A 144,179-nucleotide genomic window follows, 5' to 3' on the forward strand; every position below is an offset into this window, starting at 1 on the left:
TGGACAGAGTTATGTCATCAAAACCATGTTTCATTTCCCTATTAAATATTTTGTGCTTTGTAATTTGCACTTCCGGTTTTGTGTGTCTCTCATCAGTATTGATCTATCAGTTCTGCCGGGACCAATAATTCTCTGAAACGTTGTTTGGTAGAGCCAATTATTTATACCACGCACTACTGTTAATGTAATATCCGTACGGGAGAAAATGTATCATAAAATGTCTATCACAGTATAATTGATATCATTAAAAGTCCTTAAAGCCCGTTAAAAATTCTTAATTTTGAAGTTGTTATCAAATTATGCAAGGCTGGGGATGACGAGGATAATTATTGATAAAAATCTAAACACCGATAAATATTTTGTTAAAAGAGAGAGAGAGATAGAGAGAGAGAGAGAGAGAGAAATGATTGCCTATGAAATATTGAGGTAGCATCCTTTGCGAAGCGTCTATCCCCGCACCATGCTGTGCCATTGGTGATTACATCGAGAGACGATAGTTACACATTAAGGTGCTGAGACTTAATCAGTTCCCCATCTACTAAACTGCCCAAGAGATTTGGCTCAAAACTTTTTAATATGCTTTCTGCAGAATTCTAAAATTCATGCTGGGGCCATGATGGGATATAGTAAATAACTGGACAAACATATAAACAATTGTAAATTGTATACTTTCTATTTGTGATCAACTATGACTAACTGACACAAGGATTTGACTATGTTGTTTAATGCTGTCGTTAAAATCATACTATATTTGGTACTCTGGAATGAAAATTTTACTTCATTTTCTATCAATATGCTGTTTGTTCCTCCTTCCCATATGTAACACGTGTACAATACACTGCCAATGCGGATGTATAAAGGGACCAAACCCTATTATCCGGCATCGTGATTACATAACTACCTTTTTGTGTACCGTATTCTATTATTTCATACTGTTAGCAATCAATTCTAACTGATCAGTATATGCCGTCAGACAGCTATGCCTTTTTACAAAGTAATGTTGTACATGTTCACATTACTGGTGAACTATTAAAATACCACTGGATAATTGTGTAATTATCTGACAGAGAGACAGTCTAGAAAATAACAGCTCTACTGATACATCAAAACCACTGGGTAATTGTGTAATAATCTGACAGAGAGACAGGCTAAGAAATAACAGCTCTACTGATACATCAAAACCACTGGGTAATTGTGTAATAATCTGACAGAGAGACAGGCTAAGAAATCTAGGGAATAACAGCTCTACTGATACATCAAAACCACTGGGTAATTGTGTAATAATCTGACAGAGAGACAGGCTAAGAAATAACAGCTCTACTGATACATCAATACCACTGGGTAATTGTGTAATAATCTGACAGAGAGACAGGCTAAGAAATAACAGCTCTACTGATACATCAAAACCACTGGGTAATTGTGTAATAATCTGACAGAGAGACAGGCTAAGAAATAACAGCTCTACTGATACATCAATACCACTGGGTAATTGTGTAATAATCTGACAGAGAGACAGTCTAGAAAATAACAGCTCTACTGATACATCAATACCACTGGGTAATTGTGTAATAATCTGACAGAGAGACAGGCTAAGAAATAACAGCTCTACTGATACATCAAAACCACTGGGTAATTGTGTAATAATCTGACAGAGAGACAGTCTAGAAAATAACAGCTCTACTGATACATCAATACCAATGGGTAATTGTGTAATAATCTGACAGAGAGACAGGCTAAGAAATAACAGCTCTACTGATACATCAATACCACTGGGTAATTGTGTAATAATCTGACAGAGAGACAGGCTAAGAAATAACAGCTCTACTGATACATCAATACCACTGGGTAATTGTGTAATAATAATCTGACAGAGAGACAGGCTAAGAAATAACAGCTCTACTGATACATCAATACCACTGGGTAATTGTGTAATAATCTGACAGAGAGACAGGCTAAGAAATAACAGCTCTACTGATACATCAATACCACTGGGTAATTGTGTAATAATCTGACAGAGAGACAGGCTAAGAAATAACAGCTCTACTGATACATCAATACCATGGGTAATTGTGTAATAATCTGTAGAAATAACAGCTCTACTGATACATCAATACCACTGGGTAATTGTGTAATAATCTGACAGAGAGACAGGCTAAGAAATAACAGCTCTACTGATACATCAATACCACTGGGTAATTGTGTAATAATCTGACAGAGAGACAGGCTAAGAAATAACAGCTCTACTGATACATCAATACCACTGGGTAATTGTGTAATAATCTGACAGAGAGACAGGCTAGAAATAACAGCTCTACTGATACATCAATACCACTGGGTAATTGTGTAATAATCTGACAGAGAGACAGGCTAGAAATAACAGCTCTACTGATACATCAATACCACTGGGTAATTGTGTAATAATCTACAGAGAGACAGCTAGAATAACAGCTCTACTGATACATCAATACCACTGGGTAATTGTGTAATAATCTGACAGAGAGACAGGCTAGGAAATAACAGCTCTACTGATACATCAATACCACTGGGTAATTGTGTAATAATCTGACAGAGAGACAGGCTAAGAAATAACAGCTCTACTGATACATCAATACCACTGGGTAATTGTGTAATAATCTGACAGAGAGACAGGCTAAGAAATAACAGCTCTACTGATACATCAATACCACTGGGTAATTGTGTAATAATCTGACAGAGAGACAGGCTAAGAAATAACAGCTCTACTGATACATCAATACCACTGGGTAATTGTGTAATAATCTGACAGAGAGACAGGCTAAGAAATAACAGCTCTACTGATACATCAAAACCACTGGGTAATTGTGTAATAATCTGACAGAGAGACAGGCTAGGGAATAACAGCTCTACTGATACATCAATACCACTGGGTAATTGTGTAATAATCTGACAGAGAGACAGGCTAAGAAATAACAGCTCTACTGATACATCAATACCACTGGGTAATTGTGTAATAATCTGACAGAGAGACAGGCTAGGAAAATAACAGCTCTACTGATACATCAATACCACTGGGTAATTGTGTAATAATCTGACAGAGAGACAGTCTAGAAAATAACAGCTCTACTGATACATCAATACCACTGGGTAATTGTGTAATAATCTGACAGAGAGACAGGCTAAGAAATAACAGCTCTACTGATACATCAATACCACTGGGTAATTGTGTAATAATCTGACAGAGAGACAGGCTAAGAAATAACAGCTCTACTGATACATCAATACCACTGGGTAATTGTGTAATAATCTGACAGAGAGACAGGCTAAGAAATAACAGCTCTACTGATACATCAATACCACTGGGTAATTGTGTAATAATCTGACAGAGAGACAGGCTAAGAAATAACAGCTCTACTGATACATCAATACCACTGGGTAATTGTGTAATAATCTGACAGAGAGACAGGCTAAGAAATAACAGCTCTACTGATACATCAATACCACTGGGTAATTGTGTAATAATCTGACAGAGAGACAGGCTAAGAAATAACAGCTCTACTGATACATCAATACCACTGGTATTGGTAATAATTGTGTAATAATCTGACAGAGAGACAGGCTAGAAAATAACAGCTCTACTGATACATCAATACCACTGGGTAATTGTGTAATAATCTGACAGAGAGACAGGCTAAGAAATAACAGCTCTACTGATACATCAATACCACTGGGTAATTGTGTAATAATCTGACAGAGAGACAGGCTAAGAAATAACAGCTCTACTGATACATCAATACCACTGGGTAATTGTGTAATAATCTGACAGAGAGACAGGCTAAGAAATAACAGCTCTACTGATACATCAATACCACTGGGTAATTGTGTAATAATCTGACAGAGAGACAGGCTAGGAAATAACAGCTCTACTGATACATCAATACCACTGGGTAATTGTGTAATAATCTGACAGAGAGACAGGCTAAGAAATAACAGCTCTACTGATACATCAATACCACTGGGTAATTGTGTAATAATCTGACAGAGAGACAGGCTAGGGAATAACAGCTCTACTGATACATCAATACCACTGGGTAATTGTGTAATAATCTGACAGAGAGACAGGCTAAGAAATAACAGCTCTACTGATACATCAATACCACTGGGTAATTGTGTAATAATCTGACAGAGAGACAGGCTAGAAATAACAGCTCTACTGATACATCAATACCACTGGGTAATTGTGTAATAATCTGACAGAGAGACAGGCTAAGAAATAACAGCTCTACTGATACATCAATACCACTGGGTAATTGTGTAATAATCTGACAGAGAGACAGGCTAAGAAATAACAGCTCTACTGATACATCAATACCACTGGGTAATTGTGTAATAATCTGACAGAGAGACAGGCTAAGAAATAACAGCTCTACTGATACATCAATACCACTGGGTAATTGTGTAATAATCTGACAGAGAGACAGGCTAAGAAATAACAGCTCTACTGATACATCAATACCACTGGGTAATTGTGTAATAATCTGACAGAGAGACAGGCTAAGAAATAACAGCTCTACTGATACATCAATACCACTGGGTAATTGTGTAATAATCTGACAGAGAGACAGGCTAAGAAATAACAGCTCTACTGATACATCAATACCACTGGGTAATTGTGTAATAATCTGACAGAGAGACAGTCTAGAAAATAACAGCTCTACTGATACATCAATACCACTGGGTAATTGTGTAATAATCTGACAGAGAGACAGGCTAGGGAATAACAGCTCTACTGATACATCAATACCACTGGGTAATTGTGTAATAATCTGACAGAGAGACAGGCTAAGAAATAACAGCTCTACTGATACATCAATACCACTGGGTAATTGTGTAATAATCTGACAGAGAGACAGTCTAGAAAATAACAGCTCTACTGATACATCAATACCACTGGGTAATTGTGTAATAATCTGACAGAGAGACAGGCTAGGGAATAACAGCTCTACTGATACATCAAAACCACTGGGTAATTGTGTAATAATCTGACAGAGAGACAGGCTAAGAAATAACAGCTCTACTGATACATCAATACCACTGGGTAATTGTGTAATAATCTGACAGAGAGACAGGCTAAGAAATAACAGCTCTACTGATACATCAATACCACTGGGTAATTGTGTAATAATCTGACAGAGAGACAGGCTAGGGAAGAGAGACAGTCTAAGAAATAACAGCTCTACTGATACATCAATACCACTGGGTAATTGTGTAATAATCTGACAGAGAGACAGGCTAGGGAATAACAGCTCTACTGATACATCAAAACCACTGGGTAATTGTGTAATAATCTGACAGAGAGACAAGCTAGGGAATAACAGCTCTACTGATACATCAATACCAATGGCCGATTTCTATTCATTTATGTAGATTTACGGATATACATATTAAATACCTTGGAAATCCACAAGACAAATATTTCTGTTTTTAAAGTTAGTGAAAATAAGATTATATCTTTGGATTTTACATTTTGATTTACTGTAGTCATTACTTCATTATGTAACTAAGTACACCGAAGCAGACCGATTGTGATAGACAATGGTATGTCTCAGTTATGTCAGAAATGTATCTATTCGGTGCACTACACGTTGTGTGCACATACCGTGCGCGTACGTACTTGGTTCGTACTTGGGGAGATAAAAAGAATTGATCCATAGAATTTTCAAAAACGAGTGAAATACATATTGCATCCATTTCAATAGCTCAGCCATATTATTATGTTTTGGCGTGAGTCAACTGAAACATTTTGAAATTTAGCCGTCATATTGATATTTTATGCACCTGCTTGCCTTTTCTAATTGATAACAAATTGATTTATGAAATGGTGATTAGGAAGGCAAACAGTGAACAAACACGTCTCCATAAACATGTAATGAATTGATGCCATTCTATATCCCAATACAAAGCTCATTGATTGTGGTCTCCTATTTCCGTTCAAACAAAATTAATAATAATACACTGTACATAATCAATGAGAGGTCCATATTATCGCAACAATATATTAAATTAAGGCATTATTCCCCGTTATATTTAGTGGTATTTTGCATACCTATTAATCACTTCTTTGTTGCAGTTGAATTGAACTTGATCAAAACTGCACATGCATTATGCGCCCACCCTATGTATTACTGTTGATCAAAACTACACGTACATCATGCGCCAACCCTAGGTATTACTGTTGATCGAAACTACACATACGTTTTGCGCCGACCTTATGTATTACTGTTGATCAAAATTACATAAACATTATGCGCCAGCCCTATGTATTACTGTTGATCAAAACTGCACATGCATTATGCGCCAACCCTAGGTATTACTGTTGATCAAAACTACACATACGTTTTGCGCCGACCTTATGTATAACTGTTGATCAAAACTGCATATACGTTATGCGCCGACCCTAGGTATTATTGTTGATCAAAATTACATATACATTATGCGCCAACCCTATGTATTACTGTTGATTAAAACTGCACATGCATTATGCGCCAACCCTAGGTATTACTGTTGATCAAAACTACACATGCATAATGCGCCAACCCTAGGTATTACTGTTGATCAAAACTACACATACGTTTTGCGCCGACCTTATGTATAACTGTTGATCAAAACTGCACATACGTTATATATGCGCCGACCCTAGGTATTACTGTTGATCAAAACTACACATACGTTATGCGCCGACCCTAGGTATCATTGTTGATCGAAACTACACATGCATTATGCGCCCACCATTTGTATTACTGAACATTTGTATTACTTTTGTATTCATTGAACATGCCAACACATTCCACAATACCATCAAATTCACTGCCGATATATCATCAGATACCAATATACTTCTAGACACTAGATCCACCTTAGTTGAAGGGGCCGTTAGTAATGACTTGTATTCAAAACCTACTGATTATCATCTATAACCAGTTGTCATCCCTCGCATACCACCAGAAGCATTCCCTATTCACAAGCGTTACGAATCCGCCGCATAGTGTCCGACAATTCCACCTTCGAACGCCGGTGTAACGTTGAAAATGGACCCCGTTGAAAAGTGACCCCATAAGAACTCGTTTTTACACAACAAGACATCACAACACCACGAAACCACACAGCATCACACAGCCAGCAACACACCAACAACACAACAACACTACACAACACAACAAAACACAACAAAATAACACAACATCACACAACAAAACATCAAACAACATAACGTCACACAACATAACATCACACAACACAACAACGCATCATACTAAACACAACATTACAAAACACACACCACAAGACAACATTACACAACAATACGACCCAACATCACAACAAAACATCACACAACACAACCACGCCACAACACACAACCACGCAACAACAATACAACAACATCCAACAACAACACTACACAACACAACATCACACAACACAACATCACACAACAGCACATCACACAACATAACACAAATACACATCACGCAAACACGCAACAACAACACAACACGACCCAACAACAACACACTACACCACAAAAACACAACACACCTCACAGCACATCACAACATAACAACAAAACATCACACAACAACACATAACACAACACACAACACAACCACAACACACAACCACGCAACAACAATACAACACCACCCATAAACAACACAATAACCCACAACAATATCACACAACACAACACAACATCACAAAACATAACACAACACAAAATCACACAAGAAAACATTATACAACAACACAACACAACAGCAATACAACATACAACAACAATACAACAACACCTAACAACACAACAATACACAGCAACACAAAAACCGACAAAAACACAACAGTACACAACATAACGCAACAACAAATCACAAAAACATCACGTAACAACACTACACAAACACGGAACAACAACACAACACACAACAACACAACACAAAACACAGCACACAGCAACACACTAATGACACACAACACAATAACATGACACAACCACACATAACAACACAACACAACACACAACAACACAACACCACATAACATAACAACATAACATCACACAACAACAAAACAACACACAACAACACCACAAATAAAAAACTACACAAAAACACACAACCACAAAACAACAAAACACAACCATACTCAGAACACAACATAAGTGATCCATACGCAGATATATAAAACATGCATTCTTGTATTGCAGGGAATAAATATATATTAAAAATTACTGAATATCTGACAAACGTAAAATCGTCGAAAATATAATCATAAAAAATCGTTAAGAAACAAATTAATAATATCCCATAATTATAGTTTTGTAACACTATCCACTGGTACTCAGAAGTGAACACCACATAACAATTCCTTTTTATTTACTACGTTACCTCAGTGTCATATTGCAAATTCCTCAGTCTGAGAACAGTAAAATTAACATTATCTACACGGGCGAACAAAATAACTATAAAAAATGTAAGTTTTGTATTCTCCATAATAAACATACAAAATATTTAAATGAGATATTTGATACGATGATAACAATACCAAATTTCAATTCAAATCGAGGTGATTACGTAATTTAAATACCAGCACAGAAGGGTCGCTTATATTAGGAATGGCGATAACAGAATTCGAGAATTATGTTTGTGCAGAAACATATATACATAGAGATTGGAAACTCCGTCTTTGTCTATGTTGACAGGCAGAGGGACCTCCAGTTTATAGGAATTTTCCCTTGGCTAACTACATTTAAGTGTATTCTTTTAAACATGATACTTTTGCATCAACACAAAATTTAAACATTATATCATGGTTTGATGTGATCAGTTTTCCCAATTGATGTTATTTAATATGATTTTTGAAAGTATAAAAATGAGCAATTTTACCTGGTTTTTCGAAAATCAGGCATTCAAAACCGGAAGTGCATTTTGTTTTATTAACATATAAGTTAAAATATTATTTTTTCTTTCCAAAATCGTACTCAAATCATCTGAAAATTACTTAACTTTTATAACATATCAAAGTTATTCTGCTGTATTTAACTATTTAAGGTTTATCTAAAAGCCCCTAGGGACATAGAGAAGTACATCTGCCTATCGTAAAATTGGCGAAGTTGCCAATCTCTATGTATATATGTTTCTGGTTTGTGCAACAGTTATATTCAACAGACCATCCGTTGATAGTTTGCCAAGGTCATTTTTCAACGGTCATTTTTCAACAGACCTGCCGTTGAGAATTGACCCTAGACACCGTCAATTTTCAACGGCATGTTCAATTTTCAACGGCATTCGGGGTTCCTTTTTCAACGTTGAAAGGGGGCCGCGGTGGCCGAGTGGTTAAAATGTCCCGACATATTACTACAAGCCCTTCACCTCTGAGATGCGGGTTCGAATCCCATGTGGGGCAGTTGCCAGGTACTGACCGCTGGTCGGTGGTTTTTCTCCGGGTACTCCGGCTTTCCTCCACCAACAAACCTGGCACGTCCTTACATGACCCTGGCTGTTAATAGGACGTAAAACTAAACAAACCAAAAACCAATCAACGTTGAAAACTGACCCGAGGTCAATTTTCAACGGAGGTCCATTTTCAACGTTACACCGGTGCGAAGAGATGAAATGTCACCTTCTCTCTAGAGGATACAAATCACATCTGATCGACCAAGTAATCGACAAGGTCCGTTTACCAAACCAGAACTGCCACTCAACGTGTTCCCTGTGTGGTAACATTCCATCCTAACTTACCACATCTCCCTTCTATCCTTAGGAACCACTGGAAAATCATTGAGTCAACAACAAAACTTAGGCGGATTTTCCAAGAGCCACCGCTACTAGCCTACCGCAGACCAATAAATGTAAAAGAACTTGTAGGAGCAGCAAATTTCCTCCTCTTGCTCCTGCTGCACAAACGGGTTCATTCCAGACATGCAGCAATAAACGGTGCATGATGTGTCAATACACAGCATCCACAGACACATTTGAATGTGCTATCAACAACAGAGCATACAACATCCGACAGAACCTGACGTGCAAATCCAGCAATGTCATCTACCTCCTCTGGTGTAGGAAATGCACAATGCAATACGTTGGGGAAACCGGTGGTCCAGTCAACGTCAGAATCAACAATCACCACCGGTCTATCAAACAGAACAAACCTGACTATCCGGTTGCCAGACATTTCAACTTACCCATCCATAGTTGAAAAGACATGCAAGTGATTGCAATTGAGCACTGTTCCTACTGGACACAAACCAAGCGTCGATCTAGAGAGAGATTCTGGATTACCTATTTACAGACCCGCTATCCCAAAGGCATTAACGAACGTTAAGTATACTTATCGACATCAATTGATCACTTGCTTTTCATTTAATTATCCCTACTTCCAGCATTTTCCCGTTCTGTTCTACGCGTTTTTGATCCTTTACATATGCTGCCCAGCAAAAGGCGACTAAACTTGGGACTTTGCTTCTTTGTCAATACTCTGAGAAAATAGGCGACTAAATTTGCATCCTATACCAATGAGCACTATATATACGCAAATTTGACGTCACACGTGGCACGCTTTCTAGTCATCGCTCATATTTTAGCGTTCTGCCGAACAGCATGGATACATTTTTGTCGATCTGGCCTTCGGCTGCCACTGCCGAAGGGTAAATTGCGCTCAATTGTGCTGTATAGTTTAATATTTGTCTACTTTGTCCCGCATTGCTGTTCGTGTCCTATTATGTAATCGTGTTCGTTTTGTTTGCCTTGATAAAGGGGCAGATCGCCTCAAAAATTTGACAACTTTGTTCTGTCCACACGGTTGGAATTACTTCCTTGTCCCATATTTACCATTTGAAGTAATTCGTATCCAACAGACTTACGTTTGATTGGATCCCGTGACATCTGGAAAATCATCCCGTGACATCTGGAAAATCCTGTTGATATTACTTCTTTGACCCTTATTACTGTTGATCAAAACTACACATACATTATGCACCAACCCTAGGTATTACTGTTGATCAAAATTGCACATACTTTATGCGCCGACCCTAGGTATCATTGTTTATCGAAACTACAAATGCATTATGCGCCAACCCTAGGTATTACTGTTGATCAGAACTACACATTCATTATGCGCCCACCCTATGTATAACTGTTGATCAAAACTACACATGTATTATGCGACCACCCTATGTATTACCGTTGATCAAACTACACATACGTTTTGCTCCAACCCTAGGTATCATTGTGATCAAAACTACAAATACATTATGCGACCACCCTATGAATAACTGTTGATCAAACTACACATACGTTTTGCTCCAACCCTAGGTATCATTGTGATCAAAACTACACATGCATTATGCGCCCACCCTAGGTATAACTGTTGATCAAAACTACACATACGTTATGCGCCATCCCTAGGCATAACTGTTGATCAAAACGACAAATACATTATGCGACCACCCTATGTATTACCGTTGATCAAAACTACAAATACATTATGCGACCACCCTATGTATAACCGTTGATCAAAACTACAAATACATTATGCAACCACCCTATGAAAAACTGTTGATCAAAACTACACATACGTTTTGCGCCGACCCTAGGTATCATTGTGATCAAAACTACACGTATTATGCGCCCACACTAGGTATAATTGTTGATGAGTTACCTTTGTGTAATGACGGCCCATTTCGATTGAAGGCGACCGCTTTAAAAAAATGATGGTTATAAATGGTGTTTGATAGTTGGCGGCAGATAATTCATTAGATGACTGCGAAGTTTCGTTATCATGCAATTTGTAACTTTTTAATTGGTAAATTAAGGATTTTCTCGTATGAAAATCATCCAATTGTTTGTGCAATAGAGGACCGTACCAGAGCCCGCATATATTGTGATCAAATTCTTTCTGTTGAAAGTGGTTTATAGGTAAACAAAATATCGCTAGATAAAACAGGAATAATGCCATAATAATTATATATATTAACCGTAGCGCACATCAATAGTGGATATTTCTGTCAATTGTGAAACATTATTTACATTATATATAAAGTCTGTTGTACAGTCATACAGGTGCCGAGAGAAGCACATCACATAAAAATGACAATTAAAGTTAAATTATTTGTGACAGACACAAACTGAAATACTTACTACATTACAAAGATGTGTATAATTAACAAAATGTAGATTGCTTCCTCAATGAAATTAACATTGACTAGAGTTTGATCATGTTCCATATACAAACTACTATTAACGGTAAGTTAGTGGATAATTTACTCAAGGAGAAAACGGGAAAAATCTTAACAAGATATAAGGAAGACGGGACCAGATGTCTCATCAGTTTTACTAACTAGAGACATACTCCTAAAAGCGCTATGTCTGGTTCACCTGTAGTCCGCTAAACCAGCCTATATTATTAGGCTTTTTAAATGTTTTTATTTGCCTCTAACAGTATCGGTAGGTTTAGCGGACTAGGTCACACGCTAAACAATCGAATCGGTATAAGGAAAGTCGCCATTTTCCGTTTATACTGCTACTGGGAATATTTGTGAAGCGTCTCAAATGTTTCCAGAGTGTTCCTGTGACAGACAGTTAAAATGTGCTGCTCGTAATTCTTCTCTATATATGCTTTGATCATCCCAGGTAGTATTTGGTGTCTTCTCTGGAATTGATGATAATATATATTTATTGTTTTCTGTGTTTGATAATAAAGGGATGGTTTGTACTTACAAATAGTTTGGAAGGTTGCTAGTTGTTTGTGTGAGGGCGGAGTGTTCTCGGTACACACATTATTGGGGAGTTGTCAGCACGACGGGGAATGTTACATGAATATGAGAACTTGGGTAGAGATGATGGCGGACGTGCAGAAAGGTGTATCAGGACTACAACCGTAGATCCTAGTTAATTATCATCACTCACACACTCAATTAACTTGGCCGAACATGAAACGCCTGGTGTTATAATTAGGCGGAAATAATAAAAACATCATAAGGCTGCAGGGTAGACGGTGCGTATTTTTCTCATCATAATTATCTCGTAAAACCATGTCGTGGTTGAAATTGTTAGAGAAAAATGCATGTGCATGTCACATATTAGACACAAAACGCTAAAACGCCGTGTTTCTTTTAGCATATCAACTTAACAGGTAACTCGATCAATATACCATAATTTCAACTACAAAACATTGTAATGTAGTATGAATGTAGTGGCGATGCAATTGCTTGATTTTAGGTTTGCGATAAATATGGTTTCTACAAAATGTCTAAATACACACTAAGTGAAATAGAGCTTAAATAAAATAAATCATCGTCAATACTGAAAGACAAAATACTGTGACCCTTATACTCATACTACAAATATATTATTCTATGGTAAAAATGTAATGAGTTCATAGTCTGGAAGGAAATTAGAGTCAAGAAACATATTTGCATCATTCCTGTATCAGGTAGTATGGTGGGATCGGTATTTTATGTTTTTGAATTGAGGTTAAGGTTGACCTGTGTGCATCCAAAGTCATTGGCATTTAACATCGTGTCAGAAGTTCTTAGTGGCTAAACACCACAGAACCAAGTAAAACACTTAGGTTTATGGGTAGCGTCTGGTACATTTGTATTTATGACTGATATGAATCCATGACCATTAGCCGACTGATGAGGAGAGGAATTAAAAGATACCAGAAACACTCATGCTGTCCAGAACTGACGGACTGGTAACAAAATGCCGGGACCTTTTGACCACATTGTGTCCCTTTATATACCAATGAAAACATATTGAACAATCAAGACAAGAATGAACTTGGAAGTTTTGGTTTCAATCATTAATCTGACAATTTGACAATTTGATGCGATTGTATCCTTTTAAATGTTAGTTTGAATATCTTACGAGGGATATAAAATATATATTGCTAAGAAACTAAGGTACATTTTCAAAGCTTATCAAATTTGCTCCCCAATTGCAGCCAATTGAAATTAGCATCGATCTTAAAGCAAATGATAAAACCTCCACTTGTTTAACACGTTGATATATGTCTTATATTGCATGCCGACCCCTGATGTCTTGTTCTCGCCAAAGTTGTTGAAATGTCTGTAATATTTCCAGTTCCCTGAACATTTATTATGAACATTTGGTCGGTCAGTAATCTTATATAATTATGATGTTTGATCAAGTTCCGAATCAAGACTGGCCATTTAGTTAACGACCCGCCGTATATACAAATACCGGGCCACATCAAGTGGAAACGTGACCGATATTAATCATGTTGTTTTATCGATTTATTTAATGACTTATGAGTTGATATCTGTGTCCTTATTGATCACGTGACTCGGTCCAATTTTTATCGTCCTCACGTCGATAGTGGCAGCTTGTTATCTCCAGCTAAGTACACAGTGGTTACCATCTATCAGGAAAGGCTCGCTAACGTGTCGTGGAACCATTGACCATTTCCTGTAAACATGAAAGTGAAAAGGATTGGCTGACATCATTTGAAAGAGCAAAATTACATCATGACCCAGAGGATATTTGTTATTGTCATGGCTAGTTAAACAGACCCTAACTATTTATGATTTTGGAATTCCCAAACTGGTCACTGATATAGGATTTCATTCTGCCACTCCCTTATGAAGTAAATGATTCTTTTGTAGTTCTAACGACTAAACTCGAATTCGTTTGGAAATATAATTCGTCTCTCTTAAGAACAAGTCGGACATCTTTTATTGCACAAATATTGCATTGAAGGTCACTTTTTGATCGGTAGGTGTTTCAATGTAGTTTTGGATTATAGAAAATTTTGATCAGCTTATGTTTAACGTATTGTGCAAAGCAATTGAAAATATGTATGGTATGATACCAGGCATGTTAGACAGTAACTCACAAATAAATTTGAGGACTACTTGAAGAATGTTGCGAAATCTAGCCGGTTAGTGTTCCGTCATATGACCTGGTCAAAACTTTTCAACACGTTAAACATTGATGGTGATAATTATGTATTAATTGTTAATATATATTACCTGTGTAATTAAATTACCGAACTATCAATCCTGTAAAAATAACGTTTAAATAAATCAAATTCAAGCTCTTAACAATTCTTTGCATTGGACGGTATACCTTGATAATTTCTTCAAGCGGGACTCAGAATCCGTGATTACTGGATTGTTGGAAGTTTTAGTATATAGGTAGAGAAATGCTGAAATTATTATGCTTAATCAGTTTTGTCATAAATTCACAAAACACCATTTCCCATCTAAGTCAAAGACAAATTACACGAATGACATATCCAGTCATAACATTTTTTAGGCGTTGATTATGTGACTATAAATCAACAAATTTCAAATTTCAATGCTTTAAATCCAGTGAGCGTTGGGGCGTCAGGACACACCGTGCGCCCTGCATTAGTCATTTCACTATAGTTTTTGTTCCTTTGCTTCCTTTCAGTTTTTGCATATTTCGTTCGGTTGTTATCTGCAGCTAGACAGATAAACACATATTAATGACGTTTTCTGTACAGACACATCATTTATGACGCGGGGACTCCTATACAGAAATCAAACACCAACTGCAGACGCTGGCTACCATCGCATCGTTTAATATCGAAGATTTGCTGCCTCGTTAAATAGTAATTTTATATGTCTTCTTAAGCAATATAACAACTGCAATAGCCCTCCATGTCAGTTTTGTTCGTCCATAACTCCACTCAAACAAGTTCACGGAGTTCTCAAACTAAGCATTTGGAGAAATGATATTCACTGTATTTTAAAAGGGACAATGGTTTAAGTAACACCGCTGACTGAATGTTGTGTATTCAATGGGTTCATTAACAGTGTTTGAAGCCAATCCAAATTGTGATCGAGACAATACCTTAGAGTACCTTGCGGTCAGTCCGGGGGAATGTTTTTGTCACTGAAATAGTTAAAAGACTCTGTAATTACATCAATATGGTTTCCAACTGTTTATGTTTAAATAGCAATATATTGAAGCATGCTGTTAAAAAAGTACGACATACCTTTACAGATTGAGTCTTTTGATAATGACATAGATACTCATCATTGGTATCTCTTACAACACTAGGTCTAATCGTGACATAGATACTCAACATTGGTATCTCTTACAACACTAGGTATAATCGTGACATAGATACTCAACATTGGTATCTCTTACAACACTAGGTATAATCGTGACATAGATACTCAACATTGGTATCTCTTACAACACTAGGTATAATCGCGACATAGATACTCAACATTGGTACCTCTCACAACACTAGGTCTAATCGTGACAGATACTCATCATTGGTATCTCTTACAACACTAGGTCAAATCGCGACATAGATACTCATCATTGGTACCTCTCACAACACTAGGTCTAATCGTGACAGATACTCATCATTGGTATCTCTTACAACACTAGGTCAAATCGTGACATAGATACTCATCATTGGTACCTCTCACAACACTAGGTCTAATCGTGACATAGATACTCATCATTGGTATCTCTTACAACACTAGGTCTAATCGAGACATAGATACTCATCATTGGTATCTCTTACAACACTAGGTCTAATCGAGACATAGATACTCAACATTGGTACCTCTTACAACACTAGGTCTAATCGAGACATAGATACTCAACATTGGTACCTCTTACAACACTAGGTCTAATCGTGACATAGATACTCATCATTGGTATCTCTTACAACACTAGGTCAAATCGTGACATAGATACTCATCATTGGTACCTCTCACAACACTAGGTCTAATCGTGACATAGATACTCATCATTGGTACCTCTCACAACACTTGGTCTAATCGTGACATAGATACTCATCATTGGTATCTCTTACAACACTAGGTCTAATCGTGACATAGATACTCATTTGTATCTCTTACAACACTAGGTCTAATCGTGACATAGATACTCATCATTGGTATCTCTTACAACACTAGGTCTAATCGTGACATAGATACTCATCATTGGTATCTCTTACAACACTAGGTCTAATCGTGACATAGATACTCAACATTGGTATCTCTTACAACACTAGGTCTAATCGTGACATAGATACTCATCATTGGTATCTCTTACAACACTAGGTCTAATCGTGACATAGATACTCATCATGGGTACTTCTTACAACACTAGGTCTAATCGCGACATAGATACTCATCATTGGTATCTCTTACAACACTAGGTCTAATCGAGACATAGATACTCAACATTGGTATCTCTTACAACACTAGGTCTAATCGTGACATAGATACTCATCATGGGTACTTCTTACAACACTAGGTCAAATCATGGTTTTATTACCAAAGACAGCAGCTAGCGCTATCTGGTGTAACAGTCAATGGAGAGGTTCGCAAACAGAATCTTCTCACATTGTCGAACAGTAATGGGCATTTTACGAAACAATTACAATAAATATGTACAAAAATGTTGTAAATATGTATATATACACAAATAATAATACATAGAACAAATAATTTTATAGTTGGATTGATACATAAATTGATTTCTTTCAGTAAATCAATCCTTCTTGTTAGGAAATGTATTACATAGAGGTTGAGGTGCTGCCGTGATGATAGGTGAATTGTGAAATCAGTATAGACATTCTAACAATATATGCGTACGATGGAATACAACATCAAAGGAAAATGGTCGATCAAATTCTAAAAAATACATATCGGTAGACTGCCATTGGTTAACAAACTTTGCTCCATGTTGTGATGATAATTAAACATGGATATCGCTCTATTGGTGAGGATATTTAGCGATTCATTACTTCATGTCCCGTGTTAGTGTTTAATTGATACAGCTGATTGCACAAGTGATTAGTTGCTAAAACTAGGTCATTCGCTCTTGGCCCGACATCAGTATCTCCCAGAGGGAGCCACTTTCGCCGTGTCATCAGGTTCAGGCCCCAGACAACAGTAAATGTCTGACGACCAGGTGAACATAAACACACACAATACAATGAGCATGCACTCTCACAGACTCCTCTTCAAACACACTCCTGACACCGCCAATAGGCGATACAGTAGTGCGTTCACCGTCATTATCTTATCTGTACATCATATTGAGGAAGATTCCGTCAGCACTTTCTGAGAAATAGTGATACCAAACTTCCAAGATGACTGCCTGTTGGCCATCTTGTTGTCGATCGCTCTCCCAATGCAATATGCACAAATAGGACCCTTAATATGATATATTAACCTGATAAGAGAGATATGGGGTATGATTTATATAATATCCAATCAACAATTTAGTTGACCCAAGCGGGAGAAGTAATCATCATATCTTAATTTTGAAAATGGTGATAATGTGTAAAATGTACATCATCGATGTTTAAAACAGGAATATTACACAAAAGATATTGATTCCATAGATTAGAACATCACCTGATACAGTTACTAAAGCTCATGTATTTCCACGTTGCTACAAATGTAATAGGTTCTGTATATTAGGTGACATTTACATATGTTTAACAAAGATAACGTTGAAGCAAGGAGAATATGTTCACTTAATTACATGTGCTTGAAATTATCTATCCTATCCGTTTTTCACATTTTTTCCCGTTATCGTGTATGAATGAGTCAGATCTGTTCCTAATGATAATTGAAAAGGCTACTTGTATTCTGGTAATGATATAACGGGAATCAGTTATGACGTCTAGTGATAATAAGTAATATACATAGATTGTATCCTTGTCTGCAAATTGTTGCTAGAAAGTCAATGTCTCTATTAATACCAAAGAGTATGCAGCATCGACGAACACCAGTTTTAATCGTTCTTTCGCAGCTAGATTTAGCAATTTAATTTGTATTACCAAGATAAATGACACCTAAGTTACCGATGTCTAGCCTTGATAATACGGCATCGATACACAAGCGTGATTGAACGCCGAGTTGTTACTACTAATAATAACATATATGATGATCAGCATCGATAGACACCCCCGTTAATTTGCTAACAGTATCATTGCCAGCTGACCGTCTGCTGACGGTCACGTAACACGTTAGATTTTTTTTTATTATGTTTTGATGACAGTATTCTACTGATGGAGACTATAACATAGTTTATTGCTTCTGTAGTGTGGTTTCCATACGCCGCCAATCATTCAATTGTCGAGAGAGCTAAACTTGTACGGTTTGAACAAAGCTTATATATCCTCATATCCTAATTAAATCAAACAATATGTCACTACCTTAAATAATTATAGAAATTGCAACCAGAGATTGACTAACAGGGAACGTAACAGAGATGTTTAACATGTAAAAAGGACACTGTATCTAAACTCCATCGCCATTTTACCATGTAATCTATGTTTTCATCGGTGCATTACTGATGTATCTCGGTAGTGGCTCTAACCATATTAAATTAAGAGAATTGTCAGTTATCGATTTCTCTATAACTTGGTCTGGTTTCCGTACCATTGATATAATAAAGAGTGTTCGATTATCATTTAAAGTTACATTAAAAACAATGTTGACTAGGTAGTATAAAGAAATAGATAATGGCATGCTGCATCATGTACATTCATTCCACTTTTATCCATAATTCGCATGAAAAGTACCTAAAACTAAGTCTCAAACTAATTGATCATAACAGCTACGTACGAAGTGTGATTTACATCCAGAATGATTACATGATATCTTACCGACCAGGAATTCGCCCCTGAATTCGCTCTGCACTGTTTATTTGGGAATGTAAGCGACATCAGGCGAACATGAAAATGTCTCAAGACAATGCATACACGTATGAGTTTACGGTAGCATGCAGACATAGCACTTTAATGATACCTCTGTGACTATCACATCCATACAAAATCATTAATGATACGAAGCGTTCTGGTGTGCTGACCCTATCTTAGATGTATCTAGGCAGATCAAATGGTGCGTGAATGCTGAGGTTTGGTTGTAAGGAACTCCTGGAGGGTATGACTGTTAATAAACAGACATGATGTCAGTTGGTATCTACATTATAATTACATCAAGTTATCAGTCATTGTTCATTTCTCCACTCCATGAGATAAATTTGACATTAACGTATCCATTTTACAGATGCCTTTGAGCATTAAATTTTAAATCAAATAAAATATGAACAGCGTTAAACATTAATATAACCAACTCAGTTGAAGGTATTTTGCATGCGATGTATCAAATTGGGCTGTCTAAAGCGATGCTATCGTTCAAAGGGGGCAAATTATATTTATTGTATCCTTGGGAACCATTCATAACTAATCGTCTTTAAAAGACTCAGTGCATTGCATGTGTACATGCTAGATTTTATAGTATAAGAGCTAATACTTTCTGTAAACGAAATAATATTATATGGGATGGTTTCGAATTATTTTTATTACGAATAATTTTGCCAGGTGTTTTAAGGTTATGTAAGGGTCTTGCTGGCACTGCAAATTGTTGTGTTGATGAAACTGACACCGTTAATAACTTCATATATCTTTACAACTCTTTAGTGAAAAACAAAATCCAATAAATCACATACGGTATGTCATATAGAGAACGTATAATTGTTTACTGTCTTAGTATATTATTGAATGTTGAGGAATTGTTATGTCTCTTGTGTACAATACAGCCGGTTACATCAAACCACTTTTAAGTTTTATCGCGACATATAGTTAAAGCGGCCCTTACAATCCTTTGTCAACCGATTTATTTCTATTTTGTCATTATAATTTGCAAGCTATTTTAAGCAATATGATTGAACGTTTACGAATTATTCAGTGTATCCTGTTTTGAACATGTCTATCTTTTTGTTTTCATTGTAATTTATCTTATATTACAAAAAAATATACCACGGGTATTCTGATTTTGCTTTGTAGAATTTAATGTTATCGTGCAAAATATGCTATGATTAATGTTATCTTTAAAAAAAACTCCCATGTTAAGGAAGGCTAGAGTACCCGGAGACAAAAATCAACGATCACTGGCCAATACCCGGCAGCTACCCCTCGTGGGGTTTGCGCTCCCTACTTTGTCAAGGGGAGATTACTAAACTAATTCAAATTATCAACCATCTTTGTACTGATACTGCGCGAGTGAAATCAAAACTACATGATAAATCACTCTAGAGGCAAACCTATTCCAGGACGGACTCAATCTGATATTGCCTCTTCATAAAACGTTCATTATAGATGCTACACCGCTGGGGAATGAATTTTATTTTATATTACAGACAGGGACATGCTAATAAGTATATTTTTCTCTGTTACAACAGTTACTTACTTTATACTATTATCACCGTTAAAAACTTTGAGTTTCTTATTTCATTTCAAAATAAGAATATAAAAATATAATTAATTGCGTTCAAAACAACTCCATGGCACGAAACATATGTATTTTTGTGTAAATAGACACTTATATACACGATTAAACCTTAGTTTATTGTTCAAATGATGAGAATCGTTTATGAAATATTTCCCATATAAGTCAATAATAACTCATCGTTTTGATTTGAATATTTTCTTTTATCATATTGATTGAGTGTCCCATTGCTGGAAAATGTCATAGTCAAATTTACAGTGGCATGATAATACAATTTAGAGGACATGGTTTACTAGTGGTACACCATTACTATTCTGTCAACATGTTATTTATTCTCAACGTATGTTATACAATGTAGCTTAAGTCATGTCTGACCCAGAAAGATTACATATGTGTTTTCGGGAATTGAGCTTTTTTAATCATATTTATATGACTACTTGGAGATATGAAAATTTCATATATAAAACTAGCAAGCTTATCAAAACCAATACCTAATCCACACACTCTCTCCGACATATTTGATTGGACGCGTTATTCAGGAGGTCAGCGAAGGATGCAATAGGGGTCAATTCAATTTTGATAAGAAATCAAACAGATTTTAAGTCCGGTGATTTATGACACATGCGCATTTGTTTGCTAATGCTTTCAAATCGTTTGTGGTTGAGTTTGACAGCCTTAATAATTAAAGCGAGTAGTAGAAGGCAGCTTATAGTAGGACTCAGAAGACAGGGGAAGTAGCTCGTCACAGCCGGAATAAAAATATATTATAACATTATTATATTGCTGAGCAATGCAAAATTTTGATAATCCAGTTGGTATAAATATCTCTTTCAATCGCTTTAATGCCAAAGTAGTTGTTTATCAGAGTAACGCTTTCGAATAGGACTGAGAGTGAAGATGATAATTCGTCACCCAGTATACATCCAATTCCTTATACAAGATATTTTGGAAGTATTAAGATAAGAAGACATTACAGAAGTATGTTAATTTAGATGGTAGCTTGTTCGTTACAAATATATTATCTTGTTCATGCATTTGTTATATTTTGTAAAAACAAATTAATATAACTGCATTTAAATCCAAGAATCATGTTTGCAAAAATATTTTTTTTCAATATGTTAATGACCTTCATTGTTTATATCATAAGATGTGTTGTATGAAAATTGGAAAAACAAATTAGGTATTAAGTGTCGATTCTATATATATATATTAGGATATCGACCTGACACTTTACCTACTAAGATAAATAAAAGTAGTTCAGTAATTAAGTGAATATTTGGGGTGATCTACTGATTGTATATGAAATAGCAAATCTTCAGAAGACCCTGCATATGTAACGGAATTAATTGATGACATTGATATTGATAACACATAAAAATAGATCAGAGGTTTGAATTGTTGTTCAAATGATGAGTATCATTTAGGGTCTGTCGGCGGTGGAGCATCTTTAAAAGCAAATATCAATAACTCAAATGATTACCAAACGTGCCCAACCAAGAAAAAGTACAGTTATGCAAAAACTAACAGAAATTCATCGAAGAGTTGTATATATACCAAGATTAAGTTTAATTGTTCAGTATTTTGTAATGAATGTATATGTAATACCGATTCGATGTCTAAAATTTCATTATATTATCGGATTCACTTACTGAGACTCTCCACCTGACCCTGCAAAAATGGATGTGGAATATTATTTTATCTCTGTATGGTATCATGAATTGCAGTTTCAATGATCAAGGCGGAGATGATAACGAGAAGTCGTTACACTCGATTAAACTCCTAGTAATAAATAACAGAGAGCAGTTAATGTATACATCATTTAGATCATAACTATATCAATGTTATGTATTACACGACAAAAGTTATATTTCTAAAATGAGTGTTTCCAAGTTCGGTTGTTTTCTCATTGCATAATGGAGAGTATAGAGTAACGTAATCACAGTAACCAGTTCCAGAGTAATCAAGTATTAGTTCATTATACTGCAATGATGTTCTGAATCCCAAAAAATACACGAATATAACAAAATATCTTTCGCGTGCGATTTACTTTCGGGAATTTCACGATGTATGTAAATTCGCGAAAAGTGACATCCACAAATGAATGTCTGCATCACTTATTTTGAAAGGAATTTTCATTTAATTTGAAATCCGTGAATGTTAATCTTCGCAGTCTTGTTTTGAACTGGAAATCACGAAATTAATTAGTCTCAAACGAAAGTTAGTCTAGAATAATTGCAAATCCTACCTTTATTGTAAAATGTTTTCTAGTAATAGCTTAATGGACGACAGTTCACACAGATGGTGCCAGTATTATTGAACATGACTTCTGCTGAAACCATTATACGATATCGGAGCTAATTGATCAGAATTAAACGATACTGAAGCTAAGTAACCTCCCGAACGCCAGGTAACGACATAGTTATTTAGGGTATTATGTGTTTTGCAGTGGTGATACACCGTTTATAGCGGTTAAACGTCTGCCGGGCACGTGTGGATGGGCCCGTCATAACTGATAACACATCGTAACTCTGATACAGAACAGAGTGTGCCAAACGCTCGTAAATTCAACAATGGGCGGTATGCAGCTTCATGTGCATAATTCTAACAACTGATCATGTAGGTGCAGCGATTGGATATTACAATCTGCATGATAGCCTACCACTTTGATTTTCTAGAAAGTCATATTGTGAGTACCCTGTGACCCTTGGACGTCGCGCGCTGCTTCTGTATGAACCAGTCCGTGTTCTGTATATAAGTGGCTGCCTACAGTAGCACACCCAGCTGAACAGCACGGGCTCTACCGGCTAACGTCTGTCATAATCAAACCGAGGCACATGCACGTGCTTTTTGACCATAATATTTAGCAGACGACATTGTTGAAATAATTTGTTCTATGTCTTCAATATCTTTCTGAAACAAAATTTAGTGATTGAAATAGTTTAAAGACAATCTGCCAAGGGTTGTGTAAGTTGACACTTTCAATAGTGTTGGAAGTATTTGGTGCTACTTAACATCGGACAACTGACTTTGAATTATTTCAATATGGGAGATTTAAGCGGCTTTATCGGCACTTGGGAAGAGCAATGTAAGGACGGACTCGATGATATGGCTAAAAAATTGCGTAAGTCTTTTTCCTATGCATTATTTCCTTTTTTATTGATTACACCATCATATTGAAAGTTATTTGATATATATTTAAGTTGTTAAATTACAGAAGCATGCTGGGATCGGATATTTTATATTCTGTTGATTTTTTCCACCGTTGTTGATAACGCTCTGTTGCTTGCTACATATTACATAATTCCTAAAATGATCGAACAATTGCCATTCACTTCTGCTGTCTGCTTTTTATTCCTGGCTAAAAGCATTTGACGTAATCCTTTGCTACCTATAAGTTGATTTGGTCCTTTACAGCATTATCGTCCAGTACATTTCAAACATCCAATAATGTACATGAATACCATTCATTATATCATCGATATAATATTTCACCGAACCAATAAATCTGGGTGAAATTGAATGGAAGTCGAGTTCGGACTGTAATGCACAAGTTAATGTTACGTCGAACATTTATCTGTATGCTTCCTAATCCATTCGGACTTTGTTACCGTTATTACCACATTACCTGAAGTGTGAATGGCTAAAAAGTCTAGGCTAAACCCTATACACTAACCATATATACAGCTGAACACTAATCCATACTTTATCATTGCTGGCTACGTATACAATAGAATATGTCATTGATCGGAATTTTGATGTTCCATTATTAATTTGGTCATGAGAATAAAATTTACTATTCACTTTGATCATTTATAATATCACGCGGCTTCGCTAACAGAAACAAGCTTTGCTACTAATTTGATGTTAACCTGTCATCAGACAGGGGAAAATGTTCCTAGAACGCGATCTTTTCATTCAATTTCTGATTCTATAAACATGGCACTTAATGTTACCTTCCTGATGAACGATGATGGACGCCGTCTCACAGGAAAGGGGATTCTACATATTTGTTTTAATTCATTCAAAATGGAAGAAAATAAAAGCAATAAATGAAATGTTCTCCCAGGATATATATCGCTAGTGCACGAGAGAATTTTTTTATTAGAGTCAACAAATGCATCCAAGGAAAATGAGGGTTACAATGCAAATTAGTACAGGAAGATATGATGGCATATACAATGACATACCCGGCAAATGCTATAATAACAACAATTTATAGAAAGCAAAATTCATTGGCATCTGTAAATTACATTTTTTCCGCAAAAATTCCCCATGTCAAATTCGTTTACAAAAGGAACACATTGTTGAATTAAACCTTAATAAACATGTTGTTAGTGGTAACGTCTGTTTAACAGTTGATAATAATAAAGTCCAAAGCTAACATGCAAAGTTTTGGACGTCAAGGCAAAATTATCTTTAATGTACGAGTACGAGTGTGTGAGTTGGTAAATCAAATAGCTTAAAGTAAGTTGCCATAGTCGTCAATGTTCAGTGGTATATCATCATTGTTAGCTTCCAGTACATGTATATAATGGCAATTTGAAAATAATATTAAGAGATACTTCATTAGTGGAAAAGTAGAACACTTTTAAATCCATTACCTCAAATCAATTTAAACAAACAACAAAAAACCCAACAATTAAACAACATTTTTTTTGTAAAATTTTTCATTTTATGAAATGACACGGAAGAATAAATGTCATCTGCTCTGCTGTATCAACACCGTACATACTTGTTTATTTAAACTGTAAGCAGCCGTCCTACTCATTGCATAGTAATCAAATACGGGTATCTATATGAAGAAGTAGAACATTATTAATAAAAATGATATCATTAAAAATCGTATTTTTTTCCTGCTAATTATTGTGGATTTCAAATCATGGTTAAATTAGTTATTTTTTATTCTCGTTAACAAATATAACTATCTGAACTAGACGGATTTCAACCAGAAGCTCTCTGATACACGATGTATTGATAATGCAGCAAAAGTTTATATACCGTGATGTATATGTACACGTTCATCTTTGCAGGTCGTATAAATGATTATTTGATAAATATTTCTTGAGAGTGACGTTCACTGGCATGCCCGATCTACATTTAGCACATTCCTTCAACATGATTTACATTACTTGTATGGGTGTGTTTTCAGTTAAGAGACCAGCTGGCCGTCTTCATTGTAAAGTAATTTACAAATCACAAACAACTGAACAATTTGTGGTAGAGGTAAGAGTATTACAAGTGGTATTGGCTGTCCTTTCAACAGATGGCACTACAATTCATGATAACTTAGCGGAAAACATGTTTCCTTTCAGAGATTTTTCGCCCTATTGAATCAAGTCAGCAGGTAAAAACTGTATTCAATTGAGAAGTAAATACATTACATTGATCAACCATAGGCCTAGTCGGATTGTCATAAAATGTTTACGATATATATCTGCTGATAGCTACTTATATGGCGACATATTGTGTTTTGTATGAAAGGACCGTGGTTGACTCCTATTAGAGTGTACTGAATACATATAGCTGCGAATGTTATTTGGTGCATCATCAGACAGAAATAGGAAATGTTTTCACTTAAACCTTATTATCGCTTTACTTCTGTTACTGATGGAGTAAAAGGACTGACATTACAAATAATTGAAATTCCATGTAAACATTTCTCGTTTGAGCATTCGGAAAAAAGGATTAAAAGAAAGTAGTGAAACCAGCACAAAGTATATGTAGATGAACAGAAAACGTGAGATAAGCATTGATGCACACAGGGAAGAAGAAAGACCAGAGTATAAACGACATTGCTATCATCAGCGCGCTGTGATAATGAGCGATTAGAAGGCATCATGCATCGCAATGAATGTCCGTAGGTGTAGAATAGCTGTAAAATAAGATAAAACTAATGGTATAAATATTGTGTAGTCCATATCAGTATTGTTGCGATAAAATGATAAGTAACTGGTAATATTTTGCACTACACGGGTAACTAAAATTAATATACCTCTACCCTATTTACGCTATATAAAAATTACTTGGTTAATCCCCACTTTTTCCCAAAAACCTTGCTCAGCTGTGTGTTAGTCTTTCGAACAAACACATTCCTGGAAGCTAGTACACACCCGGACTCGGCTATTTCCTTCGAACCAATCAGATTCGAGGTGGGCGGAGCTAGTTGCTGATCACGCCATCTCCATGGACGTAATCAAACGACGTTAGTATTGATCGGAAACTGTTGCCGAACACGTCGTCAGTCTTTATTTTGTAAGGGTTAGGGAGAAAATACCTTTTATATGTATATGTACGTACAGTTGTAATGTTGTACGTACAGTTGTAATGTAGGCTATCTGTAAGTGGGGTCGTGACCCCACGTTGCTACGCCAGCGACTTGTCCCGTAACAATAGAATAGCCGTACGTGTTGTACTATCATTATACACAAAGGATGGTTAATGAGTCCATGTCAGTACAAACTGTAAATATATATAAATAATTTCAATTATATGCCTTGTGGTAGAAAGTGTTACTATAGCGGAATCAATTTTAACCCAAGGATTGAATAGAAATAAAACAAAAGGGACACGGAATCACAATTGTCATCTCGGAATATTTTAAAATGTTTGAAGCCAGTATTATGTAGATCTATTAAAATGTATAATTCTGCTTTTTCATTCCCTAATGACCATGGCCATTGGAATTAGCAGGGCGTACGCGACATTGATATAGCGTATGAGACAGATACATCTTTTAGTCTAATGATAGTTTTTTTATGTATGCTCCGCCTCGGGAAATAGACAAGTCTTGGGAAACCAGAAACCTGCTTTATCCCTCAACCCCATACTTTAACTGTAAACTAACTTCTTTCTTGAATATTAATATTTCACATATCAGTATAATGTATTGCAGTGCTGATAGGTCCGTATGAATGGTATGCAAATAGCACAGATATGTTCAAAATAACTGAGATACTGACAGTCAGGGGCGTTCTATGTGCGCCGCTTCATTTGCAATACGGAGGAAGCAGGACCTAGATACCATTATACGGGTCCTCCAGGCCAAGGCCTAGTTATCTTAATCATAGAATCACTTAAAATAATGCATCTAAGATAATTAGATTTTTTTTTTAAATTTTACCTACAGATACTGTTACATTGGAGCATTAAAATGACGAACTCGATACATAACCGTTTTATTCAAATCTGTATCTTTTTGTCTAAATCGTCATGTGGTGCAACTTAAAATTAATTGTTAAAATGGGATGCCTAAGATAGGGGATTTCCTTGAAATCCTAAGCATATTATATTACATTTTTGTATATGTTATAAATTAAGAAATAGGCTGGTTGCAATACAATAAAAAAACTTGGGAATGCAGTCCAACAAAGGTAAATAGTTAGTGGGTAACGTCATTTTGGACATCTAGCTGAGAAACAGACGGTATCTCAACTACAAGGGATATTGTTTAATTGATGATGATACCGTCGTAAAATAGGCCGCAATACTATAATCATGCAAAAGCACTATGTAACGTTTTAGAAATGAACAAATGTACATTGTTACATGATCTGAAATTAAAATACAAAGCATCCAATACGGAACACTATCCGATAGTAATTGTAGATAGCTTCCTAAATAGTATCCATGGTTTTGCATGAGATAATTGTACCTGTCTGACACAATCCTAGCATTAATCAATACAGATCAAAGATTCCGCTGAGTTAGATATCTTAATGATCTTCAACTCATTACGGCGGCGTTTGTCTTGGTTAGACTGACCCAAGGTCGTCAGCCCAGCGGATGTGTCTTTAGTCTTCCCAAACCATAGTGTATTGCAGACACAAACAAGTGCAGTCTGGCTGTGTGTTCTTATCGTTAAACATAAATAGGTCTAGGATTTGTTTTACACATGGAAATGTTAATGATAAACTTGGCATAGAGTGAAACAAATAAAAAAAGTCAAATTACGTAAATCCACATTTAGTCGGAGTGTAATGGAGCTGGTACTTTTAAATGCATTCCAGCTGTGATGCATTGTCAAATAGTGTAGAAGATTAAAATCATTGTGAAACAAGGGATCAGATATTGTATCTGACTGTTACTTATAAAATGTGTTTTTCGACCTTTATATGATTCCTCTTTTGAATGATTATTTGACATCTCAGTTAAGATACAGCCTACCCTGAAATCCATAGTTAAGTGGTTGGCATTGTATTAATAGATGTGTCACTTCAGATCTAATCTATTGGGATTAATATGACTTATAACACGTCATCTTGATTTTGAATACAGGAGAGGATATCTTTATAAAGCAGAATAAAGTTCCAATTTTTTAGAATATCTAGATCTGTGTTTATTCACTTGGATAAAAATGTTCAATATTTCTTAGAGATGTTTAGATAAGATTTGCAATACATTTTTCTCGGGGTTTGTATGATGGTTTTAATATCAGCTTGTCTTTTTATTCGTGTGAAGCCAGACTCATTGGATTGAGTGCAGGAGACTCAGAATGTAACATAAAATAGTTAAGAGGAATGGTTTTACTCCTTTTCGACCGTTTTTAACATCTGTTCCCATAATGCAGTCTTTCATTCATCCCATGAACATTTTGAGTATTGTTATTGTATCTGTTACCCATTCACACTACTTAGACTAGATATGATATATTTGAGTTGCGTATCTTGTCCCCGCCACAAAGGCAATGATATACTTGTGTATTCCCAATGGTACTGATAACGTTAGTAACACGCTTGGTATGTCTGTGATGGTAATGCCACAAAGAAAAGTAGTTTGAGTTTTTACTTCTGTATTTTTCATTATTAATGATAATAACTTTTAACCTGACTACAATTCATAACTGTTCAATGAATAGTGGGAAAAGCGCATCAATAAAACACAATTTACTGCCATCAGTCCGCGACAACTTGTACCAGATGAATTAAGTATTGGCTTTGTGTTGGCTTTGATGAAGCTTGCTGTAGTCTAGTAAAATATGCATAGTCACTGTCATTAGTGCTAATTTGCTACGTAGCTATCATTTGTGATATTCTGTGATGGCGGTTCATAATGTCAAAGTCGGCCTTGAAACACGAGAGAATTTTGTCTAGTCAGTGGTTAGAAGAAAGCTCCCGATACCACCAGTGCAGAATGTCTGCGAGCTTATAGCAAAACAGTAAGCCAAACTATGAGTAATTACAGTAGGTTCTGTAACAATGTGGATAACGGCCAGCCGCCTGCAATGCTAGTACCTGTCAAATTATCTTTAGTTGATAGTGTTCCATTGTTGTTACTCTCTGTCAATTAGCTAATTTATTTGGTATGTAATTGGAACTGTGAATTGGTTCATTCGAATCAAGTGCTGGCCCTACAAAGTAATGTTGATATCGGTGTTCCCTGCTACCGCACACACAGTTTAGGAGAACTTTCTCTCCTAACAGGTGGGAAGCTCGTATCTTCCAAAATAAAAAAGATTAGTTAATGCAGATGAAATCCTTTGCCAGAAAACACAATCCACATATCTTATCAAACACGCAAAATTGATGGAATTCAGCGCAACAATTTGGTAGATGCAAACCAATTCGTCTCCTGTGAAATAATCATCAATTAATAAAGCTTAGATATACGAAATATTTAATAACAAAACCAACACAATGGTTATAATAGACATTTTGGGTGCATTATTTTCTCTAGATAAAAATCATATTTTAGAGAAAATATTTTATCTAATTCGGGGTTTTCATAATTAAATTGTCATAAGTTTTCAAGACCATTTCTCATAACCATTTAGAAAGAAAATGCAAATGCATAAATAGGACTACATTTTCAAGTAGAAATAATATGTCCCAAAAATCATATTCGTGTCAGAAGTAACTAGTAATGGTACTACAATAGCATGTTTTGGCTGCTCACTTTATATATCTTCCTGAATCTTACCGATATCTTCTTGATATGCGGACATCGTTACAGTACGAGTTATACTGTACAATAATCATAGTTTCGTTAGAAATAGCGAAAAGAAAACCCTTTCAGCTATATTACATATTATACATATCAAATAGATTTCATTTACACAGGAATTTCCTATTTTTGTTGTAATTCCACAGTGAAATATTAGGCTTAGGATTGAAAACTATCTTTGATCTTGATTTGCAGATCAAACAACCAACGCATTATAGATTGCACACATTTCTTCCTTTCGTTTGGTCTAATGATGTATGGACATGCAAGCATTCCGAGCCGTCTGTAGTACTGCTTTTTCATCATCACCAGGAAAGGCATATTAGCGCACCATCAACACACAATATATGGATCATCAGCGGTGCTATCCCTAAGTACCAGTTTATATTAGTAGTTATTATTAGACTCGGGAACAGACAGCTACTATGTATATGGTATTTACATATATCATTTAGGTAGATATCAGTTTACGAGTATTGGAAAAAAATCAAGACGAATTTTATATACGTTTTCTAAGTTATAGGAACCTGCATAATAAAGGATTTCAAAGTAAAAGATCTAGTCTAGGCAGTCGTGTTTTGTTGAAATCCTGTAATCCCAAAGTTACATCTCTTTTGTTCCTGATAGATAGACCTACCCGGTCGGAGGCTATCGACCCGATCCAGATCCATTACGTATGTGAAAATATTGTTTTCCCTAGTAAGGTGCCATATCAATTCGCTGTAAAGTAACCCGTATATTTGTCGTGTACTCGCGCGTAACTGTTTTCTTAACCATTACATCTTCCCATGCTATCATTATCACTTTAATAGTTCAAATAGGTCAGATAGTTCACACCTATCTGTTGTTTGTCTACGTCCATAGATTGTTAGGATTAATAGTTTTTAATCACTTACCGTCTACATTTGCCAAAGTTCCGTGTTTTGTGTGTGGCTTTCATTATCTTGTCAGTGTAGTACATCTACACGTTATTAACCGAATTATTATGGCCCTCAATGTTGCAAGGCGGTGTTCATATGGCCGGTACTAGAAATTATTAATAAACTCAAGTTGCCCAGAGCGTTAGAAGTTAGGAACTAAGTTGCTGTCTGACGTTGCTATGGTAATAATGTAAATCGGTCCGATTAAGGTACTACCTTAAAAGCTATTCTTCTTCCAATTACCCGTAATTGACGTATTTTGGAATATACTTTAATCTCATACAGCTTCCGGAAAGATTACATCTATATACAAAATGATGATCCAGACTGAAAACTTTAATAACTTTGATATTCTTAGTTTACGCTAATATTTAAATACAATACATTAGGCTCTGATCAACCTCTGGATTCTACAGACCTCCTACTTTCGGTTTATACTGTCTATGTATCAGATATATCAGACATAACGGTATTAATGTCTCGTTCATCTATACCGTGTCTGTTATAGTCGATAACACCAATGATTGTATAAACATTCATCATTTAGCAATTCGTTATAAAGTACACGTACCTAACTGCACCAATAGCCAATATGGCGTCCAGCTTTCTGATGGATGTGTCGACTGTTGCCGTTAGTTTGGTCCAGTTTTGCACGTTCATTTTAATAATTCCTATCACTATCCAATGGCTATAGTGTAACAGTATTTATTAGTTTGTCTTTACCTGACAAAAAGTGGAAATGAAATTCTTGCACGGTGGCATGGTAGCTGTTAATCATTGATATATCTTAATAACATACAATACAATTTCATAATTGCATACAATAACAACATACAATTTCAGAATAAGGAACTCATCTCACTTGAAAGCAGCATTTGGTTCAAAATAAAAAGACCCGTAAGACCTTGAAAGTTGTAAAAGCCCGACAAAGGCTTACGTTGTGTATGTTTAATTATACACCTATTCTAATAGAATTTACTTGACTCGTCGACTTTACTTGAGGAGCCATGTTGGTATAGATTTATATCAGAGATGAAAGTCAGAGAGCCGAAATGATACATATGCACGTAAATGGACATGTAGCATGGGTCACTGAATTATAATTTTTTTCATTTTCGCAATTAGTGAATTCCTTGTTACTTCACCAAATTAATTTGATATTTTCTTTGTTTAAGAAAACAGTAATAGATTGCGAAAGAATCCTTAATGAAAAATGATTACTTTTCATTTATTTCTATGACCAAATTGTGAATTTTATGAACTGGGGGAAAATTGCCGGTTATAAGTTTAAATTCTTTGGCAATTGTTTTACGTTTGAGAGCTGTACTTATTTGTCTATTCTTTATTATGCTTCCCCGAACAAATGTCACTTTATTCTACCAAAAGTAGCTTTAAGGTTAACGAGTAAACATTGAAGAGCATTACTCTTTCTGCCAAACATTACCAAATTACCAATGTTGTATAGGGACAGGCATTACTGTTTCTATATATTCTTGTATATCTCCAGTTGGAGACAGCACACAGGCATCCTTACGGATGCGAAAGTTCATGATTTGAAAAATTTTCAATTACTATTTTTGATCATGCAAAAGTGACAGCAAGTATTGACCCTTCTTTGTATATCAAACCCCGTTGAACATTGAATCGTATTCTTAAATGAAATAAGTAATATAGATCATGATAAAATTGTAATAACTGGTAGACGAACATTACATTCTGATATTCATCCGTAATTTCCTCTGTTGTACCAACGGTCTGTGATACAAACACAATGCATAGAACGAAAAGGGGGTGTTGTGTATCAACGAAAACAATGTCACACGGCGAACGCTTCTACCTCTAACAGTGGAGGCAATTTTCTATCGTAATAGATAAGTTCTGTTTATGTGCATTCCTTGAGCAATGTGTGAACGTTACACTACATACCGCATTGTCCACAACCTCTATGGATAGCAAATCACTGATGGTTATGCTGGTAATGTTACGTAACTGTAAAAACACGACATTGAAAATTGTATCAACAGGTGCTGAGTGTGTTATACTCGATAACATCTTGTAAAGATTTCATCTCCAGAAATGTCAATGATTCTACCGGATACTTAGTTCCAGAAGATATTTGATATATACTTTAGCTATCTGTTAACTCAAGCATGAAGAGTCGGGGAATTTGGTAGGATAAAACGTTTCTGTATAGCAAATACATTATGTTAATAGCATTTGGTACAATATTCAGTAAATAATTCTGACGTGGTATATGATTTTTTTTAGTAGAGATGTTTATTCGTAGTATGTTTACATTGTTTAATTTGCCGTTTGTTACTAAACACTTTTATCGTGATGGGCTTACTTCGCGAGATAGATAAGATGTTGTTCATTTGTTGTATTGGGTTATGTGATGATGAAATCAGATACAATAAAATGTTTTACATGACTTGGAAAAGAACTATTTCTAAGATATCCATAATCACGTTAAACTATACACAGCTTTCTAAAGTCATCCAATACTCATGCCAGCGTTACAGCTCCTGGAGCGCCTGGTTCCATTATTTATTTGTTCTCCTCTGTATATAAACAAATCTGCCACAAATTAAATGACTATGATAAATGAGTATGTCAAGCAGACATCATATCTCACCCGCGTATAAGATTATGGCTGGTCAGCACGAATTTTATTTTATTACTTTTTTCCAATACCATGTATTGGCGAATAATCTCAATTCGCTACATGTACCTTGTGGGTGAAACAGGCAAATCCAACCGCGAGGGTAAGAGGCTTAATGAGTATTTGATAGGTTAATAATCTTTCCCTAGAGGTTTGGAATCACCTTGCCTAACTCTCCAGTGGTGAAAGAGTCTCATAACATTTAACTTAGATGCAATACTTTGATAAACTATTGACAATGCGTCATAGCACAAGTCATTATATTTTGTCATTATGTCATACAATTAGTCTGTGTTTGCAAGTTTTCTTACCCTGGCCAAGACAGAGATATCTTACCTCCTCCAGAAATGTCAATATCCCTAAGAGATGTAGTTGCCCTTTTCTTAGCAACGAGGGATTACCCTGATGAACAGTTGTTCCTAACAAACGTAACAAAAGCATGTGAATTATGGACACAATCTGCTCCTGTACTTTGGTGTAGGTTACAACATATTACATACGTACAGGAATGCTTTTCATATGACATTTTCCAGTCAAAAATTACTTGTTATGAAGGAATCATCTGAACAAATTAGTGTGATGTAAAAGGTATTGACACTTGATTGAGTTTAGTCGGATCTCAAATAACGTCATATGTAAATGCACTACCATACTAGTTAGGCCTGTAAACTTCACATAAAATACACTTTGGTGCGTTGGCACTGTCTACCAATACAATGTATTGGCGACAGTCGACAGATTGTCTCGTCCTCTGTATGCTAAAAAGGGAATTAATTACGCCGCCAAAGGCCACATCACACTCCCAAACCAAATGTAACCTTACATAGCTGTTTAATACCAAGATAGCGTTTACAGACTGTCATTTTTGTCTCTCTACTCCGAAGCTGAAGAAGAATGTCCTGTGATATCGCCCACATTTTTCTTACTGAATGCCGAAGGGTATGGTTTCTCATTGAAACAATCGAAATGAAAGGCATTCTTCAAAGGTTCGAATCGAAGATCCTTAATGAAAATCCTTTGGATCGAGGAGCCTAAAGCTATACAAAAAAGTTCTCAATTAGATTCCAAGTCTCAATTCCGTATGGTAGTACAAATAACTGCTGAACGACTGGTTATGTCCTCTTTAGCGTGTGCACGAGTGAAAAACCACATTGTTTAGCAATGCCATTATGATCAAAGCATGGTCAAATATAGCACCAACAATCCTATTCCTATGTGTACGTAATCTTTGTTATCAAAACTTATCGTTCATTCGCTTTATTAGTGTTTATCAGGGTGTTCTTTTTATTCTCATATTTATGCAGACTAAAATTTGTGTACTTAAAAACCAAATTGCAACTTAACAATTGCATAGCAAGCAATCTTACATCGGCAATGTATCTATAGTTAAACGTTAATAATGTAGTGTTTGGTCAATTTTCGAAGATATATAGCAAGTTAGTAATTAATTAGACTGTACAATAGCTTTCAAAACGTACTCTCTGAAGTATGTTGTCTTTAAAATAAAACGTATTAGGAATAATCATATTTTCATGTTTGTGGTATTTATGTGTTTACCACAATTACCGGCATCAAACCGTATATGGGTATGAAATATTCCGATATCCTTTTGTTTGTAGATAGTCTGTAAATCTAAGTCAAAGTGGACAATTATAGTATTTATTCATATACATGTGTTGTAAAAATAGTGTAACAACTCTGACTACATGACTTTCATGTATTACATTTTAAGAACTGGTTATTATTTTCGCACAATAAAACATTCCAATCGAATCATGTAGGTTTCGAACATTGTGTTCTCTAATGGGAAAGGAAAATTAGAATACTCCAACACCTGTGTCGAGTTCATATTCTACTTGTGTTAGAAAAAGGAAGATTTATTGGATTTTGCTAAATAGGCTGGAGGACTGGTCTGTATAGCACGACAGCTTCGTTTGTTATGATGAAGGTCCATTAGCTGGAGGACTGGTCTGTATAGCACGACAGCTTCGTTTGTTATGATGACGGTCCATTAGCTGGAGGACTGGTCTGTATAGCACGACAGCTTCGTTTGTTAGGACGAAGGTCCATTATCTGGAGGACTGGTCTGTATAGCACGACAGCTTCGTTTGTGAGGACGAAGGTCCATTATCTGGAGGATTGGTCTGTATAGCACGACAGCTTCGTTTGTTAGGACGAAGGTCCATTAGCTGGAGGACTGGTCTGTATAGCACGACAGCTTCATTTGTTAGGACGAAGGTCCATTAGCTGGAGGACTGGTCTGTATAGCACGACAGCTTCGTTTGTTAGGACGAAGGTCCATTAGCTGGAGGACTGGTCTGTATAGCACGACAGCTTCGTTTGTTAGGACGAAGGTCCATTATCTGGAGGACTGGTCTGTATAGCACGACAGCTTCGTTTGTTAGGACGAAGGTCCATCAGCTGGAGGACTGGTCTGTATAGCACGACAGTTTCGTTTGTTAGGACGAAGGTCCATTATCTCGAGGACTGGTCTGTATAGCACGACAGCTTCGTTTGTTATGATGAAGGTCCATTATCTGGAGGACTGGTCTGTATAGCACGACAGCTTCGTTTGTTAGGACGAAGGTCCATTAGCTGGAGGACTGGTCTGTATAGCACGACAGCTTCGTTTGTTAGGACGAAGGTCCATTATCTGGAGGACTGGTCTGTATAGCACGACAGCTTCGTTTGTTAGGACGAAGGTCCATTAGCTGGAGGACTGGTCTGTATAGCACGACAGCTTCGTTTGTTAGGACGAAGGTCCATTAGCTGGAGGACTGGTCTGTATAGCACGACAGCTTCGTTTGTTAGGACGAAGGTCCATTATCTGGAGGACTGGTCTGTATAGCACGACAGCTTCGTTCGTTAGGACGAAGGTCCATTAGCTGGAGGACTGGTCTGTATAGCACGACAGCTTCGTTTGTTAGGACGAAGGTCCATTATCTGGAGGACTGGTCTGTATAGCACGACAGCTTCGTTTGTTAGGACGAAGGTCCATTAGCTGGAGGACTGGTCTGTACAGCACGACAGCTTCGTTTGTTAGGAATAAGGTCCATTATCTGGAGGATTGGTCTGTATAGCACGACAGCTTCGTTTGTTAGGACGAAGGTCCATCAGCTGGAGGACTGGTCTGTATAGCACGACAGCTTCGTTTGTTAGGACGAAGGTCCATTATCTCGAGGACTGGTCTGTATAGCACGACAGCTTCGTTTGTTATGATGAAGGTCCATTATCTGGAGGACTGGTCTGTATAGCACGACAGCTTCGTTTGTTAGGACGAAGGTCCATTAGCTGGAGGACTGGTCTGTATAGCACGACAGCTTCGTTTGTTAGGACGAAGGTCCATTATCTGGAGGACTGGTCTGTATAGCACGACAGCTTCGTTTGTTAGGACGAAGGTCCATTAGCTGGAGGACTGGTCTGTATAGCACGACAGCTTCGTTTGTTAGGACGAAGGTCCATTAGCTGGAGGACTGGTCTGTATAGCACGACAGCTTCGTTTGTTAGGACGAAGGTCCATTATCTGGAGGACTGGTCTGTATAGCACGACAGCTTCGTTTGTTAGGACGAAGGTCCATTAGCTGGAGGACTGGTCTGTATAGCACGACAGCTTCGTTTATTAGGACGAAGGTCCATTAGCTGGAGGACTGGTCTGTATAGCACGACAGCTTCGTTTGTTAGGACGAAGGTCCATCAGCTGGAGGACTGGTCTGTATAGCACGACAGCTTCGTTTGTTAGGACGAAGGTCCATTATTTAGTACGTTATGTACGTCTTTTATAATATTAATTCATCAACTGTTACAATCCTATGGGCAGTCCCCACCGTCAGTTTTTCTTCCACCTAACCGAATAACATTGAACGTTACTGTTATAAGTAATCTTACGGCCGGCAATATTTAAACATTTTCTTTCTTTCTGGTTAGAAAAATATGTTAATGTAATAATATTGTTAGATAACCAGTAACATTTTATGTGTGACTTTTCGTAGTACAACGTGGACTTTATCACCTGTATCAGACAAATAAACAGGCGGTACACTAAAGTGCTTACTTTTACGTGTTTTCTTTAAAATAACAGATCGAGAAATCAACGTTTAAAGTCAATTTCACCATCACTGCTGAATATAAAACACTTTACCTTTCGTTAGCATTTTAATTGGCCGAAAAGACTTTCATATGTGGCATTATTTTAACAATCCTTACAGGTGCCAATTACGCTTTGTGTTCTACAAAGAGTTTAGTTTGAATACAGACATACATTTTTAAGTATTGTATTTTTTCCCACCAAGGCTGATTTTATCGCTCCAGATCTACCAGAGGACACAGTCAAAAAGTACAAAGAGACGAGGACGAAGATAAGCTACACTCAAAAGAACGATAACTCTTGGCAGATTGATGTAGGGGTGGTCGGAGGACCTACGAACCAGTTTAATTTCGAGCTTGGTAAAAGCTACAAGTCGAATGACCTGGACGGGACACCTATGAAGGTAGTACTTTTCTACTGGTTGATGAAAAATATCAAAAGCATTCGCCGACACCAAACGTAGTATAAATTAGATAGTTAATGTTTTAAGTAGCGTGATCTGATGTTTATACGAGGTTTTTATTAAGTTGAGATTTGACATTTATTTGTTTGAGTGTTTAGTGTTATTCTGAGTTTCGTTATTGTAATCATTGATATCTCTCTATCACAAAAGATACCTGACTCCGGAAAGTCTCATGTTATTTAAATCATACAATGATCAGGAAATTAAAACATAAACATCAAAGTACACTCCTAAAGCACCGACAATGGGGAGAGAAAATAAGGCTTTGTTATCAGAGACAATACAAACTGCTGACACACGTTGTATTTTAAATATGTACATCAATAACTTATTGCTGATCAGCACTAACGATAACCTGCACTGAACATTAGTCCCTAAGGAGGTAGTTTTTACTGCCCCAGAAAGGTCTGGTGGGCTGGAATGGATAGACACGAACAACCAGTCTTTCGGTTTGAAAGTGTATTTTATAGTTAAAAGGTACATTTAAATCAAAATAACCTGCTTATTGATAAATATTTCCATTCTACTTTCAGTTTCCCGTTTGATCTATGTTAAACCAGATGGGCAATATCACGCTATGAACTCCAATCTGGTCAAGCGTATGAATAGTTAACGTTTCCGCCGCGTCACGGACAGTGTATACAATATATACTTACGCCTATACATAACGGTCAAATAATTTAAAAAGTGGTTTTAAAGTTGTGTGGTCTATGAAATCTAATAGTATTATCATGCTTACAAAGTAGCATGTATTAAAAAAATATCATCGCATAATTTTCATTTGTTCGCTTGTTTCAAACCGTTTTGTGTTGAACTATATTCAGAAGCTGATGATATGGCTGTTCCGTTTATTAAACTTGGTGACGTCAACACAAGCGCAAGCGGGAAAATTCAAAGGATATACATGTATAGTGTTGAATTTTAATAATCGTAATGGAAATATAAGTAATAAACTGTTACCAGATTGGACATACAGTTGATATGAAGCCCATCCGTCCGAAAGATAAATATTCATGGCGCCCTAACGGGCGCCATTCTATTTATCTTCCTTCCGGATGGGCTTCATATCAACTGTATGTCCAATCTGGTAACAGTTTATTGCTTAAATATACAAAATGGTAAATTCAAAGAACAGATCAAGTAAACTCTCCGATTTCTGTTGGAAACGTGCAGCACAAAACCAGCGTAATACCAGAAATATTGAAACTTGAATTATATTTCATGTCAAATGTATTCCAACAACAGGTAACGAGAGTAATATTGGTTCACATATATATAACACTAAACCAATAGAAATGTACAAATAATGTTTAACTGCTAACCCAATCCCCGATATTAATAATATCTTTGTCTATTATAAAGAATTCATATCGATAATAAAAACAGCTATGGTAATCAATAGGACACAGATACTGATATGGTTATGATGGTGATCACTATAACATAAAATATATCTAAGTGGAGCAAACATGATGGATTACTGAGTTAACGTTTGATATTGACCTACCTAGCCGACATGATGTATTACTGAGTTAACATTTGATATCAACCTACCTAGCCGACATGATGGATTACTGAGTTTACATTTGATATTAACCTACCTAGCCGACATGATGTATTACTGAGTTAACATTTGATATAAACCTACCTAGCCGACATGATGGATTACTGAGTTAACATTTGATATCAAACTACCTAGCCGACATGATGGATTACTGAGTTAACATTTGATATTAACCTACCTAGCCGACATGATGGATTACTGAGTTTACATTTGATATCAACCTACCTAGCCGACATGATGGATTACTGAGTTAACATTTGAAATTAACCTACCTAGCCGACATGATGGATTACTGAGTTAACATTTGATATTAACCTACCTAGCCGACATGATGGATTACTGAGTTTACATTTGATATCAACCTACCTAGCTGACATGATGGATAACTGAGTTAACATTTGATATCAACCTACCTTGCCGACATGATGGATTACTGAATTAACATTTGATATTAACCTACCTAGCTGACATGATGGATCACTGAGTTAACATTTGATATTGACCTACCTAGCCGACATGATGGATAACTGAGTTAACATTTGATATCAACCTACCTAGCCGACATGATGGATTACTGAGTTAACATTTGATATTAACCTACCTAGCCGACATGATGGATTACTGAGTTTACATTTGATATTAACCTACCTAGCCGACATGATGGATTACTGAGTTAACATTTGATATTAACCTACCTAGCCGACATGATGGATTACTGTGTTAACATTTGATATCAATCTACCTAGCCGACATGATGGATTACTGAATTAACATTTGATGTTAACCTACCTAGCCGACATGATGGATTACTGAGTTAACATTTGATATTGACCTACCTAGCCGACATGATGGATTACTGAGTTAACATTTGATATCAACCTACCTTGCCGACATGATGGATAACTGAGTTAACATTTGATATCAACCTACCTTGCCGACATGATGGATTACTGAATTAACATTTGATGTTAACCTACCTAGCCGACATGATGGATTACTGAGTTAACATTTGATATTGACCTACCTAGCCGACATGATGGATTACTGAGTTAACATTTGATATCAACCTACCTTGCCGACATGATGGATAACTGAGTTAACATTTGATATTAACCTACCTAGCCGACATGATGGATTACTGAATTAACATTTGATGTTAACCTACCTAGCCGACATGATGTATTACTGAGTTAACATTTGATATCAATCTACCTAGCCGACATGATGGATTACTGAGTTAACATTTGATATTAACCTACCTAGCCGACATGATGGATTACTGAATTTACATTTGATATCAATCTACCTAGCCGACATGATGGATTACTGAGTTAACATTTGATATCAACCTACCTAGCCGACATGATGGATTACTGAGTTAACATTTGATATTAACCTACCTAGCCGACATGATGGATTACTGAATTTACATTTGATATCAATCTACCTAGCCGACATGATGGATTACCGAGTTAACATTTGATATCAACCTACCTAGCCGACATGATGGATTACTGAGTTTACATTTGATATTAACCTACCTAGCTGACATGATGGATAACTGAGTTTACATTTGATATTAACCTACCTAGCTGACATGATGGATAACTGAGTTTACATTTGATATTAACCTACCTAGCTGACATGATGGATTACTGAGTTAACATTTGATATTAATCTACCTAGCTGACATGATGGATTACTGAATTTACATTTGATATCAACCTACCTAGCCGACATGATGGATTACTGAGTTAACATTTGATATCAATCTACCTAGCCGACATGATGGATTACTGACTTAACATTTGATATCAAACTACCTAGCCGACATGATGGATAACTGAGTTAACATTTGATATTAACCTACCTAGCCGACATGATGGATTACTGAATTAACATATGATATCAACCTACCTAGCTGACATGATGGATTACTGAGTTTACATTTGATATTAACCTACCTAGCCGACATGATGGATTACTGAGTTAACATTTGATATCAAACTACCTAGCCGACATGATGGATTACTGAGTTTACGTTTGATATCAACCTACCTAGCCGACATGATGGATTACTGAGTTAACATTTGATATTAACCTACCTAGCCGACATGATGGATTACAGAGTTAACATTTGATATTAACCTACCGAGCCGACATGATGGATTACTGAGTTTACATTTGATATTGACCTACCTAGCCGACATGATGGATTACTGAGTTTACATTTGATATCAACCTACCTTGCCGACATGATGGATTACTGAGTTAACATTTGATATTAACCTACCTAGCTGACATGATGGATTACTGAGTTTACATTTGATATTAACCTACCTAGCTGACATGATGGATTACTGAATTAACATATGATATCAACCTACCTAGCCGACATGATGGATTACTGTGTTAACATTTGATGTTAACCTACCTAGCTGACATGATGGATTACTGAGTTTACGTTTGATATCAACCTACCTAGCCGACATGATGGATAACTGAGTTAACATTTGATATTAACCTACCTAGCCGACATGATGGATTACTGAGTTAACGTTTGATATTAACCTACCTAGCCGACATGATGGATTACTGAGTTAACGTTTGATATTAACCTACCTAGCCGACATGATGGATTACTGAGTTAACGTTTGATATTAACCTACCTAGCCGACATGATGGATTACTGAGTTAACGTTTGATATTAACCTACCTAGCCGACATGATGGATTACTGAGTTAACATTTGATATTAACCTACCGAGCCGACATGATGGATTACTGAGTTTACATTTGATATTAACCTACCTAGCCGACATGATGGATAACTGAATTTACATTTGATATCAACTTACCTAGCTACATGATGGATTACTGAGTTTACATTTGATATTAACCTACCTAGCCGACATGATGGATTACTGAGTTTACATTTGATATTAACCTACCTAGCCGACATGATGGATTACTGAGTTTACATTTGATATTAACCTACCTAGCCGACATGATGGATTACTGAGTTAACATTTGATATTAACCTACCTAGCTGACATGATGGATAACTGAGTTTACATTTGATATTGACCTACCTAGCTGACATGATGGATAACTGAGTTTACATTTGATATTAACCTACCTAGCCGACATGATGGATTACTGAGTTTACATTTGATATTAACCTACCTAGCCGACATGATGGATTACTGAGTTTACATTTGATATCAACCTACCTAGCTGACATGATGTATTACTGAGTTTACATTTGATATTAACCTACCTAGCTGACATGATGGATTACTGAGTTAACATTTGATATTAACCTACCTAGCCGACATGATGGATTACTGAGTTTACATTTGATATCAACCTACCTAGCTGACATGATGGATTACTGAGTTAACATTTGATATTAACCTACCTAGCCGACATGATGTATTACTGAGTTTACATTTGATATTGACCTACCTAGCCGACATGATGGATTACAGTTTGATATTAATCTACCTAGCCGACATGATGGATCACTGAGTTTACATTTGAAATTAACCTACCTAGCTGACATGACGGATTACTGAATTAACATTTGATATCAACCTACCTTGCCGACATGATGTATTACTGAGTTAACATTTGATATTAACCTACCTAGCCGACATGATGGATTACTGAGTTAACATTTGATATCAATCTACCTAGCCGACATGATGGATAACTGAGTTTACATTTGATATTAACCTACCTAGCCGACATGATGGATTACTGAGTTTACATTTGATATTAACCTACCTAGCCGACATGATGGATTACTGAGTTAACATTTGATATCAATCTACCTAGCCGACATGATGGATTACTGAGTTTACATTTGAATTAACCTACCTAGCCGACATGATGGATTACTGAGTTACATTTGATATAACCTACCTAGCCGACATGATGGATTACTGAGTTAACATTTGATTTACAACCTACCTAGCCGACATGATGGATTACTGAGTTAACATTTGATATTAAACCTACCTAGCCGACATGATGGATTACTGATTAACATTTGATATCAACCTACCTAGCCGACATGATGGATTACTGAGTTAACATTTGATATTAACCTACCTAGCCGACATGATGGATTACTGAGTTAACATTTGATATTAACCTACCTAGCCGACATGATGGATTACTGAGTTTAACATTTGATATAACCTACCTAGCCGACATGATGGATACTGAGTTAACATTTGATATTAACTACCTAGCCGACATGATGGATTACTGAGTTAACATTTGATATTAACCTACCTAGCCGCATGAGATAAGTACATTGAGGATGGATTACTGAGTTAACATTTGATATTAACCTACCTAGCCGACATGATGGATTACTGAGTTTACATTTGATATCAACTACCTAGCCGACATGATGGATTACTGAGTTAACATTTGATATCAACCTACCTAGCCGACATGATGGATTACTGAGTTTACATTTGATATTAACCTACCTAGCCGACATGATGGATTACTGAGTTTACATTTGATATCAACCTACCTAGCCGACATGATGGATTACTGAGTTAACATTTGATATCAACCTACCTAGCCGACATGATGGATTACTGAGTTTACATTTGATATTAACCTACCTAGCCGACATGATGGATTACTGAGTTACATTTGATATTAACCTACCTAGCCGACATGATGGATAACTGAGTTTACATTTGATATAACCTACCTAGCCGACATGATGGATTACTGAGTTAACATTTGATATTAACCTACCTAGCGACATGATGGATTACTGAGTTTACATTTGATATAACCTACCTAGCCGACATGATGGATACTGAGTTAACATTTGATATCAACTACCTAGCCGACATGATGGATTACTGATTAACATTTGATATCAACCTACCTAGCCGACATGATGGATTACTGAGTTAACATTTGATATTAACCTACCTAGCCGACATGATGGATTACTGATTAACATTTGATATCAACCTACCTAGCCGACATGATGGATTACTGAGTTTACATTTGATATTAACCTACCTAGCCGACATGATGGATTACTGAGTTAACATTTGATATCAACCTACCTAGCCGACATGATGGATTACTGAGTTTACTTTGATATCAACCTACCTAGCCGACATGATGGATTACTGAGTTAACATTTGATATTAACCTACCTAGCCGACATGATGGATTACTGAGTTAACATTTGATATTAACCTACCTAGCCGACATGATGGATTACTGAGTTTACATTTGATATTAACCTACCTAGCCGACATGATGGATTACTGAGTTTAACATTTGATATCAACCTACCTAGCCGACATGATGGATTACTGAGTTAACATTTGATATTAACCTACCTAGCGACATGATGGATTACTGAGTTAACATTTGATATTAACCTACCTAGCTGACATGATGGATTACTGAGTTAACATTTGATATCAACCTACCTAGCCGACATGATGGATTACTGGTTAACATTTGATTTAACCTACCTAGCGACATGATGGATTACTGAGTTTACGTTTGATATCACCTACCTAGCCGACATGATGGATAACTGAGTTAACATTTGATATTAACCTACCTAGCCGACATGATGGATTACTGAGTTAACGTTTGATATTAACCTACCTAGCCGACATGATGGATTACTGAGTTAACATTTGATATTAACCTACCTAGCCGACATGATGGATTACTGAGTTAACGTTTGATATTAACCTACCTAGCCGACATGATGGATTACTGAGTTAACGTTTGATATTAACCTACCTAGCCGACATGATGGATTACTGAGTTAACATTTGATATTAACCTACCTAGCCGACATGATGGATTACTGAGTTTACATTTGATATTAACCTACCTAGCCGACATGATGGATTACTGAGTTTACATTTGATATTAACCTACCTAGCCGACATGATGGATTACTGAGTTAACATTTGATATTAACCTACCTAGCCGACATGATGGATTACTGAGTTTACATTTGATATTAACCTACCTAGCCGACATGATGGATTACTGAGTTTACATTTGATATTAACCTACCTAGCCGACATGATGGATTACTGAGTTTACATTTGATATTAACCTACCTAGCCGACATGATGGATTACTGAGTTTACATTTGATATTAACCTACCTAGCTGACATGATGGATTACTGAGTTTACATTTGATATTAACCTACCTAGCGACATGATGGTCTGAGTTACATTTGATATACCTACCTAGCCGACATGATGGATTACTGAGTTTACATTTGATATTAACCTACCTAGCCGACATGATGGATTACTGAGTTTACATTTGATATCAACCTACCTAGCTGACATGATGGATTACTGAGTTTACATTTGATATTAACCTACCTAGCCGACATGATGGATTACTGAGTTAACATTTGATATTAACCTACCTAGCCGACATGATGGATTACTGAGTTTACATTTGATATCAACCTACCTAGCCGACATGATGGATTACTGAGTTAACATTTGATATTAACCTACCTAGCCGACATGATGGATTACTGAGTTAACATTTGATATCAACCTACCTAGCCGACATGATGGATTACTGAGTTTACATTTGATATTAACCTACCTAGCCGACATGATGGATTACTGAGTTAACATTTGATATCAACCTACCTAGCCGACATGATGGATTACTGGAGTTAACATTTGATATTAACCTACCTAGCCGACATGATGGATTACTGAGTTAACATTTGATATCAACCTACCTAGCCGACATGATGGATAACTGAGTTACATTTGATATTAACCTACCTAGCCGACATGATGGATTACTGAGTTTATATTTGATATTAACCTACCTAGCCGACATGATGGATTACTGAGTTAACATTTGATATCAATCTACCTAGCCGACATGATGGATTACTGAGTTTACATTTGAAATTAACCTACCTAGCCGACATGATGGATTACTGAGTTAACATTTGATATTAACCTACCTAGCCGACATGATGGATTACTGAGTTAACATTTGATATCAACCTACCTAGCCGACATGATGGATTACTGAGTTAACATTTGATATTAACCTACCTAGCCGACATGATGGATTACTGAGTTAACATTTGATATCAATCTACCTAGCCGACATGATGGATAACTGAGTTTACATTTGATATTAACCTACCTAGCCGACATGATGGATTACTGAGTTTACATTTGATATTAACCTACATAGCTGACATGATGGATAACTGAGTTTACATTTGATATTACCCTACCTAGCCGACATATTGGATTACTGAGTTAACATTTGATATCAAACTACCTAGCCGACATGATGGATTACTGAGTTTACATTTGATATTAACCTACATAGCCGACATGATGGATAACTGGGTTTACATTTGATATTAACCTACCTAGCCGACATGATGGATTACTGAGTTAACATTTGATATCAAACTACCTAGCCGACATGATGGATTACTGAGTTTACATTTGATATTAACCTACCTAGCCGACATGATGGATTACTGAGTTAACATTTGATATCAACCTACCTAGCCGACATGATGGATAACTGAATTCACATTTGATATTAACCTACCTAGCCGACATGATGGATTACTGAGTTAACATTTGATATCAACCTACCTAGCCGACATGATGGATTACTGAGTTAACATTTGATATCAATCTACCTAGCCGACATGATGGATTACTGAGTTAACATTTGAAATTAACCTACCTAGCCGACATGATGGATTACTGAGTTAACATTTGATATCAACCTACCTAGCCGACATGATGGATAACTGAGTTTACGTTTGATATTAACCTACCTAGCCGACATGATGGATTACTGAGTTTAACATTTGATATTAACCTACCTAGCCGACATGATGGATTACTGATTTAACATTTGATATCAACCTACCTAGCCGACATGATGGATTACTGAGTTAACATTTGATATCAACCTACCTAGCTGACATGATGGATTACTAAATTAACATATGATATTAACCTACCTAGCCGACATGATGGATTACTGAGTTAACATTTGATATCAACCTACCTAGCTGACATGATGGATTACTAAATTAACATATGATATTAACCTACCTAGCCGACATGATGTATTACTGAGTTAACATTTGATATCAATCTACCTAGCCGACATGATTTATTACTGAATTAACATTTGAAATTAACCTACCTAGCCGACATGATGGATTACTGAGTTAACATTTGATATCAACCTACCTAGCCGACATGATGGATTACTGAGTTTACATTTGATATTAACCTACCTAGCCGACATGATGGATTACTGAATTTACATTTGATATCAATCTACCTAGCCGACATGATGGATTACTGAGTTTACATTTGAAATTAACCTACCTAGCCGACATGATGGATTACTGAGTTTACATTTGATATTAACCTACCTAGCCGACATGATGGATTACTGAGTTAACATTTGATATCAACCTACCTAGCCGACATGATGGATTACTGAGTTAACATTTGAAATTAACCTACCTAGCCGACATGATGGATTACTGAGTTAACATTTGATATCAACCTACCTAGCCGACATGATGGATTACTGAGTTTACATTTGATATCAACCTACCTAGCCGACATGATGGATTACTGAGTTAACATTTGATATCAACCTACCTAGCCGACATGATGGATTACTGAGTTAACATTTGAAATTAACCTACTTAGCCGACATGATGGATTACTGAGTTTACATTTGATATCAACCTACCTAGCCGACATGATGGATTACTGAGTTAACATTTGATATCAACCTACCTAGCCGACATGATGGATTACTGAGTTAACATTTGATATCAACCTACCTAGCCGACATGATGGATTACTGAGTTAACATTTGAAATTAACCTACCTAGCCGACATGATGGATTACTGAGTTAACATTTGATATCAACCTACCTAGCCGACATGATGGATTACTGAGTTAACATTTGACATTAACCTACCTAGCCGACATGATGGATTACTGAGTTAACATATGATATCAAACTACCTAGCCGACGTGATGGATTACTGAGTTAACATTGGACATTAACCTACCTAGCCGACATGATGGATCACTGAGTTAACATTTGATATCAACCTACCTAGCCGACATGATGGATTACTGAGTTAACATTTGACATTAACCTACCTAGCCGACATGATGGATCACTGAGTTAACATTTGATATCAAACTACCTAGCCGACATGATGGATTACTGAATTAACATTTGATATTAACCTACCTAGCCGACATGATGGATTACTGAGTTAACATTTGATATCAACCTACCTTGCCGACATGATGGATTACTGAATTAACATTTGATATTAACCTACCTAGTCGACATGATGGATTACTGAGTTAACATTTGATATTAACCTACCTAGCTGACATGATGGATTACTGAGTTAACATTTGATATCAACCTACCTTGCCGACATGATGGATTACTGAGTTAACATTTGATATCAAACTACCTAGCCGACATGATGGATTACTGAGTTAACATTTGATATCAAACTACCGAGCCGACATGATGGATTACTGAGTTAATATTTGATATCAAACTACCGAGCCGACATGATGTATTACTGAATTAACGTTTAATATTAACATAACTAGCAGACAAAATCGATTATTAACTAAAGTCGCACGGTGCATGTCTGTATTAACACGATAAATTAAATATTGACTGACTGTTAAAGGTTCAATTAAACAATATTCGATTATGTACTGTATATCAGTTCCTTGTCTACTACACATGTAGTGGTATGACTTTATTCTTTTTGTTTTAATATTTACAAGTATTTGACATAATGTCGTGTTTCTGTTCTGAGCTGCTGTTACAAAAATGTAAATACTAATTAATCATTGACGATGGGTTGAATAACCAGGAATGGTTAAAGATGCTCCACTGCTGGTATTTTTCTCTATCAAAAGCAGGAGCAGACAATTCAGTATTTTTCTTCAGTTACAAAAGTTACTAACTTTACACCATTACCATCATTGAAAAGTTTGAGTTTCTAATATAATTTTACTTTAAGATAAAAAATATCAAAAATAAACAATTGCATCACAAAAAAATGGCACTATGTCCTACATGGAATGAAGTATTGATCGCGCATGCACCAAAAGCAAAAAAAAATATTTTGTATGTATTTTCGTGTTAATTAGACACATATATACACGATGAAACACCAACGATTGTTAAAATGATAGGTATCGTTTATGCTATGTTGGCGGTGGAGCATCTTTTACAAACCAAGCTTGCATCAATGGGTAATATTTCATCCTATAACTTGTTGGACTACATGTTTAACACAGTTGGGTGTTAGCATTGCAATTGTTAGTGTTTTTTTTTTTTTTTTTCTGTTGCAATGCATATTTACTATTGATATGCTAACACGTGCTAGCTACGTTTCAGAGTTTGATAAACGCCGAGGGTTCGACCTTGAAAGAGGAGCACACGTATGAGGACGGAGCTATGAATGGTATGAATATGGCTATCACACGCTCTATCCAGGACGATGGCGCTATGAGAGTGGTAAGCATCACGACTATGTTCGAGAAAGGAGTTTGTACAATCCCATCTAATTTTTATAATTGCTCTTGTATTCAATTAATTTTAATCACTCTTAATATAACAACGAAAAGGGTAATGATGAGGATATTTTTATATAAATTCTATGTTATGTTATTCATATATAACATAAAATATCTATTCAAGTATATCAATATGATTAAATTCAATCCGGTGTTGTTAAATATATTTTAGAGACTTTTTTCTCTTATTTGCCATTGTATTATCCACTCAGAGCGACATTAAATCTAAATCAGTTATGTTTACCAAAATTATAATGTTAACGTTTTAACACATGAAAGAAGTGTGGAGAAAATGTACAATTCCAGATTATCCTTTACAAGGAACTTTCTAATTTCCTACATTCTCTTACCAAATTTTACTATCCCACCAGGAGAATAGCTATACAGACTTACTATTTTCCAGGAAACGACGATGTGTGGCCATACCATGGTATCTTTATACAAGCGAGCATAATCTGGGCAAGCCAGAATGACGTTGTTATTCTTTGAATGATATAGCTATGAACGTCATCAAAACTAGCTTTGGACGTCATTAAAACTAGCTATATGCGTACTGCGTCGGCACTACGAGTGTACTGCTGAGAACTGTTCATGTTGTGCCTTTGTGAAAGACATAATTGAGTCTTATATGTACACGAGACGTCATGTTGTTTGTCTTCAGGCTGCAGTAAAACATTCTTTGTCAACTGTTCAAATAGCCATGCTACAAATATTTTAGGAGTCCATGGCCAAGCAAAGCTTTCATTCAACGCTTCGTCCATCTAGCAGCTTTGTCTGGATCATAGAACGGAACACGCGCAGCAATGTCAATGTATAGATGTTAATTATTGTTACCTATAACTTCTGTAACAATACGTGGTTAATAGTTGTCAACTCTCATTTACATATTCTTCAGCATTCATTTTCTGTCATTTCAAAATCTTATCTTTTTATCAATACTTGTTAGTGTACTTTCAGTACAGGTTTTAGCAGTCATAAATAATGACGTTTTATATCTTAGTACTAGATCTACTTGCGCTAATATAGCATTTTATTGTAAATCCATCCTCCTTGCGCTAACTTCGTTAAACGTCAATTTTGTGCAGCTCTAAAATTCAAATTTAATTGTGCCAAAACTAAGTACGATTACAGTTATCATCTACGTCAAGTAATGAAAATGAAAGTGGATATTTTAATAGGCCGGAATGGTGTGTGTAGATTGTGACGGCATGTGGGACGGGTAAGATAATTTATCTGTAAATATCACGGTGTTCGGCAGTAACGAACCCTTGGTAGTCAACACCATACACGTTCGATCACAGCATGCTATCCTATGGTCCTTAACAACACATGTTCTGTTATCGTTTCTTACCAATAAGTCAACCAGTAGGCAGTAATGGTTTAGAAATTATTTTCCACAATTATTACACCATTAAACTTAAATTCTCTAGTACACCAGGCAAACGGGTTTCTTTTCACATTTCAAGTCAGCCTAATGTTTGCCTGTTTTGTGTTCCTAGTCGATTGCATCAACGACCATAGTTCATTCCAGTGACTAGTAGTGAATTTAACGTTTCAAAGCCAGCTAGATGTGTGATGTGATTCAGACAAACAGAATACCAGAGAAATGTTACCGTTAGATGGCGGGGAGGGTAGCCCACTAGGCGGCGATTAAAGTGCACCATATTTCTCTACAGTGTCGTGATATTAGACAGCATGGGCTTTCAGTGTATTTAATCAAGCAAGACTTACTCAATTAAAAAATACTACATAAGATTACCTGGCGTTTGTCCTTATTATAGTACGTTACCATCGTTTATTATCACACGAGGTTCACGTTCTTATTTTATTATATTTTATTTAGCACAAACATCGTTGTAAGCGTGAGTATAAACGAAATGAATTTCCATTTGTTTGTTGGATTTTATAAGTTTAACGTTCTATAAACAGTCAGGGTCATGCAAGGAACTGACAGCTTTGTTGGTGGAGGAAAGCCGGAGTACCGGGAGCAAAACCACCGACTGTTCATTTAATTGAATATAAGCCTTTCTGATAGTCGCCATAGTCTTTATTGAATTACATATATCCATAATCTATATCCTTTCGAAATGTTTGTTCTTCGTATTTTATGATTTTTTTTTCTAGCTTAGAGGTATATAGTATAAAGGAACGATTTTAAATGAACATTTAAAACAATAATTTACGTACGTATAAGTATGTTCGTTCAGAAACGCGGATTGATATCTATAATGCCTTTCCAAACTACATCCCTAATAAGCATTGATTAACTGTATAGGTCTATCACTGTTTTACGATAAAACTGTCGACTGGATTTAGGACACAGATTTTTGCAAAACAGAATTACAATGAACAATGTATGCGGATGTCATTTACATGTATGATTTGTGTGTAGGTGGTCATAATACATAAAGTTATTGTTACAACTGAGTTACAAGAGAAGTGTATGTACATCCTTTCTATAATAGTCAATACACGTGTTTCTACTGATTACAGCGTGTATAATAAATGCCGACGGATTTTTGTCAATTCCACGTAGTGTAAAATCTTCATTTCATTATACAGACTGAATTACTGTGAACTTGTTTTCGAATTAGTAATGTAATTGTGCATTTATATGGCAAAAGATTAGTTTCATCTCGCGATCTAGATGTACCTGTGTTTGAAACGTTTTCATTGCGGTTCATTTTGGGGATTCCTTATCGCCGCGAAATGTAATCGCATACGACAATAGGATAATAGACATTAAAGTTTACCTCCAAGTCGAATGACACATTTACATTCGTGTATTGAATTAATAAATTTACGGAATAAACCATTATGTATACACTTAAAAATAAGTAAAGTAATACTGTCATATCATATCGTTTATTTAAAACAAGTAAACATATTTTGATTTGTTAATTGTAAATATAAAACGTATAACGTTATTGCACACAAAAATATATTTCTGATAACTGATAACAAAAGGAGTACGATTAGTGAGATAAAGGTAAAAAGACATCAAATAAAAATGTTAAATCAGCATTTGTATATACTGTTAGTATTATATAAAACATATATAGTAAACAGAAACTATGAACCTATACAGTTTTGGTCTTTTCATGCCCCTGCAATTGCGGCCTCAAAAGGAGGAAGAGCGCTTATAGGACAAGGGCGGTTATTAGGTCGAATGTGGTTACTTAATTAAACATGTACATATAAATGTACAATGTAGATGTATCATGGTACCATATTTACACGATGTCCTCAACACCAAACATTGTTTGTTGTACACACAACTAAAATATACACATTTATCTATATAACAAATCTTCTTAAATACCACCATAACACGTATAAACTTCAGCCATTCGGATTAATGGAATGGTATCCAAGCGACCTACAGTACAATATCTGCGACTTTCGACTATAACGATGACCAGAAGATAGTCACAGAGGGCATATTCTAAAATCATGAAAATTAGATTTCTCCCATCGCATTACATTAACCAATTATAAATCAACTGCACAGTTTTATCTGTTCAGATCAAATGCCATGTGACCTTCTAAAAGATTTATTTTATTTGTTTCTCTTCTGTACATGTTTCTTTGATAAAGATTAGAATCTACTTAAAACATTGAAAAATTGCAAATGGCTTCATTACTTTATACAAGTTAGTACAATGGTATCATTAGCCAGCACATCCTACTCGGATTGATATTAGGACTCAAAGAAATGTGGTCTGATTAGAAAGGTTATACATCATATTACATCAGCGCAATATTTCAAACACGTATTACTATCGATTTCACATTGATGAAATATAACTGGGTATCAAGTAAATAACCCCAGGACGTTAATAGACTCGAAGGATTGTCATATAATATAAGCTAATATCAACTTGAATATTGTCTCTTAACATATACAAAAATAAGTAGTAGGTAAAGAACATGGTGAATATACAGTATAAAAATATAAAAATTGTTTTATTCTGAACGGATTGAACAATGGCTACCATGAAGAAATTATGTTTCATGGCCATGCATTATACGTCTCTAATACTAATTTATATGACGATCTTTCAAAGATGCACGGGTTGCTTCCCTTATATTGTCCACAGATTGACCAATATACGTGTATATTGGATCTCAAATGAATGTTCAGTCTGAAACGAGCCTTACAAGTTTTATTTTGGCGAGCCTCGACGAGCACAAAAAATAAATTTTCGAGACGGGGTTTATGACACCTGGTGTTGTCTAGCCCTGACAACAACCCTAACGCTTGTAAACATATAAATGATCATGGCCCTGACAATATGAACACAGTACAAGTATAACAACTAACGTAAAACCAGCATACTCATAACTGTGTCACTACTCAAATACCATAAAGATTATTAGTTGTGCGTGTAAATAGTAAAACAATATATATATATAACAAAAGGCCCAAGAGGCCTTGACGGTCACCTGATTGCTGATACAGAAAGAGCATTGCAAAATTGATTCAAATCTGTAAAAAGTAGAAATGAGTCAAACTGAGTTAGAATTATTAGCCTGAAATAGCATTTTAACACCAAATTCATATTGGTCATGACTGACCCCCAGGGACAAGAGGGGCGGGGCCAAAATTGGTCAAAATGGCTAAAATTTCAAAAATCCTCTTCTGAATTCACAGGTTTGATGGAACCAAATAATGTTCATAGATTAAAAAGTGAAATTTATAAAATCACTGACATTGACTGACTTCTAGTTTGGTTGTGTTGCTTAACGTTGGCAAAGCAAATTGGAATTTTAAGCGTAAGGTACACTTTAATATACTATAAAAATGAAAAAAAAATATCTAATTCAAAGGTTAAACTTTCAAGTTTATTCTAATTCGTAAACTATTAAAACTAAGCAAATAATGTTCATAAATGTGTTTTTCCTATATAAACTTTAGTAAATTTGACTCCCTCCCCAGTGGAAAATCTGAGATCTCAGGGCCATGAAATTCACATATTTTGTAAAGGGCCTTAAGACCTTTCAATCTATTAAGAGTATTTTGTTCCATCAATTCTGTGAATTCAAAAGAAAGATTTTTGAAAAGTTAGCCAATTTGACCCCTTTTGGTCCCACCCCTATGGCCCTTGGGGGTCGACCAGGACCAATATGGATATAATGTTTAAATGTTTTCTAAGGCTAATAATTCTAACCCAGTTTGACTAATTTACTATGAAAAATAAGCAAATAACGTTTATAAATGTGTTTTTCCTATATAAACTACAGTTAACTAGACCCCCTCCCCAGGGGGAAACATGAGACCCCAGGGTCATATAATTCACAATTTTTGTAAAGGACGTTAAGACCTTTCCATCTATGAAGAGTATTTGATTCTACCAGTTCCAGAATTTCAATAGAAGGTTTTTGAAGTTTTAGCCTATTTGACCCTTTTTGGCCCCGCCCCTAAGACCCATGGGGGCCAGTCATGAAAATTTGTTAATATTTGATTTTGGTTTTATTATTTTAACGTCCTATTAACAGCCAGGGTCATGTAAGGACGTGCCAGGTTTGTTGGCGGAGGAAAGCCGGAGTACCCGGAGAAAAAACAACCGACCAGCGGTCAGTACCTGGTAACTGTCCCACATGGGATTCGAACCCGCATCCCAGAGGTGGAGGGCTTGTGGTAGTATGTCAGGACATCTTAACCACTCGGCCACCGCGGCCCCTTTGTTAATAGGAGTCAATGATCGACTGAGGGATAATGGTTATTCTGACACCATTTGACTAATTTTCTATTATAAATGACCAAATAAAGCTCCGAAATGTGTTTTTACTTTATAAACTATTGCAAAATGTATCCCCTACCCAAAGGGGAACTTGAGACCCCAGGGTCGTATAATTCACAAAGTTTGTAGAGGTCCTTGAGACCTTTCTATCTATGAAGAGTATTTGATTCTACCACATCTGTGAGTGGAGAAGAAGATTTTTGAAATTTTAGTCAATTTTACACCTTTTGGCCTCTCTCACAGCCCCTGGGGGTGGGGGTCATATTATTCACAATTTTGATTGACCTTATGCCTTAGAAGGCTTGTGCAAAATGTCTTTGAAATTGCTTCAATTTGAGAAGAAGTCGAATGTAAATGTTTACGAAGACACGACGGACGACGGACGACAACGGAAAAAAGGCGATTAGAATAGGTCACTTGAGACTTCGCCTCAGGTGACCTAAAAAATAGACCTTCGGAATCCCACTCCTTTGAAAGGAAGGATGAACCACTCATAGAAGTTTGTCCAGGCCAATGGTTGACTGGTTTTCAAAAAAAAATGTTTCAGACAGGATTTATTCCTTGGTAACAACATAATACAGTGACTGACTTTGGTACAGCAGCTAACTTGTGGAAAATCATTTAGTTGGGTGGTCTCTATAAGTCATAAACGCCATGTGTTTAGTAACACAACTATTCCAAATAACTTTACAATTATATAAATGTCATCAAGTTTCTTGCATAGAACAATATTGTGTTATTAAGACAGTTATTTTGTTCTAATGCGTATATCAATATAAAGTTTAGAATGAAGAGCATTCTAACAATACACAAGCACATACCATTTGATGTGAAATTGATTAAGGCATTACGCCGCAAATCAAGCTACTGTACAATGAAGTGTATATGTTATTTTGTACGTGCGTATTATTTTGTACAGATGATTTGTTTGGTAAAAAATCATTATTATTATCATCTTCCTTACAACGATAAGATAGTCCTGAACAAAATAACGAGGATGGAGAGTACATTTTCTCCAACACCAATAAGACTTGTAAATATAGTTACCACAGACTACGTTTAGGTACATACGAATTACTTATTGGAAATACCGAAGCAAATCCTTGTTTCCGCTTTTCTCGAGTGCAGCCCGCACCTCCGGTAGGTAAATTGTAGGCTTTCTACGTAGAATGTCGAGTAGGGCGTCTCGTCGCCGGTCGCCACCTTCCTGTTGATATCATAAGTCATATATAGTTTAATTTGCATGCGGAGAATACGTCATTGGAATTTATATGCTATTATCCATTTGTAGCAATATATTTGAGAAAAAACACGGATTTCTGTATTCATCATTCATTGTTTATTTAAATCACTTGTCTTGTCACTAAATCTTTCACCTGTCGCTATCCAATATGTTCCCTTTGACAGTCTATTATTAATCTGTAGTTTTCCATTCAGTTCGAACTGCATGTACATGTAAAATGTAATTAGAATGTTACAGGTAAATAAATGAATGCTAAAGGTAACACATTGGACAGCGACAGGTGAGGTGTGTTGTTTATGTTAGGTATTGTACTATAAAGACAATGGATATCATCACAGCTATGTTTTAATGTAAGATAGCATTTAGGTATGAGATAAAGGGTACATACCCTATTGCTGATGTCCTCTTGTTGTTGTTGTGTAATCACGTCGTATTGAAGTAAAAAGTCGGTAAACTCTTTTTCATTAAGAGATTTCTTAATTCTAACATAGTTTGGATTGATGTATATCGCCAGCAGTTCAAGTGATTTGTCAAAAGTAGTCTTCTTTTCTCTTGCACTTTTGTTTAACTTGGCGACGATTCCTTTAACCTGATTACTTGTTCTTTCTACAGTCGTACGAGTATCCTTAACATGTGTTAAGACATCACGCTGCTCGTCGTGCAGTTGTGATAGTGAGGCGAACTGCCTTTCTGAAATACGATGGCCAACTTCAATCTGATCCATTATATACTTTTGACATGCTTTATCGTCTTCTTCTTTCTTGCTCAATCTCAACTCGATAGAGTTCAGCTGCGTCTGAATATTCTGTAACTGTGGGTTCTCGGCTTCGTTTCTGGTTCCATTGGTTGCTATTGGAGAAGCTTCATGTGAAGCTTCTTCCCCGGGAATATCTGAATGAATAACAGTATTATAGAAATAAATAATAGTAACATCGGCTTGATATCAGAACAGTGTAATCAACTTCTCTTAAAATTTAATATATTCAGAGTAAATGTAGCTGAAACTACAATAGATAAGAACAAAAAGATAAGTGTTAATATCAAAAAACTTTCTTCTAAAGATTGTCCAGAGGTAAACATAACATGTCCGTCTATAGTGTCGATGACATCCACCAAAATCAAGAGAACGGGTATCAAATCCGTACTAAGTCAAAAAGAGGAATAACTTCGACACAATGGAAAAAGTGTCATATATTCAGAAACATTATGCGATTTATGCAATACTTTTCGAGTCTAACTGTATGTCACTTATGTAAATCGTCAATTTCATTTCAGTTATTCATACTGTTAATAACACTTAATGCTTTGTAATAATTAACGTCGTAACATAACATTGTTAATGCTAACATCAGTTTTATTATTTGTCAAAATATAACGCAATCACACTTCTTTAAAAATTTCCCAAGATATTAAAATGGAGTTTATAATGCGATATTATTGGACAAGAACATCGGATTCCGTATCTAAGTCAAACTTTTACAAACTACAAAAATGTAGATAATTTAAATCTGCGGAGTACATTTGTGTATAATGCAATTACCCTGAGAAAATAATTATTGTTCCGATTTTACCTATATTCTCCACTGCATGACTCCGGTATCCTGTATGATTTATCCAGTTAGATTTGAATGATCGTAAAAATATATGTGCAAATGAGTTAAAAACATTTTGAATTTGAACAGATCTGCGAGGAATAGAAAAAGATAATCGGTTATGATTATACGACTATACATACCAGAGAGCAAATCCAATCTGCAGCCATAAAACATGAACACTGGCCAACCGGCTTTGGTCATTGGAACCGTCACAACAATTTGACTTGTCGTAAGATCATGAAGGATGTTTTGTCTTATACAGACGTCCGGGAAGACTTTTATAAGTGTCTGGCATTCCACGTAAACGTTTGTTGAAGTCAGACCTTTGAACTGTTGGTCAGAGAATAGTGCTATCTCACAGACTGCATGTTGTTCAGTCCTCGTCACTCTCAGCATGACCTTCTCATATTTATCCATTTGTCTATTTCCAAAGCAAACAGCTTTATGTTGTATAGAGCGTCTAAATGTAGATTTGTCTGCACTGAAGTATTCTGCTTTACCTTCGGCGTCGACAAATAACAGTTTATCCTCCTTTTGAGAACCTAAAACGATTGAAAATAGTATTATTACTCACCAGCATCTTCTTTGCAATAGGAAGAAAGATCTACTGACTATCAAAGAATCAGAAACATTATGAAGTGCACCTAATGTCGCTATTTTTATCATATAGATGTCATTGTAAACCTTTATCAAACAATGATAAAGCCGGTGATGTTCAGTTTCTTCAAAAGACATGCTTGTTTTCGTTGAGCGCGTTCAAACAGATTGTACAGCTTATTTGAGTGATGCAAAGAACACTCGTGATTAAACTTTATTGTACAATATTGATATAAATGACTTAATTGATGTTTCCATACATACCCTCATTTACCAAACTGATTAAGCTTATTTGTCCTTCCACGTAAAGCAGGAGAACCCATGGTTTCTGGTCATCATTTCCTAAGTCTATAGTACGTCTATTTTCCCCGTTTTCTTCAGACACAACAAAAGTGTTCCCTTTTGGTCTTCCCTCGGTACAAATTGACTGACGCACGTGCGCGGCCTCGCGGAATTCCAGTCGATATACATGTGGGTCGTACGTTTCCTTCAGTAGTGTAATGTTTGTCTGTCGTGTAAACGATTCCGGATTCTGTGTTAGAAATATGACGATCTTCCCAGTGCCCTCCACTATAAGTTTGTGCGGTTGGCCAGGTGTTATTGGTGGATGGGTGTGTAACACAAGTGGATCTTGTTCGGCAGCAATGTGTGCAGACGCACTGTCGTTACACACCTTAACATTTGCTGAGCAATGGCTGTTAAATCTCAGGTTTTCCATTTGTATATTTACATCTTGAAAAGTAAAGAAATGAACATCATCAATTTAATTAAGATTTCAACAGCATAAGCATTTAATATTCTAAATATTTGACATTTAGAAAGGATAAATAGAATTTCAATACAGAGAACGAAAACACCAATCAGGTACCGTTTGTGGTGGTATATCTGGATATAAGATGTATACAGTTGTTTCATTCAGTGTCACGCATTGTAAAATATCATTACGTCGGATCAGTCCTGTCAGAATTACGACGCACTACTAGTATTTATAAAATCGATGAAACTATGCGATTAGAACATTAGATTATAAATTAATACCCATAAGCCTATTCTTGTCTGTGTTTGACAATAAGATTATGGTTTATAGTTACGACTCGCCAATATACGCGGTATTTCCTAGGTAATTTGATACATTGAAGGTCGTTTTACATACATTATACTATAGATATCAATCTCTGTTATATTATTGTTAAGTTGTCTTTTTTATTTATATAGCTTGTATGACTGTGTCCTATCTTCATAACATGTAATTATAATTATATGCTTGTAAGAAAGGTATAGTGTTGATTTCGGTAAATGTTAGTGAAGCGTATCAGACTATTGCAAGGCAACTACATAGTGGTTTTCTTGTAAACAAAACTTACAATGTAAGAATATACAATAAAAAATTGATGAAAAACCAAACAATTTATAGTTCGAACAGAAAAAAGCCTTAGTTAGAGACGCCATGAAGTATGAACCCTGTTAATTCTTTTTAAGTCTCATTATATGTTTGTAACCCCATGAACGAACGTGAAATAATGAAATAGATATTATCACAACTGAGACACAGCGATCATAACCGATTAACAAATGAAACTTAGGAGATTTGCTACATATGTAGCTGCCTACCACCGATAGTCCCGCTCCATACCACTAGATGTGCTGGATATAATATCTACCCGTTTAATTTCCCCCATAGATTTACATAGAATAATGATGTAAAACTACTTCCTATGCTATTAGCAATCACCAATTAATTTATTACGAAACTAATCTCTTATAGGAAAACAATACAGTTTATACTTACATCACACTCGATACATTATAATATTCTTCACTGCTGGAAAATTGCGTCATACAATTAAAGTACTGGTATAGTATCCATAATTATCGACGTGTTTCACTTTACCAGAAGCATGTGTATCTGACTGTCCTTAACCATCGCACGGCTCATTGATTCCGAAATGCACAATGACGTGTGTGCACAAATTGTCTTAGTTATTGTCCTGGGACAGTAGTTTGGGTGTGTACATGTACATAATGTAGTCAAATTGTTTATATGGGGACTTACAGTGTGTAAAAATAGCAACACATGGAATTCCATACCCTAGTTACGTTGAGTTATTCTTACACAATATCATATTTCACTCCTTTTGTATGTTCACATAAAGATGGGTATCATATGACGTCGACTCTGTCTCTCTCTGTTGTGGCCTCTAGATTTACGTTGTACAACTATCAACGATACGAAAACTTAATTAGCAATGAAGTTATAAGTATATACAATATCAATATAGCAATCGATAGAAGTGTCATTTATTGAATTAAGGTCCTTACATTATTTACATATATTACCATAATGTCATCCATTACGCCCGCGTACAATGAGGTCCATGTACCTGTCTAATAATTAATCTAAAACTGTCCAATAAGTACCTGTAGCTGTCCAATTAGTTGCCTGTAACTGTCAAATAGGGTATCTGTAACTCTTCAATTAATTACCTGTAGCTGTCTAATAAGTAACATGTAGCTGTCCAATAAGTTACCTGTAACTGTCCAATAAATTACCTGTAACTGTTAAGTAAGTTACTTGTACCTGTCTAATAATTAATTTGTACCTGCCCAATACGTTACCTGTAACTGTTCAATACGTTACCTGTAACTTTCCAATAATTAACCCGTAACTATCTAATTACTTACCTGTACCTGTGAAATAATTAATCTGTAACTGTCCAATAAGTTACCTGTAACTGTCCAATACGTTATCTGTACCTGTCCAATAAATTACCTGTACCTGTCCAATAAGTTATCTGTACCTGTCCAATACGTTACCTGTACCTGTCCAATACGTTACCTGTACCTGTCCAATACGTTACCTGTACCTGCCCAATGCGCTACCTGTAACTGTCCAATAAGTTACCTGTACCTGCCCAATACGTTACTTGTACCTGTCCAATACGTTACCTATAACTGTCCAATACGTTACCTGTAACTGTCCAATACGTTACCTGTAACTGTCCAATACGTTACCTGTACCTGTCCAATACGTTATCTGTAACTGTCCAATACGTTACCTGTACCTGTCCAATAAGTTACCTGTACCTGTCCAATACGTTACCTGTACCTGTCCAATACGTTACCTGTACCTGTCCAATAAGTTACCTGTACCTGTCCAATAAGTTACTTGTACCTGTCCAATACGTTACCTGTACCTGTCCAATACGTTACCTGTACCTGTCCAATAAGTTACCTGTACCTGTCCAATAAGTTACCTGTACCTGTCCAATAAGTTACATGTAACTGTCCAATAAGTTACCTGTACCTGTCCAATATGTTACATGTACCTGTCCAATACGTTACCTATACCTGTTCAATACGTTACCTGTACCTGTCCAATGCGTTACCTGTACCTGTCCAATATGTTACGTGTACCTGTCCAAAACGTTACCTGTACCTGTCCAATATGTTACATATACCTGTCCGATACGTTACCTGTACCTGTCCAATACGTTACCTGTACCTGTCCAATACGTTACCTGTACCTGTCCAATATGTTACCTGTACCTGTCCAATACGTTACCTGTACCTGTCCAATATGTTACCTGTACCTGTCCAATACGTTACTGTACCTGTCCAATACGTTACCTGTACCTGTCCAATACGTTACCTGTACCTGTCCAATAATTGTTACCTGTACCTGTCCAATACGTTACCTGTACCTGTCCAATAGTTACCTGTACCTGTCCAATAGTTACCTGTACCTGTCCAATAAGTTACCTGTACCTGTCCAATAAGTTACCTGTACCTGTCCAATAGTTACCTGTACCTGTCCAATAAGTTACCTATACCTGTTCAATACGTTACCTGTAACTGTCCAATAAGTTACCTGTACCTGTCCAATACGTTACCTGTACCTGTCCAATACGTTACCTGTACCTGTCCAATAAGTTACCTGTACCTGTCCAATACGTTACCTATACCTGTCCAATAAGTTACCTGTACCTGTCCAATATGTTACATGTACCTGTCCAATAAGTTACCTATACCTGTCCAATAAGTTACCTGTACCTGTCCAATAAGTTACCTGTACCTGTCCAATAGTTAACCTGTACCTGTCCAATAAGTTACCTGTACCTGTCCAATACGTTACCTTACCTGTCCAATAAGTTACCTGTACCTGTCCAATAAGTTACCTGTACCTGTCCAATAAGTTACCTGTCCAATAGTTACTGTACCTGTCCAATAAGTTACCTATACCTGTCCAATACGTTACCTGTACCTGTCCAATACGTTACCTATACCTGTCCAATACGTTACCTGTACCTGTCCAATAAGTTATATGTACCTGTCCAATAAGTTACCTGTACCTGTCCAATAAGTTACTTGTACCTGTCCAATACGTTACTTGTACCTGTCCAATAAGTTACCTATACCTGTTCAATACGTTACCTGTACCTGTCCAATAAGTTACCTGTACCTGTCCAATAAGTTACCTGTACCTGTCCAATAAGTTACCTGTACCTGTCCAATACGTTACCTGTACCTGTCCAATACGTTACTGTACTGTCCAATAAGTTACTGTACCGTGTCAATACGTTACTTGTACCTGTCCAATACGTTACCTGTACCTGTCCAATGCGTTACCTGTACCTGTCCAATAAGTTACTTGTACCTGTCCAATACGTTACCTGTACCTGTCCAATAAGTTACCTTACCTGTCCAATGTTACCTGTACCTGTCCAATACGTTACCTGTACCTGTCCAATAAGTTACCTGTACCTGTCCAATACGTTACCTGTACCTGTCCAATAAGTTACCTGTACCTGTCCAATACGTTACCTGTACCTGTCCAATACGTTACCTGTACCTGTCCAATAAGTTACCTGTACCTGTCCAATAAGTTACCTGTACCTGTCCAATAAGTTACCTGTACCTGTCCAATAAGTTACATGTACCTGTCCAATACGTTACCTGTACCTGTCCAATACGTTACCTGTACCTGTCCAATAAGTTACCTGTACCTGTCCAATACGTTACTTGTACCTGTCCAATAAGTTACCTGTACCTGTCCAATACGTTACCTGTACCTGTCCAATAAGTTACCTGTACCTGTCCAATACGTTACCTGTACCTGTCCAATACGTTACCTGTACCTGTCCAATACGTTACCTGTACCTGTCCAATAAGTTACCTATACCTGTCCAATACGTTACCTGTACCTGTCCAATAAGTTACCTGTACCTGTCCAATAAGTTACCTGTACCTGTCCAATACGTTACCTGTACCTGTCCAATGAGTTACCTGTACCTGTCCAATACGTTACCTGTACCTGTCCAATAAGTTACCTGTACCTGTCCAATACGTTACCTGTACCTGTCCAATACGTTACCTGTACCTGTCCAATAAGTTACCTGTACCTGTCCAATAAGTTACCTGTACCTGTCCAATAAGTTACCTGTACCTGTCCAATAAGTTACCTGTACCTGTCCAATACGTTACCTGTACCTGTCCAATACGTTACCTGTACCTGTCCAATACGTTACCTGTACCTGTCCAATAAGTTACCTATACCTGTCCAATAAGTTACCTGTACCTGTCCAATACGTTACCTGTACCTGTCCAATAAGTTACCTATACCTGTCCAATAAGTTACCTATACCTGTCCAATACGTTACCTGTACCTGTCCAATAAGTTACCTGTACCTGTCCAATAAGTTACCTGTACCTGTCCAATACGTTACCTGTACCTGTCCAATACGTTACCTGTACCTGTCCAATATGTTACCTGTACCTGTCCAATACGTTACCTGTACCTGTCCAATAAGTTACCTGTACCTGTCCAATACGTTACCTGTACCTGTCCAATACGTTACCTATACCTGTCCAATAAGTTACCTGTACCTGTCCAATACGTTACCTGTACCTGTCCAATACGTTACCTATACCTGTCCAATAAGTTACCTGTACCTGTCCAATAAGTTACCTGTACCTGTCCAATACGTTACCTGTACCTGTCCAATACGTTACCTGTACCTGTCCAATAAGTTACCTGTACCTGTCCAATAAGTTACCTGTACCTGTCCAATAAGTTACCTGTACCTGTCCAATAAGTTACCTGTACCTGTCCAATACGTTACCTGTACCTGTCCAATAAGTTACCTGTACCTGTCCAATAAGTTACCTGTACCTGTCCAATAAGTTACCTGTACCTGTCCAATAAGTTACCTGTACCTGTCCAATACGTTACCTGTACCTGTCCAATACGTTACCTGTACCTGTCCAATAAGTTACCTGTACCTGTCCAATACGTTACCTGTACCTGTCCAATACGTTACCTGTACCTGTCCAATAACGTTACCTGTACCTGTCCAATAAGTTACCTGTACCTGTCCAATACGTTACCTGTACCTGTCCAATAAGTTACCTGTACCTGTCCAATACGTTACCTGTACCTGTCCAATAAGTTACCTATACCTGTCCAATAAGTTACCTGTACCTGTCCAATGCGTTACCTGTACCTGTCCAATATGTTACATGTACCTGTCCAAAACGTTACCTGTACCTGTCCAATAAGTTACATGTACCTGTCCAATACGTTACCTGTACTTGTCCAATACGTTACCTGTACCTGTCCAATGCGTTACCTGTACCTGTCCAATATGTTACTTGTACCTGTCCAATACGTTACCTGTACCTGTCCAATAAGTTACCTGTACCTGTCCAATAAGTTACTTGTACCTGTCCAATACGTTACCTGTACCTGTCCAATAAGTTACATGTAACTGTCCAATACGATACCTGTACCTGTCCAATACGTTACTTGTACCTGTCCAATACGTTACCTGTACCTGTCCAATAAGTTACCTGTACCTGTCCAATACGTTACCTGTACCTGTCCAATACGTTACCTGTACCTGTCCAATACGTTACCTGTACCTGTCCAATACGTTACCTGTACCTGTCTATACCTGTCCAATAAGTTACCTGTACCTGTCCAATACGTTACCTGTACCTGTCCAATAAGTTACCTGTACCTGTCCAATAAGTTACCTGTACCTGTCCAATACGTTACCTGTACCTGTCCAATACGTTACCTGTACCTGTCCAATAACGTTACCTGTACCTGTCCAATACGTTACCTGTACCTGTCCAATACGTTACCTGTACCTGTCCAATAAGTTACCTGTACCTGTCCAATACGTTACCTTACCTGTCCAATACGTTACCTGTACCTGTCCAATATGTTACATGTACCTGTCCAATACGTTACCTGTACCTGTCCAATAAGTTACCTGTACCTGTCCAATAAGTTACCTGTACCTGTCCAATACGTTACCTGTACCTGTCCAATAAGTTACCTGTACCTGTCCAATAAGTTACCTGTACCTGTCCAATAACGTTACCTGTACCTGTCCAATAAGTTACCTGTACCTGTCCAATACGTTACCTGTACCTGTCCAATAGTTACCTGTACCTGTCCAATAAGTTACCTGTACCTGTCCAATACGTTACATGTACCTGTCCAATAAGTTACCTGTACCTGTCCAATAACGTTACCTGTACCTGTCCAATAAGTTACCTGTACCTTCCAATACGTTACCTGTACCTGTCCAATACGTTACCTGTACCTGTCCAATAAGTTACCTGTACCTGTCCAATAAGTTACCTGTACCTGTCCAATACGTTACCTGTACCTGTCCAATACGTTACCTGTACCTGTCCAATAAGTTACCTGTACCTGTCCAATAAGTTACCTGTACCTGTCCAATACGTTACCTGTACCTGTCCAATAAGTTACCTGTACCTGTCCAATAACGTTACCTGTACCTGTCCAATAAGTTACCTGTACCTGTCCAATAAGTTACCTATACCTGTCCAATAAGTTACCTGTACCTGTCCAATACGTTACCTGTACCTGTCCAATACGTTACCTGTACCTGTCCAATACGTTACCTGTACCTGTCCAATAAGTTACCTGTACCTGTCCAATAAGTTACCTGTACCTGTCCAATAAGTTACCTGTACCTGTCCAATACGTTACCTGTACCTGTCCAATACGTTACCTGTACCTGTCCAATACGTTACTTGTACCTGTCCAATAAGTTACCTGTACCTGTCCAATACGTTACCTGTACCTGTCCAATAAGTTACCTGTACCTGTCCAATACGTTACCTGTACCTGTCCAATAAGTTACCTGTACCTGTCCAATAAGTTACCTGTACCTGTCCAATACGTTACCTGTACCTGTCCAATAAGTTACCTGTACCTGTCCAATACGTTACTTGTACCTGTCCAATACGTTACCTGTACCTGTCCAATACGTTACCTGTACCTGTCCAATAAGTTACCTGTACCTGTCCAATACGTTACCTGTACCTGTCCAATACGTTACCTGTACCTGTCCAATAAGTTACCTGTACCTGTCCAATACGTTACCTGTACCTGTCCAATAAGTTACCTGTACCTGTCCAATAAGTTACCTGTACCTGTCCAATAAGTTACCTGTACCTGTCCAATAAGTTACCTATGTAACAGTCCAATAAGTTACCTTACCTGTCCAATAAGTTACCTGTACCTGTCCAATAAGTTACCTGTACCTGTCCAATACGTTACCTGTACCTGTCCAATACGTTACCTGTACCTGTCCAATACGTTACCTGTACCTGTCCAATAAGTTACCTGTACCTGTCCAATACGTTACCTGTACCTGTCCAATACGTTACCTGTACCTGTCCAATACGTTACCTGTACCTGTCCAATACGTTACCTGTACCTGTCCAATAAGTTACCTGTACCTGTCCAATACGTTACCTGTACCTGTCCAATACGTTACCTGTACCTGTCCAATACGTTACCTGTAACTGTCCAATACGTTACCTGTACCTGTCCAATACGTTACCTGTACCTGTCCAATACGTTACCTGTACCTGTCCAATAAGTTACCTGTACCTGTCCAATACGTTACCTGTACCTGTCCAATACGTTACCTGTACCTGTCCAATAAGTTACCTGTACCTGTCCAATAAGTTACCTGTACCTGTCCAATAAGTTACCTGTACCTGTCCAATACGTTACTTGTACCTGTCCAATATTACTGTACCTGTTCAATAAGTTACCTATACCTGTCCAATACGTTACCTGTACCTGTCCAATAAGTTACCTGTACCTGTCCAATAAGTTACCTGTACCTGTCCAATAAGTTACCTGTACCTGTCCAATAAGTTACCTATACCTGTCCAATACGTTACCTATACCTGTCCAATACGTTACCTGTACCTGTCCAATAAGTTACCTGTACCTGTCCAATACGTTACCTGTACCTGTCCAATAAGTTACCTGTACCTGTCCAATACGTTACTTGTACCTGTCCAATAAGTTACCTATACCTGTTCAATACGTTACCTGTACCTGTCCAATAAGTTACCTGTACCTGTCCAATAAGTTACCTGTACCTGTCCAATAAGTCACCTGTACCTGTCCAATACGTTACTTGTAACTGTCCAATACGTTACCTGTACCTGTCCAATAAGTTACCTGTACCTGTCCAATAAGTTACCTGTACCTGTCCAATACGTTACCTGTGTACCTGTCCAATACGTTACCTGTACCTGTCCAATAAGTTACCTGTACTGTCCAATACGTTACCTATACCTGTCCAATACGTTATCTGTAACTGTCCAATACGTTACCTGTACTTGTCCAATATGTTACCTGTACCTTTCCAAAACGTTACCTGTACCTGTCCAATAAGTTACCTGTACCTGTCCAATACGTTACCTGTACCTGTCCAATACGTTACCTTACCTGTCCAATAAGTTACCTGTACCTGTCCAATAAGTTACCTATACCTGTCCAATAAGTTACTGTACCTGTCCAATACGTTACCTGTACCTGTCCAATAAGTTACCTGTACCTGTCCAATAAGTTACCTGTACCTGTCCAATAAGTTACCTGTACCTGTCCAATAAGTTACCTGTACCTGTCCAATAAGTTACCTGTACCTGTCCAATACGTTACCTGTACCTGTCCAATACGTTACCTGTACCTGTCCAATAAGTTACATGTACCTGTCCAATACGTTACCTGTACCTGTCCAATAAGTTACATGTACCTGTCCAATAAGTTACCTGTACCTGTACCTGTCCAATACGTTACCTGTACCTGTCCAATAAGTTACCTGTACCTGTCCAATACGTTACCTATACCTGTCCAATAAGTTACCTGTAACTGTCCAATACGTTACCTGTACCTGTCCAATACGTTACCTATACCTGTCCAATACGTTACCTGTACCTGTCCAATAAGTTACCTGTACCTGTCCAATAAGTTACCTGTACCTGTCCAATACGTTACTTGTACCTGTCCAATACGTTACCTATACCTGTCCAATACGTTACCTGTACCTGTCCAATAAGTTACCTGTACCTGTCCAATAAGTTACCTGTACCTGTCCAATACGTTACCTGTACCTGTCCAATAAGTTACCTGTACCTGTCCAATACGTTACCTGTACCTGTCCAATAAGTTACCTGTACCTGTCCAATACGTTACTTGTACCTGTCCAATACGTTACCTATACCTGTCCAATACGTTACCTGTACCTGTCCAATACGTTACCTGTACCTGTCCAATACGTTACCTGTACCTGTCCAATAAGTTACCTGTACCTGTCCAATAAGTTACCTGTACCTGTCCAATAAGTTACTTGTAACTGTCCAATACGTTACCTGTACCTGTCCAATACGTTACCTGTACCTGTCCAATAAGTTACCTGTACATGTGTAATGAGTTACCTGTACCTGTCCAAAGTTACCTGTACACTGTCCAATACGTCCCTTATACCTGTCCAATAAGTTACCTGTACCTGTCCAATACGTTACCTGTACCTGTCCAATAAGTTACCTGTACCTGTCCAATACGTTACCTGTACCTGTCCAATACGTTACCTGTACCTGTCCAATACGTTACCTGTACCTGTCCAATAAGTTACCTGTAACTGTCCAATAAGTTACCTGTACCTGTCCAATACGTTACTTGTACCTGTCCAATACGTTACCTATACCTGTCCAATAAGTTACCTGTACCTGTCCAATAAGTTACCTGTACCTGTCCAATAAGTTACCTGTACCTGTCCAATACGTTACCTGTACCTGTCCAATAAGTTACCTGTACCTGTCCAATACGTTACCTGTACCTGTCCAATAATTCCTTACTGTCAATATTACTGTACCTGTCCAATACGTTACCTGTACCTGTCCAATACGTTACTGTACCTGTCCAATAAGTTACCTATACCTGTCCAATAAGTTACCTGTACCTGTCCAATAAGTTACCTGTACCTGTCCAATAGTTACCTTACGTCCAATACATATACCTGTCCAATAAGTTACCTGTACCTGTCCAATAAGTTACCTGTACCTGTCCAATAAGTTACCTGTACCTGTCCAATACGTTACCTGTACCTGTCCAATAAGTTACCTGTACCTGTCCAATACGTTACCTGTACCTGTCCAATACGTTACCTGTACCTGTCCAATACGTTACCTGTACCTGTCCAATACGTTACCTGTACCTGTCCAATACGTTACTTGTACCTGTCCAATACGTTACCTATACCTGTCCAATAAGTTACCTGTACCTGTCCAATAAGTTACCTGTACCTGTCCAATAAGTTACCTGTAACTGTCCAATACGTTACCTGTACCTGTCCAATAAGTTACCTGTACCTGTCCAATACGTTACCTGTACCTGTCCAATAAGTTACCTGTATCTGTCCAATAAGTTACCTGTACCAGTCCAATGCGTTACCTGTACCTGTCCAATATGTTACATGTACCTGTCCAAAACGTTACCTGTACCTGTCCAATAAGTTACTTGTACCTGTCCAATACGTTACCTGTACTTGTCCAATGAGTTACATGTAACCGTCCAATACGATACCTGTACCTCTCCAATGCGTTACTTGTACCTGTCCAATACGTTACCTGTACCTGTCCAATAAGTTACCTGTACCTGTCCAATAAGTTACCTGTACATGTGTAATGAGTTACCTGTCGTATGTTACCTGTCCAATACGTTACTTGTACCTGTCCAATAAGTTACCTATACCTGTCCAATACGTTACCTGTACCTGTCCAATAAGTTACCTGTACCTGTCCAATAAGTTACCTGTACCTGTCCAATACGTTACCTGTACCTGTCCAATAAGTTACCTTATACCTGTCCAATACGTTACCTATACCTGTCCAATACGTTACCTGTAACTGTCCAATAAGTTACCTGTACCTGTCCAAAACGTTACCTGTACCTGTCCAATACGTTACTTGTACCTGTCCAATACGTTACCTATACCTGTCCAATAAGTTACCTGTACCTGTCCAATAAGTTACCTGTACCTGTCCAATAACGTTACTTGTACCTGTCCAATAAGTTTACCTATTACCTGTCCAATAAGTTACCTGTACCTGTCCAATAAGTTACCTGTACCTGTCCAATAAGTTACCTGTAACTGTCCCAATACGTTACCTGTACCTGTCCAATACGTTACCTGTACCTGTCCAATACGTTACCTGTACCTGTCCAATAAGTTACCTGTACCTGTCCAATAAGTACCTGTACCAATGTACCTGTCCCAATACTGTCATATTACCTGTACCTGTCCAATACGTTACCTGTACCTGTCCAATAAGTTACCTGTACCTGTCCAATAAGTTACCTGTACCTGTCCAATACGTTACCTGTACCTGTCCAATAAGTTACCTGTACCTGTCCAATAAGTTACCTGTACCTGTCCAATACGTTACCTGTACCTGTCCAATAAGTTATCCTGTACCTGTCCAATACGTTACCTGTACCTGTCCAATAAGTTACCTGTACCTGTCCAATACGTTACCTGTACCTGTCCAATACGTTACCTGTACCTGTCCAATAAGTTACCTGTACCTGTCCAATACGTTACCTGTACCTGTCCAATAAGTTACCTGTACCTGTCCAATAAGTTACTTACTGTCATGTTACCTGTCCCAAAGTTACCTGTACCTGTCCAATACATTACTGTTACTGTCCAATTACTTACCTATACCTGTCCAATAACGTTACCTGTACCTGTCCAATAAGTTACCTGTACCTGTCCAATAAGTTACCTGTACCTGTCCAATAAGTTACCTGTACCTGTCCAATAGTTACCTGTACCTGTCCAATACGTTACCTGTACCTGTCCAATACGTTACCTATACCTGTCCAATAAGTTACCTGTACCTGTCCAATACGTTACCTGTACCTGTCCAATAAGTTACCTGTACCTGTCCAATAAGTTACCTGTACCTGTCCATACGTTACTGTTACATAAGTACCTTACTGTCCAATAAGTTACCTGTACCTGTCCAATACGTTACCTGTACCTGTCCAATACGTTACCTGTACCTGTCCAATACGTTACCTGTACCTGTCCAATATGTTACCTGTAACTGTCCAATAAGTTACCTGTACCTGTCCAATACGTTACCTGTACCTGTCCAATACGTTACCTGTACCTGTCCAATACGTTACCTGTACCTGTCCAAATACGTTACCTGTATAACTGTCCAATAAGTTACCTGTACCTGTCCAATACGTTTACCTGTACCTGTCCAATAAGTTACCTGTACCTGTCCAATAGTTACCTGTACCTGTCCAATACGTTACCTGTACCTGTCCAATAAGTTACCTGTACCTGTCCAAATACGTTACATTGTACTGTCCCAATACGTTACCTGTACCTGTCCAATAAGTTACCTGTACCTGTCCAATAACGTTACCTGTACCTGTCCAATAAATTACCTGTACCTGTCCAATACATTATCTATAACTGTCCAATACGTTACCTGTATCTGTCCAATACGTTATCTGTACTGTCCAATTAAGTTACCTGTACCTGTCCAATAAGTTATCTGTACCTGTCCAATAACGTTACTGTACCTTCCAATATTTACCTGTACCTGTCCAATACGATACCTATACCCGTCCAATAAGTTACCTATACCTGTCCAATAAGTTACCTGTAACTGTCCGATACGTTACCTGTAACTGTCCAATAAGTTACCTGTACCTGTCCAAAAAGTTACTTGTACCTGTCCAATACGTTACCTGTACCTGTCCAATGCGTTACCTGTACCTGTCCAATACGTTACCTGTACCTGTCCAATAAGTTACCTGTACCTGTTCCAATATAAGTTACCTGTACCTGTCCAATACGTTACCTGTACCTGTCCAATACGTTACCTGTACCTGTCCAATACGTTACCTGTAACTGTCCAATACGTTACCTGTATCTGTCCAATACATTATCTATAACTGTCCAATACGTTACCTGTATCTGTCCAATACGTTATCTGTAACTGTCCAATACGTTACCTGTACCTGTCCAATAAGTTACCTGTAACCTGTCCAATAACGTTACCTGTACCTGTCCAATAAGTTACTTGTACCTGTCCAATACGTTACCTGTACCTGTCCAATAAGTTACCTGTACCTGTCCAATACGTTACCTGTACCTGTCCAATAAGTTACCTGTACCTGTCCAATAAGTTACCTGTACCTGTCCAATGCGTTACCTGTACCTGTCCAATACGTTACCTGTACCTGTCCAATAACGTTACCTGTACCTGTCCAATAGTTACCTGTACCTGTCCAAAACGTTTACCTGTACCTGTCCAATAAGTTACCTGTACCTGTCCAATACGTTACCTGTACCTGTCCAAAACTTACGTTACGTTATACCTGTCCAATAAGTTACCTGTACCTGTATACCTGTCCAATAAGTTACCTGTACCTGTCCAATACGTTACCTGTACCTGTCCAATAGTTACATGTACCTGTCCAATACGTTACCTGTACTTCCTGTCCCAATAAGTAGTTACCTGTACCTGTCCAATACGTTACCTGTACCTGTCCAATAAGTTACCTGTAACCGTCCTGTACCTGTACCTCTCCAACGTTACCTGTACCTGTCCAATACGTTACTTGTACCTGTCCAATACGTTACCTGTATACCTGTCCAATGAGTAACCTGTACTGTCCAAATAAGTTACATGTACCTGTCCAATACGTTACTATACCTGTCCAATACGTTACCTATACCTGTCCAATACGTTACCTGTAACTGTCCAATAAGTTACCTGTACCTGTCCAAAACGTTACCTGTACCTGTCCAATACGTTACCTGTACCTGTCCAATAACGTTACCTGTAACTGTCCAATACGTTACCTGTACCTATGTCAATACGTTACATGTACCTGTCCAATACGTTACCTGTACCTGTCCAAAAACGTTACCTGTACTGTCCATACGTTACAGTAACTGTCCAATACGGTAATTGTACCTGTAAAATACGTTACCTGTAACTGTCCAATACGTTACCTATACCTTAGTCCGCTAAACCTGCCTATATTAGGCTTTTTTAATTCTTAAAAAAAAAATTAAAAAGCCTAATAATATAGGCAGGTTTAGCGGACTACCTATACCTGCCAATAAGTTATATGTAGCTATCCTTACCCGGGAGATGGAGCTGAATAAGCAGCAAATTGTATGTTTATTTAACAAAACATCAAACAGAATTATTACATATAATTGATCAGATCAGTTACATCGTTTATGAGTTATATCCCATCAACTTATAAAAATGACACAAAAATACGGAAAAGACCACGACGAGATTCGAACTCGCAATCCTCCGATCAGAAGTCGGGAGCCTTATCCAGTTTGGCCACGTGGTCATATACTTCGACAATAAATTAAACCAGTATTATTAATAAAATCATCCGGGGGTGGTGGTGAAATACACCACTTACATTTTAACATATAGGTGATGCAATATCCAGGCAACATCCATTGTTGAAAAATAGTAACTTTATTGATCAGGATAACGTCAATTCATTTTATTTCCTAATCAAATGCATGTTTATTCACAGAAAATGTTGAAATCATATAATTGAAGGTCTATATAATGTGAAAACACGGGGCGACAGTAAGAGTATTTCTACTTTCACTTTCGCTTTAGACTAGTTTAGTGCCAGAAAAGGGTGGTTATAAAACTAAATATACAATATATTACTATTGACGGTTAGCTAGAATTAAAGATTTCTATAAAATCAAAGGAAATACATATTTGTGTTTCTGATTAATTTAGAAAAATTACAAAAATAAACTATTAACTTATTTCCGGAAAAAATAAGTTCCGTTTATACTATTAGTCGTCATCAGTGTATTTCCGTAGCGGTTCCGGAGGTAGGCCATAGTGCATTTTAGGTAACTCATTGCTCATTTTACTTTAAATCTCCTGTATTTAAAATGAAAAAGTTGTTATTTGCCTCTATTAACATCTTTTAAACTTATCTGGGTTTTTTTTTTTTAAAGACATTTTATTATGTATTCGCTGTTTAAGAACTTAAACATGTCTACTTTCGTTTTCGAACTTTTTGGTACAATCAGCTGACAATGTACGTGTACAATTTAGGGCTGAAACGATTAGCAATTTTTGTATTCGATTATTCGGTCACATGTAATCGATTACTAATCGATTAATCGTTTCAATTGAAGGCAACTATATTGTTTCACTACTGATTACTGAATATGTCCGCCATGTTTTGTTTTCAACTAACAATAACACCTACTGTACAATATGACAGAGGACATGCCTTATATAATATAAGCCTACCAACAAATAAGAATAGATTTATTGACAAAACAAACGCATTTTATCCCAAATAAGCTATGAATTCCGTTCCTGTATCGTCTTCCGTAACATCGTTTAAATCAAGTCTGCTAACCCGCTGTTTTGACGTGACCTTCACACGTACCACTAATCAACCAAATCTGGATCGCCACGGAGCGACATGACCAAATTTTCGTCAATGAACTTTTTTATTTCCGTAATCAAAAAAATAAAATAAATCAACAACTCTTATCTTCAATTAGAATATGAACAAAAACATTCTTTTTATATGATAAACACATGCAATAGTAAAATTTAAATGTTCAAGATTACTGCTCCTTCCGCTCCCGAGCGTCCCGGCGGCGATTAGGTCTCTGTCACGTAACAACATGGAGTTGATCGCCAGTGAAAATTGGCGAACAGTGTATTGCAAACTTTGTCATGACATCCACTTTTTCATTGATTAATGACTTCCACAGAGACGTAATTTAACAAGTATTTCTCACATCATATATGCTTTAATTATTGAGTTCAAGACATGTGCATAAAGAGATGAAACTCCAATCGGAATGGCTTACTCAGAAATCCATGATCTGTCAACGTGTTTAGTCAGCTTACAATGCACATTGCTATTCATGTTACGATTAACGATTAATAAAATCTTTAATCGATTATCAGCGATTAGCTTCATTAATCAAACGCCTCCGATTATTTGACTAATCGTTTCAGCCCTAATGTACATAACTGAGTAAATACCCTGCTTTCGTTGTAGTTCGATCTACCAATGGTACACATGCGTTGAGTAACATTTCTCTCTATATTTTGAAGTTAGGGTTAAAGGGACAATTCATTCTAAGAGAACATCAAAATGTGTACATATATCGGAAACAAACCAGTTATAATGGAAATTAGATCTGTCGGTTTTACTGTGATATGCCAGAAAAGCTTATGGTTGTGAAATGCGTGTGAAATGTTCAAACTCGCTCGCTGTCCGCTATTACTCATTGTGGGTCGAACATCTGTATGTCGAACCCCTGTCCCTTGTCCGTAGAGTAATGCAACTTTTATCTAGACCTGCTCAAATCGCTCTGACAGTAGTGTGTGTTTACCTTATTAGGTGTAATTGTCTTTCATAAAAAATCATTTTATCACCTCCTAAGTGGTTGTGTAGTTCGTTTGTTTAACGTGCATGACTTTGGCTCAGGTATGGGTACAGCGTACATATATTGTACCTGCTTAATCATATTGATCAACGATTTGTAATAACAACAGGTATCAATTTAAAATACTAAACAATGACATGGAATTTGTCAATTATTTATGTTATGTGTTTCATAAGAAATATAGAAACAATACATTTTATGCCATATTTTGCTTCTTGGTTATGTAAAAGAATTAAAAATGTAGCCTGATTGAATTGTCCCTTTAACCAAAACACATATGGCCACATCATTGTTCAGCTAATTAATGAAAAAAAAAACTTAATAGAAGCATAGGGCCTCGTGTAATGTATGTAAATAGACGTGACCTATCTTATATATATCGTCATTAGTAACGAGGCCCTGTGATAGAAGATTAAATTAAACTTTAAAAGTCTATAGGAATTTTTACAATCATACAAATGAAATGTAAAGTAGACAGCTGTATTACATGTGTGTAATGATATTTGGTACACATCTAGTGAATATTCATTGTAAAAAAGTGTAAGAATTTAAAATGAAAGTTGAAGATTGATACGATGTATGTCAATTAGTAGAACGGATAATCATACCCTGTCTCCACTCCACTCAATCTGTCAGAAATTGTCTGTCCCTCATTCAGAGCTACATCATCGCAGCTAGTCAATTAGTACTAAAATTGACATCAAACATCAATCTTCGACTTCCATTTTGATGACAACTGGTAATACATACAATATTTGTATGCATGGTAATAAATGCAAATGTATAAAGGACTAATGGGAACCTTTACATTACCCAAAATGATACACTTGTATATGAAGCAGAATTTTTAGTTTACTAAACTGACAATAATTTTCCTGAACAAAAATAAAGATGCTTAATAGTAACAGTAACAATTTTTATATGTCATACTCTTTCCTGTTGCTTGCATTGGTATCTCTATATAAAAATGATAATGATGAAATTGTGAAAAAATCTGGGAAACAATGTCATGCGATAACCCTTAAAACACCATATATTTTAAAACATGTAAGGAAAACAAGTGCTGAATGAATTATTTTTGACAGATATATATATGTGACTTAAATAAAAAGATGTTTTAACTTTCCTTAAATGAATTCAAACATATTTTATCATGTCTAGCATTTATTAATCAAATCAAATTTAGGAGGTGTACCATTTTTGGTACTCGAATCTGCTGAACACAGGACTGGACCAGGTATGCTTTAAAGCTCTCTATTTATAAATATGTACACTGCTGACAAGTAAACAGATCATTAAATTAAAACTAAAGGCATCTATTTAGTGAATGTCTTGTTCAGAGAAAACCCAGGATTCAAGCACACATGAGAAAATTTTAACATTTATATTAGAAAAGTGTACCAATTTGGGAAGCGTCACATTATATATGATTTGGGCCCTTATTGGCCCCAAATTCATATAATTCAATGTAGTGGTATGAAATTAAACTGTTGTATCTGAAATATTTAATATATTTTGTCTAAGAAACAATAGAGGGCAATCTTGAACAAACTAATATCTACTGAGAACATGTAGGCACTTAAGATCCATCTTTAGGAGAAATATAAAGTTTGTTCAAGGATGAAACTCTATAATTTCCAGATGAAAAACTCAGCAAAAATAGGCGAAAAAATGACCATGTTGTCACATTTGCTTAATTTATGCATATTTCGGATGGTTACCATGGCAACAATTACAATGATACATATCAATCATACTAATTGCATCGGGGACGTACTAGATATTTGAAATTTAACAAGTTAATCACAAAATAACAGGTTTAAAAATTTGACAAATTTTTGGGGCCATAAATGCAATTTATTGTCTTCATGTAAAAGCACTGATGGATATATCTATTTTGTCAGAAATTCATATTTATAAAAGTTGGATGTAAAATTTGTCCTTGTTTTAGCATCAGTTCTTGGAAAAAAACCTTCCACTAACAACTGTAAGTGAAAATTATGAAAACTCAAATGCTTGTACAGAATGATCTTTCAAAGTCCAAAAACATTTTAAGTTATTTTGATATTTCCATTTATTCAACAGGTATTGAAGGCAGCTCCCGGATCTTCTAATAAAATAAGCTGTACCCATGGCTGAAGCTCGTAGAGAGGGCAGTTCACCCTACAATTTACGTACAGGTAGAAAAGGACCTTCTCCAAGGAGACCACTGAGAGAAAATGTAAGTGACTTGGAATCTTCAGAGGATGAGATAGACTCCAGTCCCAGAAAAGAGACTTCCTCGCCTGGCTTTGAGAATGTTTCAGTATCATCTAGAGAGGGAATATCACCACAAAGTTCCAGGAATACTCGCTCTCCTGCTGCAACTCCACAGTCAGTAAAAAGTGTTTCAAGTAACTCCAGTTTTGAAAGAAGCCCAACACCATGTAAAAGATCTCCTGTTAAATCTGTTCATGATAAAAGCAAAGGCCCAAATCAACAGGAGCAAGCAAACAACTCGGCTTACTACATTTTTTCTGCATCGGTCATTGTCATACTAATAGTGCTTGCAGGTAATTTTCTCGTAAAAGGTAATTTTGATGCAAATGTCAGTACCATTCGGGCAGATTTGGATCCAGATGGAGGTTCTCGGATTTCTTTCCACCATTTTCAGGAAAGATTTAAGGAACTCAAAGCAAAATTTCCAGAACAAGAAAAAGATTTTTGGAGGACAGTGTTTGGACTTCTTCGTCCAAAGATAGTGGAGAAAAACCCTATAGCACCTGCAGTGTTTATGATGGTGGTCCCAGACAACCAGCACGGAGAGTCACGTACTGCTGAATGCTTAGCTAAACAGTTACTGACCCTATACACAGGCCTGTTCAACAGATCCATGGGGAGCCAGAGCTCACATATCCACATTACACGGGATCTCATGCATAAAAGCCCGGCAGAGGACAAGAAGGAACTAGACAATAAGCTTCAGAATATCTTTGACAAATCACAAGGAAAGGGCGTCATTTTAGACAATTTTGAAAGTTTGTCACCGTTTGCTGCTCTACTGCTACATGGCTACTGTGATGGTGACAACGCACCTTATAAGGACGTATTGTTCATTCAGGTCGTCCATACGGATAAGCAAGTAGGGGAGATAACCAGTCAGAGAAACTACATGGACAAATATCTCAAGGAGTTATGGGTAAATGAACTTGATGAAGACAAGATTCAGCCATTACTTACTAGAATAGCTAATAATGTTGCCATAGTTACTCCAGAAAATGAGAAAACGCTTCATCAACATTGCTAATTTTGTGCTATCACAGAAATTATTTTGCTATTACTAGGGGTGAAACAGTTTAACGCAGTGTAGTTGAATCACAGTATATTTCTTTTTCAGTTCAATACACTGTTGTACAGTACAATACAGTATTATTGTCACCATTAGGTTACATGAACTAGTACTGTCTCTTTAGCGCCATGAATTTGTGGTAGTCCAAAGCACTATGTATAAGCACATCTCTGATTGGTGTAGCCAGTGTTCATAATAGCCACTCACAAGTGGTATTATTTGCAGTAACATTGTTTTTGATGGGAAAAATGAATCTGACAAAACCCTAGGTGATTTACAGATGCCTTGGCAGTTAACCGCTCTACTGTATTGAATTGTTTGGGGGGGATTGTTAAGTCTTGCATACATGTATGTTGAAGCTTACTCTAGATATAAATGCATCGTAGCATCATAGCATGTAGGACTTGTAGGACTATACTGTCAGGAAATTGTGCGTAAAACACTAAACATTTAGGTATAGTGAATTTATAATTGTCTATGATGAAAGGCTTAACAACCTAGGGTTTTAAACTTGATACAATCCTGATATTTTGTGTAAATATAAGTATTAATGTATTGAACCGAAAAAAAAAAAAAACACCAAAAAGTGATACACTACGAACTGAACTGTAGTAATAGTGAACTGTTTCACCCCTAGCTATTGGTTTCTTATTAACCCATCATAATCAAATGCTTGGCTATTCAAATTCATGGTACTGAGTTATGCATATCTATTTTGAATACATCTAAATACTACATGGATATTGAATTTAAATTTAAACTTGAAATGTGTTTCTGCTAAGCAGATATCTTCATCATGTGAAGTTTTTGTAGTTATATTAAATACCAATGTTTCAAAAGTAGAGGTAAAAGACGAGGAAAGATCACTCTTTCCATTGTCTGACATAGATAATTCTTTGGTACACCAAGATTCCTGTGGGATCTGTTGTAATGTATAGTTATAAATAGCAATATGTTGATTCACGAGATAAGAATTCATATTTCTGTCAAATATTTTTGTATAAATCATGTGTAAAACACATTCATCAAAGTAGTACTTTCATCATCATATCAAAAATTTACAACTTACACATCATCTAGTATCATGCAAGGCTTTCATTACGTAAGTATTAAATACTTGTGACGAGTTGTCAAGGATAGAAAGATTTTATGAAAAAGAGTAATAAATTATTTATTATTCACTACATTTCAATTTCTGACTCCTATGTCTTACTTTTAGCACATTGAAATTCAGTGAAACTATTTTTGGACTTACATAATCATATGAATTAAGTTATTTGAGCCATATTTTTCAAACTAACAAATCATGACGAGCTTTTAATACCCGTTATGATATTTACCACCAAAGTTACCAACATTTTGAGAATTAATTTTTCAAGTACAAATAAGAGCTGAAAATGATTTTTGGCAGTACTTCCAAAGATCATTATTATTGCATCTACTAACAGTGCATTGAAAAGAAAACACACGGTCAGACCATGAAGTCAATGTGTCGACTACAATTTCACATTTCTCATTTTACAGTGTTATATTGTAGCTCACTTGGACCGAAGGTCTGCCGTCTCAACATTTCCTTTAAATCGGTACTTGTCATAGATCTTGAGTTCTACATACAATGGAGATTGTAACCAAATTTGGTCAGAAACATTCTTAGGGGAAGCGGAACAGAGTTTGTATAAATTTTGGCTCTGACCCATAGGGTCAGGAGGGGCGGAGCCCAATAAGTGAAATAGAGGTACATCCTTTAAAGATTAATACTAGTCATAGAGTTCTGCAAAGATTGTAACCAAATTTGGTCACAAACATCCTTAGCAAAGGAGAACAGAGCTGGTTTAAATTTTTGCTCTGGCCCCATGGAGCAGAAGAGTAGGGCTGGATAGGGGAAATTAATTTAATTCTTTGAAATCCTTTAGAAAACCATGATCCCGTTTTCAGAACATTTCTTCGCAATGCAAACCAGGTGAGCGATACAGGCCATCCGAGACTCTTGTTACTATTGGTAAAGTAATTTCTGCCGGTATGTTTCCATCTAAATATACAAGAATTTTACAGTGTCTTAATTATGTGATATAACTAACGTTAATAAGTTATTATACCTGGTTGTCTATCCATTTGAGTGGATATTACAGCTTAATTCGTCAAACCTGATGGTTTTCAATAGGTTACTGAAGTAAAAATAACATTCCAAATTTTCTCCCAGCCATGGCACATATAATTGTACATTTATTTATTTATTTATAAATCATGATATTGAATTGTGAGCATCATATCGGAGTTATCACTCTTTGGTCATCATTACAATTTATATTAATATTTGTTCGCTACAAAAACAATTAATGAATAGCAAATGACTTTTCGTTTTGTTTGTTTGAAAATAAAAGTTATTTCACATATTTAAATTGTCTTGTAATTTTTTAGGTCACCTGATGGTGATAGTCTTTTGTCCGTCGTCCTGCGTTGTCTGTCGTGTGTGTCGTCAATCGTCTGTAGTGCGACATTCATTAACATTTACTTGTGAACACGATAACTTCAGTAAATTCAAACCGAATTTAATGAAATTTTGTGTGTGGACTTACATTGGACAGATCTCGACCGAGTTTGAAAATCAGCGTGATTCAACTTTAATGTGAACCTTAATGTGAACATGATACTGTGAGTCAATATGCACCATTCTTAATGAAACTTTGTATGTAGACCTATTAAATCTATGTTCCTATTTTGTGAACAAAAGACACAAGTTGGCTAGTTAATGACATAACTATTTTTTATTTAATATCAGGTGACCGTTAAAGCCATGGGCCTCTGTGTTGATCTAATATCAGGTGACCATTAAGGCCCATGGACCTATTGTTTATTTAATATCAGGTGACCGTTAAGGCCCATGGGCCTCTTGTTTATCTAATATCAGGTGACCGTTAAGGCCCATGGGCCTATTGTTTATCTAATATCAGGTGACCGTTAAGGCCCATGGGCCTCTTGTTTATCTAATATCAGGTGACCGTTAAGGCCTATGGACCTATTGTTTATCTAATATCAGGTGACCGTTAAGGCCTATGGGCCTACTGTTTATCTAATATCAGGTGACCATTAAGGCCCATGGGCCTCTTGTTTATCTAATATCAGGTGACCGTTAAGGCCCCATGGGGCCTCTTGTTTATCTAATATCAGGTGACCGTTAAGGCCCATGGGCCTCTTGTTTATCTAATATCAGGTGACCGTTAAGGCCCATGGGCCTATTGTTTATCTAATATCAGGTGACCGTTAAGGCCCATGGGCCTATTGTTTATCTAATATCAGGTGACCGTTAAGGCCCATGGGTCTATTGTTTATCTAATATCAGGTGACCGTTAAGGCCCATGGGTCTATTGTTTATCTAATATCAGGTGACCGTTAAGGCCCTGTGGGTCTATTGTTTATCTAATATCAGGTGACTGTTAAGGCCCATGGGCCTCGTGTTTATCTAATATCAGGTGACCGTTAAGGCCCATGGGCCTATTATTTATCTAATATCAGGTGACCATTAAGGCCCATGGGCCTATTGTTTATCTAATATCAGGTGACCGTTAAGGCCCATGGGCCTATTGTTTATCTAATATCAGGTGACCGTTAAGGCCCATGGGTCTATTGTTTATCTAATATCAGGTGACCGTTAAGGCCCATGGGTCTATTGTTTATCTTATATCAGGTGACTGTTACGGCCCATGGGCCTCTTGTTTATCTAGTATCAGGTGACCGTTAAGGCCCATGGGCCTCTTGTTTATCTAATATCAGGTGACCGTTAAGGCCCATGGGCCTCTTGTTTATCTAATATCAGGTGACCGTTAAGGCCCATGGGCCTATTGTTTATCTAATATCAGGTGACTGTTAAGGCCCATGGGCCTATTGTTTATCTAATATCAGGTGACCGTTAAGGCCCATGGGCCTATTGTTTATCTAATATCAGGTGACCGTTAAGGCCCATGGGCCTCTTGTTTATCTAATATCAGGTGACCGTTAAGGCCCATGGGCCTATCGTTTATCTAATATCAGGTGACTGTTAAGGCCCATGGGCCTCGTGTTTATCTAATATCATGTGACTGTTAAGGCCCATGGGCCTATCGTTTATCTAATATCAAGTGACTGTTAAGGCCCATGGGCCTCGTGTTTATCTAATATCAGGTGACTGTTAAGGCCCATGGGCCTATCGTTTATCTAATATCAGGTGACTGTTAAGGCCCATGGGCCTCTTGTTTATCTAATATCATGTGACTGTTAAGGCCCATGGGCCTATTGTTTATCTAATATCAGGTGACCGTTAAGGCCCATGGGCCTATCGTTTATCTAATATCAGGTGACTGTTAAGGCCCATGGGCCTCGTGTTTATCTAATATCAGGTGACCGTTAAGGCATTTATCATATGGGCCTATAAGGCCCATGGGCCTTGTTTATCTAATATCAGGTGACCGTTAAGGCCCATGGGCCTCTTGTTTATCTAATATCAGGTGACCGTTAAGGCCCATGGGCCTATCGTGTTTATCTAATATCAGGTGACTGTTAAGGCCCATGGGCCTCGTGTTTATCTAATATCAGGTGACTGTTAAGGCCCATGGGCCTATCGTTTATCTTATATCAGGTGACTGTTAAGGCTCATGGGCCTCGTGTTTATCTAATATCAGGTGACCGTTAAGGCCCATGGGCCTATTGTTTATCTAATATCAGGTGACCGTTAAGGCCCATGGGCCTATTGTTTATCTAATATCAGGTGACCGTTAAGGCCCATGGGCCTATTGTTTATCTAATATCAGTTGACCGTTAAGGCCCATGGGTCTATTGTTTATCTAATATCAGGTGACCGTTAAGGCCTGTGGGTCTATTGTTTATCTTATATCAGGTGACTGTTACGGCCCATGGCCTATTGTTTATCTATATCAGGTGACCGTTAAGGCCCATGGGCCATTGTTTATCTAATTCAGATGACGTTAAGGCCCATGGGCCTCTTGTTTATCTAATATCAGGTGACCGTTAAGGCCCATGGGCCTCTTGTTTATCTAATATCAGATGACCGTTAAGGCCCATGGGCCTCTTGTTTATCTAATATCAGGTGACCGTTAAGGCCCATGGGCCTATCGTTTATCTAATATCAGGTGACCGTTAAGGCCCATGGGCCTCTTGTTTATCTAATATCAGGTGACCGTTAAGGCCCATGGGCCTATCGTTTATCTAATATCAGGTGACTGTTAAGGCCCATGGGCCTCGTGTTTATCTAATATCATGTGACTGTTAAGGCCCATGGGCCTATCGTTTATCTAATATCAGGTGACTGTTAAGGCCCATGGGCCTATTGTTTATCTAATATCAGGTGACCGTTAAGGCCCATGGGCCTATCGTTTATCTAATATCAGGTGACTGTTAAGGCCCATGGGCCTCGTGTTTATCTAATATCAGGTGACTGTTAAGGCCCATGGGCCTATCGTTTATCTAATATCAGGTGACTGTTAAGGCCCATGGGCCTCGTGTTTATCTAATATCAGGTGACCGTTAAGGGCCCATGGGCCTATCGTTTATCTAATATCAGGTGACTGTTAAGGCCCATGGGCCTCGTGTTTATCTAATATCAGGTGACTGTTAAGGCCCATGGGCCTATCGTTTATCTAATATCAGGTGACTGTTAAGGCCCATGGGCCCTCAATTCGTTTATCTAATATCAGGTGACCGTTAAGGCCCATGGGCCTATTGTTTATCTATCTAATATCAGGTGACCGTTAAGGCCCATGGGCCTATTGTTTATCTAATATCAGGTGACTGTTAAGGCCCATGGGCCTATCGTGTTTATCTAATATCAGGTGACTGTTAAGGCCCATGGGCCTATGTTTATCTAATATCAGGTGACTGTTAAGGCCCATGGGCCTCGTGTTTATCTAATATCAGGTGACCGTTAAGGCCCATGGGCCTATTGTTTATCTAATATCAGGTGACCGTTAAGGCCCATGGGCCTCTTGTTTATCTAATATCAGGTGACCGTTAAGGGCCATGGGCTTTGTTTATCTAATATCAGGTGACGTTAAGGCCCATGGGCCTCTTGTTTATCTAATATCAGGTGACCGTTAAGGCCCATGGGCCTATTGTTTATCTAATATCAGGTGACCGTTAAGGCCCATGGGCCTATTGTTTATCTAATATCAGGTGACCGTTAAGGCCCATGGGCCTCTTGTTTATCTAATATCAGGTGACCGTTAAGGCCCATGGGCCTCTGTGTTTATCTAATATCAGGTGACTGTTAAGGCCCATGGGCCTCTTGTTTATCTAATATCAGGTGACCTGTTAAGGCCCATGGGCCTTGTTTATCTAATATCAGGTGACTGTTAAGGCCATGGGCCTCTGTTTATCTAATATCAGGTGACCGTTAAGGCCCATGGGCCTATCGTTTATCTAATATCAGGTGACTGTTAAGGCCCATGGGCCTTTGTTTATCTAATATCAGGTGACTGTTTAAGGCCCATGGGCCTATCGTTTATCTAATATCAGGTGACTGTTAAGGCCCATGGGCCTCGTGTTTATCTAATATCAGGTGACTGTTAAGGCCCATGGGCCTATTGTTTATCTAATATCAGGTGACTGTTAAGGCCCATGGGCCTCATGTTTATCTAATATCAGGTGACCGTTAAGGCCCATGGGCCTATTGTTTATCTAATATCAGGTGACTGTTAAGGCCCATGGGCCTCGTGTTTATCTAATATCAGGTGACCGTTAAGGCCCATGGGCCTATCGTTTATCTAATATCAGGTGACTGTTAAGGCCCATGGGCCTCGTGTTTATCTAATATCAGGTGACCGTTAAGGCCCATGGGCCTATCGTTTATCTAATATCAGGTGACTGTTAAGGCCCATGGGCCTCGTGTTTATCTAATATCAGGTGACCGTTAAGGCCCATTGGGCCTATCGTTTATCTAATATCAGGTGACTGTTAAGGCCCATGGGCCTCGTGTTTATCTAATATCATGTGACTGTTAAGGCCCATGGGCCTATCGTTTATCTAATATCAGGTGACTGTTAAGGCCCATGGGCCTCGTGTTTACTAATATCAGGTGACCGTTAAGGCCCATGGGCCTCTTGTTTATCTAATATCAGGTGACCGTTAAGGCCCATGGGCCTCTTGTTTATCTAATATCAGGTGACCGTTAAGGCCCATGGGCCTCTTGTTTATCTAATATCAGGTGACCGTTAAGGCCCATGGGCCTCTTGTTTATCTAATATCAGGTGACCGTTAAGGCCCATGGGCCTCTTGTTTATCTAATATCAGGTGACCGTTAAGGCCCATGGGCCTCTTGTTTATCTAATATCAGGTGACCGTTAAGGCCCATGGGCCTCTTGTTTATCTAATATCAGGTGACCGTTAAGGCCCATGGGCCTATTGTTTATCTAATATCAGGTGACCGTTAAGGCCCATGGGCCTATTGTTTATCTAATATCAGGTGACCGTTAAGGCCCATGGGCCTATTGTTTATCTAATATCAGGTGACCGTTAAGGCCCATGGGCCTATTGTTTATCTAATATCAGGTGACCGTTAAGGCCCATGGGCCTATTGTTTATCTAATATCAGGTGACCGTTAAGGCCCATGGGCCTATTGTTTATCTAATATCAGGTGACCGTTAAGGCCCATTGGGCCTATTGTTTATCTAATATCAGGTGACCGTTAAGGCCCATGGGCCTCTTGTTTATCTAATATCAGGTGACCGTTAAGGCCCATGGGCCTATTGTTTATCTAATATCAGGTGACCGTTAAGGCCCATGGGCCTATTGTTTATCTAATATCAGGTGACCGTTAAGGCCCATGGGCCTATTGTTTATCTAATATCAGGTGACCGTTAAGGCCCATGGGCCTATTGTTTATCTAATATCAGGTGACCGTTAAGGCCCATGGGCCTATTGTTTATCTAATATCAGGTGACCGTTAAGGCCCATGGGCCTATTGTTTATCTAATATCAGGTGACCGTTAAGGCCCATGGGCCTATTGTTTATCTAATATCAGGTGACCGTTAAGGCCCATGGGCCTATTGTTTATCTAATATCAGGTGACCGTTAAGGCCCATGGGCCTATTGTTTATCTAATATCAGGTGACCGTTAAGGCCCATGGGCCTATTGTTTATCTAATATCAGGTGACCGTTAAGGCCCATGGGCCTATTGTTTATCTAATATCAGGTGACCGTTAAGGCCCATGGGCCTATTGTTTATCTAATATCAGGTGACCGTTAAGGCCCATGGGTCTATTGTTTATCTAATATCAGGTGACCGTTAAGGCCCATGGGCCTCTTGTTTATCTAATATCAGGTGACCGTTAAGGCCCATGGGCCTCTTGTTTATCTAATATCAGGTGACCGTTAAGGCCCATGGGCCTATTGTTTATCTAATATCAGGTGACCGTTAAGGCCCTTGGGCCTTTTGTTTATCTAATATCAGGTGACCGTTAAGGCCCATGGGCCTTTTGTTTATCTAATATCAGGTGACCGTTAAGGCCCATGGGCCTCTTTGTTTATCTAATATCAGGTGACCGTTAAGGCCTGGGCCTTTGTTTATCTAATATCAGGTGACCGTTAAGGCCCATGGGCCTCTTGTTTATCTAATATCAGGTGACCGATTAAGGCCCATGGGCCTCTTGTTTATCTAATATCAGGTGACCGTTAAGGCCCATGGGCCTCTTGTTTATCTAATATCAGGTGACCGTTAAGGCCCATGGGCCTATTGTTTATCTAATATCAGGTGACCGTTAAGGCCCATGGGCCTCTTGTTTATCTAATATCAGGTGACCGTTAAGGCCCATGGGCCTTTTGTTTATCTAATATCAGGTGACCGTTAAGGCCCATGGGCCTCTTGTTTATCTAATATCAGGTGACCGTTAAGGCCCATGGGCCTCTTGTTTATCTAATATCAGGTGACCGTTAAGGCCCATGGGCCTATTGTTTATCTAAGTTCAGGTGACTGTTAAGGCCCATGGGCCTCTTGTTTATCTAATATCAGGTGACCGTTAAGGCCCATGGGTCTCTTGTTTATCTAATATCAGGTGACCGTTAAGGCCAATGGGCCTATTGTTTATCTAATATCATATGACCGTTTAGGCCCATGGGCCTCTTGTTATCTAATATCAGGTGACCGTTAAGGCCCATGGGCCTCTTGTTTATCTAATATCAGGTGACCGTTAAGGCACATGGGCCTATCGTTTATCTAATATCAGGTGACCGTTAAGGCCCATGGGCCTATCGTTTATCTAATATCAGGTGACCGTTAAGGACCATGGGCCTATCGTTTATCTAATATCAGGTGACCGTTAAGGCCCATGGGCCTCTTGTTTATCTAATATCAGGTGACCGTTAAGGCCCATGGGCCTCTTGTTTATCTAATATCAGGTGACCGTTAAGGCCCATGGGCCTATCGTTTATCTAATATCAGGTGACTGTTAAGGCCCATGGGCCTATCGTTTATCTTATATCATGTGACTGTTAAGGCCCATGGGCCTATCGTTTATCTAATATCAGGTGACCGTTAAGGCCCATGGGCCTATCGTTTATCTAATATCAGGTGACCGTTAAGGACCATGGGCCTATCGTTTATCTAATATCAGGTGACTGTTAAGGCCCATGGGGCTATTGTTAATCTAATATCATGTGACCGTTAAGGCCCATGGCCCATTTTTTTATTTAATATCATGTGACCGTTAAGGCCCATGGGCCTCTTGTTTTACATTATATTGATAAGATTTTGCCTTCTGGTAACTCAATAAGAACAGAGATTTAAATAATAATAATAATTTGATATCCCATCATTTAAAATTTGCTAAAAATAAATATTTGAAAACTAAATGGAAATCAGTCAATTATTAAATCAGAGTACGTGGATTGAATTGTGCTACATGTATCTTTCACCTATCGGGACACTATCGTCGCCATTATAAATTTAGGGTAGCTTCGATGATTTGTGTACAGTTTTACCACAGGAAATTCAAAAGGTTCAGTATGTTCAAACTCAAACAATTTAATATTCAATCATGTAAAATTTACCAAGCAACAAATTTTTGAAAACTAAATGGAAATTAGTCAATTATTGAAATCAGAGTACGTGGTTTTATTATGCTTATATTTTACGGTTGTACCGATCGAAGAACTATATAACCATGCCGGGATGAGAAAATTCAAAGTTAACATTACGTTTACTTCGTTTAATACCTCTACAATTATGAAAATGTGATGGAATATTCAAATAAATACCAGTCTCAATAAAGAGCAAACTTTACGCTATTTAGCAATATAGCCTCCTAAATCGCTTCGACAAAGCGTAGTTTCAATACGGCGTCCGTTAATTAGTTGTTTATGAAAACAACTACATGATATGTATCGTGATGACGTGGAGCTGATTATGACAACAAAAAATAAATATAAACTTTATTTATTTTACATCGATTACGAAACAAGCTAAAGTAATACAACTTAATCAAATCACTTTCGATGGGCCGAAGGGGGTCTTAGTGTGGGAGGAAACCGGAGTGTCCGGAGGAAACCCACGTGATCGGGTAGGTGACCTTTTAATGTCCGTGCCGTGGATCGAACCCCGGCCGCGGGGATCGAACCCCGGCCGGTTAGGTGAAAGGCGAGTGACTTAACCACTAAACCACACGATCACCCAATGATAATGCACTGTCTAATGATTGTGGTAATGAATACTTTAAGACTCTTTCATTTGTGGATATGAAGGATAGGGGTATATAGGTGTATTCTACCCGGGTGTAAAATATATCTATTTTTCATATCCGCGTATGAAAGAGTAGTTTTCTCTCATTCCTCGACGTTTAATTGCAATTTTTTCTATTATGATTTTCCGCCATTTTGAAATAAATTCGAAAAAAACGCGACTGCAGTTCAATTCTCTATTCATGAAAATTGCGTGATATATTAAACGCAAATCCCGTTGTTTGTATCTTTTAAAGTAAATCAAGCCTTGATTCCAAAAAAAAATGTTAAAGTTGTACTGAGAAAATAGTAATTTTTTGAAGCTGTGATGTCATGAGGCTGTATTGCCCTAGACTATATAGCCAGTATTACACCTGTAGGTATGTAGCTTTCTAATTCGTTTCCATCCGTTTGAGAAGTTATACATGTTGGCCTTTACTAGTGACAACAGTACGGAACTCAAGGACGAAGATTGGATGAATGCAAAATGATAATAAACCAGGAAATTGTTTGCTTTTCAGGTAGTAAGAGAATTGGACATCATTTGGACCTGTGAGATCGGAAGGTTTCACTTCAGCGATACGGAAAAGACAAAGCTAAGGAGCGACAACAGATGGCTCACAAGTAAACTTTGATTCTGCAAAATGCCGCATCAAAATGTTTTAGGAGATATGTACAGTATGAAACAAAAAAGATTATTATCAAGCTTTGTTCAGCGATTGCAAGAAAAATAACTAAATGAAAAAAAGAAATAGTCGGAAACTTTAAATGTAAGTCAATTGTATTTAAGATTAATTTCATATGTGCTTTCAATTGATGAAATGTATATATTCATTTATTGATATACAGGTTCATGAGTAGTTAAAACTTTTCCTTACAATACGAAGTTGCTATCATATAATTAATTGAAATAATAATCAATGAAGCGTTTAAATGTACATCTTAATAAAAGTGATTTTCTTATTGCATTGTATTATTAAAAATCTTGTCAGCTTTGGTTATTTGGTCTATTGATTAATCTAATCATTAGAATAAGGTGAGTAAAGATTATGATTATCTCCCCTCTCATACAGCATTTGTTAACATGGCTTTATTGACTAAACACATGTCCAGCCCTTTTCATTGTCAGGTAATAATCCTGATTTGCAATGAATAGGCGATTCAGCCTTTTTCATGGTCAAGTAATTTTTATTGGCCATGAAAGGGTGCTATTGTGGAGTCAACTGTGGTAGCAAGATATTTATTGGTCACACTTTACCTTTGTGAGAGGTTGGAAGTATGCAGTAAGGTAGTATAGAGGTTTGAAGGGGAAATACTAAAGCATAAATCAGTGGAAATAATCAAACAGGTGTATAGACCAGATGATATTTCCGGAAGAACTTTAATGAACAAAATCCTTCATGATATCATTCCTTCCATAATTATAAACTGCAACCAGTGAAATCAGACGGGGATTATGACTTACATACCGGTAGGATATATGAGAGGATTTTCACCAGATACAGATGGAGACAATGTATATTTAGCTTGCTTTACTTTCTGGCTGTGAAAAAGCGAAAACAATGCGACAAAACACCCAATGCAACATCATGTTTGTATGTTAACAGGTCAAAGTAGAGGAGACAAGTCAGAAAGGAACGAATCTACTTTGATAAAGCGCAGTCGTTGAAGATGAAGTTGGACTTTGACATGTAGTTTGCTGTCGTGTTTAGATGATTCAGAAACAACCCTGAAAACTCGTACAGATTTGTCATCGCCAGTCCGAATGGAGAAAAAGTCCACAAGAGAAAGGTCGCCAAAATATGAGCAGCTGGTGACCGAGTGACAGGGGTCGAACTGCATTGTTCTTCCAAGATGAGACTGGCTGTAAAAGCCTCGAAGATGTTTGACAGAAAGTGCTGAACGACATTTTTGCTGATGGTACAAGCCGATTGGAAGGTTACACAGACTAGTAGTTGCTTGGCCGCACCTCTGCTGACCACCAAGTTGAATAATCTGGTAATAAACGGGCCAAAATATCCAAAAGCAGAAAACAAGTTCTATTGCAATTATTTGGAGGAACTTAGGCCTTTAATTTGTTATTATTTACTGGGCTTTGAGTAAATAAATTGATTAACCGTGTATATCACGTACATTGTCTTAAATACATACGATATGTCGGTCTTGTCAGCAGGGACCTCGATCTTGACCCGATATGTCTGCGAGATACATCAAGAATCCTATTGATTTTAAGTCTTTGGGTTCGGTTATGATAGCTAGTTTCGTTTTCAGTGTATAAAGCGTTATAGCTTTGATAAAAATGCATACCAATATCGTTACGTTATCCCTTAAAGTTGTATGTGCCGTATTTTTCATACTCACGAATCAAAATAAGCTTTTAATATGTTATTCATCACCATAGGTTTCTAACATCTTAAAAATTACAGTACTTTCAATGCATTGGTTTTAATTAATCAAATACAAAAAACAGCACTTTTACATTACATAATTTCTGTGTTGTAACTAACGTTTGTTAGGCATCTGAAGTCATTTAAATGATTTTCACTGCTTAGTTCATCAAACCTTATGGTTTTCAAGAGATTAATGAAGAAAAATCAACATGCAAATTTTTTTGCCCACTTACGGCACATATAACTTTAAACTACAGTCGATGTATACAAAATCTTTTGAATAAAATTGATTACTGAAGACTAAGTGATACATATATACATGTATATCAAACAAGGAAGTTTTCCTTACCCAAAATGTAACTTCTTATGTAATATCTTAGCTACAGGAACAAGAACTGGAATTTATTTTGGGCATTTTAAGTAAATTATTTAGTGTGTGCATTCACTAGTTCTGTACAACACTGTCTGAACGGAAGACTCTTTAGTATAACCAAATAGCTCAAGCTTTACCATGGCAATTTTGCAACGACAACAGTTAGCATTCCCCAGCACCCAGTAGCACGGGCTTTGTACAACTTGAAATGTATCTGTTATGTCATGGATCTTAACGACGGAAACAGCAATCTACAGAAACTGATTTCAGGAATTACCATTCATTTACAGAAACCGAAATTGATGCACTATCACTTCTCATCATATCGGTCAAACCTGAAGAATTTTTGGGCGAATGCTTATTTCCTGGTTTTGAAATATGTGGAAACGCAAACGACAAGTTCTTTGAGCTTGAAGAAATGAGATAAAACATGATAATTGTGGACAACATTATCATAGCAGGTCGACTTCGCCGCGTGAATAGAGTCATGTTCTTTAAAAGTTATTGGCCGGAACATCTTATGTTTTAACTCCTTTGGTGTATTTGGGTGAGCGAATGAAACGACGGGCTGGTGAGATCAACGCGAGACGATAAATTGCATACCCTTCACAAGCCTACATGGCACAACAACCTGCCTGGGCGAACACATCCGATAACTCAACAAGCTGCTGTACTATTCTCTAACCTGTTTCGAGCTGTACGATAAAACTTTCAGCACCATTATTCAAGGCTCATCAGTTCTTCTCTTCTATTTACAAGAGTGATTTGGCGGTATAATATGTACTAATTTTAAAAATTCCTTAATCAGTACGTCTTATATGTGTATATCATAGTGTCAAAATAATATCCTAAGACCATGATTTTAGAACATTTATGTAACTTATATGACGGAGCAGCCTTAATGAAACTTTATCTGCGTGCTCGGGAAGAGATGTGAGAACCGACACTTGTTCTCATTTGTCTGAAGCTTGGAATTTGTGAACTTGTGAATTGTTTGTAGTTTCAGAAGCGAAAAGTATCTGACAGACAGCTGATCATGATGGCAATGATTGGACTACTTCCTAAGTAAAACAGTCTCGTTTGTTGTAACACTGATAAAACTGGAAATTTTAAAATGATATTATTACAATGATTCGTATGTTTTTTCAGTGATAGATAACAATGAACATTAAAATAAGATAAAAATACATCAAATCTTCCTTTTTTCATATATATTGATATATAGGTGATACATTGCTGATCGCTTGTATATTAAAGATAATGCAGTTGGATAGTACATGTAGTTAATTGGATCTACGTATGGTCCTAGTCGTTTGGTAATTGACTTTTGTGACAAGACGCTCTTCAGTCCAATTGCAATATTTCAAAGAAATTTTCGTAAATTGCCGAAGATGTTTCTGCTAAATATCGCATCGTTATTTATCAGCGTATGAAATAGTTTACATAAGGACCGACTTTCCCAATTATTCGGCATTTTACGACATTGTATTTCACCATACACAGCTATTTTCATGGTTTTAAACTACAGGCTAGCGCTGCATGCGTCAGTCATAAGAGTACAAAATACAATGTAAATGTAAATATACCGTTATTAGCAAACATGTTTTTATTACAATAGCGGAAAGTGTTCATCCACCTCTGTATCGTTTCAATAGATATAAATACGTACAAATGTACATGTAATTTTGTAACCGGTTATTTTCAGCAGATTTTCTACCGAGTAATCGGTGAACCGTTGACAAACCTAATCCATATACATCTTCATATTTAAGTATGTGTATATGTTTTGTCTTTTGATCTGTATTCAGTTGCTAGTCTTTCTCTTCGTAACATTGGCAATTGGTTGAATGTCGATGTGATGTATGTCGGCCTACCTTTACTACTTTTAGTGTTGTACAGGACGTTTACACGATGTGAGGTATGTTGGCCTACTTCTACTACTTTTAGTGTTGTACAGGACGTTTACACGATGTGAGGTATGTCGGCCTACTTCTACTACTTTTAGTGTTGTACAGGACGTTTACACGATGTGAGGTATGTCGGCCTACTTCTACTACTGTTAGTGTTGTACAGGACGTTAACACGATGTGAGGTATGTCGGCCTACTTCTACTACTTTTAGTGTTGTGTAGGACGTTTACACGATGTGAGGTATGTCGGCCAACTTCTACTACTGTTAGTGTTGTACAGGACGTTAACACGATGTGAGGTATGTCGGCCTACTTCTACTACTTTTAGTGTTGTGTAGGACGTTAACACGATGTGAGGTATGTCGGCCTACTTCTACTACTTTTAGTGTTGTACAGGACGTTTACACGATGTGAGGTATGTCGGCCTACTTCTACTACTTTTAGTGTTGTGTAGGACGTTTACACGATGTGAGGTATGTCGGCCAACTTCTACTACTGTTAGTGTTGTACAGGACGTTAACACGATGTGAGGTATGTCGGCCTACTTCTACTACTTTTAGTGTTGTGTAGGACGTTAACACGATGTGAGGTATGTCGGCCTACTTCTACTACTTTTAGTGTTGTACAGGACGTTTACACGATGTGAGGTATGTCGGCCTACTTCTACTACTTTTAGTGTTGTACAGGACGTTTACACGATGTGAGGTATGTCGGCCAACTTCTACTACTTTTAGTGTTGTGTAGGACGTTTACACGATGTGAGGTATGTTGGCCTACTTCTACTACTTTTAGTGTTGTGTAGGACGTTTACACGATGTGAGGTATGTTGGCCTACTTCTACTACTTTTAGTGTTGTATGGGACGTTTACACGATGTGAGGTATGTTGGCCTACCTTTACTACTTTTAGTGTTGCACAGGGCGTTTACACGATGTGAGGTATGTCGGCCTACTTCTACTACTTTTAGTATTGTGTAGGACGTTTACACGATGTGAGGTATGTTGGCCTACTTCTACTACTTTTAGTGTTGTATGGGACGTTTACACGATGTGAGGTATGTTGGCCTACCTTTACTACTTTTAGTGTTGCACAGGGCGTTTACACGATGTGAGGTATGTCGGCCTACTTCTACTACTTTTAGTGTTGTACAGAAAGTTTACACGATGTGAGGTATGTAGGCCTACCTTTACTACTTTTAGTGTTGTACAGGACGTTAACACGATGTGAGGAATGTTGGCCTACTTCTACTACTTTTAGTGTTTTAGAGGACGTTTACACGATGTGAAGTATGTCGGCCTACCTCTGCTACTTTTAGTGTTGTAGAGGACGTTTACACGATGTGAGGTATGTCGACCTACCTCTATTACTTTTAGTGTTGTAGAGGACGTTTACACGATGTGGGGTATGTTGGCCTACTTCTACTACTTTTAGTGTTGTACAGGACGTTTACACGATGTGAGGTACGTCGGCCTACCTCTGCTATCTTTAGTGTTGTGTAGGACGTTTACACGATGTGAGGTATGTCGACCTACCTCTACTACTTTTAGTGTTGTAGAGGACGTTTACACGATGTGATGTTTGTCGGCCTATATCTACTACTTTTAGTGTTGTAGAGGACGTTTATACGATGTGAGGTATGTCGGCCTACTTCTACTACTTTTAGTGTTGTAGGGGACGTTTACACAATGTGAGGTACGTCGGCCTACCTCTGCTATCTTTAGTGTTGTGTAGGACGTTTACACGATGTGAGGTATGTCGGCCTACCTTTACTACTTTTAGTGTTGTACAGGACGTTTACACGATGTGAGGTATGTCGACCTACCTCTACTACTTTTAGTGTTGTAGAGAACGTTTACACGATGTGATGTTTGTCGGCCTATATCTACTACTTTTAGTGTTGTAGAGGACGTTTATACGATGTGAGGTATGTCGGCCTACTTCTACTACTTTTAGTGTTGTAGGGGACGTTTACACAATGTGAGGTACGTCGGCCTACCTCTGCTATCTTTAGTGTTGTGTAGGACGTTTACACGATGTGAGGTATGTCGGCCTACCTTTACTACTTTTAGTGTTGTACAGGACGTTTACACGATGTGAGGTATGTCGACCTACTTCTACTACTTTTAGTGTTGTATAGGACGTTTACACGATGTGATGTATGTCGGTCTACCTTTACTACTTTTAGTGTTGTGTAGGACGTTTACACGATGTGAGGTATGTCGGCCTACTTCTACTACTTTTAGTGTTGTACAGGACGTTTACACGATGTGAGGTATGTCGGCCTACTTCTACTACTTTTAGTGTTGTACAGGACGTTTACACGATGTGAGGTATGTCGGCCTACTTCTACTACTTTTAGTGTTGTACAGGACGTTTACACGATGTGAGGTATGTTGGCCTACTTCTACTACTTTTAGTGTTGTGTAGGACGTTTACACGATGTGAGGTATGTCGGCCTACTTCTACTACTTTTAGTGTTGTACAGAAAGTTTACACGATGTGAGGTATGTTGGCCTACCTTTACTACTTTTAGTGTTGTGTAGGACGTTTACACGATGTGAGGTATGTCGGCCTACTTCTACTACTTTTAGTGTTGTATGGGACGTTTACACGATGTGAGGTATGTCGGCCTACTTCTACTACTTTTAGTGTTGTACAGAAAGTTTACACGATGTGAGGTATGTAGGCCTACCTTTACTATTTTAGTGTTGTACAGGACGTTTACACGATGTGAGGTATGTTGGCCTACTTCTACTACTTTTAGTGTTTTAGAGGACATTTACACGATGTGAAGTATGTCGGCCTACCTCTGCTACTTTTAGTGTTTTAGAGGACGTTTACACGATGTGAGATATGTCGGTCTACCTCTACTACTTTTAATGTTTTAGAGGACATTTACACGATGTGATGTTTGTCGGCCTATATCTACTACTTTTAGTGTTGTAGAGGACGTTTATACGATGTGAGGTATGTCGGCCTACTTCTACTACTTTTAGTGTTGTAGGGGACGTTTACACAATGTGAGGTACGTCGGCCTACCTCTGCTATCTTTAGTGTTGTGTAGGACGTTTACACGATGTGAGGTATGTCGGCCTACCTTTACTACTTTTAGTGTTGTACAGGACGTTTACACGATGTGAGGTATGTCGACCTACTTCTACTACTTTTAGTGTTGTATAGGACGTTTACACGATGTGATGTATGTCGGTCTACCTTTACTACTTTTAGTGTTGTGTAGGACGTTTACACGATGTGAGGTATGTCGGCCTACTTCTACTACTTTTAGTGTTGTACAGGACGTTTACACGATGTGAGGTATGTTGGCCTACTTCTACTACTTTTAGTGTTGTACAGGACGTTTACACGATGTGAGGTATGTCGGCCAACTTCTACTACTTTTAGTGTTGTACAGGACGTTTACACGATGTGAGGTATGTTGGCCTACTTCTACTACTTTTAGTGTTGTGTAGGACGTTTACACGATGTGAGGTATGTCGGCCTACTTCTACTACTTTTAGTGTTGTACAGAAAGTTTACACGATGTGAGGTATGTTGGCCTACCTTTACTACTTTTAGTGTTGTGTAGGACGTTTACACGATGTGAGGTATGTCGGCCTACTTCTACTACTTTTAGTGTTGTATGGGACGTTTACACGATGTGAGGTATGTCGGCCTACTTCTACTACTTTTAGTGTTGTACAGAAAGTTTACACGATGTGAGGTATGTAGGCCTACCTTTCCTATTTTAGTGTTGTACAGGACGTTTACACGATGTGAGGTATGTTGGCCTACTTCTACTACTTTTAGTGTTTTAGAGGACATTTACACGATGTGAAGTATGTCGGCCTACCTCTGCTACTTTTAGTGTTTTAGAGGACGTTTACACGATGTGAGATACGTCGGTCTACCTCTACTACTTTTAATGTTTTAGAGGACATTTACACGATGTGAAGTATGTCGGTCTACCTCTGCTACTTTTAGTGTTTTAGAGGACGTTTACACGATGTGAGGTATGTCGGCCTACCTCTGCTACTTTTAGTGTTGTAGAGGACGTTTACACGATGTGAGGTATGTCGACCTACCTCTATTACTTTTAGTGTTGTAGAGGACGTTTACACGATGTGGGGTATGTTGGCCTACTTCTACTACTTTTAGTGTTGTACAGGACGTTTACACGATGTGAGGTACGTCGGCCTACCTCTGCTATCTTTAGTGTTGTGTAGGACGTTTACACGATGTGAGGTATGTCGACCTACCTCTACTACTTTTAGTGTTGTAGAGGACGTTTACACGATGTGATGTTTGTCGGCCTATATCTACTACTTTTAGTGTTGTAGAGGACGTTTACACAATGTGAGGTACGTCGGCCTACCTCTGCTATCTTAAATGTAGTGTAGGACGATTACACGATGTGAGGTATGTCGGCCTACCTTTACTACTTTTAGTGTTGTACAGGACGTTTACACAATGTGAGGTATGTCGGCCTACCTTTACTACTTTTAGTGTTGTACAGGACGTTTACACGATGTGAGGTATGTCGGCCTACTTCTACTACTTTTAGTGTTGTATAGGACGTTTACACGATGTGATGTTTGTCGGCCTATATCTACTACTTTTAGTGTTGTAGAGGACGTTTACACAATGTGAGGTACGTCGGCCTACCTCTGCTATCTTTAGTGTAGTGTAGGACGATTACACGATGTGAGGTATGTCGGCCTACCTTTACTACTTTTAGTGTTGTACAGGACGTTTACACAATGTGAGGTATGTTGGCCTACTTCTACTACTTTTAGTGTTGTGTAGGACGTTTACACGATGTGAGGTATGTCGGCCTACTTCTACTACTTTTAGTGTTGTATAGGACGTTTACACGATGTGATGTATGTCGGTCTACCTTTACTACTTTTAGTGTTGTACAGGACGTTTACACGATGTGAGGTATGTCGGCCTACCTTTACTACTTATAGTGTTGTACAGGACGTTTACACGATGTGAGGTATGTCGGCCTACCTTTACTTCTTTTAGTGTTGTACAGCACGTTTACACGATGTGAGGTATTTCGGCCTACCTCTGTTATTTTTAGTGTTGTGTAGGACGTTTACACGATGTGAGGTATGTTGGCCTACTTCGACTACATTTAGTGTTGTATAGGACGTTTACACGATGTGAGGTATGTTGGCCTACCTCTACTATTTTTAGTGTTGTGTAGGACGTTTACACGATGTGAGGTATGTCGGCCTACGATGTGAGGTATGTCGGCCTACTTCTACTACTTTTAGTGTTGTAGAGGACGTTTACACGATGTGAAGTATATCGACCTACTTCTACTACTTTTAGTGTTTTAGAGGACATTTACACGATGTGAGGTATATCGGCCTACCTCTGCTACTTTTATTGTTGTATAGGACGTTTACACGATGTGGGGTATGTTGGCCTACCTTTACTACTTTTAGTGTTGTAGAGGACGTTTACACGATGTGAGGTATTTCGGCCTACCTCTGTTATTTTTAGTGTTGTGTAGGACGTTTACACGATGTGAGGTATGTTGGCCTACTTCGACTACATTTAGTGTTGTATAGGACGTTTACACGATGTGAGGTATGTTGGCCTACCTCTACTATTTTTAGTGTTGTGTAGGACGTTTACACGATGTGAGGTATGTCGGCCTACTTCTACTACTTTTAGTGTTGTAGAGGACGTTTACACGATGTGAAGTATATCGGCCTACTTCTACTACTTTTAGTGTTTTAGAGGACATTTACACGATGTGAGGTATATCGGCCTACCTCTGCTACTTTTATTGTTGTATAGGACGTTTACACGATGTGGGGTATGTTGGCCTACCTTTACTACTTTTAGTGTTGTACAGGACGTTTACACGATGTGATGTATGTCGGCCTACCTCTGCTATCAATAGTGTTGTGTAGGACGTTTACACGATGTGATGTATGTCGGCCTACTTCTACTACTTTTAGTGTTGTAGGGGACGTTTACACCATGTGAGGTACGTCGGCCTACCTCTGCTATCTTTAGTGTTGTGTAGGACGTTTACACGATGTGAGGTATGTTGGCCTACTTCTACTACTTTTAGTGTTGTAGAGGACGTTTAAACGATGTGGGGTATGTTGGCCTACTTCTACTACTTTAAGTGTTTTAGAGGACGTTTACACGATGTGATGTATGTCGGCCTAACTCTGCTACTTATAGTGTTGTTGTACAGAACGTTTACACGATGTGAGGTATGTCGGCCTTTGTATAATACTTTTAGTGTTGTAGAGTAGAGGACGTTTACACGATGTGAGGTATGTCGGCCTACATCTACTACTTTTAGTGTTGTACAGGACGTTTACACGATGTGAGGTATGTCGGTCTACCTCTACTACTTTTAGTGTTGTGTAGGACGTTTACACGATGTGAAGTATGTCGGCCTACCTCTGCTACTTTTAGTGTTGTATAGGACGTTTACACGATGTGATGTATGTCGGCCTACATCTACTACTTATAGTGTTGTACAGAACGTTTACACGATGTGAGGTATGTCGGCCTTTGTATAATACTTTTAGTGTTGTAGAGGACGTTTACACGATGTGAGGTATGTCGGCCTACATCTACTACTTTTAGTGTTGTATAGGACGTTTAAACGATGTGAGGTATGTCGGCCTACCTCTACAACTTTTAGTGTTTAAGAGGACGTTTACACGATGTGAGGTATGTCGGCCTACCTCTACTACTTTTAGTGTTTTAGAGGACGTTTACACGATGTGAGGTATGTTGGCCTACTTATACTACTTTTAGTGTTGTGTAGGACGTTTACACGATGTGAGGTACGTCGGCCTACCTCTGCTATCTTTAGTGTTGTGTAGGACGTTTACACGATGTGATGTATGTCGGCCTACTTCTACTACTTTTAGTGTTTTAGAAGACGTTTACACGATGTGAGGTATGTTGGCCTACTTATACTACTTTTAGTGTTGTGTAGGACGTTTACACGATGTGAGGTGCGTCGGCCTACCTATGCTATCTTTACTGTTGTACAGGACGTTTACACGATGTGAGGTATGTCGCCCTACTTCTACTACTTTTAGTGTTGTAGAGGACGTTTACACGATGTGAGGTATGTCGGCCTACATCTACTATTTTTAGCGTTGTACAGGACGTTTACACGATGTGAGGTATGTTGGCCTACTTCTACTACTTTTAGTGTTTAAGAGGAAGTTTACACGATGTGAGGTATGTTGGCCTACTTATACTACTTTTAGTGTTGTGTAGGACGTTTACACGATGTGAGGTACGTCGGCCTACCTCTGCTATCTTTAGTGTTGTGAAGGACGTTTACACGATGTGAGGTATGTCGGCCTACCTTTACTACTTTTAGTGTTGTACAGGACGTTTACACGATGTGAGGTATGTCGACCTACTTCTTCTACTTTTAGTGTTGTATAGGACGTTTACACGATGTGAGGTATGTCGGCCTACCTTTACTACTTTTAGTGTTGTGTAGGACGTTTACACGATGTGAGGTATGTCGGCCTACTTCTACTACTTTTAGTGTTGTGTAGGACGTTTACACGATGTGAGGTATGTCGGCCTACTTTTACTACTTTTAGTGTTGTACAGGACGTTTACACGATGTGAGGTATGTCGGCCAACTTCTACTATTTTAGTGTTGTACAGGACGTTTACACGATGTGAGGTATGTTGGCCTACTTCTACTACTTTTAGTGTTGTGTAGGACGTTTACACGATGTGAGGTATGTCGGCCTACTTCTACTACTTTTAGTGTTGTACAGAAAGTTTACACGATGTGAGGTATGTTGGCCTACCTCTACTACTTTTAGTGTTGTGTAGGACGTTTACACGATGTGAGGTATGTCGGCCTACTTCTACTACTTTTAGTGTTGTATGGGACGTTTACACGATGTGAGGTATGTCGGCCTACTTCTACTACTTTTAGTGTTGTACAGAAAGTTTACACGATGTGAGGTATGTAGGCCTACCTTTCCTATTTTAGTGTTGTACAGGACGTTTACACGATGTGAGGTATGTTGGCCTACTTCTACTACTTTTAGTGTTTTAGAGGACATTTACACGATGTGAAGTATGTCGGCCTACCTCTGCTACTTTTAGTGTTTTAGAGGACGTTTACACGATGTGAGATACGTCGGTCTACCTCTACTACTTTTAATGTTTTAGAGGACATTTACACGATGTGAAGTATGTCGGCCTACCTCTGCTACTTTAGTGTTGTAGAGCGTTACGTTTTACCGATGTGAGGTATGTCGACCTACCTCTGCTACTTTTAGTGTTGTAGAGGACGTTTACACGATGTGAGGTATGTCGGCCTACCTCTGCTACTTTTAGTGTTGTATAGGACGTTTACACGATGTGAGGTATGTCGGCCTAACTCTACTACTTTTAGTGTTGTACAGGACGTTTACACGATGTGAGGTATGTCGGCCTACCTCTGCTACTTTTAGTGTTGTGTAGGACGTTTACACGATGTGAGGTATGTCGGCCTACATCTACTACTTTTAGTGTTGTATAGGACGTTTACACGATGTGAGGTATGTCGGCCTACCTCTACTACTTTTAGTGTTGTAAGGACGTTTACACGATGTGAGGTATGTCGGCCTACTTCTACTACTTTTAGTGTTGTAGAGGACGTTTACACGATGTGAGGTATGTCGGCCTACTTCTACTACTTTTAGTGTTGTAGGACGTTTACACGATGTGAGGTATGTCGGCCTACTTCTACTACTTTTAGTGTTGTTAGGACGTTTACACGATGTGAGGTATGTCGGCCTACTTCTACTACTTTTAGTGTTGTGTAGGACGTTTACACGATGTGAGGTATGTCGGCCTACCTCTACTACTTTTAGTGTTGTAGAGGACGTTTACACGATGTGAGGTATGTCGGCCTACTTCTACTACTTTTAGTGTTGTAGAGGACGTTTACACGATGTGAGGTATGTCGGCCTACTTCTACTACTTTTAGTGTTGTGTAGGACGTTTACACGATGTGAGGTATGTCGGCCTACTTCTACTACTTTTAGTGTTGTGTAGGACGTTTACACGATGTGTGAGGTAGTGTTGTCGGCCTACCATGTGATATTCGGCCTACTTTACTACTTTTAGTGTTGTACAGGACGTTTACACGATGTGAGGTATGTTGGCCTACCTTTACTACTTTTAGTGTTGTACAGGACGTTTACACGATGTGAGGTATGTTGGCCTACCTCTGCTATCTTTAGTGTTGTGTAGGACGTTTACACGATGTGAGGTATGTCGGCCTACTTCTACTACTTTTAGTGTTGTACAGGACGTTTACACGATGTGAGGTATGTTGGCCTACCTCTACTATTTTTAGTGTTGTGTAGGACGTTTACACGATGTGAGGTATGTCGGCCTACTTCTACTACTTTTAGTGTTGTAGAGGACGTTTACACGATGTGAAGTATATCGGCCTACTTCTACTACTTTTAGTGTTTTAGAGGACATTTACACGATGTGAGGTATATCGGCCTACCTCTGCTACTTTTTTGTTGTATAGGACGTTTACACGATGTGGGGTATGTTGGCCTACCTTTACTACTTTTAGTTTTGTAGAGGACGTTTACACGATGTGAGGTATTTCGGCCTACCTCTGTTATTTTTAGTGTTGTGTAGGACGTTTACACGATGTGAGGTATGTTGGCCTACTTCGACTACATTTTAGTGTTGTATAGGACGTTTACACGATGTGAGGTATGTTGGCCTACCTCTACTATTTTTAGTGTTGTGTAGGACGTTTACACGATGTGAGGTATGTCGGCCTACTTCTACTACTTTTAGTGTTGTAGAGGACGTTTACACGATGTGAAGTATATCGGCCTACTTCTACTACTTTTAGTGTTTTAGAGGACATTTACACGATGTGAGGTATATCGGCCTACCTCTGCTACTTTTATTGTTGTATAGGACGTTTACACGATGTGGGGTATGTTGGCCTACCTTTACTACTTTTAGTGTTGTACAGGACGTTTACACGATGTGAGGTATGTCGGCCTACCTCTGCTATCAATAGTGTTGTGTAGGACGTTTACACGATGTGATGTATGTCGGCCTACTTCTACTACTTTTAGTGTTGTAGGGGACGTTTACACCATGTGAGGTACGTCGGCCTACCTCTGCTATCTTTAGTGTTGTGTAGGACGTTTACACGATGTGAGGTATGTCGGCCTACTTCTACTACTTTTAGTGTTGTAGAGGACGTTTACACGATGTGGGGTATGTGGCCTCCTTCTACTACTTTAAGTGTTTTGAGGACGTTTACACGATGTGAAGTATGTCGGCCTACCTCTGCTACTTTTAGTGTTGTATAGGACGTTTACACGATGTGATGTATGTCGGCCTACTCTGCTACTTTATAGTGTTGTACAGAACGTTTACACGATGTGAGGTATGTCGGCCTTGTATAATACTTTACTTTTAGTGTGTGTGTAGAGGACGTTTACACGATGTGAGGTATGTCGGCCTACTTCTACTACTTTTAGTGTTGTACAGGACGTTTACACGATGTGAGGTATGTCGGCCTACCTCTACTACTTTTAGTGTTGTGTAGGACGTTTACACGATGTGAGTATGTCGGCCTACCTCTACTACTTTTAGTGTTGTATAGGACGTTTACACGATGTGATGTATGTCGGCCTACTCTACTACTTTTAGTGTTTGTACAGGACGTTTACACGATGTGAGGTATGTCGGCCTTTGTATACTACTTTTAGTGTTGTAGAGGACGTTTACACGATGTGAGGTATGTCGGCCTACTTCTACTACTTTTAGTGTTGTATAGGACGTTTACACGATGTGAGGTATGTCGGCCTACCTCTACAACTTTTAGTGTTTAAGAGGACGTTTACACGATGTGAGGTATGTCGGCCTACCTCTACTACTTTTAGTGTTTTATAGGACGTTTACACGATGTGAGGTATGTTGGCCTACTTCTACTACTTTTAGTGTTGTGTAGGACGTTTACACGATGTGAGGTATGTCGGCCTACCTCTGCTATCTTTAGTGTTGTGTAGGACGTTTACACGATGTGAGGTATGTCGGCCTACTTCTACTACTTTTAGTGTTTGTAGAGGACGTTTACACGATGTGAGGTATGTCGGCCTACCTCTACTACTTTTAGTGTTTAGAGGACGTTTACACGATGTGAGGTATGTCGGCCTACTTCTACTACTTTTAGTGTTGTGTAGGACGTTTACACGATGTGAGGTATGTCGGCCTACTTCTACTACTTTTAGTGTTGTGTAGGACGTTTACACGATGTGACGTGGCCTACTTTACTACTTTAGTGTTGTGAGGGTTTACGTCGGCCTACTTCTACTACTTTTAGTGTTGTGTAGGACGTTTACACGATGTGAGGTATGTCGGCCTACTTCTACTACTTTTAGTGTTGTGTAGGACGTTTACACGATGTGAGGTATGTCGGCCTACTTCTACTACTTTTAGTGTTGTAGAGGACGTTTACACGATGTGAGGTATGTCGGCCTACTTCTACTACTTTTAGTGTTGTAGAGGACGTTTACACGATGTGAGGTATGTCGGCCTACCTCTACTACTTTTAGTGTTGTGTAGGACGTTTACACGATGTGAGGTATGTCGGCCTACTTCTACTACTTTTAGTGTTGTGTAGGACGTTTACACGATGTGAGGTATGTCGGCCTACTTCTACTACTTTTTAGTGTTGTGTAGGGACGTTTACACGATGTGAGGTATGTCGGCCTACTTCTCTACTACTTTTAGTGTTGTGTAGGACGTTTACACGATGTGAGGTATGTTGGCCTACTTCTACTACTTTTAGTGTTGTAGAGGACATTTACACGATGTGAAGTATGTCGGCCTACCTCTGCTACTTTTAGTGTTGTAGAGGACGTTTACACGATGTGATGTATGTCGGCCTATATCTACTACTTTTAGTGTTGTAGAGGACGTTTACACGATGTGGGGTATGTTGGCCTACTTCTACTACTTTAAGTGTTTTAGAGGACGTTTACACGATGTGAAGTATGTCGGCCTACCTCTGCTACTTTTAGTGTTGTATAGGACGTTTACACGATGTGAGGTATGTCGGCCTTTGTATAATACTTTTAGTGTTGTAGAGTAGAGGACGTTTACACGATGTGAGGTATGTCGGCCTACATCTACTACTTTTAGTGTTGTGTAGGACGTTTACACGATGTGAGGTATGTCGGTCTACCTCTACTACTTTTAATGTTGTGTAGGACGTTTACACGATGTGAAGTATGTCGGCCTACCTCTGCTACTTTTAGTGTTGTATAGGACGTTTACACGATGTGATGTATGTCGGCCTACATCTACTACTTATAGTGTTGTACAGAACGTTTACACGATGTGAGGTATGTCGGCCTTTGTATAATACTTTTAGTGTTGTAGAGGACGTTTACACGATGTGAGGTATGTCGGCCTACATCTACTACTTTTAGTGTTGTATAGGACATTTACACGATGTGAGGTATGTCGGCCTACCTCTACAACTTTTAGTGTTTAAGAGGACGTTTACACGATGTGAGGTATGTCGGCCTACCTCTACTACTTTTAGTGTTTTAGAGGACGTTTACACGATGTGAGGTATGTTGGCCTACTTATACTACTTTTAGTGTTGTGTAGGACGTTTACACGATGTGAGGTAGTCGGCCTCTCTATTTGTGTTGTGTAGGGTTTACGTCGGTTTCGGCCTACTCTGCTATCTTTAGTGTTGTGTAGGACGTTTACACGATGTGAGGTATGTCGGCCTACTTCTACTACTTTTAGTGTTGTATGGGACGTTTACACGATGTGAGGTTTGTTGGCCTACCTCTACTACTTTTAGTGTTTTAGAGGACGTTTACACGATGTGAGGTATGTCGGCCTACTTCTACTACTTTTAGTGTTGTGTAGGACGTTTACACGATGTGAGGTATGTCGGCCTACTTCTACTACTTTTAGTGTTGTGTAGGACGTTTACACGATGTGAGGTACGTCGGCCTACTTCTACTACTTTTAGTGTTGTGTAGGACGTTTACACGATGTGAGGTATGTCGGCCTACTTCTACTACTTTTAGTGTTGTGTAGGACGTTTACACGATGTGAGGTACGTCGGCCTACTTCTACTACTTTTAGTGTTGTACAGGACGTTTACACGATGTGAGGTATGTTGGCCTACTTCTACTACTTTTAGTGTTGTGTAGGACGTTTACACGATGTGAGGTATGTCGGCCTACTTCTACTACTTTTAGTGTTATGTAGGACGTTTACACGATGTGAGGTATGTCGGCCTACTTCTACTACTTTTAGTGTTGTGTAGGACGTTTACACGATGTGAGGTACGTCGGCCTACTTCTACTACTTTTAGTGTTGTGTAGGACGTTTACACGATGTGAGGTATGTCGGCCTACTTCTACTACTTTTAGTGTTGTACAGGACGTTTACACGATGTGAGGTATGTCGGCCTACTTCTACTACTTTTAGTGTTGTGTAGGACGTTTACACGATGTGAGGTATGTCGGCCTACTTCTACTACTTTTAGTGTTGTATGGGACGTTTACACGATGTGAGGTTTGTTGGCCTACCTCTACTACTTTTAGTGTTTTAGAGGACGTTTACACGATGTGAGGTATGTCGGCCTACCTCTACTACTTTTAGTGTTTTAGAGGACGTTTACACGATGTGAGGTATGTCGGCCTACCTCTACTACTTTTAGTGTTTTAGAGGACGTTTACACGATGTGAGATATGTCGGCCTACCTCTACTACTTTTAATGTTGAAGAGGACGTTTACACGATGTGAGGTATGTCGGTCTACCTCTTCTACTTTTAGTGTTGTGTAGGACGTTTACACGATGTGAGGTATGTCGGCCTACCTCTACTACTTTTAGTGTTTTAGAGGACGTTTACACAATGTGAGGCATGTCGGCCTACCTCTACTACATTTATAGTTGTATATGACACGCGTCTTAGGCCATCCTACTCACTTCGTTAGTCTTGTTTAGAACCAAACCTTATCTTTAACTCGTCTTAAACTATTTAATAAAACCCTTTAGATGTATTTGTTTGGGATATGAATGATGGTGCAGTGGTTACATGAATTTTAGGTCAATAAAACTGCAATCGACATGTATTACTCAGTAATCGTATAGGTAGATTTATATCCTAATGTATTGCATCATAAAGCCAACCTGATTTTGCAATGTAGTAGAATATGTGTATGTATGGCTGCTGTTAAATCATCATAAATTTTAAGCTGACTAGCTCAATTGGCATTTTCGAGTTTAATGCAGTTTCCAATATAAATGTATACTTTGATAAATGCCACGTGAGTTAATTTACAGTACAATGATTAGTTACAGCCAGGTTTTAGGATGTTGATCGTACCCTAGTAACGACTACAATATATTATAACTCAATCTGAAACGACCTTTACTTCCGGGCAACATTCGCGATCAATGGGTACCGTTTTAGTAAGTTCTCCGTTGCAATAGATAACTGGCGAAACTGTGTTCTTTCCGTTTGACTTATCCAACACGATGGCCGTTATGCAGGAACAACAAGTAGTACTACGGGAGATAGGTGAAGACGTTACTGTTCCTGATGAACATGGTCATTAAGAATGACGTTTCCGTTGCTGGTCAGAATCGACGTATAAAAAGGGTAATGTTTGTAAAAAGTGAGTGGATTACGCTTTATTACACCATTCCCGCTCAGTTTTTGCTTCCGCGTTGGGATAGGCGGATTGAGGAACTGAAAGCTAAAAGACGTGCGCTAGCATACTCGACGACTTCAAGCTGCTGCACTATTATTTAACTTGTTCCGAGTTGTGATGAATCAGAAAATCATATATGGGGTGTTCACTGTATCTATCGGAATCAACTCCATCATCAAAATTCAATGGGAAAAAACTATGTCTCAATGTGAGTTAACCCTAACTGTAAATGATTTTTATACGATTTAAGAATTTAAGAAATTACGCAATGTTCAAACCTTTAATAACGAAAATTCAATACACACGAACTAGACTTAAATTGTCCATCAAGGGATTATACTATTTAAAAAAATGCTTCTTAAAAGATTAATTTATTTATATATGTCTTAGCAAGACAATTAATTCATTATCATTTTGAGTTACACAACAATGTGCCGATGGTGTGAATCCAGTATGTTAGGATCGAGCTGGGTGGCATAATGGTATGACGACACTCACAATTATCATTTCTAAATAAGGTAACTTAAAAAAAATACCATGTTAAGAACGCTTAAAAATCAAACCAAAACCGAAATTTCGCTCCTACGGCGCTTACTCATTTAACAAAATGCATATAGTAAAACTCATCTCAGCCATTCTAAATCGTAAAATTTTTTCCCGGGGGAGACCCCCCATTATTTAATACTAGTATGGCATGATGATGAAAACACTATCTCCAATACACGTGTCGTATTCGTTAAACAGAGATGCATCCATAGTATCGATCAACGATTTCGAAGTAAATACTTTATATTGCTACTAGTCATAGAGTTCTGCATGGAATGTCTCCAAGTTTGGCCAGAAACATCCTTGGCAGGGGCGTAGGAAGCCCCCCCCCCCCCCGTTCCCCAGGACAGGGGGGGGGCAAACATGTCTTTTTGCCCCCCCCCCCCCATTTTCAGCCGAAAGAAAAAAGAGTCATCCTGCACATTTTTGTACTTCATTTTAGAAAAATTTCCGCTGCGCAGCGCGTTTCCTAAAACGCTCAAGCACGCAATGTTCAAACCTTTAATAACGAAAATTCAATACACACGAACTAGACTTAAATTGTCCATCAAGGGATTATACTATTTAAAAAAAATGCTTCTTAAAAGATCAATTTATTTATATATGTCTTAGCAAGACAATTAATTCATTATCATTTTGAGTTACACAACAATGTGCCGATGGTGTGAATCCAGTATGTTAGGATCGAGCTGGGTGGCATAATGGTATGACGACACTCACAATTATCATTTCTAAATAAGGTAACTTAAAAAAAATACCATATTAAGAACGCTTAAGAATCAAACCAAAACCGAAATTTCGCTCCTACGGCGCTTACTCATTTAACAAAATGCATATAGTAAAACTCATCTCAGCCATTCTAAATCGTAAAATTTTTTCCCGGGGGAGACCCCCCCCCCCCCCCCCCCCCCCCCCCCCCAAAAAAAAAAAAAAATCAGGCGCCTTCGGCGGTCGCAAATTCAACAAAATGCATCGTGAAAACTCATCTCTGCGTTTCTAAATCGTACAATTTTTTCCCGGGGAGACCCCCGGATCCCCAAAACACTAAAATTTCGCGCCTTCTGCGCTCGAAAAACCATCAAAATACATTGTAAAACTCATCTCAGTCATTCTAAATCGTAATATTTTTCAAGGGGATACCCCGGACCCCCCAAACTTGCACGCTAATTCGCGTATTCTGTCTGTAGGTGTGTACAATGATTATATGTAAAGATATATGAAAAAAAGTATATCAAGTATCTCCTGTGGGTGCGGGGCACGCAAGGGGGGGTTATTACGAAATATTTAGGATCTTTGTCCCCACACCATTACGTTTTATCTTCCTACGCCACTTGTCACGTAGAAATGCCAGTGATACCGTAAATTTGGATATTTTGGATGTGGTCATAGTTTGGCTTATTTTGTGTTTGGCTTCAGAGCGCTAAAACTTAACACACCAAAATTTCACTACATTGGTATCGGGAGCTAAAATTCTGGATCAAACATTTTCCGACTCAATGTTGAGGTTATGTAATTCTATACCACTAAACAGCCGACTGGTGAGGAGCTGCAAATAATGATATATTGTAAACATATAATAAAGGTATGCAAAAGTAATCTGTATTTATATGAATTGACCAGTACTTGCGCTCCTGAAAGGTAATAATTACCATTGATTACACCTCCTCGAGTTTTTCTTTCAATTAAATGTGTAAAAGCATGTTTACATATTTTTGAGTATTTATCGCTTCTATCGAACCACCAACATGACAAAGGGTTGTCTCAGTATTGATATAGCTTAGGCGATCACGTCGTTTTGTTAAGCCAAATTAGCGAAGATTGTAATTTCATGACTTCGATCATCAACATGTCGATCTTTAATCAGTTTCCATTATGATGAGTATGCACCAAACTTTGACACAGAACACATGGAAACGCCAAATTCAAATTCGCAAAAATTTAACCACCCTATTTTGATGCAAAAGCGCCAAAACTTCCCAACGCCAAAATATCTTAATTTACGGTAATGTCTATACCCTGAATTGAAGATGATTTACCACTTATATTATAATCTTTGCACTACAAGTTACTCCTGACCAGTACTGATGAGAATTATGTAAATAGTACTTCATATATCTTGTGAAGGAGGAGTTCTTTTATATAACAACACCCTCGTTACTCTTGGGTTTACGATCACCCACAATGTTCAATAGAAAGCGCGTAATGGTAATTTCTGAAGTATCGACGGTAATTGAATCATATTAACAAATAATTTTATACAAATTCTTGTACTTTTATTTAACGTTACTGCAGGGTAATATTTCCGCTATATGGAGAGACATGTGCATGACCACGGAAATAGTATATCCGTATATATGAAATGGGAAGATTGCGAAACACAAAAGGAATATTTAACCCTTGATTACAACTGGTTGTATGGTAAAGAAATGGACAAACAACAAACAAAAAATAATTGACGCAGCAAATATGTTTCCACACAGCAAACTTACTTTCCGCTTTTGAAACTACAAAAAGTTCACAAATTCCGGAATATCAATCATTGATAGTTCCAAGCAAGGTTCACACGTCGGTTTGCACATCTCTAGCCGAACACTTACATATAGTTCCATTAGGGCTTCTCTAAAATATAATTCACGTAAACGATCTAAAAGCATGGTCTAAAGGACATCATTTTGACATTGTAACATACACATACACGACGTACTGATTAAGGGTTTTCAATACATAAGAAGAGAAGAACTGGGTTGCAGTGGCGTAGGAAGTAAATTTAAACCTTGTACACATTTATAGACATTGGGGTCGCTAAAAGGATATTAACGAATACGCAAATTGGCCAAATTAGCGTGTGAGCGCCGAAGGCGCGAGATTTTAGTGTTTTAGGTGTCTGAGGGTGACCCCCGGGGAAAAATATAGTAATTTAGAATGGCTGAGATGAGTTTTACAATGTATTTTGATGATTTTGCGAGCGCCCGAAAGCGCGGGATTTTGTTTTTTTGGGGGGTCCGGGGCCTCCTCTAGGAAAAATATTACGATTTAGTTTGCGAGCGCCGGAGATTTTGGTGTTTGGGGGGTCCGGGGGTCTCCACCTGAAAAAAAAATACGGTTTAGAATGGCTGAGATGAGTTTTACGATGTATTTTAATGATCATAAAGCGTTCTTAACATGGTAATTTTTCGATTTAAAGCTGCTTGCATTTAGAAATGATAATTGTGTCGTCAAAACATTATGCAACCCTACTCGATCTGAATACACCGGCTTCACACAATCGGCACATGGTTGTGTAACATCAAAAATGAATTAATTGTCTCGCTAAGACATAAACAAATTGATATTTTAAGAGAAATATTTTTAAGTAGTACATAGAATCCTTTGATGGACATTTTAGTCTAGTTCTGTGTATTGAATTTTGACTAGGCCTATTGAAGGTTTGACATTACGTGCATGAACGTTTTAGGAAATGCGCCGCGCAGCGGAAAATTTTCTAGAATGAAGTACGAAAAATGTGCAGGAGGGCCATTTTTTCTTTCAAATAGGCATTTTTAGAACATTTCAGTCGGCCAAAATGGGGGGGGGAGCAAAAAGACATATTTGCCCCCCCCGTCCTGGGGAACGAGGGGGGGGGGCAGTTGAATTTTGAAACCCCCCCCGCTTCCTACGCCCCTAGTGACGATATGTTTACATTAAAGCCGCATAATCCGTATCTTTCAGTGTCCGTAAATCAACAAAAGAAAATAAGGGTACATATCTTATAAAAAGTTATCAACTTTCCCCTAATTACACACCCAAAAAGTCCCGAGTTCAAAAGAAATTAATGATTTAAAGTTCGATATCCAGAGTGTTTGAATATTCATTTTCAATCGTACACGATCACGTGACTTTCCAGACCAAACGAAATGGCTTGCCCAGTCAAAAGTGTGTCGCTCATGTTAGCAGGAACTTCTACGGAAGAACTTGTTACTTATCATGAACAAGTGAATGTTTTGTTATGTGATGAAGTTAAAGAGTCCCCCAGAACAATATATATATATATTATCGTCGTGTAAACAATACTTCCATTCGGTCATTTTGAGTGTTTACAATACGGCGATCGGTTGACTATATATGCTTTGCCTAATTTCCGGGGGCCACCGGAGGGATTTTTGTGGGAATGGTATTTAAACTTCGTATAAAATACGTGTTGCGATACCATACATCGTACTAGACAAGATAATAAATTGTACAAAAATGTACCAGATATATAAATAATGGTATTGATAAATAATGAAATAGACAAGACACATCGTACTAGATAGAGACAAAAATGGTTATCTACATGGAAATCTCTGGTGATATTTTTTAAAATAAATATCTCAGACGATATTTGACTTGCCTTGGATAACCATATAACTTGTTTTATAAAGGTCCAAATGAAATATAATAATAAATCAAGTAAAATAAGCACGGAGAGCAAACTTGACATAATATGCATTTTTGTTCAATATCATATGTGTATACATGTATACATATCTATTAGTTAAAAAATCACCATGTACCGCCATAAACGAGTATAAAACTTAATACATGTTATTGTATGTATATTTCTGATATTTATGTTGGAAAAGCTCCATGTTCGTTAAAAACATGATGATAAATTTCTGGTGAAACTATAAACATTTGGTTATATGATTTCAAGGATTACAGAAAATTAAAAAAAAAATAAAAGAAAGAATGGGGTTGAGGTTGCAATAAGGCGGTTTAATGTGTGTTAAAAGTTCTGAATGTCTAACATGCAATTATGTATATATTTTCTGTGTAGATAATGAAGACAGCTCCCTTAGTTAAATTTGTGATGTACATGTACATGTACATGATAGCTTGTTAATGAACCATATAATATGATGTCCAGCCGTGAATTTGCCTCTGAATCAAATGAATCAGAAACATGTATAATGAAAGACCTAGGTGTTTCTTATACAATCATATTCATGCACAAATAGCACATTCATATACATTGTATAGTGTACATGTACACATATTGTACATTGATTGAATTTGAAGTCAATAAAAAATGACTGGAGTTCAAAATAGCATCCAGTAGTAAATAAGCTGACCATAGCATGTGATTCTCATGTCATCAGAGTAATTGCAGTAAAATTCATTTTTTAGTATGTATATAGTCTAACCTAGTGGAAAATCTAACTTTATTAGTTGTATTTTGTTAGTTTATTGTTTTATATTCAAGCAATCCTATTTCCTTTAGTGTGATCTTGCTCCAAACACTAAGTGAAGTTGCTAACAGCTTGTACATGTAGACCTTGATTGACCTGGACTAATTAGAAGTTATTGTCAGTCTATTCCTTTCTAATTCAATCAAATCTTTGCAACTTAAAATAGTCAATAATGAATAATGCAATTTAACAACATGCATCACAGGCTATTGTCTCTACAGATATATGGATATCCTTATATATATGTGCAATCTGTGTATTACACAATAAGATTTTTTTTTATTACACATAGGGATATATGTATATCTATAGAGCCAAAATCTTGAGATTTGACACTGACTTTTGACCCAAATAACCTTTGATCTAGCTCCAGTCTTGTTTGCTATTTATTTTCTGTATTTGAACATTTCTAAAATGAACACAACATAATTAAACAACTCAGATAAATGACATATATTATTTTAATTGGTTTAATTTTTCATAAATTGGAATTACATCCTTGTTCCATATAAATTATTCAAAAGCTATACATACTAGGTATGTAAACATGCAATAATCATTATTATTCCTTTTTTCATTTGTGTGAAGAAATAAATAATTTGAAAATATCCTGGTGATAATAGTAAAGAATTATGCTAGGTTTGTTCTGTCCTTCCTTCTTGACAATAATTTCTTTCTGGTTCATAATGGGTACATTACAAACAGGCTTTATTTTTTACTGTCAGTTTTGATCTCAGAGAAACATGTAGTTGTTTTTCCCTTTTATTTTTGGGCGAGCTGCCATCACATCTTGCACTTCTGTCATCTGGTTGAAGGTCCCATACATTCTATAAAGAAAATATGGAGTAAATGTCAGTTATGTACATAGATAAATAATGTATACATGCATGTACATTATCTTTCAGTGTAAGCCTACATGTAAAACAAACTAGTTCCAATTGCTTTCTGTCAAACACAAATTTATAACAATTACACATTTTTTGAACACGTTTATCAAAATCAAACCTCACTAGATACTAGGTTAGTCATTTCTTGAATTACAGGGGTCTAGGCATTTTCATGTGAAGAATAATGGTACTAATTAGTGCCAGAATTTATGTAGCCTAAATGTATTGGACATAATATATAATACATATTTTAAAAAAGTCAATTACTATTCTTTACTTAACCCACTTATGATGTATTGGTGTGAATTTTATATAATTAAGACCAGCAGAAAGGATAACGAGTACGTGACTAAGTGACTGTAAGTCTAAAAAAAATACAATTTTACACACACGAGCACTAATGAAGTAAGTTTGAAAGTGGCTTCTTTAATAAAGTAATATCCATAGCATACAGTAAAAGGATATATATCACTGATATACATAAATACACAAATAGATATCGGAAAAGATATCACACTCCTGGCGCTGTAAGCCTGTAACAGTAGCTACATGATGCGATCATCTTTTAAGGAAACGCGTATAATACGACTCTATTAATGCTTCTGTTGTAATCCAAGATTAAATCTGTTATATGTTTCCCAATTTATCAACACTTTTTCTGATTTCTAATCTCTATTTTACTACGGTACCAATTCCAAAAAGCGACCAAACACTTATAGAATATAACTGTTACCCCTTTGGGGCCCCACTCACCTTATAGAGACGAAGAGAAGTCAGTTTATGTGGTTTTGGTAGATCATTCACAAATCATAGTTGTTGTCATAGCTCAAATTCGTTTCCATATAATATTCTCAGCAATTCACAACATTTCTTAGTTTAAATAACTTCCTTATTCACTTCGAATCAACAGTTGATGCTAAGCCAGCGAGCTTTCACTGCAAAGCTCGCTCCATTGCGGTAAACAACTTTTATTTCCGGACATGCGCAAAGTAGCATTTCTAAGCTTTGGAGGCGTTAACTTTTGACTTTCTGTCGGACCGCGCATAAGTCTAAAATGAAATTTTGTATATTTATATCTTTGGACCTCTTAACTTTCTAGACTTGTAATTTTGGGAAAGTTCATAACTTTTTAGGGCTATTATACCATATCTTGTCATTGTTTGTTTTACGGACCCTGAAAGATACGGATCATGCGGCTTTAACGCCGTTAGATACACACCAGACATATAAATCTACACATCCAAGAAGGTTATACATCTCGCTGAATGTAAATGTTCATGCTTTGTCTTGAATCTGAACGATGAAACAGCAACCTACAGAAATCTCAAAACCTATTTCTTGATATCAGAGGCCGACACTGATGAACTGCCATCATTTATTGTTCTATTTATTAAGTCTGAAGATATTTCGAGTAAATGTGTATTTCAAGAGAATGTAAATTATGTTAGGATTTCCTCCAGTTTTGTGTTTAGTCATACAGATAAGGTCATCCCAGTAGCGGTCGAAACCCGACTGTTGGAACAATACTTTAAAGCTGGTTTTAAGACATATTTCAACATGGTTGTTTATCATGTTAATAGTTGACTGATTTAATGGATATTCTAAATGTTGACATTTATTTTTATCATTATTTCAACAGTGTGATATTCAACAGCTAATGGTGGTGATGGATATATCATCCATGGATAAAACAGATAAGTATTTCAATGTTATACGACTTATTTATAGATTTACAGATTTTATATACAAAATCAACTGCACTGTATGCTGTAAATCTTGACAGCACAGCGCGCCTCAATTACCATGCAGTCTAAAGGCGTTATTGAGTATTTAAAGCCTACTTTCGTTTCACATGTACTTAACAGTATGATTTTCATCGCTCAAATCCAAACACGTTTATTTACCTTAGTGATGATATTATTTATTGCATTGTATTGATTATCTATGACCTATCTGATATTATATGTATGCAACGAGACAAGGAAGTTTACTTTTTCAACAACAACGAAGGTTATATGGCAAAGTAATTGCATGCGCATGTGCAGCTTTATCCTATTTTATAAGCGTTGTACATTTACTAAAGCTAATGTGACTTACTTTGTGGTGAGAACTCCAGTGAAGCGACCATGGCAGTTATGCAAAGAGAACAAGTTGGAGTCCGAGAGATTGGGGAATCAGTAGCTGTTCCCCAACATCCTGTAGCACGGGCTATGTACTACCTGAAATGTATCTGTGATGTCCTAGATCTTGACGATGGAAACACCAACCTCCGGAAGTTCACAGATTACAAGAACTATCACTTAATGACGGAGCTTGATATCGATGCACTGTCATTATACGTGGTATCTATAAAGCCCGAGCAACTTATCGGTAAATGTTTATTCCCTGACGAAGAAATTTGTGGCAATTCCAATAACAAGTTTTTTGAGCTCGAGAGCGTAAGGCAGAACATGGTCATCGTGAATGACGTTCTCATAGCTGGTCAACACCGCCGAGTCAATAGAATCATGTTCTTTAAAAGGGCTTGGCTACAACTTTATATTGCGACTCCTTTGGTTTATTTGGGTGAGCGAATGAAAAGACGAACAGCAGAACTCAACGCCAGACGTTTAGCAATTACCTATTCTACTCCTCCTTACAGACAAGGTGCCCAAACAACTCCGGCCTACCACACAACATCAAGCTGTTGTACTATTCTCTGATTCAAACTGCATAAAAACGACGGGCGGACAATCCGTTCTATATTCGATGTGATAACACAATATCGTCCTTTGAAGGAAAAGTGATATTCCTAACTTTGATTGTACATTTATTAAAATTATATGTATGAGGTCGCTGTTAAAAATATCGAGGATTAAGACAATAATATAGTCGTATGTGTGTTTCCAAGGAAAGCACCATCAATTGTGTGTTGACATAGTTATTTGTGATACTTTTACACATGTTTCTATTGTTAGCGTACATTCTAAATTGCGAAACGCAAATCGGATAGAATTATTACGGACAGCTACGATAGGAAGTTAATGTCTGTGTCATTTCACCACCATTAGCAAACTTTATTGTTGGAAACTTTATGTATATATTTTACACATTTTATTAAAACGTGTTTTCAATTAAACTGATGCCGTCTTTCTGTATACTCGTAGTTGTTCTATCGGTACACACCTGTTAATTGGTTTGTTTACACGATTCCAGAGATGGTATTATGTTGTTTCATATTGTTGTAGCTTTGAATTGTACAGTGTTGACAAGAATGTCGTGCTGTAACCGACGGTGACCAATTCTTGATATTTGGATTCAATTTGTAATTAACGCTCTCAAAATAGCATTCCACCTTTTATATGTCAACCAAGAGTACTGTAAAACTATAGCTGTGACTGTTGTCGGTTTAAAGTCACTCGACGAGTGTTTCTATATTTTGTGTAAAGGTTTTGATACCACTACTGATAGACATTAAAGTTTGCACATAGAAAAAATATGGTGCACGTAAATAGTGCAGACGTATAAGTAATTCCGCAGTTAATTCCAGGAGTCAACTCTTACATTTCAATACAATAAGCTGAGTTTTGGTAAAGTATATTGTGCTGGAGCGAGTTTTTCTAAAGGTCGTAGACGTAAACGTTAACGTAGACGTAAACGTAGACTTTACGTCTAACTTTACGTGTGCGTAAATTGGGTTTTACGACAGGGTGTAACTATGCACGTAAACGTAGGAGTAGACGTAAAACTTACGTGTGGATAACATTTTGTAACGCGACATTTGACCACATTTGATTGACTAAAGACAATTGGCACACGGCCAAAGTAGGCTGCGTTTACATTTCGTCCTATTGTCTTAGCTTTGATTAACAGTCAAATTATTAAAAAAAAAAACAAAAAAAAAAAACAGCATATGCTAGTAATTTAGATCTAATAAATATTTAGCGTAATTGTATATTGATACATGTACACATAGTTAAATGGAGGATGCCGTTTTTTCTCTACATTTTCATAAAATATTCAGAAAATCGTTTATACTATGAAAGAGTTTTCAAAGAAAATGTACGTGTATAAAGCATACAATGTAGATACAACAAAAAATATACGGTATCTATTGATTTATTCTGATTTTATGTGCTTTATTTTGATTTCAAATATAAATGAGTTTTGTTTATGTTGCGTCACATCCTCCGACGGCAGGCATTTGCGTGTTTCGCATCAATTGACAGATAAAGGCTGATTTTTTTTATTACAGTTTCGGAATTTTCTGAATATGCCGGAATTAAATTTTAGACAATCAAAATCATACAATGTACCTCTAAGGACACTCGACGATTTTCAGGAAATCCCATCGTCTGACTTTAGATATATTTACATGTAATCTAATGTACAAGTAGCATAGGGCTGCATATAAATGTATCTATTTCGTGAAACAAGAAATCTATTCTTATGACATTTGACATAAATGACTCCGAATGTTGTAACATTTTATCTTTATGGAAAGATGCAACGGACCGCGAGAGCAGCAGGGGGCATAGGAGGAAGCTATTCCATACAAGATCAAACTATGAGATTAGGAGAAACTTTTTTTCACTAAGAGCTACTAAGATATGGAACGATCTACCAGAGAATGTAGTGATGGCGCCAAATATAAACTCCTTCAAAAATGCGTTAGACAAACATTGGAAAGAACAAGAACTCTTATACAACTACAAAGCCTTTATACATCATTAATTTATTATTATTACCGGAGAAAAATGTATTAACTGTAAACTCTATATTTTGTCTGAGTCTGGTATAGAGGACTTTACATATAAGTCCTGAACCAGAAATAAACTTATCTTATCTTATCTTATGATTTTTACTTACACTTATTTTGATACATCGGTTTGTTCACTTTTAGATGTAATCAATTTATTGGTTAACATAAAAGGGCTGCCCAGCCAGAAATGGCTTATCGCATATGGAATCAAAATGTATATAATTTCAACTTATATGTGTGTATAATGTAGAAAGATTGCATGTAGCATGCCATTTTGTAGTATAAAATAGCGATACTGGCGAAGTTTGAAAATACATGTATCATTTCAAAAATATTGACCGTGTCAGACCGACACAAAATTAACAGCACTTCGTTACGACCAAATTAGTGTCACTCTAGGCATTTTACGGCTTGAAATATCAAGGATGGAACATGTAGACTATAAAACGGAACAAAATTTCCGAACGCTGGACGCTGACGGACAAAGCACGATAACTAGTAGAGTTATACTGGACGTTTTAAGTGACGGCCAGATGACCTAATAAGGACAGATGTATTTCGAAAATGTTTAGCTTCACGATTTGGATGCCAATTTATTTCGCGATAAATATCACCATTAAATTTAGTTTCATTTAAACAATGATATAACGACGGGTTTTCGCGCCGTTCTCGATTTTTTTCATTATAGTATATGAAGGAAAAGGATAGGCTACTCAGAAAGGCAAATTTAGTATGAAAACAAATAAAAAAATTAATAATATAAAAATATTACGCGCGGGGGAAACTTTCACACTTAGATGTCTTTGTGATAAGCGTAAATTCCACGTTTACAGTAGTTAGTTGTTCTTTATATTCAATGTTACTTACAGTAGTAAAAGTGTTAAATTGTTTAAGTTAACAGTTACAATGTCTAAATTGAAATAACGAAATGGCTGTATATAAGCCAAAAAATAAACAACTCAAGTTGACTCCGTAAGAGATTCTGAGAAATAGTTTAACTAAGAAGTGAAAAGTGATCTCTAAAAACTCTTTCCGGCGAAATGTCCTCATTTTCTCCGTCACAAATGATAAAATAACTGAGGATATAGAATATATACTCGCTACGTGTAAGTTTACGTCTACTCCCTGGCACCCGTAGATTTCCACATAAACGTAGACGTAAACACAAGTTACGACTTTTAGTAAAACGCAAAAAATGTCGTAAGTTACGTCTACGTCTACGTTTACAACTACGTTTACGTTTACGACCTTTAGTAAAATTCGCTCCTGAGCATTTCTTTAACAGCTGGAGTCATTTAAAGACCATCTTCATATATGATCCTGTATATCAAGGTCATATACAATTAAAGAAACTTGATATCAATTTCATTACATTCTGATCGATTTTACACATTCAGCATTCCAAAAGTGCCATTCTCAATCTATACGAACTGACGCCTGAAAATAAAAATACTGATCCCAGTAAAACGTCAATCAGAATTACAAAGATCTTATTTAGTTTATGTTTCAATAACTTTTAACATTTGAATTATCAAACATTAAATTTATGCTTTTTGTGTGAAACTGTTGTGTTAATGAAAAGTCAGTGATTAAACAAGACGATAATAATCATTCATCGTAAATCCGTTAGTAAAACCAAAAGCTAAAAAAACTTGCTGAGAAATGCTTATATCTAATACTCTTTCGAATTTCTTCAATTTTGCATGTGTACGGCATTTTCACTGGCTTTCAAATTGCTTTATATGCACATAAAGAAAGTATGACGTTGCCATCTGTAATGTCGATATCGGTTGGTTGTTTTAACGGCGTTATGATTTCAAATGCAAAGTAACAAATAATTAATATGAAATTTTGAAGATATTATTTATAGTATATCTAATTATAAGGATTAATTAGAATATGATTGATCATGCTACACAACAAAGTCATGTCGTTTACAGGGAAAATCGAATGTAAGGGGACCCATATATAACCAGAATCGGCTGTCCATTTTCAATTTGGGACGAGTTGACTTATTCGTGAAAATGTCGAGGAACGTCACACACCATTACACTATTGCCTATATTGTGTTTGTATATTTAGACAACCTCTCAGAAAGAAACCAACAAATGATTCATGAATAATAAGTCTTTTAAAAATCATTGTTCAATGAAGGTCTACGTACATACACACGCTGCGTTTCTGGTATTTAACATGCCTATTCATGTGTCAGTCACAGAAGATAATTTGATACTTTCGGCTATAGTAAAACACAGAATGTCTATAACTTTATGTCATATCTGTAATTCTCAGGAGATCTACCACAGTGGTTCAAACTGGCAGCAAGTCTGAATGTGCCTTTAGGAGTATAATCTGGGATTTGTAATTGATGGTGTGAGTGTTGTACTATCTAAACAGTGGACCATTGATATAAACAATACAGCATGGCTGTTATGGCAAGTCAGCAAGTAGGCATTCGAGACATCGGTGAGAAGGTCATTATTCCTCACCACCCTATTGCCCGCGCTATGTATCTCTTGAAATGTCTCTGCGATGTCTTGGATCTTGACGAAGGAAGCAACAATCTGCAGAAACTAACCGACTTTAGAAACTATCACTTATTGTCCTCCGAGTCCGATATAGAAGCACTAGCAGAGTACATCCTATCGTTGAAACCAGACGAACTCAAAAATAAATGCATATTTTTAAATGAAGAAATGTGTGGAAATTCCAATAACAAGTTCTTTGAGCTTGCAGAAGTGCGACAAAATATGATCATCATGAATAAGGTTCTCGTGGCTGGTCAACAACGACGAGTGAAAAAGATAATGGTCTACAACAGAGTGTGGTTGAACCAATATCTCGTCACCCCTTTGCACTATCTAAGTGACCAACTAAAGCGGATCAAAGAGGAAAGGCAAGCTAGACTTGCTCAAAGGGCCATAGCATACCCAGGGCCTCCACACCAATCGACGTATATCTCGGCCTACAGCGAGCACGCCAGTGGGTATTCCTACCCAGGCCCACAGCGGGTGATAATTCAACCAACATATTCCTACCCGCCGTATCAGCCGACCACATCAAGCTGTTGTACCATCCTCTAAAGGCACTTGTGACGACCTACTGTTTGTCGGATGACATGTGATATCTTTATTACTTCCATCAGTACATAGTCATAGCTAGGTTGTGGTCATTTTTACTGATCAATATTATTTTTTATTTTCCGTTACATTTAATTAATGTAACGTTTTGAATTGTTTATTTTTTTTACTTCATTTATTGTAATTTTTACTTAAAATGAATTACAGAAGATGTACTATCATATCTGGTAACCAAGGAATGGTATTGATTATGACTCGGGGTTGTTTTAATGCTTTGTAACACAGGTATCACGTGAAGATATTTCACGTATATATTTCACCTCGAAGACTATATTTAATTCAAAGTAATGAACTTATGTCGAATAAGGAATGGCCTTAAACTCTTTCATGCGATAAAGTTTTACTACTTTCTTAACATAAGACATCGGGGTTGAACTGGTAATGATCGTGTATGCACTGCTTATCATGTGTTGCATTATATAATTCTAATCTGCTTACACTAGAATTTAGAATATATATCTATGAATATCTTTTGGTTAATTTACCATTTTTATAATTACAATTTGTCCTTTTTTAAAATTTGGGAAATGATTGAGTCATATCGGGGACAGAACGGAAAACATTCAACCGCTTTTTTCTGTTTTTAAAATCTCAAAACTGACGACCCGTGTACATGCTATGCTATACGATATTTATATACTTATTCTGTATATGAATCATATAATCAACATCTGCAAAGAAATACACTGCTTTCCTTCAATGCCTTAATATGATTGTTTGGATTTAGTAATACTGAATCAGCCAGTGCACCAACCAATTATGATATATATGTCTAACCTTTCGTGTGATAATACAGTGATTAGTGTTTACACTGGACTTTAAATCCTGGTGGGCTCCTACATGACATACAGTGCTGTTGTGTTTTAAACTCATGTTTAAGTTTACCCATCGAGATAACGATTAGTTCTTAGAAAGAGACTAAATTTAGAACTAATTACTTCTCGGAACTGTTCTGATAAAATTACTACGAGGAGTGTATACATAAGTATGATACTGTGCGTTGTTCGATTGTGGGGTAAAATATCATAGTTTCCAAGTCTGTTTTAATTGACCTACGAGTTATGAATAGAAAGAACCAGGAATATTTTCTGCGACATTGGTCTACGTTTTGATATTTATAATGACTATAGACTACAATGAATTAAATACATATGTATTCTGCAAATACATTTATCAGAGTAGTCGTATTTTTGAGCGTGATATCAATATGTATAAGAAAGCAACCTTACACACCTGAACTATGTATACATAAAATAAACACATGCATGCTGTGCAGCAAACAACAAATAAATTTAACATTCTAAAGACTTAAATGCATGTGTCATGTATGCCAACCGTCCCAAAAGAAACAAACGAGCATGGTACTATGTATATTTCATATCAGTATTTCACTGATATTCGTAACAATGTAATTAACTGTTACCTTATAAGGAACCTATTCACACCAAAGAGACATATCCATTATTGACAATTTACATGTCCTGTTTGGACGGGGATATAATATCTAACTACTCGGTTATATGCTGGCGCAAGCTGAGCCCAACCTTTGTACAAAATGGGTTACATTATTTTGCTACATGTATATTTTAACAAATAACCCCTTTACAATTTTGTAATGAAGTTGAATGTGATGCCGTTCGTTATAACGCAAATAAACGAATCATAATATTAATTTTCAATCGTGGTTTCTGTTATTTTTTTAAAAATACTTATAAGTCATTGATACAAATTTAAATGATCCCTAGACGTCCTTATGATCCAGATAAAAACAATATATAATGCATAATTGATATGTAAAGATGGGATGCCGCGTATTTGCTTTCTTTTAATTTTTATTTTACACAATATATTTCATTTTTGTACACAGTCTAGTAAATTGTAGATCCGCCTATACGCGTCTCTCATCGAATTGATACACGTCTTATTTTTTGATGTAAATTATATCGACAATGTAAGTGGAAAGTCGAAACATAGTATTCCATTATCTAATAGTGAGATATAACAACGCAGAGTTTCGGAATACTTGTCCAGTTCATTGAGAAAGAAGCAAAAGGCAACAATAGGCTTTGATGCGTCTCTTGGAAATTTATATCAGACTGGAATATTAAATTTCGTGAAGTTAAAATATGAAAGTCGCACATGTAATTGTAAATAATGAAACAGGTCATATATACCGATTTTTGTGCAGAGTTTAGTGAGAAATCGCACCAACATTATCAAGGATCCGGAGAGCTAAGGCTCATATACGACTCGTATGTTACGTGTTCGATAAGCCTTAGTCCGTCTGTACACAAATACATACAATGTGAAATACACCTTTACAAAGACTAAAGCCACATTACTGCAGTTTCTTGATAGATGTTTAAGCAAAGAGAATAACACACTTAAATGATTCCAATAGTTTATTTGATCAAATAAATTATACAAGGTAATTAATGAGCTCTTAAATCGTTATTCATCACAATGTGATTTTGTTTGTTCATATTAAACAACTTTTTTTTTCGGGGAGGTATCTTTTATCGCGTAATTAAATGTGCAGAGAATCCATCGTGATTTCGTGTTGTACATACCTACAAACATAATAATTAAAATGTAAGACTGCTTGTATTGTTGGATTTTAATTCCTCAGAGACATTACTTTGTCATATACAACGAGAGTTCTGAATGTCCAAGTAGTATAGGTTCGCCTTCAAGATGCTCCACTGTCGTCTGTGCATAAACGATACTCATCATTTAAACAATAATTGGTGTTTAATCGTGTATATGTGCGTCTATAATTAACGCAAAAGCAAATGTTAGATAATCTATTCAACATATTATATTTTGCTCTTGGCGCATACGTAATCAGTACTTTATTCCATATAGGGCATCATGCACATAAGCCATGTATTTTCCCGAGACGCAATGAATTATTTTTAATATTTCCAACTAAAATCAAATTAAAATATGTCAAACTTTTCAATGGTGGTACTGTTTTTGAAAGCAAAGAAAATATCATTTGTTAGTAGTGTAGCATCTTTAATCATCCGCACTCTAGAAAATGTATGACAAGCTTAGTCAAAATAAAGAAAACGATAAATGATATGCGTACCATAATCAACTCTTCTTGGATATTTCCTCGCTCCCATTACACACATTCACCTTTGTGTACAAATTTCATTTTGCTACAAAAAATAAAATGTTTGACATATAAGAAATTATTTTGAAAGAAACTCAGCTACAGAAATACAGTGTATTTGCGTTCTTCTGGAAGATTTTCGAGAGCAAATATACGATATCCCTAGCTAATTTCATCAAAAGTTGAAATTAATTAATGCGCATCTTTTTGCCACAGCTCATATTCAGTACGGTATATTTAGTGAATTAACGTTTTAATACATACGCGCATTCCATTTCTTCCTTAGTTTCAAACGTGACGTCATGTTCGGCACAAACTTCCTTATCGGGCATCAGCGGCAAGGCATCTGTGCATTTCTGTTTAATTTAATGTTCAATTACCAAGTTTTACATTAAATTCAATAACTTAATTAGATGTTCAAAAACGATTTTACAATTACCATACTTGCGTACAGTAAATCATTATAATTATGTAAACGTAATGTCCAACACTTCAATTTTATAAAATGACCTAAACAAGCATTGCAATAAAGCGCAATGTTTGCAAATCTGTGTACGTAGTGTTTAGATTTAAACATATACCATATGATGTACCTTTAACTCTTCATTTTTGAAAGTTTAACTTAATATTTAGGTGACATTACCTCAATGTTGTCGCAGGTATCGTGTCCAACGATTTCATCACCACTGTAAAAAAAAAATTAAGATTCAAAATGAGTTTGTGTTTTCTGTTTTTATTGTCTGTTATAGACAACATATGTTCTATTTGATATTGTCCTTTGTGGGGATCGGCAAATGCCGTATCAAAACAGACAAATCCCTTATATGTTTATAATTGAAAATACAATAAAGATTTGATATATTAATCAAGGGGTTTAGCGCATTAAAATCAACACGTGTGCGCATAAGAATTGCTGAGGAGTTCTTATTAACGGAAATAGCAGCCATGCCAAACTACTGTTGAAAATCGAAAACCAAACATATACATGTATGTCACTCATAATGGAATTTGACGTGATGTGTGATTTGTTTGGAATTCCACCGTTTGACCTTATATACGACAAACTGATACAAATACTTTCCGAAAGATTTATATTGATAAGCATGCCTGTTTGCAGTATATACAGTTCGGTGTTATAGTTGTAAACAATCAACCCGTACTCTTGCCTTTATAACCTTACCGCATTCATGTTAAAAATCGCACTGCCTCATTTTTCGTAATGTGCAACTTTATTCTTAAAAGAATTTTTAAAAGATGAAAACTCTCTTTGCGAAAAGTTTTACTGCTAAAGATCACATAATATGTTATCGTTCCCATTTACGTGCTATATTTTAATCTTCTCAAATTGATATGATAATGGGAAATAGACGAAGTGTTTAAGAGTATTAATGCTTATATCTTATTTACGATAAATGATATAAATTAGTTTTGGTCAAGGTAATGTTAACGTCACCTGACTACAGATATAATACCTACGTGTAATATATAAAACGTAGACAGCATGTTTATGTGACATTAAGGGTTGAATATCTAATCGTCTTACAATAGCTAATCCCCGTCATGTGTGTTATAGATATCAGAAATTATTTTTATGGTAATCCCAAACATGAAAAAACTTAATTAATTTGTATTATGCATCTGTACATTTATAAAACATTAGTGTGCAAATACAATCTGGTCATTCCACAAATAATCCATCTTCACAATGTGTCAGATTACACAGGCATACGTATTTACATGTGGTTAAATGACATCTTTGTTATGTTTTGCCTGTAAATGCATGTTTAAGTGTTGTTGAGGAACATTAACATATAAATTAAAATCATAAAGTGCTATTATTCAAATATTTTTCTTGGAGCATTAAATAATAACTTGTATATCCCTGTGAGATTTGGATAATAAACTGCGGATATTAAACATGTCAACAGTTTTACTGCTCTTTAATGTAAACTTTGCATGTACGTAAATCTGCTGATTATGATACAATGGTCTTTTATACCATACACTATTAGTGTCATTTCGAAAACAACTATCACCCGCATTTTGGCGAGATAATTTTCTGGTAACGAGACATTGTTCTTGTATTAGAGCGAAGCACAGGTAAATTTATATATCCGTTATTGTCATTGGCCTCCTAATCTGTCACGCCCTTTTGTGACATTGGCTGTTAATACTTCATTTCAACGAAATAACATAAACAAAATAATGCAGCATTGGTATTTAGCGGAACTAGTCAGTAAAGAGAGCATCAGAGTCTGAACGCTCCTTGGACAGCGTCAATAAATCATTTGAAGGTGTGGATAACAAATACTGAATTTCTATATAATGTAATACAAGTTTGAACTTACTAGCACTCGAGTTCACACAGAGAATCGTAATCTCCCTCGTCTCCACACCACGGATCCTTCTCATCCGGGCACTTACAGTCCTATCACAGATAAAACGGTAAAAGGGGAAAACTACAGTGCATATAATAGTACATTATTACATCACATAAGCGATTGGTAAAAAATTAATCATATTACATTTCTAAATACTAAGGAGAATGGAAAATGTAAAAACAAAGATTTTACCTGAATACCTTGTCCGAAATGCACATAAAATTGACCTAACATGAGGTATCATATCAAATTTCAAGTCAATTTGCAGGCTATAGTGATCTGAGGAAAAACTTTATGTGAAAAATTCCACATGCATTTCGGGAATTTTATCTATTAACCTTCATGGAGTTACATGACAATTGTATAATATATGAGGTTGTTTTGCGTGGATACAGTAGTTTATGAGATTCGATAACAGCTCGGTCATTCGCTAGAATATTAATTACGAAAGCCAATTGGTGCAAGAAGAAGTATTTTTATAAATATTTTATCACAATTACATGCATATACGTAACATTTGGTTTGAATAATTGATTTATATATTGCATACATGTGTTTTGGTATTTCAACATCGCCCGAAGGCTTCTGATTTGATTTTCTCCCATACTTCACAAGGATATCCCGCGGTTGCTAGGGAAAAGATACCTCTTTCTTTCATACCTACACGTGTAATACTGGCTGGTCTAGGGCAATACACTCATGTCGCCTGAGGCTGTATTGCATGGCTACCCATGCAATAAAGCCTCGTGACGTCACGGCGTCAACAAAATCTCTATTTCCTCGGTAAAATTTTAACATTTTTTTCACAAAATTGACTGGTTTTACTATAAAAGATGCAAGCAACGGAATTTGTGTTGAAAATATCACGTAATTTTTCATGTATGGAAATTGACTTCCAGTCGTGGATTTCTTCGAATTTATTTCAAAATGGCGGGATATTATAGTTGTAAAATTGCAGTAAAACGTCGTGGTATGAAAGAAAAATACTCTTTCATAAGTGGATATGAAGGATAGGGATATTCTACCCTCGGGATCACAAAATGTTGCAAAACTCTCGGCAAGCCTCGGGTTTTACTACATTTTGTGACCCTCGGGTAGAATATCCCTATCCTTCATATCCACATATGAAAGAGTCTTATAATCTTACACAGGGGGGGTGTAAGACAGCTCACATGCGCTAGACAATCACGTGACGTCATCAATACATGCGGCGTAACTGCGGCGCACATTGTAGATGACGTCACCAAATTTTGACTCATAACGACGTTCCTGCGATAATGGCGCGATGAAAATCTGGAAACCAAGTGGTATTTCATCATTTTTTCTACTAAGTATGGGAGAAAAAGAATCTTACATGGGTCTGTGAAGTGGACAGGGATATCTCAACCCCCGTGAAAGAGTGTGGCCGTCAACCCTCGGCTTAAGATTTTATCAATCTTCGATATCAAACAATATGATTGTAAGAATAGTTTTTAAAAGATCAAAAGCATATCTCAAATGGTGTTTGACAAAATATACAGAATATTTTTGAGATACGCTAGACATGTATAACATGATATTTTACCCTGTCAGGCCACCCGTGGACAGTCGCCGTCACCACTACCATCAGCGTCAGCAATACCCTGGACACCATGTTCTGTAACAAGGAAACATGATCTTAGACTACTCGGATATAATTTGGGTACTAAACTCAAAAATACACGTAGATATCGCCCTTACATTTGGTAAATTGATGAGATGATGATGTTTAGGTATTGTTTAACTAAGGATGGGACAGTGTTCTCACGGCTATTCCTTACCATCAGTGGTCATTTCATTTATTAATTACGAAAATACAATACTAAGTATCTTTTGATAAGAATAGTGCTATTGCGGCTGCACACCGTGGTCAATGTCACATTACTTGATATAAAAGTAAATTGATAATTTTAATCATCTGCAAAAGTAGATTTTTTCTTAAATTACAAATTATATGGAGAATACGATTCTGAATAATGACGTATGAAATATATAAAACAACAAAACAATTAAAGCAAAGAAAAATCTAACGGAGAAAGGTAAAATATTATAAAAACACCTTAACAGTTCTCTACATGCAAATATATAATGAAAAACATAAATTAGAATATATATCTACAATAACAGAGTTTAAATTGACGCAATACATCAACAAAGTAACAAAATTTAAAATTATTATATGACATTCTTTTTCTGTTAAACATAAAGGTATAAATGTACCTGTTGAATTAAATTACCCAGCCATACTTACGTTTGATTTAAAACCGGATTAACAGGAAACAACGCTATACGGCAGTCTGTGAGTAACTGTGAAGATGTGTGAAATGCGAGAACCTTTAAAGGATTCCCATTAAATGGTGACCAATCAAATGTAAGAGTTTAATGTAAGAAAGGCGGAGTTATCTGTGCATTTTTATATATTGTATGCCTGTATATATGTATAGGTGTTTCAATCTAGACAACACCTAATATTATTAAAAAAAGTCACTCGTTGTCCGATATGAATTAGATGACATCCGCTTTCTTCAAATCAAACGTTGTAAAATTGTATATAGCATACTTATACTGTAGAGGAACATATGCCATGACTGCAGTTTTACTTCTGTTCCATTGGCATATGTACTATATGTCATGTTGATAATTAAATTGCTACGATACAATGGCATATCTTCAGAGTGATTGTACTGACGAGACGTGTTAATGTAATCTTCAAATGTCCCGAAAATTAAGAAAGTGTATGTCATTACACCACGTTGACGTTGATGCTGAGAAACCTGTCTGGGATTAATGATTGATGATAGAAACTACAATTTTGGTCGACAGTAGTGAGTGTCTTGTTAATTTTCAATTAAGAGCAAAATACAATTTAAGTTTACGTGTCGACCTAGATATTTGTTTCCTTTTATTTTTAATGAAAATGACATTTTAATAGCAGTTGTTGGCAGAGAAATTTTCGTAATTCGTGTTTCGTATGGGAACGTAAACTTGTTCAGGAAATTATGTAATGGGTTTTTAAGGAACATGTTTCATTCGTTCTGCAAATTATTTTGTCGTGTGGAATAAATATTTGTTATCTCTTATTCGCTGCTTCCAATACACCGTCTGTCATAGGCCTATGTATATTGTCACCAAATTGAAAAAGATATTCAATATGAATATTGTAAATTTAATATCATTTTGTGTAAAGCGATAATTACAAAATTTATTCAAAACAATTATGCAATTGATTCAGACGAGTCTTTCTGTGCTGTAATAACAAATAATTGCGACATGTGCTAATTTAGGAGTTAGTAATATGCAATATTTAATAATATAATGTATGACGATGGCGATTATATTTTAACGCCAATTATAATTTTAAAGGGAAGTTATGTTTCTAATTACCGACCGTGTCAAATCTCCACTACGCTCCAGTATATGCTGGTTAAGAGGGTAATGTTATGGTCACAATGATCTGCCGATATCCAGGGACAGGGGAAAATCGAAAGTACACCGCTGGTTTAATTGGCCATTTTTCAGAGGACCACGCCAAAATGGCTAAGAATCATGCCGGGAGTACACGCTAATATTATAAGCCTTACCGAAGGCGTACGCGTTGTGACCAAAGCATTACCGACGATGACTACACTTATAAGACATAATAAATAATGACAATACGAATATTACTTGACACAATGCCTGTGACAACACTGTAATTGTGTTTGAATCTCATTATCAAAATATTTGGTCAAGAAAATGCGAGATCCACTTATCCCGGTATACAGAGATATAACTTTAAGGACATAAACTATCACGTATATTTGTATTTGGGCATTAAACATCACGTCATGTTAACATGCTTACCAACGTCAATGTGGATGAGCACAATAATGAACATTCTCTGATAATGAAGGGGATACCGCTTTCGTTATGTTACCACTTATTTTACCACTTTGAAAATTATAAAAGATATGATGAAAACAACTATTTAAATTAAAACAATATTAAAATTATATATCGCTCTCAAAGCAAATTAGTCTTATCCGATATTCATCAATTTGCATAAACAAAACATCAAACATATACATTCGTATTTCCTGATGCACAATATTGATTAAACACTTGGTTTGATAAACATTTCTGAAATGAAATGATATTTGTTTATTTATTCATCCATAATTCAATATATATCTAATAATTACTTAGCATAATCTCCGTTTTTTGATTTAAAAGGTTGACCTTGTTGACATCGTTGATTGGGTGTTATTAAACCGTCTTGACCTTAGACAATGTATTTGATAATTTTATTTAAAATATGTTAAGACTCTACGTCGATAACAATGTATATATGGTCACGATTTTACAGTGTACAGTTCTTACAAATATACTTCTCATCATTAGATAGGATTACGTCAGTCTAAGGGGGTGATTCCCTGTACATTAAGTTATCTATTAGCATCATAAATGTTAACTGCTTCAGGTGACATTTAACACAACTGAAGTTAATTAATAGCTTGTAGAGAACGAATGGAGTTAACATTGAAAATATGTATATTGTCGCACAGGATTTGAAAGCATATACTATACATACAGTGTCATGATTATGAATTTGCTGTAGTAATGATATTTATTCTTCTCTCTACACGTTTGGGGCGGTACACAGACTACATCTAAACGTTGTCAGGACCTGTCAGCGCTTGGGAAGTATTCAAACTGACAATTACGAACTACCTATTGGTGCATACGATACACACATAATAAATACTCTATCACATGTAATTTAAATTCGTGTAACAATATTTTTCTTTTACTTTGCGATAGGACCGACTCCTAATACATTGAAATAATTAGCATAACAGCCCACAGAAAAAAAGTTTTTGACTGACGGTTTTAAAAATACATATTATTTTTCAAATGAGAAAAGAGAATATAGATATTTCCCAGAAAATATATGATAATCATTTTTGTTTTTCTGACATGAAATAGAAAATAATTAAAATTAAAGAAAGATGCCATTATAAGATGGCGTGACAGCATTTTTTTCAAGAGACAGTTTCGACATTAGAAAAAGATCTCAAATTAGCACTAATTAATTAAATGTAATTTTTTGTGTTAGAGTAGAATGCATATCTTATATAATTAAGCTATTTGAACTACTAAACAGCTGAAACAAATTGTAAAAAAGAAGTTATAATGTAAAATCGTGTTCTGAAAAGCAAAGAATGTGTTTTGTCTAGAATTATTTCTGAAATGCTACTAAAACTTTTATACATTTCTGAGACATTTTAGTACAAATGTCTATGGTGTGCAATGTGTATCAGCGCCATAGCATTGGAGTTATCATGTATTTTATAAAGCGTGCAAATCTGAAATGTCCCCTACTTTAAAACTATATCATTACGTATTATGAAACTTCTATTTCCTTCAGTAAAGATTGGTAGCTCAAAAAGCCACTGAATTATTTTAAATATCACATCACTATAACGAGGATTTCTTTACATGTTTTGTGATAAAAAATAGCCGCATTGAAAAAGAAAGTAATCAACACATTATTCAGTTCAGCTAATTTGTTTTATATTGTCTGAATTATACATTAGAGTTTACCATATTTTTATCACTAACGTTATTTGTAACTCTGAACAATGTTATAGGTAAACTGAAGGTTCTGTGTTGTGAGTGGCAACAGATGAGACAGGTAGTTTAGTCCTTTAATGTACATCAAATTAAGTGGGAAGCGGTACACAGTGATTTTATGTGTGGCTTTGAAGACGGACAGTCGCTGCCTCTAAAATGAAAGTCTGCTGGCCTGCAATTTTGCAGCGTTTTCCCCTAAGCTGCCTTCACATTTGCAATGTAATGGTCCAGTGGGCGCATATAACGACAGTGATACATGTAGTAGCCTCTGAAGTATCGAGGATGTTTATTCATAAGATGTGATACTGATTATAGTGTCCTTAAAGTACCTTCAGATTTAAAATGCCTCAATACTTTATTTAATTGAGGTATTACCCCACATTTGCACTAATGATGTATTGTATACTTATTAAAATAATTAAGTTGATTAAACGTGTGAATGCAAAATGGCCAACCTTGGGTATTACTGGTGACTCATAATTTGTAATGCGTGTGAAGCTTGTGAAATTTTACAAAATATGGGACAATTTTTACTTTTCATGAAAACAAGTTCATCAGGTTCAAAACACATTTCTATTACCAAATAACCACGCCATTATTCTATCCAATATAGCATATGCCACCAGTGTTTGAAAAACCGGATTTGGTTTTACAAAAGCAAACATCAAGTCACGTCTGGCCTTAGCATGCAAATACATGTCTGATCATTTTTTTTTCAACTGAACCAGAGAATGGAATCATATGAGTGCAAAGAATTAGAAGTTTAGTTATGGAATAATACATTACAGTTTAAATAATTTTCAAAAATTAAGATAAACTGTATAAAAATTTACAGGAAAATCTCAAGCGTAACCCTAAATCGAAAATAGGCCGCACTTGAGAGTATGTCTTGGATTCCTTGCACTTTCATTTGAAATAAATTACAATGCTTATCACAAAGTATTATGTATGGTTTAGGCATTTTTGCCCCTAAATCCATCAAATATTCAAACCTGTTATTTAGTAATTAAATTTTTGAATAGAATAGGTATGATAGTTATGTATCATTGCGGCTTTAGATGTTTTGGTAAAATTTGTAGCCATCCTAAATGCGCAAAAATAATTGTGAAGATGTAGATTTGGTCGATATTGGCCATTGCTTTCTTAGTTTTCATCTAGAAACCCCAGAGAGCATCCTTGAACAAATTTCATATTTTTCCTAAAGATAATTCTGAGGTACCTACATATTCTGAATAAATGACGTTTTGCAGGATTGTGCTCTATTGTTTCGAAGACAAAATCAATTAAAATATAAGCAAAAAAAATTCTCAAATTCAGTAAATTTATGCAGTATGTAGTATTAAATAATTCAAACCCAATATTTTTTTCCTTAATAATCAGGTTAAAAATCGATAGATTTGAGGGCCAAAAAGATGGTGCAGTTAGTGTATGTATCATAGCCCTCGGTCCGAATTACACTAACCCAAGTTTGGTTCCGAGACCCTAAAACTGTTTTAAATTTGTCCTTGGCCAATCGAAAACACCGTACTTTGATGTAACGTCATATTAATTCTAACATTTGTCTCGAAATTCGAGCCGCCGTCGTTACTTTTAGAAGACGAAATCCAACTATTTTCAATGACTTCAAGATATTTTCTGAAACCTGTGTGTGTTTGTACGTGGACATTGTCGTACAACCCTACAGTATACTGTTGGTGATCCAGTATCATCTACCTACAAGGTTAATACTGGTCGTTTCTCAGACAAATACTGACGACGGAGCATCGTCATCATTAAGTAATAAGCATTAGCATTTGAAGTAGAAATCATTAAACAAACTTCACATGTACATGTTTTAGTATTTATTCGTTACAAATACAATGTATGATGTTTTCTTACAATGTTTGTCTTTTCGTGTGTCATCGAAGTTGATCAGGCATGGTATGGTTAGAATAGACAACCTAAAACAAAATGACGGAAAATTAGTTATGGAAGGTATTACATAATAAAACAAATGCATACATGTGTGATCAATCTTTAATCCAACAGCATTTATCATACAGCATATACTGAAATGTAATTAGCAATGATGTTCCCTATATATAGTATATATACATCAGAATCAATATTGTGTCTACATACACCTTACTCTAGATGCAAACCTCCGATACTTTTAAATCGGTTTTATATAAAATTACAATGAACAATACATTACTACATAATAAATACTACTAAATGTACACACTTACCTAAGTATCATGCAGTGGTAAATGAAGAGGTGTAGTCCCTTTTAGTTTTCACATTCTCCATCATGAACGAAACCCAAATTACTACAATTTAAGCATTAACCGCAATAAGATATAATTTCAGCATTAACCGCAATAAGATATAATCACAGCTTTAAGCGCAATAAGATATAATTACATCATTAATCGCAATAAGATATAATTACATCATTAACCGCAATAAGATATAATTACAATGCCGATTGAGAGAGACTTCCAATCCTTATTATATCACATGTTAGGATATATCAGCCTTAAAAATGTAACCTTAGAAATACAGTCGATTATCGAAAAAATAGAATCTGAGCTCATAAGCAGTAAGACGACTATTTTCAGGTACGCGATGTTGGAAATGCTTCAATAATCAATATTCAGTGATTCACGTGGATAAGAGAAATTCGTCCTAAATTTGAGTAATTGTTACATTATGTGTTCATAGATTTACCAGGCTTCATACAAACACTTACTGGCACTTCATTTCTTTGGAGTTGTCGAACGTCATTCCATATTCAGCACAGACTTCAGTTTCGTCATTTGTGTCCGGTAGTGCATCAAGGCAATTCTACAACGTAATTATAAAACTATAAATAAAAGTCATGAGCATTATGATTTTTGTCTCAATAGGATATACTACACATTACTGAAATCGTTCATATCACTTTGAAATAATGTTATCACCTTTCATTTGAACACGGAAGCAATATTTTTTGTGCTTCTTTATTGTGCTTACATTTATTATGGATATTATGAACTTTGGAAATTATAAAGGTTTTTGAAATTTAAAATCTACAAATATAGCGACGGTCAGTACTCGTTCTTTAGAAAACCACCACAGTGTAGTATATATAAGAAATTAAGGATACTAAAGTACATAAACATTACATATGTAACTATGTCCTGATTGGTCAGAATGAAGTAGTAGAAACAATATTATATCTGACGTTACCTCAATGTTTTCACAAGTATCGTGGCCCTCAATTTCGTCTCCTCTGAAAGGATAAATTAGTTTTTGTGTCGATGTAAACTTATACATATCAAGTAATGCATTAATGATTATATTTTTATTTTGCTATTTTTGAATAAGATTTGGTACTAATAATAAGATATACAGCGTTCAAGCTAATAAAATCAAATGTGTTACCATTCACTCGCCTTTTACAGTTTCAGACTGATTTACGATGATGGAATTGTTTTCACAAATTGACCAAGATGGGTTTATACAAGATGAAATCTTGTTCTTTTGTCTTCTTTTTTATTATTATTATTTTGTTTTTGAGAGAACGGATATTGGTTTACCCATTTCATACAGAAGTCTGGTACATGGTTAGTACTTACGCACACTCGAGTTCACACAAATTGTTGTATGTTCCGTCTTCTCCACACCAGGGGTCGTAGTTGTCGTCACAATCACACTGTAAATATAGACATTGTTTTATCACATAATCAGCCTGATATCCAATTTTGTATTCGTCACTATAGTATTATGACCAGGCGTTATTTTCTGTTTCTGGAATTTCATAGTGACGTCAAGAGAAAATAAAATGGCGTCAGGAAAAGTGACGTGACGGCAGGATTTCGAGTACATAGGAGAACATGGCAGCCTCTGCTAGATTGTCGCATTACATTTCGACGTGAGATTTTTCGAATTGTAGGTTGTTATGTGATAAAAGGTATATTAAATAAGGCTCGCTAAAATAAAAATTTCTTAGACTCGTTTCATAAAATCTCTTGTAAAATGAACGCTCCTTTAAGATCCTAAATATATCAGGTACAATTGATATTATCTATAATTTATTGTTTTCTTTTATCCATCCCTACAATGTAGATCACGAACGAATCTTTTCTGAGTTCTTGAATATTGAAGTTTTATGATACAGTTTTCACATTTAAGTGTTTTAAAGTTTTAGAGTTAGATATTGAAATGAAATTCCAACATGGCTTATACAATTTTATAATTTATATACAGAGAATAAAATGGAGGGCGTATATAGTTAAAACATACATTTGCTCCATAATCTTTTATTCCTGAAGAACCTAGTTCATTGATAATCTTTACTCTTGACAATTTACTAAGTTAACTACAGATATATTTTTCATTTTCCTTACATTAGTATATAAATATTAAATTCAATGACTTACTACTCTATTGTATAAATACTTACCGCGGGCTTCCCACCGACAACAGCCACTGTAACCAATACAACGAGTAAAGCACTGGACACCATGATTGTACTGAAAATTAAACGACAATACTAATAGTGGTGAATTGTTTCAATAGACAAGTCTCTCTCCATACATTGTCGCAGCTATATGTACAGTTTCTGTATTGTGATTAATGACAAGCAAACAAATGTAAATTTTACGTTTCCGCCATTTTTAAATGCATATGTTGCACGTAAGATTTCAGATTAACAGATAGCTACAGTCGTACCTTTTGTTATATTAAGGAAGTAATTTTTACTTACGCTTGTTAACACAATGGACCCGCGTATACTGACGACGATAAGAGAGCCTGATGTGATTTTATAGGGAAAGGCGTTTTATTTAAACCAATGATGAGTTTAACAAAACAATAAAGGCGGGTTGTGATTTCTTTATGAACGAAATTAATGTTATTTCGTCGTCTGTCTTACATTTGTGTAGGTGAACGAGTTTGTCTGCAATCAATCAGTAAAGAGGATCTAAAGGTCCACCCTTCTGACAATTTATGAGTAAGTACTTAGAATTTCTATGTTGATAGGGAAATATATTTTTTGTTTGGTAGTACACCCGCTCATTGTCAATCATACAAACCACAGAATCACGATACATCAGGACAATTACATAGATCTTTAGCTATTATTCATACTTAAATCATTGTAATCGTGTCTTTTCTGAAGTCTATGAATGTTGAATACACAAAATTTAATTGCCATGCATGATCCAAAAGGGAGTGTCAATTTTGGCGTATATGTGGCCACTGATAATGGATAAAAGTTTGAAGGAAGATGTGAAAAAACGAGTTGCATATTGGAAAATGTAGGTCACAGAGACATAGTTCACGTTAAAGAAATCAACTTGAAAGTTTATTGATAAACTGATATTACCAAAAATACACTGACATTACCAATAAATACACTGATATTACCAATAAATACATTGATATTACCAATTAATACACTGATATTACCAATAAATACACTGATATTACCTTTAAATACACTGATATTACCAAAAATACACTGACATTACCAATAAATACACTGATATTACCAATAAATACATTGATATTACCAATTAATACACTGATATTACCAATAAATACACTGATATTACCTTTAAATACACTGATATTACCAATACATACACTGATATTACCAATAAATACACTGATATTACCAATACATACACTGATATTACCAATAAATACACTGACATTACCAATACATACACTGATATTACCGATAAATACACTAATATTACCAATAAATACACTGATATTACCAATAAATACACTGATATTACCAATAAATACACTGATATTACAAAATAATACACTGATATAAGCAATAAATACACGGATATAACCAATAAATACACTGATATTACCAATTAATACATCGATATTACCAATAAATACAATATTAGCAATAAATACACTGATATTACCAATTAATATACTGATATTACCAATAAATACACTGATAATACCAATAAATACACCGATATTACCAAAAATACACTTATATTACTAATAAATACACTGATAATAACCAAATAATATTTACACTGACATTACCGATAAATACATTGATATTACCAATTAATACACTGATATTACCAATAAATACACTGATATTTCTAATACATACACTGATATTACCAATAGATTCACTGATATTACCAATAAATACACTGATTTTACCAATAAATACACTGATATTACTAATAACAAATACACTGATATTACCAACAAATACACTGATATCACCCATATTCATCCAGGATTATGCGGTATTTCGATGCCAGCATTTTAATTACTCTAACATTATTCAATAATCATTCTACCTCTAACGGGGTTTAGAAGTAGCTTTTTCAATAAATATATTAAAATACAGTTATGTACAATGTATCAGTCTGATGTCAACAGTCCGTAGTGTTGGGACCAACGCGATAAACTGTTTCCCAAGACCTTAGGCCGAGTGAAACGGTTTATAGG

General features: G+C 36.8%; 7 protein-coding genes, 1 long non-coding RNA gene and 1 other non-coding gene across 10 annotated transcripts; 4 read left to right on the forward strand and 5 right to left on the reverse strand.

The window, feature by feature from the left end:
- Positions 1-23,912: 23,912 nt before the first annotated feature.
- Positions 23,913-53,363, forward strand: LOC138320396 (fatty acid binding protein 1-B.1-like). Of its 2 annotated transcripts, XM_069263337.1 has the most exons (5): positions 23,913-24,410; positions 26,439-26,512; positions 39,100-39,297; positions 51,430-51,549; positions 52,012-53,363. In XM_069263337.1, exons 1-5 carry the CDS (start codon positions 24,332-24,334, stop codon positions 52,060-52,062), a joined length of 522 nt encoding a protein of 173 aa, XP_069119438.1. In that variant the 5' UTR covers positions 23,913-24,331; the 3' UTR covers positions 52,063-53,363. The 2 variants fall into 2 exon arrangements, with proteins under 2 accessions (XP_069119438.1, XP_069119439.1); XM_069263338.1 differs by lacking the exon at positions 26,439-26,512 and having other exon boundaries at positions 23,984-24,410; positions 39,119-39,297.
- A 1,096-nt stretch (positions 53,364-54,459) lies between these two features.
- Positions 54,460-63,521, reverse strand: LOC138320394 (uncharacterized). The gene is made up of 5 exons (XM_069263335.1): positions 62,577-63,521; positions 61,052-61,519; positions 60,331-60,732; positions 58,984-59,486; positions 54,460-58,559 (listed from the first exon to the last, which is right to left on the reverse strand). The coding sequence occupies exons 2-5, from the start codon at positions 61,503-61,505 to the stop codon at positions 58,431-58,433; spliced, it is 1,488 nt and encodes a 495-aa protein (XP_069119436.1). The 5' UTR covers positions 61,506-61,519; positions 62,577-63,521; the 3' UTR covers positions 54,460-58,430.
- Positions 63,522-76,449: 12,928 nt separating this feature from the next.
- Trnar-ucu (transfer RNA arginine (anticodon UCU)) lies at positions 76,450-76,523 on the reverse strand. Its single transcript has one exon. It is a non-coding gene; the product is annotated as a tRNA-Arg (tRNA).
- Positions 76,524-76,993: 470 nt separating this feature from the next.
- LOC138320395 (torsin-1A-interacting protein 2-like) lies at positions 76,994-84,345 on the forward strand. Its single transcript, XM_069263336.1, has 2 exons — positions 76,994-77,055; positions 80,710-84,345. Exon 2 carries the CDS (start codon positions 80,756-80,758, stop codon positions 81,908-81,910), a length of 1,155 nt encoding a protein of 384 aa, XP_069119437.1. The 5' UTR covers positions 76,994-77,055; positions 80,710-80,755; the 3' UTR covers positions 81,911-84,345.
- Positions 84,346-118,264: 33,919 nt separating this feature from the next.
- LOC138320397 (uncharacterized) lies at positions 118,265-119,904 on the reverse strand. The gene is made up of 2 exons (XR_011208177.1): positions 119,460-119,904; positions 118,265-118,646 (listed from the first exon to the last, which is right to left on the reverse strand). It is a non-coding gene; the product is annotated as an uncharacterized lncRNA (long non-coding RNA).
- Positions 119,905-120,571: 667 nt separating this feature from the next.
- LOC138322377 (uncharacterized) lies at positions 120,572-122,714 on the forward strand. The gene has a single exon (XM_069266416.1). It carries the CDS (start codon positions 120,833-120,835, stop codon positions 121,406-121,408), a length of 576 nt encoding a protein of 191 aa, XP_069122517.1. The 5' UTR covers positions 120,572-120,832; the 3' UTR covers positions 121,409-122,714.
- Positions 122,715-125,595: 2,881 nt separating this feature from the next.
- On the forward strand, positions 125,596-128,240 carry LOC138320398 (uncharacterized). The gene has a single exon (XM_069263339.1). The coding sequence runs from the start codon at positions 125,871-125,873 to the stop codon at positions 126,528-126,530; it is 660 nt and encodes a 219-aa protein (XP_069119440.1). The 5' UTR covers positions 125,596-125,870; the 3' UTR covers positions 126,531-128,240.
- A 731-nt stretch (positions 128,241-128,971) lies between these two features.
- Positions 128,972-134,415, reverse strand: LOC138322378 (uncharacterized). The gene is made up of 7 exons (XM_069266417.1): positions 134,356-134,415; positions 133,651-133,722; positions 132,054-132,133; positions 130,349-130,391; positions 129,970-130,061; positions 129,679-129,751; positions 128,972-129,157 (listed from the first exon to the last, which is right to left on the reverse strand). Exons 2-6 carry the CDS (start codon positions 133,717-133,719, stop codon positions 129,715-129,717), a joined length of 321 nt encoding a protein of 106 aa, XP_069122518.1. The 5' UTR covers positions 133,720-133,722; positions 134,356-134,415; the 3' UTR covers positions 128,972-129,157; positions 129,679-129,714.
- A 5,128-nt stretch (positions 134,416-139,543) lies between these two features.
- LOC138322379 (serine protease inhibitor dipetalogastin-like) lies at positions 139,544-142,511 on the reverse strand. The gene is made up of 7 exons (XM_069266419.1): positions 142,447-142,511; positions 142,144-142,213; positions 141,317-141,393; positions 140,928-140,970; positions 140,449-140,543; positions 139,946-140,026; positions 139,544-139,657 (listed from the first exon to the last, which is right to left on the reverse strand). Exons 2-6 carry the CDS (start codon positions 142,204-142,206, stop codon positions 139,987-139,989), a joined length of 318 nt encoding a protein of 105 aa, XP_069122520.1. The 5' UTR covers positions 142,207-142,213; positions 142,447-142,511; the 3' UTR covers positions 139,544-139,657; positions 139,946-139,986.
- Between the last annotated feature and the right edge of the window lie 1,668 nt (positions 142,512-144,179).

The sequence above is a fragment of the Argopecten irradians genome, chromosome 4, assembly GCF_041381155.1.
Source record: "Argopecten irradians isolate NY chromosome 4, Ai_NY, whole genome shotgun sequence".
Lineage (NCBI taxonomy): Eukaryota > Metazoa > Mollusca > Bivalvia > Pectinida > Pectinidae > Argopecten > Argopecten irradians.

Excerpts from the sequence above, each read along its gene's own strand:
- LOC138322377 (XM_069266416.1), top strand. The coding sequence starts at position 120,833 with ATGGCAGTTATGCAAAGAGAACAAGTTGGAGTCCGAGAGATTGGGGAA.
- LOC138320398 (XM_069263339.1), top strand. The coding sequence starts at position 125,871 with ATGGCTGTTATGGCAAGTCAGCAAGTAGGCATTCGAGACATCGGTGAG.
- LOC138322378 (XM_069266417.1), bottom strand. The coding sequence starts at position 133,719 with ATGGTGTCCAGGGTATTGCTGACGCTGATGGTAGTGGTGACGGCGACT. Across the intron at positions 132,134-133,650 it reads TCCACGGGTGGCCTGACAGG|GACTGTAAGTGCCCGGATGA; the intron begins GTAAAATATCAT and ends TATCTGTGATAG. Across the intron at positions 130,392-132,053 it reads CTGTGTGAACTCGAGTGCTA|TGGTGATGAAATCGTTGGAC; the intron begins GTAAGTTCAAAC and ends TTTTTTTTACAG.
- LOC138322379 (XM_069266419.1), bottom strand. The coding sequence starts at position 142,206 with ATGGTGTCCAGTGCTTTACTCGTTGTATTGGTTACAGTGGCTGTTGTC. Across the intron at positions 141,394-142,143 it reads TTGTCGGTGGGAAGCCCGCG|TGTGATTGTGACGACAACTA; the intron begins GTAAGTATTTAT and ends CTATATTTACAG. Across the intron at positions 140,971-141,316 it reads TTGTGTGAACTCGAGTGTGC|AGGAGACGAAATTGAGGGCC; the intron begins GTAAGTACTAAC and ends TTATCCTTTCAG.
- LOC138320395 (XM_069263336.1), top strand. The coding sequence starts at position 80,756 with ATGGCTGAAGCTCGTAGAGAGGGCAGTTCACCCTACAATTTACGTACA.
- LOC138320394 (XM_069263335.1), bottom strand. The coding sequence starts at position 61,505 with ATGGAAAACCTGAGATTTAACAGCCATTGCTCAGCAAATGTTAAGGTG. Across the intron at positions 60,733-61,051 it reads AATCAGTTTGGTAAATGAGG|GTTCTCAAAAGGAGGATAAA; the intron begins GTATGTATGGAA and ends CAATCGTTTTAG. Across the intron at positions 59,487-60,330 it reads CAGATTGGATTTGCTCTCTG|ATATTCCCGGGGAAGAAGCT; the intron begins GTATGTATAGTC and ends TTATTCATTCAG.
- LOC138320396 (XM_069263337.1), top strand. The coding sequence starts at position 24,332 with ATGGGAGATTTAAGCGGCTTTATCGGCACTTGGGAAGAGCAATGTAAG. Across the intron at positions 24,411-26,438 it reads TGATATGGCTAAAAAATTGC|TTAAGAGACCAGCTGGCCGT; the intron begins GTAAGTCTTTTT and ends GTGTGTTTTCAG. Across the intron at positions 26,513-39,099 it reads CTGAACAATTTGTGGTAGAG|GCTGATTTTATCGCTCCAGA; the intron begins GTAAGAGTATTA and ends TTTCCCACCAAG.